This window comes from Heptranchias perlo, chromosome 39 (assembly GCF_035084215.1).
Source record: "Heptranchias perlo isolate sHepPer1 chromosome 39, sHepPer1.hap1, whole genome shotgun sequence".
Taxonomy (NCBI): Eukaryota; Metazoa; Chordata; class Chondrichthyes; order Hexanchiformes; family Hexanchidae; genus Heptranchias; species Heptranchias perlo.
The window spans coordinates 12,667,752-12,791,888 of record NC_090363.1 but is presented as its reverse complement, the minus strand read 5'-3'; the positions used below and the strand labels follow the sequence as shown (position 1 = coordinate 12,791,888).

Here is a 124,137-nt window from a genome sequence, read left to right as displayed (position 1 = left end):
TTTCTTTTCATTTAATTGTCCAGTTACAGCCACGTCCAGCACCGCTCGCCCTGCTGAATATCGGCTAACTCGGCATGGAAGCAGGGACGTTTCGAGTTTGTACAAGTCTGTACAACATCTGGCTATGTGGTTAGCCGCTGAGCTGTGGAGGGAGTGCAGCTCTCAATCTCTGGGCACACATGCAGAGCTGAGCAAAAACAGACATTCAGCCTTTCTGTTACTAAAATTATTTAAAAAAACTTGCATTTATACGGCGTCTTTCATGACCTCAGGACGTCCTAAAGGGCTTTACAGCCATGAAGTACTTTCAAGTGTAGTCACTTGTAATGTAGGAAATGCGGCAGGCCAATTTGCGCACAGCAAGGTCCCACAAACAGCAATGAGATAATGGCCAGATAATCTGTTTTAGCGATGTTGGTTGAGGATAAATATTGACCAGGACACCGGGTTCGGGTGTCTGAGAGGACAGACAGGCCCTCAGATTAACGTCTCATCCGAAAGGCGGCACCTCCAACAGTGCGGCACCTCCAACATTGCAGCACCTCCCTCAACACTGCATGACCTTCTGACTCTGAGGCTGACCCTATCGATTCAAAATGTTTTATTGATTAAAGCAAGTAAATCTGCAAGAATTGCCGTTCTCTGGCACCGAACTGAATCGTGATTTGGCTGTCCGACGATTGGCTTTCTCTTTCCTCGTCCTTTTCCAGAGCATGAGGCTGTCCACAATGCCTCCCCCTTCTGGCCATCGGTAGCAGCGAGCAAAGGAAGGAGACTTGACTCCCAATCCGCCTCCTGGAAGATGGGCCGTCCGAGAGAATCCAAGCTGAGGGGGAAAAGATCCCGTTCAGGCAGGTACTGTACTACTTTTAATGGGAGAAATACTGATGCAGGGAGATGTAACAGCTGCAGTGCATTGGAATACAGGCGCACTGTTAATGGTGTGTAATGTCTGATGCAAACTAATAGTGGGCGGGTAGTCTGTACTATTTTTTTTATTCATTCATGGGATGTGGGTGTCGCTGGCAAAGCATTTATTGCCCATCCCTAATTGCCCTTGAGAAGGTGGTGGTAAGCTGCCTTCTTGAACCACTGCAGTCCGTGCGGTGAAGTGTGATAACAGATATCAAGCCTGTAATCGATTCTGCATCCAATGTTGTACCCCTCAGCAGGCCAGTGATCTACACTGCATCGGATGTTATGTCTGGCATTGGGCCTGTAATCTACACTGCATCAGATATTATGTCTGGCATTGGGCATGTAATATTTTACATCAGTAAATCTCTCCTGTAATCCTTTGCTGTCTGCAGCTGGTAAAACAAATCCGCCAGTGTTGGCGGACAAGTGTTTTCCGCCACTGTATTTGTGATCTAAAGAAACAAAAAAAACCCCATTCTGTTCTGAAAACATTCATGGTTTCATAGCAACCAGTCAGTTGCAGGGTCTGGAATCTCCAAACTGAGACACACCGACCAGCCCACTTTTCCCTTTCTTCAAACCTCAGCTTGCTGTCACCTGGTCAGGGCCACTTGACCTATCTCGTCTTACCTCCTGCTCCTTTCTGATTCTGTGGAGGTAATGCCTGCATTTCACTGCTTGGCCCATCTCCTGGGCTATCTCAGTTTAAGAGAAAAAAATAATTTTACTCGTACCGTTGATCTCTGACCTTGTGGTCGCCAGGGGTATCGGAAGTAGTGCAGAGGTGAACTGCACGAGTGTCTTTTTACATTGAATTTACAGTGCAGACACGGGCCATTCGGCCCAACTGGTCTATGCCAGAAACAGTAAAGGTGCCATTACACTACTGGGTGTATTCTATAGGCCACCAACTAGTGGGAAGGATATAGAGGAGCAAATTTGTAGAGGAAATTACAGAGAAGTGCAAGAACCATAGAGTAGTGATAATGGGGACTTCAATTATCCTGATATAGTGCTGGATAGTAATAGTGTAAAGGGCAAAGTGGAGGAGAATTTCTGAAGTGTGTTCAGGAGAATTTTCTTGATCAGTATGTTTCCGGCCCAATGAGGAAGAAGGCATTGCAGGACCTGGTTCTGGGGAATGAGGTGGGCCAACTGGAACATTTAGGGAACAGTGATCATAGTATCATAAGGTTTAGATTAGCTATGGAAAGGACAAAGACGGCTGTAAAGCAAGACGGCTGTAAAGCAAGACGGCTGTAAAGGAGGAGGACCAATTTCAGTGGGATGAGAACGGATCTGGCCCAGGTAAATTGGAATTAAAGATTGGCAGGCAAAACTGTAATTGAACCATGGACGGCCTTTAAGGAGGAGATGGTTCAGGTAGAGTCTACGTACAGTCCCACAAAGGAGAAAGGTAGGGCAACTAAAGCCAGAGCTTCCTGGATGACACGAGAGGTAGAGAGTAAGATGCAGAAAAAAGGGGCATATGACAGATGTCAGGTTGATAATACGTGAGAACCTGGCTGAATATAGAAAGTTCAGAGGGGAAGTGAAAAAGGAAATAAGAGGGGCAAAGAAGAGAGTATGAGAATAGACTGGCGGCCAACATAAAAGGGAATCCAAAAGTCTTCTATAGGCATATAAATAGTAAACGGGTAGTAGAGGAGGGGTGGGACCGATTTAGGGACCTAAAAGGAGATCTACGCTTGGAGGCAGAGGGCATGGCTGAGGTACTAATGAGTACTTCGCAAGTGTCTTTACTAAGGAACAAGAAGCTGCCAAAGTCACAGTAAAAGAGGAGGTAGTTGAGATACTGGATGGGCTAAAAATTGATTGAGGATGTACACGAAAGGCTAGCTGTACTTAATGTAGATAAGTCACCTGGTCCGGATGAGATGCATCTTGTGCTGCTGAGGGAAGTGAGGGTGGAAATTGCAGAGGTACTGGCCATAATCTTCCAATCATCCTTCGATACGGGGGTGTACCAGAGGACTGGAGAATTGCAAATGTTACAACCTTATTCAAAAAAGGTTGTAAGGACAAACCCAGCAACTATAGGCCAGTCAGTTTAACCTTTGTAGTGGGGAAAATTTTAGAAATGATAATCTGGGACAAAATTAAACAGTTACTTGGTCAAGTATTGATTAATTAAGGAAAGCCAGCACGGATTTGTTAAAGGCCAAATCGTGTTTAACTAACTTGATTGAGTTTTTTGATTAGATAACAGAGAGGGTTGGTGAGGGCAACGTGGGTGATGTGGTGTATAAGAACTTCAAAAGGCATTTGATAAAGTTCTGCATCATAAGCTTGTCATCAAAGTTGAAGCCCATGGAATAAAAGGGGCAGTGGCAGCACGGATACAAAATTGGCTAAGTTAACAGGAACGAGAGAGTAGTGGTGAATGGTTGTTTTTCGGACTGGAGGGAGGTGTACAGTGGTGTTCCCCAGGGGTCGGTACTAGGACCCCTGCTTTTCTTGATGTATATTAATGATTTAGACTTGGGTGTACAGGGCACAAAACTTGGAAGAGTAGGTGTGAACAGTGAGGAGGATAGTGATAGACTTCAGGAGGACATAGACAGGCTGGTGGAATGGGCGGACACGTGGCAGTTGAAATTTAACGCAGAAAAGTGTGAAGTGATACATTTGGTAGGAAGAATGAGGAGAGGCAATAATAAACTAAAGGGTATAATTCTAAAAGGGGGTGCAGGAACAGAGAGATCTGGGGGCCTATGTGCACAAATCATTGAAGATGGCAGGACAGATTGCGAAAGCGGTTAAGAAAGCATATGGGATCCTGGGGCTTTATTAATAGAGGCATAAAGTACAAAGCAAGGAAGTAATGATGAACCTCTTTAAAACACTTGTTCAGCCACAACCTGGAATATTGTGTCAATTCTCGGCACCGCACTTGAGGAAGGATGTGAAGGCCTTAGAGAGGGTGCAGAAGAGATTTACTAGAATGATTCCGAGGATGAGGGACTTCAGTTGCACGGATAGACTGGAGAAGCTGGGGTTGCTCTCCTTAGAGCAGAGAAGGTTGAGAGAAGTATTCAAAATCATGAAGGGTCTAGACAGTGTAAATGGAGAGAAACGGTTCCCATTGGCGGAAGGTCACGAACAGGGACATAGATTTAAGGTGATTGGCAAAAGAGTCAAAGGCGACATGAGGAAAAACTTTTTTACACAGTGAGTGGTTATGATCTGGAATGCACTGCTGAGGGTGGTGTTGGAAGCAGATTCAGTCGTGGCTTTCAAAAGGGAACTGGATAAGTACTTGAAGGGAAAAATTTGCAGGATAGGGCAGGAGAGAGGGACTAGCTGGATTGCTCTTGCAGAGAGCCAGCACAGACTCGATGGGGTCGAATGGCTTCCTTCTGTGCTGTAACCATTCTATGATTCAACCATTCTATGCTGGTGTATATCCTCCCACCCTACTTCATCTAACCATATCAGCATATCCTTCTATTCCTTTCTCTCTCAGGTGTTTATCAAGCTTTCCCTTAAACGCATCTATGTTTTTCGCCTCAAACTACTCCATGTGGTAGCGTAGTTCCCACATTCTCACCACTCTCTGGGTAAAGAAGTTTCTCCTGAATTCCCTATTGGATTTGCTAGTTATTAATGGGCCCTAGTTTTGGTCTCCCCCCGCAAGTGGAAACATCATCTCTACGTCTACCCTATCGAACCCTTTCATAATTTTAAAGAGCTCTATCACCCCTCAGCCTTCTTTTTTAAGAAGACAGAGCTCCCTTAAGCAAGACAGCCCCACAGGTGAGAATAGTAAGCTAAAAATAGTATCGTGACCTGAGGATTTCAAGTTCAGCTGTTGCTGAACCGTGAACTTATTCATAACACGTGAGGTTGGATATGACGTTTTGTTTCTTTTTTCCCCCTCCCCACTCCCAAATAATTTTTTTTGTGCTCAAGCGCTGGAAATAGAAGACTTTTCCATTCCGGCCTCTTACTATCAGAGTTGACTACTCCCAGGTCGGGAGTAGCACAATTGGATGTGGAGTAAAGCTACACTACCCCATGGAATACTTCCAGGGCGGGTACCCACAGGTTGGATACAGAGTAAATTCCATCTACACTGTCCCATCAAACATGAGATTGGCAATAGTCACATAGTAGGGAAAGGTTTGGGCCAGTGTGGCATTCGGAATTCCCAAGCTCGTTTCTCGCTTGCAGCCACAGAGACAGGGCACTTTAATTCACACTGGTTAGATACAGAGAAACTGTTTCATCCGGTGGGGGAAATCAAGAAGATGGGGACTTAATGTTAAAATTAGATCTGGGCCCTTCCGGAGCGAAATCAGGCAGCACTTTTTCCACACACGCAGGGTTGGTAGAAATCTGGGAAACTCTTCCTCTGGATCAATTGGAGCTGTCAAATGGAGATTGATAGATTTTGTTAGGTAAGGATATCGAGGGGTATGGAGCATAGGCAGATAAATGGGGTCGAGGTACAGATCAGCCATGATCTAATTGAATTGTGGAGCAGACTCGAGGGGCTGAATAGTCTCCTGTTCCTGATGTTCCTATCGATCTGGGCTAGATTTGAACACCAGTCCCTGGGGGGTAAGACATGTATCTAACTGACTGCCACTGTGCCCGAGATCATTGACTTCCAATTACAGCGCGGGTTAGATACAGAGTAAAAATGAGCATTAACTTCCCCTGTTTGTGATGATGTGACCTACTGAACCTTGAAGGGGGGGAGGGTAGTCGGGGGGAGGGGGGATGGGGTGGGGTGAAGAACAAGAGAAAGTTGGCCCTGGATAATTTGTTGTTGACTCTTCCAGAATGGCCAGGCACCGAACCCAGTAGCTGCCCCGTTCTTCCCAAGACGGTGTCTGAAAGCGAGAGTGTAGGGCAGGCGGCAGAGAGAGTGCCACTGGGGAGTCTGCCTCTCCCGGTGTGAAGAAGCCAGCCGGGGGAAACTGAGACGGACGGTCTGCGGCGGAGGCCAGCCGTCTGCATCGGTGACCAAGTAGGTCGTTGGAGCTCTGTGAAGAACCACCTCAGCCTGCGAAGCGACGAGGAAATGGCCAGGATTCTGCTGGATGTGTAAGTCTTTCTTCTTCACCCTCCACGCCCCCCTCCAATTTCTGTCCTGGAGCTGCTGGCCCAGAAATTCCTTGGGACTGCCCCTGCGGTGGAGGCAGATGGAGGATGACCTTCTGACCGCCCACTGGTAATATCCCTGCCCGATATCGCCAGCTGGCATATCGCGGCGAGGCTCCTGTGCCTGTCCTGCCCACCTGGGGACACCCTCCTGACCAGGCATGAGGACCTTCCCTGCAGCATTTAACTGGTCTCATAATCCGTCCACCCCCATTCATGTTCTGTCCCCGTCCCTCCCGCAACTGCTAAACACCAGCTTCCGGCCTCCAGGAATTTCGGGCCGCTGACTTTTCTGGGCGCAATTCCACGAGGGAGCCGGCTGCCTAACTGGGACAAGCGGTCACGTTATTCCGTGTCGCTGTTTTCAGCGGGGGAGAGGCAAGGTACTTTGAAACTTTCAGAGCAGTTACTGCCTAAAGATAAACACCACACCCCACTCCTTAACTCACCCCACCCCCCCAACCACAGGGGTGCACAAACCAACAGTGGGGACCACCAATCCCCTGGTCAGCTAACTCCGCACTGATCGTGGGCCAAACCTGAGACCCACCAGGTGCCAGCTGTGGGTCAGTGGGTAGCGCTCTCGCCTCTGGGTCAGCAAGGTCGGGTTCAATGTCCCCACTCGCCGAGACTTGAGCGCAAATCCAGGCTGACACTCCAGTGCAGTACTGAGGGAGTGACGCACTGTCAGAGGTGCCGTTTTTGGGATGAGACTTTAAACTGCTGCCCCGTCTGCCCTCTCGGGTGGACGTCAAAGATCCCACAGCGCTATTTTGAAGAAGAGCAAGGGAGTTCTCCCCGGGCCAATATTTGGCCAAAATTGTCCTGGGCCAATATTTATCCCTCAACCAACATCACTAACACAGATGATGTGGTCATTATCACTTTGCTGTTTGTGGGATCTTGCTGTGCGCAAATTTGCTGCCGCCTTTCCTACATTACAACAGTGACTATACTTCAAAAGTACTTCATTGGTTGTGAAGTGCTTTGGGAAGTCCTGAGGGCATGAAAGGCACTATTGAAATGCAAGTTCGTTCTTTCGTAGGGCCTACCTGCTCACCATCCTTTTCTCCTGAGGTTGTAGCTGAGACAGTCTGTTGGGGCCGGGTATAGGGAGCTACGTCCAACAGCTGGCAGTGCTCGACACTGAGGGTGGGAGCCCCAAATGGGAAAATGTTCCATTCCTCAGCCCAAATACCCTTCACCGTGACGAGCACAGAAGTAAAAGAGGTGTTTTATGGTGAATTAACTGGAGAGGAGGTTGAGGGGGATTTTCCTCGAGGCCAGGATTACCACCGGAAGGGGAATGCGGGCAATTTCTCCCGGCAGCGCACCCCCCCAGCCCCGATCATTTTGCTGGGTGGGTCGGGGTGGGGGGAGTATCAGTTAGTTCCACTGGTGGACTCCCAGCAGCATCTTCACTCCTCAGAGGGAGTCCATCGTTGCCGTTGCTGCAGAGGGGTCCTTCGTGTGGCCTCTGAAATTGGTGGGGGTGGGGGGGGGGGGGTGGTCATGGTTAAAGTGGGGGTAGAGGCCCTCGGAAAGGGTCAGGCTGGAGATCTGACAGAGCCCAGCCGATATAAAGAGCGGGGAGTGCTTTGGTAGTGGTTGTAGTAGTCGAGCAGCCCAGAGGTGGCGAATCCAAGTCAAACCTTGGCGAAGCTGTGAAACTGAGTTCAATCAAAGTGGTAATTTGAGGACCAGGAACAAATGATGGTGAAAGCTGAGGGATTGTCGTTAAAAACCCAACTGGTTGATTTAACGCCCTTCAGGGGAGGGAGCCGGATGCCCTTTCTCCTGTCTAACCTTCACGTGACTCCAGTCCTATGCTACGTGGGTGACGGGACCACTCTGTTGTCTGGCCAACTAGGGATGGTCAGTCGATGCTACCTTGCCAACGTCACTCACGTACCGAGATATAAATAACAAAAGGGAAGCTGTCCATCTTTCCTATCCAGTGGTCAAACCAATCCTTCCTCCCACCACATTCTCCCGACTGCCTTCTCCTTCCATCACGGTCGATACAGAAAGGAGACTATCCGGAGTCTTCAGCCTGTGCACCCCCCCCCCCCCCACCTCAACCTCTCCGTTATTGCTGTGCAGCGGGACGCATGCAGCAGGAGTGAAGGAAGACCTGGGCGTGGGTTTTAGGGGCAGGAAATTGGTGGGAGGCCCCTCCCTGCCTCATTGTTCCTCGACCCGGCACCGGAGTGACCCGTTTTCGGGCCGTCGTTCAGAGGAGAATCCGCCCTGTTTAGATCTCGACCCAATACTCACATGGGCCGCACTCAAGGACCAGCTCCGTACTTGGAAACTCTCCGTCTCACTCCTTGTTTCTCCCCCCTCCACCCCCCACCTTTCTCCCCCGGGTGGGTTAAGAGTTGACTGGAGTTTCTTGAATTTTCTAGGTTTATAGAGAAGTGTATGAATCAGCCAGGGCCGAATCTCACTGTCCAGGAGGTCGGACTCGACCAGGAAGCGACTGGCACTTGTGGTTCAGCTAAAGAAGATAACGGTTTGTATTATCTTACAGTTCTTTGAACACTCGAAATGGGGCAAGAGAGGGAGGCAGAGAGAGAGAGAGAGACAGAGGCACAGACTAAACTAAAGGTTCTCGAGCTTTAATGGTGCTCCTTTGTTTATGGGGTATCTTCCCTGTCTGTCTGGGCAGCAACAGAGATGGAGGAAAGTGCTGAATCACAGCCCTGGTGACATCCCACAATAGTGAGCAGGTAACCAAGGACTGGTGGAGTTGCAGGTCAAAGGTCGGAAGGCTGATGGTGATCCCTGAGTCCTGTAATAAAGCACCATTGTTTTTAATGTTGCTTCGCCCTGCCCCAACCCCAGCTGTGAACGAACAGCCATGTTAATGATACGATCGTGTCTGGTCGTTTCTGACCCTTGTTCTGATGAACTGGAATCGGGCTGCAGCCTGGGTTTGCCCATCCCCTTCGACCCCAGCCACTAAACCGGCCATCTGCAAAAGGAGATCTGCTTGAAACAAATAACCTGTTGCTGTGTTGTTTAAATTTTGATTCATTGTTTGCCCCTCCCCTTCTATCCCCGACTCTCCCTGAAGGTGTTGACTCCTGTCCGGGTACAGATTGCTGCCTTGTCCCAGTCGCCAGTCTTGGTGTGACTTCCGTCGGTGGGTCACCGTAGGACAACTGAATACCCCTCCTGCATGCTTTTCTGCAGGGGTCACTGTGTCAGTGATCAGTAGTGGGACCCTGGCCTGGTCTCGTTACTCCTCTATCAGCCTGGGGGGAGCTACAGCTAATTCTCCTACTCACTCTGGTCAGTAAAGCCAGTGGGGACTGGGATTGATTTCCTGACCTGTGTGGTCCATGGTCCATTTACCATTTGATGGGGGGGTTTCAATTAGCAGATTGTTGTTCAGAGAATCAGTGATTGTACATTTTGTGGACCACCCGCCCAAAAGTCGTGATTTCCAATCTCACCGTGGCAAGTGGTGCAATTGAATTCCGTAAATCTGATGATTTTGAAGGCTGGTACCAGGAAAATAAATCGAATCATAAAAGATTCAGAACAGAAAGGAGGCCACTCGGCCCGTCATGCCTGTGCCGGCACTTTGAAAGAGCTGTCCAATTTAGTCCCGCTCCCCAGTTCTTTTTTCCCCATAACCTTACAAATTAGTCCTCCTCAAGTACACGTCCGATTGCCTTTTGAAAGTTCCTATTGAATCTGCTTCCACCACCCTTTCAGGTCGTGCGTTCCAGATCTTAACAACCCTCTGTGGAAAAAATCTCTCCTCATTTCCCCTCTAGTTCTTATGCCAATTATTTTAAAACTATGACCTCTAGTTACTGACAGAGGAAACCGTTTCTCCCTACTTGCTCTATCAAAACCCCTCATACCTTTTGAATACCTCGATTAGGTCTCCCCTTAACGAGGATGAATCGTTGTAAAAACCCAACTGCTTCACTTAATGCCCCCGACTGAATGATCGATACATGGTTCCAGTCTCGCGTGACTCTCGGTGCCCTCTGAAGTGACACTGCATTCCACTCAGTTGTTCCAAAGCAATCAAGGAAATTTGGGATCAATCAATAAACGTGGCTTGGCCAGTGTCTCCTGTATTCTGATCAGTGATCTGTGGCTGCCACTCCTTCAAGTGTGAGCCGGAAACTCCTAATTTTCCTCTTGGCGTTTCACGTTGACAGTTTAGGTGGACTCCTCCACTTAGAAATGAGGCTCCTGCACTTGCATGTAAACTGCTGAGGAGAACACTCACTTTCCACGTGTATAAAAGCACGGAAGCTCTTTGAACCCAGAAAGCCTGCACACAATTCAGATTGAGTTGAAACCTGGGTGTCTCTATTCAATGCAGAGACTATCTCTGGCACGAGAAAGGCCACAAATGGCTCGCACACAACACTATACAGTATCTTGCTGGTTATAAGAGCTCTGCTTACTTCCAGCCCTCTTCATATGTTTTGCCGATTTTTTTTTTTTTCTTCCCAGAACAATGTGACTTGGATAGCTTCCCATCACTGTCAGCGGGATCAGAGTCGACTGTGACCCTGTCGCACCCCAGCAGGTACTGCTCTGCGGAAGTGTCAATGATACGGTGAACCGTTTAATTCTACAGAAGCTGTCGGCAAGTCTCTTTCTGCCCTCGGTTCGTGCATGCGTGCCTCCCCCCCCCCCCCCCCCAACCCCCTTTCTGAAAGGATGCTGTCCTACACATGGGCGGATCGAGCTGTAGTGAGTGTCTTCCCCCCACCCACACAATGGGTGTGCATGATGAGTGGTGTAGTGTTCCTGTTGGTGGTTTGTGTCCCAGGCGCATGTGTAAATTGTACTGCCAATTCCAAGCGTGCGTTACCCTGGCTACCCCTGGTTTCATGGTTTCCATGTTGTCCTCCCCCACCCATTGTCTTCAAGAGACACGGTCCCTTTAAGACACCTGAACTGATAATCTCCCAAATGGCTTCAAATCCCTCCCACCGTCCCCCGAACTGTATTCAAATGAAGACTCGTTTCATCACCTCCTCTAATTCGTTCTTTCCCAGCACCTGGAGCTCTTTGCCTCCCTGGGTCTTCCCTGCCAAATGCAGCCTTCAGCTTTTCGAACCCCAATCTTGGTGTCACCTGAGTACTGCTTAATTTACCTCCTCTTCTCTCCGACCCTCCCTACTTCAAACCATAGTGCGGAGAAATTTTGCCCATTTCGGGCACCCAATCGAGGCACTCCCGGGTCAGGTAGGGCACGGTTAGATGCAGATTAAAGCTCCTTCCACTCCCCACCTCTGGTGCGGGCCTCGTTGCAGTAATGCCGTGTTTGATATTTTTCACGCCCTCGAGTCCCGAGTGGGGAAATGTCGTCGCGGTGTTTGTTGGAACAGGTCAAGCTGGCAGGTGGAACTGGGCAACTGGTGCCACCGGCGGTGGGAGGGCCGAATGTTATCGATTAAAAGTAAGACAGGATGGCATTAACACCACACTTGAGGCATTTTCAGTATCACAAAAGCGTTATTTAATCATGACAACAGGAAATTGGTGTGAGAAACAGGAGGTCCTCAAGAATTTTACACCACACTTTTCTTCACACCTGAAATAGACCAGCTGGTCAACTTGACTGGACTTGTTTCATTTCCAGTATGTTACGTTATGAATATAAAATCCTAATTGCTGGGTTTAAGGGGAGGGTTTCGAGTGCGGATCTGTCCCCTGATGTAATTTTCTCTCCTTGCAGCATCGGCAGTTTCCAGGACGACACCGATGCCGACCTGTTCAGCGGCGCAGACTCCCAGTCCGAGAGCAACTCTAAATCTCCGGGTAGGGTGAGAAGGAGGCCCGAGCGTCTGCCGCTTCCCAATCACGAAGCGAAAGAGGAGGAGGAGTGGGATTCAGGCAGCGAGAGCAACAGATTCGAACGCTGCAATTCGAGAAAGAAAGAAGTTGATCTGAGAAACGAAGAGATGACGTCGACTGTCCCGGCAAACAGGTGAGTAATATTGACGCTCTTCTTACAGTTCCGCCTCCTTTCGCAAGGGAGATACACGTGGGCGCTGCCTGCCGCCATGATGTCACGCCGTCATGAATTGCCTTGGTCCGCAGTGATTCTTGCCATTGGTGACCTTGTAGATATAATGTACGTTGTTTAGAAGGATGAGGAAACCCCGATATGGTGGGGAACCCTGGGCTGACCTTCATTCCCATCGTACGGTGTCAGCCGTGGCTCAGTGGGTAGCACTTTCGTCTGAGTCAGAAGGTCGTGGGTTCAAATCCCACTCTAATCTAAGCTGACACTCCCAGTGCAGTACTGAGGGAGGTGCCGTCTTTCAGGTGAGGCCCTGTCTGCCCTCTCAGGTGGACGTAAAAGATCTTACGCCGCTATTTCAAAGAAGAGCAGGGGAGTTCTTCCCCGGGCCAATATTTATCCCTCAACCAACATCACTGAAACAGATTATCTGGTCATTATCATATTGCTGTTTGTGGGATCATGCGGTGTGCAAATTGGCTGCCACATTGTCTACATTACAACAGTGACCACACTTCTAAAGGGCTGTAAAGCACTTTGGGACGTCCGGAGGTTGTGAAAGGCGCTATATAAATGCAAGTCTTTCTTTATCCTTTCCAGCACCAAGACCGCTTATTTTCACCTCTGCTAAATTGCCTGTCTCTGGTTGTACCTCCTCCATCCTGAAACCCTTATCCATGCTTTCGTCACCTCCAGAGTCAATCACGCTGATACTTGCTGCCCTTTTGTTGTTTCTCCCCACCCCCCCCATAAACTCCACATTTACCAAAATACAACTGCCTGTATCCTGTCCTGCACTGTCTTGCTCAGCCAATCCCATCTCCAGATCCCTCCATGGACTCACTCCTTCCTACCTCCTCCTCTATAGGCCCTCCTCTGACCTTCTGACTCCAGCCTCCTGTCTGTTTCACCGCCCACCATTATTGCCACAGCTTTCAGCCACCTCCCTTCACCCTCCCCCCCCCCCCCCCCCCCTGGCAAATGGCTCAGTATCTGTTCCTCTTGTATCTCTGTAAAGTGCCTTAGGATGTCTTGTCCCTTAAAGGAACTATATAAATGCAAGTAGTTGTATTTTATAATCACTGCCAACATTGCTTATTTGATTGGATGCCTTTGAGGCTCGGGTTTAGCCAATCAAATAGCATTTTTCCATTGAGTCTACCGCACAGGAACAGGCCATTTGGTCCAACTGGTTTATACCGGCGTCTATGCGCCACATGAGCCTCCTTCCATCCCTCTTCATCTCACCCTATCAGGATACCCTCTATTCCTTTCTCCCTCATGCTTATCTAGCTTCCCCTTAAATGGATCTATGCTATTTGCCTCAACTACTCCTTGTGGTAGCATGTTCCACATTCTTACCACTCTCTGGGTAAAGAAGTTTCTCCTGAATTCCTTATTGGATTTGCTAGCGTCTATCTTATATTTATGATCTCTAGTTTTGGACTCCCCCACAAAGGGTAACCATAGAGAAAATGTTTCCACATCAAACCCTTTCATAAACTTACAGACCTCTATCAGGTCACCCCTCAGCCTTCCCTTCTCTAGAGAAAAGAGCCCCAGCCTGTTCAGCCTTTCCTGATAATTATATCCTCCTTCCCATTATATCCTTCTCCCCATTTTTCTTTCCAAAGTTGTTCCCAACACCAAAATGGAAGGTGGGCGGAAGAGAGAGCAAAGTTAGTCAAAGGGATTGAACTTGGGGAGAAATAGAAAATAAAATTTGAAAGAAGTAAGCGCATATTGCCACATGGTCACATGATTGGGTGGAGAAAGGCCATTGGACCCATCCATCCAGAAAGGCTCTGCAGTCCCCCACCATCGTACCAACTGCTTCTTAAACCATCCCTGAGTTTGACACAGAACTCCATTCCTTGATCTGTATTTGCTTGAAACACTTCTTGACATCAGTCCGAACTTTGCCGTTTATGAGCTCATACCCATGCCTCCTTGTCCTACTCTCTCTATTTAATTTGGAGCAGTGTTGTGGATTAACCTTTTCCATACTGTCAGCTATCTTTGGATATACACCGCTCTAATAGGGTTGCCAACTCTGGTTGGACGCATTCCTGGAGGTTTCATCATATGACCTTCCTCGTCCAACCACCCCAATCAAACAGCCTTGTTCCCCATCTCCAATAGTTTTATAACTAATAAACAAAAGTATTCGAAGAAAATGAAAAAATCTCTTCTTTTAATGCCCCTATGATTTTTCTTCTGGTTTGCTCCCAGCAGTGTCCTGGAGATTAACCTTCAATTCCTGGAGACTCCAGGACAATTCTGGAGGGTTGGCGACCCCTACTCTATAAGGCCCTTTCGAGCTTAACAAGCCAATTTTCTAATTTCCTCCTAATTTGGTTCTCTGATCCTCAGGATCAGTCTCCTGGGCCCCTCTCAACACAGCCTGCATGACCCGAGTGTTTCCCTCATGTCTCACTCACCAGAAATGGACACAATGGACAGACTGTGGTCTGACCAGAGCACGACATTGAGAGAGTAAAATTAAATATAGTGCCCAGTAGAGTAGAAAGGAACGGGCAGAGGATAGCTTAGGTGTCTATTTTTACTTAAAACCGTGTTTTTAGTTTAAGGTTAATAGTCCAGTAATAACAATTATGTAGCACCTTTTAACTTAGTTTTTAAGGAGCTTCTTAAAGGAGAGAGAGAGAAGTTGAGAGGCGGAGAGGTTTAGGGAGGGAATTCCAGAGCTTAGTATAAAGACAGCTGAAGGCACGGCTGCCAGTGGAGGAGCAATGGAAATCGGAGATGCGTAAGAGGCCAGAATTGGAGGAGCGCAGAGATTGCGGAAGGTTGTGGAGCTGGAGGAGGGTACAGACACGGAGGGACGAGGACATGGAGCGGTTTGAAAATAAGGTTGAGAATTTTAAAATTGAGACGTTGCTGGACCGGGAGCCAACGTAGATATCAGCGAGCACAGGGGGTGATGGATTAACGGGACTTGGTGCGAGTTAGGATACGGGCAGCAGAGTTCTGGATGAGGTCAAGTTTAGGGAGGGTGGAAGGTGGGAGGCCGGCCAGGGGAGCATTGGAATAGCCGAGTCTGGAGGTAACAAGGGCATGGATGAGGGTTTCAGCAGCAGATGTGCTGAGGCAGGGGAGGAGACGGGTGATGTTATGGAGGTGGACTTCGACGTTCTTGGTGCCGAAGAGGACATGAGTTGATTTGCCTAGTTTTATTGCAGTGATACTAGTTGATTTCAAAGTCACTTCGCAGGAGGTGAAAAGTTACAAAAACTGCTTAGCCTGAGGAGATGGGAATTTCCCTGGATGCTCATTTTAATTTTCCTCTTTTTTTCCTCCACCCCCACTTCCTTCCCTTGATTCTCTATGTTCAATGCATCTCCCAACTCCACAACTCAAAACAATGTGGGTGGGGAAGCGTAGATTGCAGGAAATGTGTCGCAGTGTAACTTTGTTAAAATCATTACCGGGCTCCACGCTGCTCCCTCTTTCCATTTTCCAGACTTCCCGCAGGGCCCGAGAGCCAAGGCACTTCCCATGGGGAAATTATTCAAGTCTATATCGGTGAGGGAGGTGAACCGACTTGTCCTGCAATCAAAAAAGGTAGGAAGTGCTTGGGAGTTTAACGTGGCTCAGTGATATCCCTGGGGATTGGTGTGGAAGCGTCGGGATACGGGATAGATGGTACCTTTATAATGGTGGAGCGCGATGCTAAATTACAGCCGCCGGGTTGGGTGGTGGATCTTAAGGACTGAGTGAGCTGGTGCCTCAAGTGTCATCCCATGTACCAAATGATATGTCCAGGTCAACAGTGAACTTAAACTAAGGCCGCTTGGGCGTTTTGCACGGGTATGAATAGAGATGTGCTAAAATGGTGGGGGAAGCCAGCTCCCCAGGTGACCGGCTCATGGAACGAATAAGCCGGTTTGGAGTGATGGTGGGAACTGGTGCTGAGCTGGCTGATCTCGTTTGGGGGGGAGGGGGCTGGTTGGCTGCTACATTTGGCCGCTGTATCCCTGGGTTAGGGAGGTAACGAATTAGTCTGGGTTCTGCCTCCTGATCTCCAGTGCTGGTGACTGCATGATTGGACCTAGGACGGGGGCCAAGATTGGGCTCGGTCGTGATGGCTCCCACCCTCCAACTCCCTTGTTGGAATGTCTTGCCGGTACTCACTTCTCAGAATAATCCCATGAAGAATGGCCAAAAATCACTCTAGGGTCACCTTTGGAGAATCGCCATCTGGGCAAAGTCCCAGAGGATGACCACTGCTTACGGAATCATATCCCAGAATTCCCTGTCCTCACTTGATGTCCACGCACATTGGAAGTCTGTTTCTCTCTTTTCTCCTTTCTCTTTCCCCCCCCCCCCCCCCCACACACCTTTTTTCTAGAATACCTCTACTGCTGCCCAGCTAATACCAGGGAACTCAGGTGACGGAACCCAGTGCCATCTTGGTTTGTAAGGCTCAGCACTTGCCCAACCAGTGTCTTTACCTAGAAAGACATGAGGGGAACTTAACCAGTCCTTCAAGTTAAGACTGTGGTACCCAGATATTTTCTTTTAGTTTTGCTTCATGTAAACTTACAGGAGGAGGGGAGGGAGGGTGGGAGGGGCGGAATTGGTGTTGGAAAAGGAGGATCCTTTTTCAATGCATTGTCTCTCCACATGGGCCGTTAGTTGCTCTGGTCACCTGGAGGTCATGTTGTTTAACGTGCTCTTTTAAAATGAGTATAAACGTGCTTACGATCTTTTACCACTTCCCCACCCCACCGGATCTCGTTTCATTGACTCCATGAAGATATGAGAGAACCGAGCTGTGATTGCCTCTGATTGATTGAATAGGAGTGATCACACCATGCTTTTTCACACGTGACTCCCTTTGCTGAAATGGACGGGTTGGGTGGGCTCAAATGGAGCAGCACTTTACAGAGTAGCTTCAGTCGACGACGGCGTAAAATGTACGGCCCGTGAAAGAGAGAGAAAGGTTCATGGTTCAAGTGTAACTCTTCAGAAACAGCTGGCATTTGTGGACTGTTATTCTCTCAGAAATACATCTGTGAAGTTGTACTGCTTGAGGTTGAGGTTGATATAAGATAGTCACTAATAAATCCAATAGGGAATTCAGGAGAAACCTCTTTACCCAGAGAGTAGTGAGAATGTGGAACTCGCTATAACAAGGAGTCGTTGAAGCAAATAGCATAAATGCATTTAAGGGGGATCTGGATAAACACGAGGGAGAAAGGAATAGAAGGATATGCTGATAGGTTAGATGAAGTAGGGAGGAGGCTTGTGTGGAACATAAACATTGGCATAGACTTGTTGGGCCGAATGGCCTGTTTCTGCACATTCTATGTAAAGGAATAGTAACTCGTTCAAAGCAGAGCAGGGAGATTTCCTGGTAAACTGGCCAACATTCCTCCCCCGGAAAACAGAACCAAAAAAACAATTAGCTACTCATTTATCTCATGGATTTAATTGGGATCTTGCTGTACATAAAATGGCTGCTGCAATTTGCCTCGATAATCAGGTTTGCTGCACTTCCAAGTAACTAAGGGTAGGTAGAGCTCTTTTGTGTCCTTTTTGAGCGATGTAATGTGGTGCTCTGCAAACGTAAGTCTTTAATGTTGTTGCTGTCTTTGACCTTTCCGCAGAGCAAGAGGAGACGTGCAGCCTTCCTTCACCTGTGGGCTCAGTGGGATCGGAGTCCACGGTGACTTTATCACATCCGAGCAGGTATAGGACCAATACCACCAGCTTAATGAGCATTTCACAGGGCTCAGAAGACATTAAGAAACTTGCAGAATGGGCGTGTAATTGGCAAATGAATTTCACTATAGATAAGTGTGAGGTGGTGCATTTTGGTGGGAAGAATAAGGAGGCCACATACTCTTTGGAAACTAAGAGTCTAAATGGGGTAGAGGAGCAAAGCGATCTGGGGGCACAGATGCACAAATCACTAAAAGTAGCGATGCAGGTTAATGAGGCCGAAAAAAAAGCAAACCAAGCAATGAGGTTCATCTCTAGAGGGATAGAATTGAAAATCAGAGAAGTTATGTTCAACTTGTATAGAACCTTGGTCATACCACACTTGGAGTACTGTGCACAGTTCTGATCTCATTATAAAAGGGATTTCGAGGCACTGGATGCAGCACAGAAGGAGGCCCTTCAGCCCATTGCGTCCGTGCCAGTTCTTTGAAAGAGCTATCCAATTAGAACCACTCACTTGCTCTTTCCCCGTCACCCTCTAATTTTTTTTCTTTTTAAGTATATATTGAATTCCCTTTTGAAAGTTACTATTGAATCTGCTTCCACCGCCCTTTCAGGCAGCGCATTCCAGATCATCATAACTCGCTGTATAAAATAAATTCTCCTCATTCTCCCCCACTGGTCCTTTTGCCAGTTATCTTAAATCTTGGCCCTCTGGTTACCGACCCTCCCACCAGTGGAAACTGTTTCTCCTTATGTACCCTATCAAAACCTTTCCTACTCTCTGAAATGATACTCTTCTCCTTCTGCTAGTGATATCAGCTTTGAAGATGATTGCTTCCTGGACACGGCCGTGGGATCTGAGAGCGAGACTGAAGGGCTGGGGGCGGTGACGAACAGGAAAAAGCCACCGGCACTTCCGGACCATGAAGCCAAGAGCAGGAATGCCAAATGGGATCAGCTTGGGACACTCGACATCGGAGAGGAGTTCGATCGCTGGAACTTCATGAAGGATTATTTGAAGCTGAAGAGTGATGAAGAGATGGCCAGAGTACTGCTGGACTTGTAAGAACTCACTCCTTTCTAACCAAAAAAAAAAAACATCCTTTCTTCAAGTTCTGTCACTGAATAACTTTTTATGAAGGGAAGTATTTAGTCGGGGTGGGTGCAGTTCCTAGTTTATACTCAACTTGTCGTCAGTCCTTTTAGTTTAAGATATCAATGGAAGCCAACCTATAAGGGATCTATAAGGACCCGTATGCTCTGGAATTCTTTCCAAAAGCCCCTACACTTATCCACCTCCCTCTCCTCCTTTTAAGACCCTCTTTGACCAAGCTTTTGGTCACCCGTCCTAGTACCTCTTCCTTTGGCTCGCTGTCAATTTATTTTTGATTGCGCCTCTGTGAAGCGCCTTGGGACATTTTTCTGCCTTAAAGGTGCCACATAAATGCAAGTTGTGTTGTAAGCTTTTCCAAATTCACGGTCAGATGTTCTTATTTTTAAGCTCCCACATAGTTTTGTCAGTGCGACATTGTCAAAGGTACGGTCTTTCAGATGAAATGTTGAAAACGCAAGGCCTACCCTGTTCCAGTGGTTCAGGTGGAATCATTGAAAGTTACGGCACAGAAGGAGGCCATTCGGCCCGTCGTGTCCGTGCAAACCGAAAAAGAGCCATTCAGCTTAATCCCACTTTCTAGCACTTGGTCCGTAGCCCTGTAGGTTACGGCACTTCAAATGCACGTCCAAGTACTTTTTAAATGAGTTGAGGGTTTCTGCCTCTACCACCCTTTCAGGCAGTGAGTTCCAGGCCCCCACCACCCTCTGGGTGAAAAAATTTCCCCTCCGCTCCCCTCTAATCCTTCTACCAATTACTTCAAATCAATCCCCCCTGGTCACTGACCCCTCTGCTAAGGGAAATGGGTCCTCCCTCTCCACTCTTATCTAGTCCCGCCATAATTTTATACACCTCAATTAAATCTCCCCTCAGACTCCTTTGTTCCAAAGAAAACAACCCCAGCCTATCCAATCTCTTCTCATAGCTAAAATTCTTCAGTCCTGGCAACATCTTTGTAAATCTACTCTGTATCCTCTCCAGTGCAATCACATCTTTCCTGTAATGTGGTGACCAGAACTGTACGCAGAACTCAAGCTGTGGCCTAACCAATATTTTATACAGTTCTAGCATAACCTCCCTGCTCTTATATTCTGTGCCTTGGCTAATAAAGGAAAGTATCCCGTATGCCTTTTTAACTATCTTATCTACCTGTCCTGCTACCTTCAGGGATCTGTGGACATGCACTCCAAGGTCCCTTTTTTCCTCTACACTTCTCAGTATCCTCCCATTTATTGTGTATTCCCTTGCCTTGTTTGCCCTCCCCAAATGCATTACCTCACACTTCTCCGAAATTGAATTCCATTTGCCACTTTTCTGCCCACCTGACCAGTCCATTGATATCTTCCTGCAGTCTACAGCTTTCCTCCTCACTATCGACCACACGGCCAATTTTTGTATCGTCTGCAAACCAGGTGGACTTTAAAGAGCGTGTGACACTTTTAGAAGGGGGGAGAGAGAGAGAGAGAGAGAGAAAGAAGTTGCATTTCTACAGCGTCTTTCATGACCTCGTAGATGGAGTTAGGATACAGATCAGCCACGATCTAATTGAATGGCAGAACAGGCTCGAGGGGCCAAATGGCCTCCTCCGGTTGCTATGTAACGCAGCAGTCAATTTGCGCACAGCAAGATCCCACAGACAACAGTGTGATAATGACCAGAAAATATTGGCCCAGATCAGCGGGTGGGATGTATGATGGGACAGGACGGGGTCTATAACGGGCCAAAAAGCAGGCAGCTCATCTGTTAACCCTCCCCCCTGTTTTGCCCCCCTGTCGATGTTGAATTTTGCCCCCTGTGGTTTTGGTCAGGGCTTTTTTTCTAAAGTAAAGACAGTGAAGCGATTGATACGTTTTGTGCTTTGCGACTCTAGATACACGAAGACACACGCGATTCCGGCCAGTCCGCTAACAACACTCTGTGCGTTTGTGAAGAAGGTGTGAGAGCTTTACGCTGCACTAAGGTCGGTTACAACCACTTACTCATTTACTTCTCAGTGACGTTAACTCCTTCTGTTCCAAGTGTCCCCGGGGTGCAGTGTGATTCGCTCTGTCTGTCTCTCACCAGTGGCCGCTCACTGGTTGTGACAGTGATTTCCATTTCTAACCGATGTTCAACAGAAAGGGTTTCCCCAAAGTGACCCTGGCCTGAAATTCTGTCGGGAGCTGGGGGGTGGTGTGGGCTCTCCTGGGGTTCCTACTGTAACTTTGAGCCTACTGTAACTTTGAGCCCCCCGCCTCCTCCAGTGAAAAGGGTCATTTACCCCATTTCTGTAGCAGGGGTAGGGGGGGTCCACCAGACATGGGCTGAGATAAAGCAGCAGATCAGGAGGTGCTGGGCTCCGAGCTCATTCTGTTGCTGTTAGACTGGTGAGGGGGGAGGGAGAGAGACCTGACGCAGGTTTTCGAAACCCTGAAGAGAATTGGCCAAGTGCCGACTGACGATGGGGGGAAATGAAAGGACCTCGTCGACATTTAACCCGTGACCTAAACGTAGCGTAAAGACCAGCTGCTTGGCCAATTTCCCCCCCCACCCCACCCCCGACACAGTGCTCCTCACGGTCGAAGAGCTGGTGAACACCAAAGCTCTTGGAATTTCACTTCTGTGTTGACCAGCCCGTGATTTTGGGTCCGCTTTAATTTAGGAGGTCAGGGTGTGGGAGGGAGGAATCACAGGCTGGCAAGAGTGGAAGCAGAAATCCCGACAACTTGCTGGGGTGAACAACCCGCAGGTTCAGGCTTCTCTCCAACACTGGGTGGGGGCCCCCACAAGAGAGTGAAGCTGGGATTTTCTACTCCCTCCCTCACCAGTCTGTGATTCCACCCCCCCCCCCTCCTCCAAAATTAAAGTGGTCCGACAATCCCGGCCTAACCAGTGCAGAAATGAAATACCCCGAGCTTTAGTATTCATGGGCTCGTCGACCATGGGGAGCATCGCCGACCTGACCCGATCCTAACCTGAGGTCCACCTGCTCATTTCCCTGAATGGCGATCAGGAGCAGGGTCCCTGGTGGTCTGCAGCTACAGCTTTGTGGGACCCCCACCCTCCCTTGGTGGTCGTCTCCCATCACTTCTCCAACCTCGATTAGGCTAAACTCCACACCCCAATTGCACTCCGTATCTTGCACTGATTGAAGTCTAATCCAGTTCCCATAAAATCTCTTCCCCGCCCTCCCCCCTCCCCCAAAAGGTTCTGGATGCTGGGGAGTCAATTGAAGCTTTCCAGACTGAGATCGATCGATTTCTGTTGGGTAAGGGTATCAAGGGATGTGGGTCCAAGGCGGGTGAATGGGGTAGAGGTGCAGCTCAGCCTTGATCTGATTGAATGGCGGAACAGACTGGAGGGGCTGAATGGCCTCCTCCTGTTCCTGTATAACTGGTCTGTGTGGGACCAGCCCTTTGTGACTCGCCCCTTAATTTGTTTTCTCGTTCTGCCGTACTTTCCTGCAGGGATTTACCCGGCATCCAAGGCCTCGGCCATAATCTGAGAGCTTACCGCATGGGAAAGTGCAGATATAGTGTCTCGCTCTATCAGAGAGAGAGAGATGGGTTTGTGTTTTTTGCTTTAACTTTGCTGAGGTGGTATAAATGTGCTTTTCTTTCTGTTGGAACAGTTTTGAGCAGTTAGGTATTTCCAGCAGTGACTCTTTCGCACCATCGGCAGCAGGTAGGAGAGCAGGAGCTGGCTATATTGTGCCCCAGGATCAGAGACCAGGAGCTGGCAGATCGCACTCAGGCAGGTACTGCTTTGGAAAGATTGATAGTGTAAAGTGAACCTGGTGTGTGTTAGCAAGCTCTTCTGAATCCTTTGTTTTTTACATCTATATGGTTTGGTCCAAGCAATGATACCTAGTGCCTCTTACTGGGAACCACTCTTGTCCATAATCCCAGTGGGCCAAATAGTTATCCTGTCACTTCCTGTGGTACACTACAACAACAGCTTGCATTAATATAGCACCTTTAACGTAATAAAACGTCCCGAGGCACTTCACAGGAGCGATTATCAAACAAAATTTGACACCGAGCATAAGGGGATATTAGGGCAGGTGACCAAAAGCTTGGTCAATGAGGTAGGTTTTAAGGAGTGTCTTAAAGGAGGAGAGAGAGGCGGGGAGGATTAGGGAGGTAATTCCAGAGCTTAGGGCCTAGGCAGTCGAAGGCACGGCCGCCAATGGTGGAGTGATTAAAATCGAGGATGTGCAAGAGGCCAGAATTGGAGGAGCGCAGAGATCTCGGAGGGTTGTAGGGCTGGAGGAGGTTACAGAGATAGGGAGGGGCGAGGCCATGGAGGGATTTGAACACGAGAATGAGAATTTTAAAATCGAGGCGTTCCTGGACCGGGAGCCAACGTAGGTCAGCGAGCACAAGGGTGTAGGCTGAATGGGACTTGGTGCAAGTTAGGATACGGGCAGCAGAGTTTTGGATGAGCTCAGGTTTATGGAGGGCGGAAGGTGGGAGGCCGGTCAGGGGAGTGTTGGAATAGTCGAGTCTAAAGGTAACAAAGGCATGGATGAGGGTTTCAGCAGCAGATGAGCTGAGGCAGGGGTGGATACGGGCGATGTTAGAGGTGGAAGTAGGTGGGCTTGGTGATGGAGAGGATATGTGGTCAGGAGCTCAGCTCAGGGTTAAATCGGACGTCAAGGTTGCGAACGGTCTAGTTCAGCCTCAGACAGTGGCCAGGTAGAGAGATGGACTCGGTGGCTAGGGAACGGAAGACAATGGCTTCGGTCTTCCCAATATTTAGTTGGAGGAAATTTCTGCTCATCCAATACTGGATGTCGGACAAGCAGTGTGACAAATGAGAGACAGTGGAGGGGTCAAGGGAGGTGGTGGTGAAAGACAATCATCACTTGCCGTTCCTTCATCATTGCTGGCTCCAAATCCTGGAATTCCCCACCAACGCCGTGATGGGTGCACCGTAACCACGACAGGAGTGGGCCCATTACCACTGTGCTGCCATTGGAAGCATACCTGTTCTCCTCCCCTTTAACCTTGTGCTGTCATTGGATGAATACCCGATTCATTCCCCTTTAACCCTGTGCTGCCATTGGATGAATACCTGATCCCTTTCCCTTTAATCCTGTGCTGTCATTGGATGACTATCCTATCCCTTCCCCTTTAACCCTGTGCTGCCATTGGGTGAATACCCGATTCCTTCCCCTTTGACCCTGCGCTGTTGTAAAGGTGATGGTGGTGGATTGTGTTTACTGATGCCCCTTTGCCCGTTTTATTGCAGTGTACCAGATGCGGAGGCCTCGCCGGAGCCCACTCTGACCAGAGCAGGTTCCCTTCACCCTTGACACCCTTCTGTTGTGTAGCTCGAGGGTGAGCCAAGTGCAGGTGCGCTTCAGCTGACTTTGGTCAAGATGTGATGCAAGACAATGGAATTATTTATTTTTGTATATATACGTGTGCGTCTGTGTGTATTGTACAGTATTTTTGTAGAGATTTTCTATCGCAGAAAAACAAATAAAGTTTCTCCAGTTTTATGAAATGTTTCTTCGATGGTCTGTGAAGTTTCCATCACATGCCCGTGCCTCCTCCCTCTTTCTGCCCTGAACGCCGTGACTTGTACTGGAATGCAGTCTCGCAGGCACTGAGTCACTGCCGCACAGTTGTCCCTCCGCCACATGTAAAATGGAGATGTCCCTCCCCCACATTTAGAAACATAGAAAACTTTACAGTACAGCAGGAGGCCATTCGGCCCATCATGTCTGTACTGGCCGAAAAGAGCTACCCAGCCTAATCCCACTTTCCAGCACTTGGTCCATAGCCTTGTAGGTTATAGCACTTCAAACACTTTTTAAATGTGATGAGGGTTTCTGCCTCTACCACCCTTTCAGGCAGAGTGTTCCAGACCCAGCACCCTCTGAGTGAAAATTTTTTTTCCTCAGGTCCCCTCTAATCCGTTTACCAATTACTTTAAATCTATGCCCCTTGGTTATTGACCGCTCTGCTAAGGGAAATGGGTCCTCCCTATCCACTCTATCTAGGCCCCTCATAATTTTATACACCTCAATTAAATCTCCCCTCAGCCTCCTCTGTTCCAAAGAAAACAACCCCAGCCTATCCAATCTTTCCTCATAGCTAAAATTCTCCAGTCCTGGCAACATCCTCGTAAATCTCCTCTGTGCACTCTTTGGTGCAATCACATCTTTTCTGTAATGTGATGACCAGAACTGTACGCAGTACGCAAGCTGTGGCCTAACTAGTGTTTTATCCAGTTCTAGCCTAACCTCCCTGCTCTTATACTCTATGCCTCAGCTAATAAAGGAAAGTATCCCATATGCCTTCGTAACCACCTTATCTACCTGTCCTGCTACCTTCAGGGATCTGTGGACATGCGCTCCAAGGTCCCTCTCTTCCTCTGCACCTCAGAATCCTCCCATTTATTGTGTATTCCCTTGCCTTGTTTGACCTCCCCAAATGCATTACCTCACAGTTTGGATTGAATTCCATTTGCCACTTTTCTGCCCACCTGACCAGTCCATTGATATCTTCCTGCTGCCGACAGCTTTCCTCCTCACTATCAACCACGCGGCCAATTTTTGTATCATCTGTAAACTTCTTAATCATGTCCCCTACTTTTAAGTTTACATCATTAATATATAACCACAAAAAGCGAGGGACCTAGTACTGAGACCTGCGGAACCCCACTGGAAACAGCCTTCCAGTCATAAAAACACCCGTCGACCATTACCCTTTGCTTCCTGCCACTGAGCCAATTTTGGATCCAATTTGCCACTTTTCCTTGGATCCCATGGGCTTGTACTATTTTGACCAGTCTGCTATGTTTGACCTTGTCAAAAGCCTTGCTAAAATCCATGTAGAGTACATCAAACACACTACCCTCATCGACCCTCCTTGTTACCTCTCAAAAAAAAATTCAATCAAGTTAGTCAGACATGACCTTCCCTTGACAAATCCATGTTGACTGTCCTTGATTAATCCGTGCCTTTCTAAATGACGGTTTATACTGTCCCTCAGAATTGGTTCCAATAATTTGCCCACCTGAGGTTAGACTGACTGGCCTGTAATTATTAGGTCTATCCTTTTCTCCCTTTTTAAACAACGATACAATGTTAGCAGTCCTCCAATCCTCCAGCACCATGCCTGTAGCCAGGGAGGATTGGAAAATGATGGTCAGAGCCTCCACTATTTCCTCCCTTGCTTTTAACAGCTGGGATACATTTCATCCGGGTCTGGCGATTTATCTACTTTCAAAGATGCGCAACCCCTTAATACTTCCTCTCTCACTATGTTTATCCCATCCAATATTTCACACTCTTCCTCCTTAACTACAATCTCTGCATCGTTCCCCCTCTTGTGAAGACAGACGCAAAGGGGGTTATTTCAAACCCCAAGAACGGGTGGGTTGGGGGCGGGTGGGAGTTGAAAATAGTTTTTTGGTTCGCGACCGTAACCCAGCTTTATTTCCGGGTTTAACGTCAGCGTGTAAAAGAACAGGTTTCCCACTGGGAATGCAAAGTGCAAAAGTTTTGAGGTTGCGACCCAAAAAAACAACTATTTTCAACTCCCACCCGTTCTTGGGGTTTAAAATCACCTCCAAGGTATTAAGAACCATAGCCACATTTTCCGCCTCCACACATAGGTTACCTTTTTGGTCTCTAATAGGCCCTACTCTTTCCTTAGTTATCCTCTTGCTCTTGATGTATTTATAAAACACTTTTGGGTTTTCCTTAATTTTACTTGCCAGTATTTTCTCATGCCCTCTCTTTGCTTTCCTAATTTCCTTTTTAATTTCACCCCTGCATGTTCTATATTGCTCTAGGCTTTCTGCAGTATTGAGCTCTTGGTGTCTGACATAAGCTTCCCTTTTTTGCTTTATCTTACCCTGTGTGCTCCTTGTCATCCAGGGGGCTCTAGATTTGGCAGTCCCACCCTATTTTTTTGTGGGAACATGTTTACTCTGAACCCCTTGAATCTCCCCCTTGAATGCTTCCCACTGCTCTGACACTGATTTACCTTCAAGTAGCTGTTTCCAGTCCACTTTTGCTAAATCACTTCTCAGCTTCGTAAAATTGGCCTTTCCCCAATTTAGAACTTTTATTCCTGTTCAAACTTTGTCCTTTTCCATAACTATGCTAAATCTATCTGAATTATGATCATTACCACCAAAATGCTCTCCCACTGATGCTCCTTCCACCTGCCCAGCTTCATTCCCTAAAACTAAATCCAGAACTGCACCCCCTCTTGTTGGGCTTGCTATGTACTGGTTAAAAAAGTTCGCCTGAATGCAATTTAAGAATTCTGCGCCTTCTATACCTTTTACACTGATTCTATCCCAATTAATATTAGGGTAGTTGAAATCCCCGACTATTACTGCCCTATTGTTTTTGCACTTCTCAGAAATTTGCCCACATATTTGCTCTTCTATCTCCCTCTGACTGTTTGGGGGGTGCATAGTATACTCCCAGCATGTGATTGTCCCTTTTTTCTTCAGTTAAAACCATAATGCCTTATTTGATGATCCTTCTAACATATCCCTCCTCACAGCTTTATTTGTTTCTTGAATCAATATTGCCACCCCCCTCCTTTTCTTATCCCCCTCTCTATCTCATCTGAAAATCCTGTAACCAGGAATGTTAAGCTGCCATTCCTACCCCTGTTTAAGCCATGTTTCAGTAAAGCTAAGATATCATACTTCCACATGTCTATCTGCCCTCAGCTCATCTGCCTTATTCACTATACTCCTTGCATTGAAGTATATACCATTAAGCACTGCCAAACTCCTTCAATGTCTATTTTCTAACCTTTGTTTCCCCTGCCTTCCAAACTCGCTTTCCAATTTTCTGCCTTCCATTTCCAGCTCTGTTTCTCTCCCTTCTGAATCTATGCTCAGGTTCCCACCCCCCTGCCAAGTTAAAATGGGGGCTGTTCCTTCCCTATATTTGAAATGGGGGATGTTCATTCCCTGTATTTAAAATGGAGGCTATTCCTTCCTCGCATTTAGAGCTGCTGTTTACACAGCTGGACAGATGTTGGGAAGGGCAGAAAAGGCCAGAAGGCTCCAGGAGCTAGCAATGACAGTAGGATAGATCAGCAGAACGCAGACTGATGGTCGGGGAAAGCAAGTGAAGCTATGGTGAAGAACGTGATGGGTTCCCAGCGCTTATCCTAAAGACTCTATCACCACAATGCTTCGACCAATAGTGTACGTGTGGACTTGGGGAGGAGAAGATTTGGAGGGGAGCCAATCATCATTTCCTGCTCACAGTTGTGAGTATTTAATACAGACAGCTCGCAGTGATCAAATCCAATTTCTGTATTTTCCCCCTCCCTGTTCACAGTGGACAGTGTCCCTCAGTGTATTCTGGCCTTTCCTGCTTTGCAAATTGTCTTAACCGTACAGGTTAGATACAGAGTAAATCTCCCTCCAAACTGTCCTTTCAAACACTCCCAGGTCAGGTACAGCACAGGTTAGATACAGAGTAAGGCTCCTTCTACACTGTCCCATCAAACACTCTCAGGGCAGGTACAGCACGGGTTAGATACAGAGTAAAGCTCCCTCTACACTGTCCCATCAAACACCCCCAGATCAGGTACAACATGGATTAGATACAACAACAATTCCATGGTCTCGCTCCTCCCTATCTCTGTAACCTCCTCCATCCCTATAACCCTCCGGGGTCTCTGCGCTCCTCCAATTCTGACCTCTTGCGCATCCCTGATTTAAATTGCTCCACCATTGGTGGCAGTGCCTTCAGCTGCATAGGCCCTAAGCTCTGGAATTCCCTTCCTAAACCTCTCTGCTTCTCTCTCCTCCTTTAAAATGCTTCTTAAAAACCAATCTGATCAAGATTTGTCCTAATATCTCCTTATGTGGCTTGGTCTCTGCTACGTTAAAGGTGCTGTATAAATGCAAGTTGTTGTTTATTCTTTATCAGTATTTTAGCCTTTGCTGCACCTTCTCCCTAATTCCAATGGAGGGTGATCCACCTTTTCCAGTACATTTTGTTCAGCTGTGAAGGAATTGCAATAAATTCTGCCCCAACAGAGGCGACGATGGCGGCTTCACCTTCCCACAATGCAGCGGGGTGGAGAAAAGGCCCCATTGATGGACAGCTCGGGCTGCCCGGCATCTGGGAAATCGAGCCACCTGTCCTGGTGACCCCTGACTAGAGGAGGAGGGTCCCATCAAACACTCCCAGGGCAGGTACAACACGGGTTAGATACAGAGTAATGCAACTTGTACACTGTCCCATCAAACACTCCCAGGTCCGGCACAGCGTGGGTTCGATACAGAGTAAAGCTCCCTCTACACAGTCGCATCAAACACTCCCAGGGCAAGTACAGCATTGGTTAGATACAGAGTAAAGCTCTCAACAATGTCCCCTCAAACAGTCCCAGATCAGGTACAGCATGGATTAGATACAAAAACAACTCCGTGGTCTCACCCCTCCCTATCTCTGTAACCTCCTCCAGCCCTACAGCCCTCCGAGATCTCTGGGTTCCTCCAATTCTGACCTCCTGCTCATCCCTGATTTTAATTGCTCCACCATTGGCGGCAGTGCCTTCAGTTGCCTAGGCGGCCATGTTGCCGGCCCGTCTACTTGGTGAGGTCACTTCCGGTGGCACGCACTGAGCCCACCGACCTCACCCCCACAGAGCAGGCCAATCAGCATCAGTCAGAGGAAGCTCTCTGACCCTCTGAGTGTTTGCAGCATTTTCTGTTTTTATTTAACTTTATTTTTAAGTTTCTACTGAACTCACACATTAAGTTCTGAGATATGATTGTTATTTAATCTTGTAGGGAGTCTCCCTTAGTTCCAGCTGCCCCACCTTCCCCGTCCTCCCAGAGTGAATTTTATTTTTAAAAAAGGAGCTTTTTCCCCTCGTGAGAATCCTAGAAAATGAAATTAATGTCCACATTTGTTTTCCCTCTGTTGTTAATTCTCTGCCTCTCTCCATCTCTCCTTCCCAATCTCTGTCAACTAAATACTCTCAGAAAGATACTTCATCGCAGTATTCACCCACAAAGTAATATGTTCAATGGACTCCCAGCAATGAATGATATCACATCTCATACCTTCATTGTTTATCCATGATAATATAAATACATCTCATTCCTTCACTGTTTATCCATGATAATACAGACATCTCAGCCCGTCACTGTTTATCCTTGATAATACAGATATCTCACCCCTTCACTTTTTTTTATCATTCGTTCATGGGATGTGTGCATCGCTGGCGAGGTCGGCATTTATTGCCCATCCCTAATTGCCCTTGAGAAGGTGGTGGTGAGCCGCCTTCATGAACCGCTGCAGTCCGTGTGGTGAAGGTTCTCCCACAGTGCTGTTAGGAAGGGAGTTCCAGGATTTTGACCCAGCGACGATGAAGGAACGGCGATATATTTCCAAGTCGGGATGGTGTGTGACTTGGAGGGGAACTTGCAGGTGGTGTTATCAAGGTATTATCCTTGATAATAGAGAAATATCTCACCCCTTCACTGTTTATCTTTGATAATATAAATACATCTCATTACTTCACTGTTTATCTTTGATAATATAAAGACATTTCACCCCTTCACTGTTTATCCATGATAATATAGAGACATCAAACCCCTTCACATTTTATCCTTGATAATATAGAGACATCTCACCCCTTCACTGTTTATTCATGATAATAAATATATCTCACCCCTCCATTGTTTATTCATGATAATAAATACATCTCACCCCTTCATTGTTTATCCATGATAATATAGAGACATCTCACCCATCACTGTTTATCCATGATAATATAGAGGCATCTCATTCCTTCACTGTTTAACATTGTTAATGGAGAAGATTTGTTTCTGTATTAACTGGCTGTCCAAAAGGAGTCCTCCTATGATTTGTTGATGGATTATTGACTGTCCTTTGAATATACCGGTCAACCTGAAATGTTGAGAAATGTGATACAATTTACAGTACATTTGCGGTTGACTCTTACATTTCTGATTTTATGGAGGCAATGAAAAGTCTTTCAGAAAGGTATGTCTGCAGCTTTTTAGCATTTCACTGTGGTGAGCTGTACATTAACTAATGCAACCTCTCCCTCTGTTGGATACTTGGGGGGTGATTTTAAACCCCAAGAACGGGTGGGTTGGCGGTGCGCGGGAGTTGAAAATAGTTGTTTTTTTGGGTCGCAACCACAAAATTTTCGGACTTTGCATTCCCAGTGGGAAGCCTGGACTTTTATGTGCTGACGTTAAGCCCAGAAATAAAGCCGGGTCATGGTCGTGGCCCAAAAAACAACTATTTTCAACTCTCACCGGCCCCCAACCCACCCCTTCTTGGGGTTTAAAATCACCCCCTTGGAGTGTCACAGGTCAAAGAAGTGTGTAGCCCCATTAAAGTAGTGCAGGTAGTACATTGGACTGAATTGTCACACAACGCTTAATGTTATATCTGTACAATAGTCCCTTGTTAAAATATTTGGTATTTTACAAATGATAGTGAATAGCATACTGGGGTAGAAATCAGGTGTGATGATCTTTGGCTGCATTCACATCCACCCATCGGATGCCCTTCTTGTACTCCGCAGCTTGCCAGCCCAATGTAAATGTGCCCAGGACCTCAAAACCACCACCACCTATTGGCCCCGGGTATCAGCCACTGGCCGATGCACTCCGCTGATCCGTCCCCCAAAAATCGAAATTGACCCCAGGGAGAGAGAGAGGGAGGAAGCGAGAGAGAGAGAGATTTAAACTGGTGTGTGTGGATCCGCTGCCCATTACAGAACCCGCCTGATTCTCCTTTCTAATGGAATAGAAAATCGGGCAGTTTCTAAACAGCGATAGATTCTCCAGGCCAAATTCAAGCCCCAGCGGCAAGTTGAAAATCTATCCCGTTGCTGCCTGCTGCGCCCCTTTAAATGGCACGGAATCCTGAATCGGCACAATGAAGAGAACCTTTCATATCACTGGTTTGGCCTCATCTGGAGTATTGTGTCCAATTCTGGGCACCACACTTTAGGAAGGATGTCAAGGCCTTGGAGAGGGTGCAGGGGAGATTTATTAGAATGGTGCCAGGGATGAGGGATTTCAGTTACGTGGAGAGATTGGAGAAGCTGGTGTTGTTCTTGTTAGAGCAGAGAATGTTAAGCGGAGATTTAATAGAGGTGTTCAAAATCATGGAGGTTTTTGATAGAGTAGATAGAGAAACTGTTTCCAGTGGCAGGAGGGTCTGTAACCAGAGGATACAGATTTAAGGTAATTGGCAAAAGAACCAGAGGGGAGATGAGGAGACATTTTTTTACACAACAAATTTCTATGAACTGGAATGCACTGCCTGAAAGGGCAGTGGAAACAGATTCAATATTAACTTTCAAAGGGGAATTGGCTAAATACTTGAAAAGGAAAACATTTGCAGAGCTATGGGGAAAGAGCAGGGGGGAGTGGGACTAATTGGATAGCTCGTTCAAAGAGCCGGCACAGGTACGATGGGCCAAATGGCCTCCTTCTGTGCTGTAAGATTCTACAACAAGTTCATAGGTTTAATTTCCAATAAAGAGGCATAAGATGAGCGGCCTGCCAATCTGGGACAATTTTGTTGAGCTAAATATTTGTCTGATAAGCGGTCCGTTTGGAGCAGGTGATCTGATTGATAACCGATTGATGTTTACAAAGGTTGGTGAAGAGTTCAGAGAAACCACCTGACTATTTCTGGTAACCCAGACATCAGCTGCCAGAGAAATGGCTACATGGACTTGTTGCTATCTCACAGGGACTGTATGTGGGCCAAATCCCACTGTCCCTGTGTGTCCCTTGCACAGAGCTGACTACTGATTAACACCATTCAACCTTGTACTTGAGAGCAAGCCCTGTTGGTTTTGATATGTAGGATTATGCAGTGCATTCACCGGTTTGGAAATGAAACAGGGAAATAAGATCTTTTTGATAAATTATAATAATTAAGGCCTGGATGTTGAAACTGGATTGCAGTTTTCAGAGTGTGTTGAGTTTTTATTTTTAAAATCGCAGACTGTCAGTTAAATTAATGTTCACAAGACAAGACTTTTGGTAGAATCACAAACAAAACAATTCCCTGCATTTCAACAGTGACTATACTTTATACTTCAGTGGCTATAAATCGCTTTGGGACATCCTGAATTCGTGAAAGGTGCTATATAAATGCAAGTCTTTTCCTTCCTTTCTCTCTTTCTTTCTTTCCTTCTTTCCTTCCTTCTTTCCGCAGTTCACATCGGGCACTAAACGATGAATAGACAACGCACGGATACAGGGAAAACATTTTCAGAAAGAGTTCAGCTATTAATGTTGTTCAGATGCTAATGCTGAAAACAGCACAAAAGTGAATAAGTAACTTTGAATCAATATTACTTACTGTCTGTATTTACACAGAGGAGCAGGTTCTGATACTTCTGTTCGACATGTATTAACAGATCCGGTATTGTTTATTGGACTGTCCGAGAGCGTGGCTCTCCTTTAAACTGTGAGAATGTTACTGCTTCTGCTGTGCCTGTACGTGGCCACCTCAGTAACTGAGCAAGCTCCTTCGTAAGTACAGTTTTTAAAAATTCTTTCATGGAATGTGGGCGTTGCTGGCGAGGCCGGCATTTATTGCCCATCCCTAATTGCCCTTGAGAAGGTGGTGGTGAGCCGCCTTCTTGAACCGCTGCAGTCCATGTGGTGAAGGTTCTCCCAGAGTGCTGTTAGGAAGGGAGTTCCAGGATTTTGACCCAGCGACGATGAAGGAACGGTGATATATTTCCAAGTCGGGATGGTGTGTGACTTGGAGGGGAACGTGCAGGTGGTGTTGTTCCCATGTAGCTACTGCTCTTGACCTTCTAGGTGGTAGAGGTCGCGGGTTTGGGAGGTGCTGTCGAAGAAGCCTTGGCGAGTTGCTGCAGTGCATCCTGTGGATGGTACACACTGCAGCCACTGTGCACCGGTGGTGAAGGGAATGAATGTTTATAGTGTGGATTATATATCTTTTTCTTTTAATCTCTTAATAGATGCGCTTGGAAACTTTGGTGGTAGAGTCTCCGCCTTGGGCGCAATCGGGAAATTGCCCCCAAAATGTGGTTGAAATTGAGCTGGTTAGGTTTCAAGATGGCGCTAAAATTCCTTTGCATAATCATGAACGTAAAATCTTCCATGAACCAGCGCAATCGGGCAGAGTAATAGAATGTAATCCTTTCTTTATTTTTTCTTGCCATTAAAAAGTATTTCTTGGTGTATTTAAGAGTAGTAAACTGGTGCAATTTTATTAATACAGCTCAAAATGGGTTTATCAGGAAAAACAAGCATTTTTAATAAGGGTGTCCAGTCCTCAGCCTGTGAGTAACCAACGCAAGTAACCGTCACTTTTAATGGGTTCCCTGTTCCAGAAGACTAAACGATCACATTGTGATATTGATTGTTAAAACTCACCAAACTCACCTGGTTAATTCCAGGATAAGGGTAGCTTAGATTATTTGCACTGTTGCCGTTTCCTATCCGAAGGAGAACACACATAACCTGGCTCCACCCGGTTTGGGTTGCCAGCTGATATTTCGCCTAAGGCACCATTTTATCACTGGTCAGGTTAAATCTTGAGTGTTGCAGGGTATTCTTCAGGACAGTACTGAGGTGGGTGCTGCACTGTCAGAGGTGCTGTCTTTCAGGTGAGATGTTGAACCGAGGCCCCGTCTGCCCTCTCAGGTGGATGTCAAAGATCCCATGGCACTATTTCAAAGAAGAGCAGGGGAGTTTTCCTCGGTGTCCTGGGCCAATATTTATCCCTCAGCCAACAATCATTAAAACCAGACTATCTGCTCATTAATCTCATTGCTGTTTGTGGGATCTTGCTGTGTGTAAATTGGCTGCTGCATTTCCTACCTTACAACAGTGATTACACTTCATTGGCTGTAAAGCACTTTGGGACGTCTTGAGGTGTAGAAAGGCACTATAGAAATGCAAGTTCTTTCTTGCTATTGGATCAGCGAGGATTCCCAGCCCAGTCTGCCTCTATTCTTTACATCATGTCCACACAACCCTCCAGCAGGGGATCCTGGGTGGCAATTGGGATCCTGTTTATGGGCATTTCTCCTCAGTAGCTGGTGAATGCAATTATAGAGGTGCACTGCGACCTGATATCAGCTAAAGTAGCACCATCCCAACACAACGGCTATGATTTTGTAGCGGTGTTTGTGCCTGTATAACGTCATGCTGTCATTTCGTGAGTCAGCCATTGGAAGAACCAATTTCGATTAATTTAAATTGATATTGACAAAAAGAAACCTTTTTCGCAGCAGTAATGTGACACAGTCCATTAATTAGGGAAGCAAGAGATAGTGGAACATTAGGAATGGGAGGAGGCCTTTCAGCCCCTCGGGCCTGTTCCGTCATTCAATTAGATCATGGCTGATCTATACCTCAACTCCATTTGCCTGCCCTTGCTCCATGTCCCTTGAATACCCACACCTAACTAAAACCTATCCATCTCAGTCTTGAATGCTCCAAATGACCCCCAGCATCCACAGTCTTTTGAGGGGAGAGAGTTCCAGATTCCCACTACCCTGTGAGTGAAAAAGTGCTTCCTGATTTCACTCATGAACGGCCTAGCTCTAATTTTAAATTAATGCCCCCTCGGTCTTGAATTCCCCACCAGATGAAATAGTTTCTCTGGCATCTACCCTTTGGCATTTTAAACACCTGGTTGAGATCACCTCTCAATCTCCAAAAAAGTAAAATAAAATACAATTCAAGTTAAGTGATTGTCTTATAGTTTTAATTTGCCCAAAGTGAAATTTGAAACAATAGTAGGGAATCGGAACACAAATTCCTGTGTGTGTCCACAGTGCAAATTCGGCGTAAGTACAACCCTGTAACAAACTGCTGCTAAGTTCACTTGAACAAGCATAGACGCAACTTGGATGGATATTCTCATATTTACTTTAAATATTAACCAGGTATAGTCATGTTCACTAACTTATTATCCAACGTTAAGCACTGTTTTGGTTGCAGAATGGATCCAGTTTCACCGAGTCTTCTCCTGGTTCATCCTCCATAATTTTGTCGGAAGAGCCCCGGAGACCCCGGAAACATTCCCAGGGCTGATCCACCGAGGTTATGGAGAACGAGCCGAAATTTACCTCCCAGGAGACGATTGTTAAGCTGCACTGATTAATGGATCCAGCCAACCTCATGGTTTATTGGTTTGAAATTCAGATTCATGACATGCATCGTTTGCAGCATTATAGAATCATAGAAAGTTACGACACAGAAGGAGGCCATTGGGCCCATCGTGTCCATGCCGGGGCAATATGTTTTATATGGTCTATTAATCAAGAATTCAAACAAAAATACATGGACAAAACAGTAACACAAACTGCATTACAGAAACATGACTTCCCTACAGTTGTAATTATCTCCAAGTGAAATAAGAACCAAAACCAAATCGACACCTTACTTTCAGCAATAACTGTGTCTCTGAGCTACAATTTCCGCAGGGGTATCTCCCGATATCCCGCTGTAAAATTGGCAGGAACCCAGAGATACGGTGCAATTGACCATTTAAACCATTTCTCCTGTGTTCACGGCCAATCTTCCGGCGAAGTTACAGGGGTGGGTGGGGTGCACTGTAAATTCCACCCCAATAATAATATCTTCCCATCAGTAAACCATATTTCCTTTCTTCCCAGAAAACCAATAGCTCGTTCAAATAGCAAAGGGATCAACTCTTTCCCAATACCCAGTAAGCGCAGGATTCAGCAGAAAGTGCCATTGGTATCACACACCCCGTCCCATTTACATGTTCTTACCTTTAAACCGATTGGCGGGAAGATAACTATCCTGTTCGTCACCAGTTTCAGTCACTAGTCAACCTACTTAGTTGAACGTATAGTCAACAACACAGAAGTTATCGACTAGTAACAGCAAAAAATATACGGGGTGAAATTCATCTTCGGCGCCAACGCAAACTGGGCGTTCTGGTCCGGGCCGCTCTTTATAGTCAGTTCAATTGAGTTCAATGTATAAGTCGCGGCCCATGCGATTCCGCTGGTGACAAATTTCCACCCCATGTTCTGTTACTTGAATCAAGCAAAGAAAAAAGCTGGTCAGAAGGTCTGAAATAAAGCTCTTTAATATTTTATTTAGCTACCTGATTAGCGCCCCTAACATTATCCACGTTGGTGTGAAGGAAAGTGTCAGCATTCAGCTACATGGCGCAGAAGGCACTGTCGACTTCTCCGTTTATTGCTGGGACATCATCAAAAGAAAGAAGTGTTCAGAGAATGCTTTCTTTACACTGAATGCGGAAAACAATTATCATGAGATTAAGACTATAACGGTGAGTACTTTACGTGAAATGTATTTCGGAATAAAAAGGTAATTGGAAGATTTGACATTGTATAAGCAGGTCTCAAAATATGCTTGCAATATTTATATTCAGTTGAGCACATTTGCGTTGTTTGCCTGTAACCCTTAAGTCCTCCGATAAGAACACACCTCAACTTCTGTTTGACTGATAACTTACCAGAAAAAATAAGGATTCTATTGTTCATATTATGATTCTTGTCATTGCTTTTACACATCTTTAATTTTAACTTTGGGCGATAGTGTAAAACGGGTGATATTGAATTAGCCGCCCGTTATACACTCCGCCTGATGTTCCTGAAGTCTTGCTACAATTGTACAGGGCTTTGGTCAGACCACACCTGGAGTACTGTGTACAGTTTTGAGTCTCCTTATCTAAGGAAGGATATACTTGCCTTGGAGGCGTGCCAACGAAGGTTCACTAGCTTGATTCCTGGAACGAGAGGGTTGTCCTATGATGAGAGATTGAGTAGAATGGGCCTATACTCTCTGGAGTTTAGAAGAATGAGAGGTGATCTCAATGAAACATATAAGATTCTAAGGGGGCTTGACAGGGTAGATACTGAAGGGTTATTTCTCCTGGCTGGAGAGTCTAGAAATGGGGGCATAGTCTCAGGATAAGGGGTGGGCCTTTTAAGACTGAGATGAGGAGGAATTTCTTCATTCACAGAGTGGTGACTCTTTGGAATTCTCTCCCTGGAGGGCTGTGGATGCTCAGTCAAGACCGAGATCGATAGATTTTGGACCCTAGGGGAATCAAGTGATATGGGGATCGGGCAGGAAAGTGGTGTTGAGGTATAAGATCAGCCATGATCTTATTGACTCAAAGGGCAATATGACCTACTCCTGCTCCTATTTCTTATGTTTTTATGTTTACATTGAACTCAGCAGAAGGAAAAAAACTGGCGAGGTGTATAATGGGCGGCTAAACAATATCGTCCATTTTACACTATCACCCAAAGTTAAAATGACCTCCGATGGCCTTGCTCCACAGTATCTCAACATCTCCTCCGCGTACCATCCAGTGCACACCCTCCAATCCTCCAAGAGCAGTCTACTCCTTCTTGCCCCTCGTGCCACCAATTATGGTTACTTGTTTCAGCCATTACACACTGTCCTCTTCAAATTCCTTTCCTAATTCCTCTTGACAACATTTGTTTCAATGCTCTCGAAAGCCCCCCCCCCCACTCAAAAAAAAATCCTTACTTCTTGGACATTGTATTTGCTTCACTCCCAACATTTTCCTCTTACCTTCTCTCGCATGGCCCCCCAACCCTGGCTACATGCCCAATATTCCCCCTGTCATGCAAACTGTCTCAAAAATCTTCCTGCACTTGTAAAGAGCCAAGAAACACAAGTTGTTCTTCACAAACGATTCTGGGAAGACTCTTTGATTACTTATCCTGCTGTCTTCACCACTGACCCACTTTCTATTTCCCGCATTTATCCTATTTTTACTTGTTAGGCACGGCTGGTCTGTCTGATCATTTTTTTATTCGTTCATGGGATGTGGGCATCGCTGGCAAGGCCGGCATTTATTGCCCATCCCTAATTGCCCTTGAGAAGGTGGTGGTGAGCTGCCTTCTTGAACCGATGCAGTCCGTGTGATGAAGGTTCTCCCACAGTGCTGTTAGGAAGGGAGTTCCAGGATTTTGACCCAACGACGATGAAGGAACGGCGATATATTTGCAAGTCGGGATGGTGTGTGATTTGGAGGGGAACGTGCAGGTGGTGTTGTTCCCATGTGCCTGCTGCTCTTGTCCTTCTAGGTGGTAGAGGTCGCGGGTTTGGGAGGTGCTGTCGAAGAAGCCTTGGCGAGTTGCTGCAGTGTATCCTGTGTATATAGAAAGAAAATACAAACAAGTTATACGTCTATACACTTACTAGTAGGATATCCATCGGGTCTGCCTTTATCTTGTCATTATCACATTGCTGTTTGTGGGACCTTGCTATGCGCAAATTGACTGCCGTGTTTCCTACATTACAGCAGTGACTACCGTTCGAAAGTACTTCATTGGCTGTAAAGTGCTTAGGGACGTCCTGAGGTGTGAAAGACGCTGCAGAAATGCAAGTTCTTTCATTCTTTTGACTAACTGTTGTAATAACGTGGGCTACAATATATTTTGCGCAATCTAATTCCGGCCATGATATTTTGTCACGGAAGGGAAGCAAGATCTGAAACCTCTGGAATGAAAATAACACGACAAGCTTTGGCAACTTGACTACAATTGCTCCACCTGTTACAGGTTTCCCAGTTATTGGTTAAACAGCTGATGTTGTGGAGACGTCGACGAAAATACGTCTATCTTGTTGCTGAAAGTCGTCGAATCCTCCCACGACGTAGGATGGTGCCCATCAAACTGTCCACTCGAAGGGGCTACATTTTTATTCAAACCGACAAGCCAATATACACACCCAACCAAAACGGTAAGTCATATTGTGCTGTCGATATATCTTTTTTGGCACCCGAAGCTGCGGTGGGGATGTCACTGAGGATCTCCTGCAGGCGGTCCACACCGTGGGCCACTTTAATTACCCGCTTAACAGGAGGGGAGACACGGTGGGACCATCAATACTGACACACTCTCGACTCACTGACTCCAGCTAGACAGGGACTGTCCGCAGGCAACGTATATTGATGAGATATTGGGGGTGATTTTAACCCCCAAGAACGGGTGGGTTGGGGGCGGGTTGGGAGTTCAAAATAGTTGTTTTTTTTGGTCGCGACCGCAACCCGGCTTTATTTCCGGGTTTAACTTGGGAGTGTAAAATTACGGGCTTCCCACTGTACAGATGTGCCAGCACGCCTGGTGTATCCTGGACAGCCCAAATCCGCAAATGTTGCATCGCCAGCCCGCCATGCGCCCAGCATTCATTTAACTCTGGGTTTTGAAATAACGGAGAGTGGGGTGGAGAGAGGTGAATTTCCTAGGGTATTTTCTCTCGCTTGGCTGTTGTAACATCAGCGGAAGTCAGCGAGACCCACTGGGAAAAGCTTCATCATTTCAACTGCAACTCTCAATTACAAAATAACAAAAATCAAAAATTGCATATTTCACAATAAGATGATTAAACGCAACCATCGGATTGTATTTGATTTCTTTTTTTTAACCTGAAGGCGAGTCCCTCTGAAGGGCCTGGGCTTGGAGTTGATGTTTTTGTCCAGAGTTGTGACTGTGAGCTGTATCGTGCAGTCTGAGTACATGCAGTGTGCTAACAGGATGCAGTATAACTGTTCAGTCTGTTCTACAGGGATATTATCCTTCAGCTCGAGAAATTCCTCCTCAGTTATTTTTGAAGACTTTTTGAAGAAAAGCTAGGGAATAAATTTCAAAATTTTTGTTCAAGTAAAATTCATACGGTTTTTTAAAGTTTGTGTGTGTGTGTGTGTGTGTATTTGTGTGTATGTGTGTGTGTATTTGTGAGTGTGTTTTTGTATGTGTCTGTGTGGTGAATGTGTGTTTGTGTGTCTGTGTAAGTGTCTGTGTGCATGTTTGAGTATCTGTGTGTGTGTCTATGTGTGAGTTTGAGTGTCTATGTGAGTATCTGTGTGTCTATCTATGTGTGTGTATGTGTATGTGTGAGTGTCTGTGTGTATGTATGTGTGTGTGAGTGTGTGAGTCTATGTCTGTGTGTGTGTCTGTGTGTATGTATGTGTGTGTGTCTGTGTGTGAGCGTGTGAGTCTATGTGTATGTGTGAGTGTCTGTGTGTGTGTGTGCGTCTGTGTGTATCTGTGTGTGCCTGTGTATATGTGTGTGTGTTTTGACAAAGAAAATTCTGGGGAGATACAGAATAGGACATAAAGAGAGACACAAAAAAGAGGGAAGGGGAGAGAAACGAAAGACAGAGAGGCAGAGAAAGAAGTGGAGAGGCAGAACCAGAAACACAAAGACAGCAATGACTAGTGAAAATCCGTTCTTCACTGTACCCGCTCTCCAACTACTATGGGCCACGTTATTTATAATATGATTCACAGTATATATGACCATGACTAACATTTGATATAATAAAGGAGAGGAATTGAGTTTAAAATGTAACATGATTTTAATGTAAGAATCGTTTAGAAAAGCAAGAGAAAAGCTGTAAATTCAAATTGCTACTTGGGAACCAATGACCTAATACATAGAATCATAGAAAAGTTACAGCAGGGAAGGAGGCCATTCGGCCCATTGAGTCCGCTCCAGCTCTATACAAGAGCAATCCAGCTAGTCCCACTCCCCCACCCTTTCCCCGTAGTCCTGCAGATATTTTCCTTTCAAGTACTTATCCAGTTCCTTTTTGAAGGCCATGATTGAATCTGCCTCCACCACCCCCTCGGGCAGTGCATTCCAGATCCTCACCACTCCCTGTGTAAAAAAGTTTTTCCTCAATGTCACCTTTGGTTCTTTTGCCAATCACCTTAAATCTATGTCCTCTGGTTCTTGACCCTTCCGCTAATGTGAACAGCTTCTCACTATCCAGAACCTTCATGATTTTGAACACCTCTATCAAATCTCCTCACAACCATCTCTGTTCCAAGGAGAACAACCCCAGCTTCTCCAGTCTATCCACGTAACTAAAGTCCCTCATCCCTGGAATTATTCTAGTAAATCTCTTCTGCACCATCTCTAAGGCCCATTTGTCCTATTTTGTTATTTTGCAGTAATGTACAGAGTTTTTACTCTCGATCATTACATGAGACCAGTGAACGAGGAAGTGACGGTCGCCATATACGTGAGTAGACACCGAACTGTTTCAGCCGTGATTTCAATTGTCCAATGCAATCTCAGTGCCTGTTTGTGTAACCACCGCTTTAGTGAGATTCCACTGTTGGGGTGGGTGATTCTAAATTCAGGCGTTAGTGTAAAACGGGCGATACTGGATCAGCTGCCCGTTATTTGCCTCTCCCCATTATCCTTTCCATTAGCTTCAATAGAAAGGAAATTCGGACAGGGTGTATAATGGGCAACTGATCTGATATCTATCGCTCAAAGTCAAAATTACCAGTCTGATGTCTTGCAGGATTGGAACTGAAATTCCTTTGCCCAGCACCCAGATTTGGAATGTGTGACAAACCACTGAGGCAGCTACACGCCCAATAATGTGTCATAAATAAACTGCGATGTGGAGATGCCAGTGATGGACTGGGGTGGACAAATGTAAGGAATCTTACAACACCAGGTTATAGTCCACCAAATTTATTTTAAAATCACAAGCTTTTGGAGATTATCCCCTTCGTCAGGTCACCTGACGAAGGGGATAATCTCCGAAACCTTGTGATTTTAAAATAAATTTGGTGACCTGACGGAGGGGATAATCTCCGAAACCTTGTGATTTTAAAATAAATTTGTTGGACTATAACCTGGTGTTGTAAGATTCCTTACATAAATAAACTGCGACAGTGTAGGGGGTAATTTTAACCTAACTGGTCGGGCGGGAATCCCATGGGATTGGCCGGAATGCCCGTTTTACACCCCGCCCAATATTACTCTCCACTGACGTTAAAAGAGTAAAAATTGGGCGGGGTGTAAAAGCAGTGTCAGACACCAACCCTTCAGTCTCCCGACGGGCGGTTTAGGTTAAAATCACCCCCATTTTCAAGAAGTCAGGAGGAGCACCTGTATAACATTTGGGTATTAAGAACAAAACACCACGAATTTAGGAGGGAGTCACCTATCTGATAAATCTCCTTGGGGGCTAATTCTCACTGTTGGCGGGGATGGAATGTGGCGGTAGCGGATGGACTGCCGTGGAGAGGAAGATCGAGCGGAATGCAGAACGGGAAGCTGATCTGATACCCACTAGTTTTCCACCCACGCTGAGAGTGCCCTTATTTGAGGAAGTTGTAGATACGGAAGTTAGTTTGTTCGGCGGTGAAATGCTTTTGACCAAGTTCCACATGAGGCCATTCAAACTAATCAATGTGTTGGTAACGTGTTTATTTCATTTCAAATGCATTAATGACATTGTTAGAACGGCTGCAAAAGAATCACGACTAAATGTGCCAACCAATTACTACAAACAGCGGGCTAAGGATTTTTTGCAAAAAAGGCAGCAAACCAGTTCATTAGAATGGCCCCATTTACACAATTCTGACCTTGCTTTAACATTGGCCATGTTTTGTATCTTACTAGAATTCGAGAAACATGCTGCTTACGAGAGCAGACTGGATGTCCGAGAAAATAATGTTACATCGAACAAAAATCCCTGATAACGAGGAGTAAGTTATTAACGGTTTTTAAATACATGCTCCACTTTTAAAACATGCAAAACATTCAGCAGATCATCAGTTACACGAAAACCTATCAATGGACTAGCCAATAACACAGTAAAGCATGAAATAACTTGCATTTATATAGCGCCTTTCACCACCTCAGGTCATCCCAAAGCGCTTTACAGCCAATGAATTACAGTCACTGTTGCAATGCAGGGTAACATAGCAGGTAATTTGAGCACAGCAAGGTCACACAAACAGCAATGACATAAATAATGTGTTTTACTGATGTTGTTTGAAGGATAAATGTTGGCCAGGACACCAGGGTGAACTCTTCTTTGAAATAGTGCCATTGGATGTTTTATGTCCACCTGAGAGGGCAGACAGGGCCTCAGTTTAACAACTACCTCCCTAAGACAGCACCCTTGACAATGCTGAACTCCTTCAGTACTGCACTGCAGTATCAGCCTAGATTATGTGTTCGAGATTCTGGAGTGGGGTTTAAACCCACCTCCTTCAGACTCAGAGGGGAGAATGCAACCCACTGAGCCATAACTGAATCTACAAGTACTAAATTGAAAGGAAGCATTGCCTTTTCTGTTACAGCTCTCTTTAAATGCGGGAATGGAATTGTATATGTCTGGTTTTGTGGCTTTGCTAACCTACGCTAGTATATGTTCGAAGTGTTTTTTTAAATTGAGAAACACAGGTGACGGGCCATGGCTCAGTTGTTGGATGACACGAAGGTGGAAACAGAGTACGAGAGAAAGGGTAAACAGACTAGCGCTTGTAGCAGGTCGTGTGGGCTGACAGAGATCAGCGAGTCTACAGAATGGGTTCGAGTCTTAGACAATTCAGCAAAGGAAGAGTGCACCAAGGAGGAAGGAACTAGAGGAGAATGTACAGAGAGGGACTGTTCACAGTAAGATGGTTAAAATTGACACAGGCAAGAATAGTTATCAGGAAGAGCGATCGAAGTTAGAGACGAGAGAGGAATGGCCTATTGGAGAGAAATATTTTCTTGTATATTGTTTGTACGTTCAAGTGAGGTAGAGGAGAATTGTCATCAAATATCACAGGAGTATCCAAATCTTCGACCTATTTATGGTTGTTATAGAGTCAAGAGTTGATGGCAAAAGATGTAATTGCAGGATAGAAGAAACCACAGGTATAAATTTGTGTTCGACTGTAGCGCAAAACCAGCGAGAGGGAATCGGCAGCCCGTTGTACACACCGCCCAAAGTCAAAGAAAAAGAAAATCAGTCCCAGCGCACAATGGGCAGCTCATTCCCTCTCGCCCGGTTTGCGCTACAGCTCATCCCGAATTTCTAGCGACATGTGTCTCACAAGCAGGGTTAGTGAAAGCAATGTTGAAGATTTCCATTTGAGCGCAGAGTTGAGAGTGAAATGGTGAATACCAATAGAGGAAGATGGCTTATTGCATCCGTCAAATTGAAGGGGGTGACGTTTTACTTTGGACTTCATGAAGAAACCGTGAGGTGGGGATATGGTAATGAACTGTTACATCATTCAGGCGAAGATCCTCTTTTTTGAGCTTTTCGTCCTTGGGTTTAAAACTGGCATGAATGAGGATAATTTTCACCAACCCCTTCAGGCAGGAAATGGGCGGGTTTGGATCGGCCGCCCGTTTTACACCCCGTCCGATTTTAATTTCCGTCGGCCAATGCGCGGGGTGTAAAACGGAGCGACTGACCCCTTCCCTGCCTGTTCCCTGCCCCATGGATCAGGTTACAGTTATCCATTATTTTTGCTTGCCATAGAAGGAGGCACAGGTGATCAAGATGCACCCATTCAGCCACTGCAGGGTCAGAGGGGTGGGTACTATGGGCACTGAGGGAGGGAAATTCCTGAAAGTAGAGGAAAATGATCAACTAAAGAATGGATCTGGCTACATTTTCAGTAGAAGAGGTAATTCATCATCAGAATCAACAGAGTGGAAATGATGGGAACCCCGAGGAACCCCCCCACCCCGAATTAATGAAGAGATTAAGCAGAGAGGTCAATCTCTTTGATGAAATAGCAAACAGAAAAAATTCACCTGAACACTGTAGCAAATTCATTGTGTGCTCTCTCTCTCTCTCACGGACACACCTTAACTGGTCAAAATTCTTATCTATGCTTTAGAAGGTCTGGGCGAAATTTGCCTGCTCCCTGCGTCATTGGTAGAGCCTCGCACTAAGCAGGCAGCTAAGGGTGAGAACGGAGATGAGCGGGGATGCAAAAGCAGGCGGCATCGTATCGGCTGGCTGATGTTCAGTTCGGTCGCCTTCAATAGCACAGAATATCAGGCGTGTGGTATAACAGGCGGCAAAATTGATTCAGCCTGTTGTGTGTCCCCCGCCTGTGTCCCATTTCATCCCCTAGCTTATCGGAGAGTCGCTGATGCATTATTGGCCTTTATCCATCGATAAGCTGCTTGACCCGGAAATTCGACCCAAAGGATGTTAGAATCATTGAACCATAGAAATTTATGACACAGAAGGAGGACATTCAGTCCATCATGTCTGTGCTGGTCGAAAAAGTGCTATCCAGCCTAATCCCACTTTTCAGCTCTTGCTCCCTAGCCTCATAGGTTACGGCACCTCAAGTGCATATCCAGGTACTTTTTAAATGCAATGAGGGTTTCTGCCTCTACCACCCTTCAGACAGTGAGTTCCAGATCCCCACCACCCTCTGGGTGAAAAAAATTCTCCTCTGCTCCCCTCTAATCCTTTTACCAATTACTTTAAATCTATGCCCCCTGGTTATTGACCTCTCTGCTAAGGGAAACAGGTCATCGAAAGGTTACAGCATGGAAGGAGGCCATTCGGCTCATCGAGTCCATGCCGGCTCTATGCAAGAGCAATCCAGCTAGTCCCACTGCCCCGCCCTATCCCTGTAGCCCTGCACATTTTTTCGTTTCAAGTACTTATCCTAAGGTCCTTCCTATCCACTCTATCTAGACCCCTCTTAATTTTATATACCTCAATTAAATCACCCCTCAGCCTCCTCTGAGCCAAAGAAAACAACCCCTGCCTATCCAATCTTTCCTCATACCTAAAATTCTCCAGTCCTGGCAACATCGTCGTAAATCTCCTCTGTTGGTACTGTACACATAATGATCAGTACAATGCTTATTGGGACAACTCAGATCACATGTTCCAAATACATTTGATAAGACAACTCTTGACGCATTGAAAACGTTTGTGTCCTTAATTTCTTGTTTGCTTTCTTTGTCTGTATGTTTCCATAAAAGACCCGGAATTTGGCGAATAGAAGCGCAATTTTTTGATTCACCAATGTCCAAAGTGTCAACACAGTTTGAAGTGAAGGAATTCGGTGAGTGACCTTTACTGGCCTGGGATGCAATACCAATACTGATGATGTATTTAGTTCTTTTCTGTCGTTATTAATGTACGTCAAACATTCAGCGTCATTTTACTGAAACGACACAGTCAGAAAGCAGAAAACTTCAAATAATAATTTCCCTCCATCTTTGAACACGTGTGGGGCTGTGTGTAATGAGACTGAAGAGATAGTTGGGCACAGCACTGAGGTAAAGAAAAGAAAGACTTGTATTTATCCAGCTCAGGACGTCCCAAAGCAATTTACAGCCAATAACGTACTTTTGAAGTGTAGTCACTGTTGTAATGTAGGAGATGTGGCAGCCAATTTGTACACAACAAGAGCCCACAAACATCAATGAGATAATGGCCAGATAATCTGTATTTTTTAGTGATGTTGGTTGAGGGAGAAATACTGACCCAGGACACCAGCGAGAACTCCCCTGCTCTTCTTCAAAACAATGTTATGGGATCTTTTATGTTCACCTGAGAGGGCTGACAGGGCCTCGGTTTAATGTTTCATCTGGAAGATGGCACCCCCGACAAAGCAGCACCTCCCTCAGTACTGCCCTGGGAATGTCAGCCTGGATTGTCCTTAAACAGGGAGTCAGTCAAATTGTTCCACTGCCCTTGAATGGATAATTCTATTTTAAAGTCACCCCATTGCAAAATGCATTTTTGTGCCGCCATGGCCCAAAAATAAACGATTTGCTTTTTTATGTCCCTCCCATTACGGAATTTTGCATGGGTGCAAACCCTGGGCAGCCACAAGAGTGCAGCGATCACACAGAAACTCGTACATGATAGGAATTGCACTGATATCTGAACGCATGCATTAAGATGAAATGTAACTGAAAGCAAATATGCAGGTGCAGCAAGCAGTTAGGAAAGCAAATGGTATGTTTGCCTTCATTGCAAGGGGATTTGAGTATAGGAGCAAGGATGTCTTACTGCAGTTACACAGGGCCTTGGTGAGACCACACCTGGATATTGTGTGCAGCTTTGGTCTCCTTACCTAAGAAAGGATATACTTGCCATAGAGGGAGTGCAGCAAAGGTTCACCAGGCTGATCCCTGGGATGGCAGGACTGTCTTATGAGGAGAGATTGGGTCGACTCGGCCTGTATTCACTCGAGTTTAGAAGAATGAGAGGGGATCTCATTGAAACATATAAAATTCAGACAGGGCTAGACAGACTGGATGCAGAGAGGATGTTTCCCCTGGCTAGGTCCAGAATGAGGGGTCACAGTCTCAGGATATGGGGTAGGACATTTAGGACTGAGATGAGGAGAAATTTCTTCCCTCAGAGGGTGGTCAACCTGTGGAATTCTCTACCACTGAAGGCTGTGGAGGCCAAGTCACTGAATATATTTAAGAAGGAGCTCGATAGATTTCTAGACACAAAAGGCATCGAGGGGTATGGGGAGAGAGCGGGAATATGGTATTGAGATAGAGGATCAGCCATGATCATATTGAATGGCAGAGCAGGCTCGAAGGGCCGAATGGCCTATTCCTGCTCCTATTTTTTATGTTTCTATGTAAGCGGGATTTGCGCTGAATTTCCACCAAAGTTACGTCAGCGGAGCAGGAGAAGCACCTAGGAAATTTCCGACATTGTCTCGCTTTGTTCTTTATGGAGTCATTAGCACATTTTGATAGAAGACATCCACCATTTCGATGGAAATACTAGCGAGATATTCAATGAGGGCATTTATGAAGTAGTAACCAGTGGAATTCTTGCCTATGATTTACTTCAGGAACCAGTGATGCCGGCGGAGTCAATGGTCCAAAGGCGTCCGACCCGGTGGAAGGTGTTGTCCTTTCGCATATTTGGAGTTTGGAAGTGGCAGAACCAGAGCTGATTGCTGATGGGGAGCCTGCAGGGATGTGTATGGGCAGTCTATGTTGCCCTGCACCTGCAGAACTCCAGCAATATGGGCAAACCCCAGTGTATTTCTTCCTGCTTGCCAGCCTCCATGGCAGAAGTGACAAACTGTTGACCCCTTGCAAACAGTGCACCAGTGACCTCCTGGATCACCGTGACTTCCCCCAAATTCTGCCTCCCCCCAAATCCCACCTCCTCGAAAAGCTTAAGGAAGTCTTAAATCTTCCTTTCGCCTTCCCAGGTCCTAGGCTGTGGGACCAACATGTTTCTGGAGGTGACTCTGGGCCTTTTGTAACAAGTTAAATAATTCCCCTGGCTGTGACGTAACCTTAAACCAAACAAAACTAACCCTGACAAAACAAAAGATGAAAACAAGAACCTTCCGAGCGCAGTCCATGTGGCAAATATTTGTGTAGCGCATAAATAAATAGACAGGAAGATCAATAGATAGCTATTTTATAGGATTATATTGATATGTGCAAGATAAGATATTGAACGTGTGCTTATGGGGATGGCACCTCTGACAGTGCTGCACCTCCCTTAGTACTCCACTGGGAGTGTCAGCCTGGATTGTCATTGAAGCTGGATAAATACATGAGAGAGAAAGGAATAGAAGTCTATGCTGATAGGGTGAGATGAAGTAGGGTGGGAGGAGGCTTCTGTGGAGCATTAACACCGGCATAGACCAATTGAGCCCAATGACCTGTTTCTCTGCTGTAAAATTCTATTTAATTCTATATGTCCTATAAACATGTTACTATTGTTTCTTTATCTTTATCATTACTAAAAATACTTATTTTGCTGCAGTTCAATCTTTTTATAATTAGTCTACAAGCAGGGTTTCTAGCTTTTGTTTATTTGCATATTTATTATGGGTGGATATCCTACCACATTGCTTTTTCAAAGACGGGTAATAGCTGTTCAATAAAAGGCAAGAGTGTTCTTTCATGCAATGGGCCACGGCTTATTCTACCTCAATGGTGAAGCTGTGTCCCTTTGTGCCATGAAAGTCTAATTGTTGTTAAGTAGGTGGAGCCTGGGGTCAATCAGCATTTAATTGTTTGGAGAATGTCTCTTGGTTTCAGGTTCCAAACAAGACGCACCCAACCTAGCACTAAAATGGTTGCTTCTTCTGTAAAAATCGCCATCCATCGAACTTTCCTTCGATGTTTTTATGCGCTGCGCGAACATTCGCGACATGGATTGCATTATCATGTATTGGTTGAAATGTAATTATATGTTGTTAAAGTTCTCCCCAGGTTCGATGTCAAGGTACAGGCGGACGAGATGTTCTATCTCGTGACGAAGGACGAGTTCAGATTCAAAATCGTGGCAAAGTAAGTGGAGAGACTTTTTATTTAGACGGCATGACAGCGATTGCACCTTTCACAACGCCAGTGATTGCTTAGAGCAGCGATATATTTGGAGTATTTACACTGGGCACCATTTTGCGTGAATTGTTGGCTCTAAATCTAGTTGTTAGTCCGTAATTCTTGTTCTAATGAAACCAATGTCTGGTCCTTTTAAATGGGGCATCGATTTCAGTAACTCGCAAATAAAAACATTTGAATCAAATGGTTTAACATTTCGTTATAATTAGTGTAGAGAGAAATGTAACTCAAACATGCTAATCGATTCATTACAAATATTCTCAAAGTAGAATTGTACTCCCCTGCAAGTGACCATTGAGCTAATCAATATCCATTAAGATTGACTGTTGTCTTTCAAAGGCACACATACGGTAAAGGTGTGGATGGAAAGGCATATGTCAGATTCGGGATTATCCACGGCAGTGGCAATAAGACATATATTCGGGGTCTAGAACAAGAATTAACAGTGAGTATGTCTTTATGGGTTTTATTTGGAAACGTGCCCCGTAATGGGTTATTTATATTGCGGTTAAATCCGTACTATTCTCCGGCGGCAGTATTTCCTGCGGGGGTTTTCTCCCGATGGTCTGCCTTACGTAACGTGTAATGAAACGGTCTCAATGGTTCAAGTTCCAGCGGGAGATCGGACACCTCCGGGGAATTTGAAACCTTAAGCACATTTCACATCATATTTTAAATATTGAAATTCACCAAGGCTATAATTCCAAAGCTAAAGATAGAGAATAAGACAGAGGGAAAGGCATGGAAATAATAATTGAATGGGAGGAACTTGAGAAACTAGCACTCTTTCCATTGGAGCAAAGGTGGTTAAGAGGGGGTCCAATAGAAGTGTTCAAAATGACAATTTGTAATAGCACATTGGGAAAACTATTTTCACTGGTTCCTGAGTCTAGTGGACATACATCACCAAAAGAACAAGAAGAGAGGTTAGGAGATTTATTTAAGCAGACATTTGCTAATACCTGCTAATGACAATGGTGAAAGCAGAACACATGAAAGTTTCTAAAGCGAAGTGGATAAATATTTGGGAAAAAAAGACAATTTAAAATGGTTTGGAGAGATGGATGGGAAATAACACCAAGTGGATGTCTCTTTCAGAGAGGCCCTGGGGATGAATATTCTCCTGCTGTATTGTAAAATTCCAATCGATGAAGATAAACTGTGGGGTAGAAATTTGTTTTGGGCATTGGCCGCCTGACGCGAGATCAAGTTCGATTGAACACCATTGATTTGAATATGGGAGGGCGAGTATAACAGGAGGCAGATACATACAGCCCACTTAGCGCTCCACTCAATACCAATTTCTACCCTAATGGTTGAAAAGGAGCTCTCAGGTATATCGAGAAATATATAGACAATGGTGATAATGCACACAATTGGAGATAGATGGGCAAAGTTGTCCATGAGCCACAGCCACGTGGATACATAGTGACAGACTGATAACCAGCTAGACCGACTAAAACTGAAATACTCATACGCAAGATAGAGATTCTATTCAGGTGGAGCAATCGGGAAACATCGAGGCCGACAGAATGGCGTCGGGGCAGGTGATGAAACTAGGATGAGGAATGATGCAAAGAAGCAGCCCGCAGAGGGTTAACATAAAAATAGATAACACAACAGTCCGAGATTAAAAGGAAAATAAATCACGAAATGGGGAATTTCAGTCCAAAGCCATTTTCTCACAAGGATAATATTGAAGGAAATGAGGAGATCGAGAGGAAAACCAATAAGAAAAAACAATGGTATGGACTTTTCATGAGGTAAAAAGAGCAATAACTTAATGCAATATTCTCACTTCAACTCTGCATGATTAAGGATATCTTTATCCTCATTTTTTAGGTCACCAATGGAGAAGTCGATTCATCTCTAAGCACTCGCAAGCTGTTGGAAAAATCAAAACTGATGTCCAGAAATGAGCTAGTGGGGCTGAACCTCTATATGGCAGTGACTGCGGTTGAATTAGTCAGTAAGTAAGCTGGGTTAATGCTTTCCAATATCAATTGCTATTACAGGGCAGATGATAGTGCAAATATTTTCCGATATATAGGCCCTGAAATTCGGCTGCCTTTTTCCCTGGTCTCCCGTCAATTGCTGTGGGAAATCGGCTGAACTTGCTGATTGAAGTCAATGGAAATGGGGAGAGATGTAAAGCGGGCTGTCGATTCGCTATCACCCGTGTTACACTAACGCACAAAGTCAAAATCACCCCCGTGGAGTCTCTCTGCTCCAATGGTGCCATGGGATTTCTTATGTTCACCAAAACAAGCAGATAGGCCTATGTTTATGTCTCAACCTAAACCCCTTCCCAAACAACATATCGTGGAGGAATTCAACTCTCTCGTGTGTTTTGATGTAATTTCGTGTGGAGTGCAATATATCGAGATGGAAAGCAAGCAAATTCATAACTTGAATGTGTCGCTATCTTTACGCAGGTGGCGAAATGGAAGAGTTAGAGCTCAGAAGCATCAAATTTGTTTCCTCGCCCTATGTGATCGATTTATCAAAAACAACCCGTCACTTCACACCAAAGGCTTCGTTTGCTACAGTGGTATGTAACTGGTTAGGTGGAAAAGAAAGGAACTGGGGGCAATTTTAACCTAACCCATCAGTCGGGAAACTGACGGGAATCGGGTGCAACGCTGGTTTTATACCCGGCCCTGATTTTATTCTCCTTTTGAAGTCAGTGGAGAGTAATATTGGGCGAGGTGTAAAACCAGGGTTCTACCTGATCCCGTGGGATTCCCGCCTGGCTAGTGAGGTTACAATTACCCCCATTGTCTAATTGATCTAAATAGTCATAGTTATGGATCTTCCTATTAACCTGTTGATTAAAATAATTGTGCAACTACATCACACAGGTTAGCTTCTGATCTCTGCTGAGTTACCTCATTCAGTGGCCATAATGGCAGGAATGCTACGACTGACAGTACATTAGGAGAATTTATTTTTCGGTATTAAGATGTTCCAATTTCCATCTAAATTCCAGCTATTTGGGATCCTTATTGCTTTTAGTTCTCTGTCTAGAAAATTTTGTGCACCTACTGGTTTTTCAGTGGGATGCACTTTCCAATGTGAAGCTTTCTGCACTTCAAAAAAAAGGTCATTGGAAGTATTTCCTGGTCTTCATTTGTCACAGTCCAGATATTGAATATAATGGACTAATTATTTAATTCTAGTTTAATAGTGGGGTTATCAAATCCAGACAAATGGGACTGCCAAGGGGGTAAATCGCGTCACCACTAACCTGCCCGCTATACCACTGGAAATTAATATCGGTATCGCAAGGTGGGCAGTATCGCAAGGTGGGCATTTGTTATACGCCCCGCCCATATTCACTTCTACTCATGTGATGTGATATCACCCGTTTTGCGTTCCCGCCCAAGTCGGATTTCTACTCCATCCCACCTTACCTTGCGGGAGGACCCTAAACACATTTAATACCAGACACAACAGGAAAAGTGTTCAGCTTCCTCGACACCATCTCAACGGCGTTCCTCTTGCCAACTTTTGTAAAGTAATTTCTCCTGTGAAATTGGAAATAAGAAAAAATATATTGCATATCATGATATCAAGAATCACCTTTTTATATTTCAGAAGCAGCCCTGTCAGTATGTTGAGCAGTTCATGGAGTGAACTTCAATCCCTTTAGTTTATATTAATAGCATTAAGTAGATAACGGAGTAAGCACGAGGTGATAAAACCCACTGGAACAACTCACTTCAAAGGAGACAGGTCGAGGATTGATGCTGAAAAGGTGGATTAGCGTTACGTGTGGGATGTTTTTGCATGAGCGCTTTTGGTAAATTGTATTAACAGGCCACAGTAACCTACCCGGATGGGTCTCCTGCCATAAATGTACCCGTGAACATCGAAGGAGGACAGAGTCTAAACACAAATCAACATGGGCTCGTCGTCTTCGAAAGAGACGCCCCAGCCGATGACAGCGTTCTTAAACTGAAGGTAAAACACTGGATTTGAACGATAATGAAGCATGAATTTTTCAATTATGGGGAAGTTGAACCCTGCGTCTAGAAACAGATATAACAGTCGGCGATTTACAGGTCGAACTGCGTCACCTAGAATTACATAGAAAGTACAGCATAGAAAAAAGCCATTCGGCCCGACTGGTCTATGCCGGCATTTAGCTCCACATGAGCCTCCTCCCACCCCTCTTCATCCAACCCAATCAGCATAACCTTCTTTTCCTTTCTCCCTCATGTGTTTTTCTACCTTCCCCTTAAATGCATCTATGCTATTCGCCTCAACCGCTCCTTGTGGTAGCGAGTTCCACATTCTAACCACTCTCTGAGTAAAGACGTTTCTCCTGAATTCTTTATTGGAATAATTAGTGGGATCTAGCAAGGAACCGGCTGCATTTCCGAATAGCTCCAGTGCATTGCCCCGGTTTTCCGTTCATTAATATTTGTGGAAGGAAAATCGCGGGCAATGCACACCTGATATTCCGATGAGGCCTCTGCGAGGCCCAGCTGGAGACGTGGGGTCTCAGAAAATTCCTCCCAGTTCCACGATGGCTTACAGAAAATATTGGGCTGCAGAGCCAAATTAAGGCGAATGGTCCTTGAATGAGTGTGTGGTGGTAAAGGATATTAGAATTCCATGCCTCTGTATCAAAACTGGATTCCCTAGAGATTGTTGCTTCTGGTTCTTTCGATGCTACTGAAAACTAAGCGATTGTGTGAAGACGCCATATAGATACTGAAAAAATCCTTAATTCGTCCACTAGCCTAGCATTTTTTGATTTCCTTCTGCAGGTTATAAAGAGTTTGTTATATCTTCCCTATTACAGTATATTTTTTGGTCCTTTAAAATTCATTCTTTGGATGTGGGCGTCGCTGGCAAGGCTGGCATTTATTGCCCATCCCTAGTTGCCCATTGCGATGGTGATGGTGGGCCGCCTTCTTGAACCGATGCAGTCCGTGTGGTGAAGGTGCTTCCCACAGCAATGTTGAAGGGGGGAGGGGTAGTTCCAGGATTTTGACCCAGCGACCATGAACCAACGGGTGATATATGTCCATGTCAGGATGATTGTGTGACCTGGAGGGGGACTTGGAAGTGATGGTGTTCCTAGTGGCTGGGTTGCGGATCAAGCAGACTGCTTTGTCCTGGATGGTGTCGAGCTTCTTGAGTGTTGTTGCAGCTGCACCCTTCTAGACAAGTGGAGAGTGTTCCATCACACTCTTGATTTGTGACTTGTCGGTGGTGGAAAGGCTTTGGGGAGTCAGAAGATGGCACCAAAAAACGTACTGGTCTGTACGGAAAACGAAAAACGCGATGAGTAGCATTAAAGTCATTAAATACAAAGTGGATAATTCATGTTGTAGCAGGTGTTATACAGAAAGAAGCGAATCACCTCTCAACAAAGCACAGTGTATGTTTTGTTATTGTGGCCTGAAGAAGATAAATTCACAACTGTTAATAGGAGGCATTCAGTTACAATTATGGAAATGAAAATGTAAAATTAGACCAATAAATAGCTAGATAGATGGATAAGCGGATAGTTACAAATCTACAGATCAGTTAATCGGTAACTAGGAAGATAGAATTACGACCCATCGTCATCTTAAAAAATAGTTAGGGGTGAAATTGGACATTGGCTGGGAATGCAAAACAGTCGGAATCGCATCGGCTGCCCATTACACCACACGACCGATAATCAGTTCTATTGAAGACAATAGGGCTGCATATCGGGGAGAAAGTATAACGGGAGAACGATGCGATTCCCCCTGCTTTATGTCCCCACCCAAGTCCGATTTTGCCCCTTTATTCTCTAACACCAGAAGGTAATCGTTATGAAGCAGCAGGAGATTACATGGGCGTTGAGATTGTTACTGCTAAACCACGTTTATTTACAGCATAATTTAAGATCGATCTTGGAACGGAGGACTTATCCATCTTGACTACCAATACCTATTTTTTCAATCAATCAGCTAAAGAGTTTAACCATCTATCTACTCTGAAAAGAATTGTCTTACTTGGAGACGCGTTCAACTGAAGCGCCTCCGTCTGATATTTGATATTTCCAATGACCTTGTGTATTGTTTGGTCAGGTGACGGTCGGGGAAGGGACACGTGGGAAAGAATTCCGTGAGGCGACAGTGACTTCTCATATCTATCAATCTCCCAGCAAAAGCTATCTCCACATCAGTGCACCGCACACTGTCCTTAAGCCAGGTCAAGGGCTGAACATAGGATTCAGAGCTATCACCGAGCCGGGGAGCGGAAGTATCGATTACTATTACTATATAGTAAGTACAATTATTCAAAGAGCATTCTTTTAAAAATTAATACCACTCATCAAATTGAAATGGTACTCAGGGGCTGGGTAATAAGGGCTCGGTGCTTTGGGCTAGTTCAACACCTATCAATATCCAGCCCTAGAGATTTCTCGATCATTTATAATGCAATGGGGGCGAAGGTCAGCGGGGTTGATGGTCGGGGATGGGGGGCTCTCTCACTTGTCCCCTGTGAGTTTGGCGGAAGAGCTTCAGAAACCTAAGACAATCGCTTGCTGTCCCCACCTCCCCTAGATTTACGTGGCTCTTGGGCAGAAATGACCGAAGACCAGCGGAAGAACGCCTCTGAAATTCACCCTCAATGGGGTCATTTTAACTTTAAGCGATGGCGTTAAATGGGCGATATGGAATTGACCGGCCATTACAGCCGCAGTCCGCTTCTTCCTTCTATTGATTTAACTGGAAAGGCACATCGGGCTGGTCTATAACAAGCGGCTAATTTGATATCGCCCATTTTACACCAGCGCCCAAAGTTAAACTTACCCCCAATGTGTCCAGCTTACCACACAATGGTAGCAGTCTCGTTCCGACCTTTTGCCCATAGTTATCCATCGTATTTCTTGGTATCACTACTTGACTCAGCAACACATCCAATTCGTTCATCAGTTCGCAGCCGTTAGAAGACAGGCAGGAATCCTAGCAATTTGGTGTTGGAAATACAAGATTGGATTCCTCCCAGTAAACTACAGCCTGTGAGTTCTTGATTTTACTATGTGAATCGTCCATCAAATATGCTTAAATATTGAACTGGTGAATCCGAATCCAAACTTTCTTTGCCTAACAACGTGAAGCTGTTACGCGCTGCGGTTCTCTTTTATCTGAATTTGGGGAGTTGGTATTTTGCAAATGAGTATTCTGAGCCTGGACATGATTATCTGTCCTCCATTGCTGTCACTTCTTACCACCTGACTAATCGGAGCATGTAGGAGAGAAAGGGGAGATTATATTAGAACATAAGAACATAAGAAATTGGAGCAGGAGTAGACCATCCGGCCCCCCAAGCCTGCTCCGCCATTCAACAAGATCATGGCTGATCTTCTACCTCAACGGCATTTTCCTGCACCATCCCCATATCCCTTGATGCCTTTAATATCTAGAAAATTATCGATGTCTGTTTTGAATTTACTCAATGACTGAGCCTCAACAGCTCTCTGGGGTAGAGAATTCCAAAGATTCACCACCCTCTGAGTGAAGAAATTTCTCCTCATCTCAGTCCTAAATGGCCTACCCCTTATTCTGAGACTGTGACCCCTGATTCTAGACTCCCCTGCCAGAGGAAACATCCTCCCTGCATTTACCCTGTCGAGCCCTGTAAGAATTTTGTATGTTTCAATGAGATCACCTCTCATTTTTCTGAACTCTAGAGAATACAGGCCTAGTCTACTCAATCTCTCCTCATACGACAATCCCGCCATCCCAGGAATCAGTCTGCTGAACCTTCGTTGCACTCCCTCTATGGCAAGTATATCCTTTTATGTAAGGACACCAAAATTGTATACAATACTCCAGGTGCGGCCTCACCAAAGTTCAATATAGTTGCAGTAAGACATCTTTACTCCTGTACTCAAATCATCTTGTAATAAAGGCCAACATACCATTTGCCTTCCTAATTGCTTGCTGCACCTGCATGTTAGCTTCTAATAATCAGTGGCCTGAGAGCCCAGAAAATGTGGACCGTCGATTTTCCACCTCAGTGCTCAGTGTGTGTGTTGTAACCAGCAAGAAAGAAACTAATAAATGGTCAAACACACATACTTCATTCTTGTTACTCCACACCCTCCTTCAAGAAAAGCAGGGGACGTCTCCCCGGTGTTCTGGCCAATACTTATCCTTCAACCAACATCACTAAAACAGATGATCTGGTCATTATCACATTGCTGTTAGTGGGAGCCTGCTGGCCGCCAATTGGCTGCCTCTCCCACGACCATTTGAGTGAGGTCATTCTTCAGCTCAACCTGGCTCGTATTACCCAGGATCCCCTGGGATCACAAAACTTGGCATTGCTCCACATGCCTCCACCGTGCAAGGGGCCAGTGTAACAAGTCCCCCCGCCCCCACCCCCTCAATCCGAAACCACACTTAATCCCTGACTCTGGGCGGGTGATGCCACGTCATCAGCAGCTGACTGCTCTGACCTAACAATATCCGCAGTCCCTCATCCAAATCTCTCCTCACCAGTCTGCCCATTGCTCCATTAGGTACAGACGTTCCAATGGATCCCTCCATAGGACAACTGAAACCTCTCGTCCATTCAGCCCTGACCAAGTAAAATATTCCAGCCAGTTCCTCCCTGGGAGATTCTCTGTTGTCCCCCGAATGTGAGCAATTCAGCCCTTCCTATACAGATAACGTTCGCTTGATGTAGCTGCACTAAGTTGTGTTGTTAAATTGATTTCAATGTAACTGGGTATCAGGTGGAGTCTATACCCGGCAGCTGATTCGATAACTCCTGCTCTGCGCTAACGCCTGAGGAATTTTTACCCCGTTACATCTGGTTTTTGCAGCTCCTAAGCAAAGGCAGAGTGATCGGCGGCGGTAGGATTCGTAAGACGGACGCTACGAAGCTCCACCTTCAAGTGGTTCTTGACATGGTTCCCACCTTCCGTCTTCTCGCCTACTATTACATTCACGTAGGAGGAAAAGCAGAAATTGTGGCAAACTCGGTGTGGATTGACGTGGAGGACCAATGTGAAGGACGGGTGAGCAAACGTTAACTATTTCTCTCAAGATTTTGTTGTGGAAAACATAGAATTAAATAGAATTTACAGCACAGAAACAGGCCGTTCGGCCCAACTGGTATATGCCGGCGTTTATGCTCCAGGCGCGATTACTCCGACCCCTCTTCATCTAACCCTATCAGCATATCCTTCTAATCCTTTCTCCCTCATGTACTCATCCATTTTCCCCTTAAAGGCATCTATGCCATTCGCCTCAACTACTCCTTGTGGTAGCGAGTTCCACATTCTAACCACACTGTGGGTAAAGAAGTTTCTCCTGAATTCCCTATTGGATTTATTAGTGATTATCTTATATTTATGGCCCCTAGTTTTGGACTCACCACAAGTGGAACTGTTCTCTCTATATCTGCCCTATCAAACCCTTTCATGATTTTAAAGACCTCTATTAGGTCACCCCTCAGCCTTCTCTCTTCTAGAGAAAAGAATTCAGCCTCTCCTGATAGTTATATCCTCTCAGTTCTGGTATCATCCTTGTAAATCTTTTTTGCATCTTCTCCAGTGCCTCTATACCCTTTTTGTAAACATAGTCTCAATATGCAAATTCAGGAATTGTGGTCACGATGTATGTTTTTTTTAAAAGTTAATTTGCCGAGTCAGGTGATGTCTAATCTGTTTGCAAACCGTATTGCGATTCTTACATTGTCTGTCCTTCTGATAATTAATTATCTCGGCAATTGTCTGCCTATTGATTGTTGCAGATTGAAATAAAGGACCACAATACAACATATGAACCGGGAGGTGCGTTTGACCTGCAATTCTCCACCAATGATGCAGCAAACGTCTCCTTTGTTGTCGTTGATTCCGCAGTATACATCCTAAACAACAAGAACAAACTCACACCCAGGAAGGTAAAATGCTTAGCCTTTGTATTTCTACAAATGCGAAAGCTGTGTGCTATTTGTAATGGCAATTCTTTCTTGGACATTTCCTCCGTTCAGTATTTGTAACGAAAGTGCACATCCGTTATTTTGAAAAATATTTTCAATTTGACTAGAAATGTAAAACAGAGAAAAATTCTCATACATTTGCTATGTCGCTACATGTGATGATCGGAAGAATGTTATTCTGAAATGTTGCAATTAAGGACCAATTTTGTATCCACGCTGCCACTATCCCTTTAATCCCATGGGCTTTAATTTTACTAACAAGTCTATTATGTAATACCTTATCAAATGACTTTTGAAAGTCCATATACACATCAACCGCACTACCCTCATCAACCCTTTCCGTTACTTCAATGAAGAACTCAATCAAGTTAGTCAAACATGATTATCCTTTAACAAATCCATTTGACTTTCATTTCTTCGTCCATACTTTTCCAAGTGCCAATTAATTTTGTCCCAGATTCTCTCTTAAAGTTTCCCCACCACCGACATTAGGCTGACTGGCCGGGTTTCTCCCTCTCCCCTTTTTTGAATAGGGGTGTAACATTTGCAATACTCCAGTCTTCTGGCACCGCCCCTGTATCGAAGGAGGATTGGATGATTGTGGCCAGAGCCTCTGCAATTTCCACCCTTACTTCCCTCAGTAGCCTAGGATCTATCCCATCTGGACCAAGTGATTTTTCTACTTTGAACATTGCCAACCTATTAAGTACCTCTTCTTTGTCTATTTTTATCCTGTCCAATATCGCTACTACCTCCTCCTTTATTGCTACAATGGCAGCATCCTCTTCTCTAGTGAAGACCGATATGAAGTATTAATTTAATACCTCAGCCATACACTCTCCCTCCACAAGAAGATCTCCTTTTTTTCCCTAATCGGCCCCACCCTTCCTTTGACTACCCCTTTACTACTTATATATTTATAAAAGACTTTGGGTTCCTTTTTATGTTAGCCGCTAATCTATTCTCATACTCTCTCTTTGCCCATGTTTCCTTTTTTAGATCTCCTCCATTCTTTCTGTATTCAGCTTGGTTCTCTGCTGTATTATGAACCTTACATTTGTCATAAGCCTCCGTTATCTGTTTCATTTTAATCTCCATATCTTCAGTCATCCAAGGGGGTCCGGCTTTGGATGCCTTTCCTTTCCCCCTCATGGGAATGTGTCTACTCTGTACCCAAGCCATCTCCTCCTTAAAGACCTCCCCTTCTTCAATTACTGTTTTGCCAATCAATTTTTAATTCCAATCCACCTGGGCAGGATCTCTTTTTAATTCACTGAAATTAGCCCTCCTCTAATTGTGTTTTACATTTGTTCCTTGGCCTTTCCCATAACTTTTCTAAACCTGATATTATGATCACTGTTCCCCAAATACTCTCCCACTGAAACATGCTCCACTTCCAAACTTCATTCCCCAGAACTAGATCCAGCACTGCTTCCTTCCTCGTTGGGCTGGAATTACACTGATCAAGAAAGTACTCTTGTATGCATTACAGAAATTCCTCCCCTTCATTGCCTTTTACACTGATACTATCCCAGTCTATATTGGGATAATTAAAAGTTTCCCATTATCACTACTCTATAGTTCTTTCATCTTTCTGTAATTTGCCTGCAAATTTTCTCCTCTATTTGCTTCCCACTATTTGGTAGCTACAATACACACCTAGTAGAGTAATAGCTCCTCTATTGTGCCTTACTTCTAACTGAATGAATTTCCGTCTTTGACCCCTCAACTACATCATTCCTTTGCAGTGCTATAACAATGTCTGAACATTTGGCGCATTTTTTACAGTTTCATATTTTTTATCTCTCAATAGGTATTTCAAGCTATGAACTCTTACGATCTTGGCTGTTTCTATGGAGGTGGAGCTAACAGTGTTGGTGTTTTTATGGATGCTGGACTGAGTTTCATCTCCGATGTGGATGTATCCTCGATTAGAGAGGGTAAAACTAGCACAATATACACATCGTAGATAGACAGATAGATAGACAGATGGACGGACGGATGGAAAGTCGGACAGACAAATAGATTCAGAACAATCAGCTCACGTCATCTCTTGCATAAGATATTGCATTGAAAGCTACCGGATGAAAACTTAACTTAGCTCATTGTCATTACCTTCCTCTACCCACAGTTTTTGTAGACTGGACAAATCAAATTGGCAAAGGCAGTCTGCGGGACGAGTTCATGGAATGTATTTGAGACAGTTTCCTAGAACAATACGTCATGGAACCAAGCAGGGAACAGGCTATTTTAAATCTTTTATATTGTGTAATGAGACAGCATTAATTAGTAATCTCATAGTAAAGGATCCTCTGTGGAAGAGTGATCATGATATGATAGAATTTCACATTGAGTTTGAGAGTGACGTACTTACGACCGACGCTAGAGTCTTAAACTTAAATAAAGCCAATTACATAGGTATGAGGGGAGAGTTGGCTGAGGTAGATTGGGAAATTATATCAAAAGATATGACAGTAGTAAAGCAATGGCAAACATTTAAAGAAATATTTTAATATTCTCAACGAACATACATCCAATTGAGAAATAAAAACTCCACGGAAAAGTGGCTAACTAAAGGAATTAAGGATAATATTAGATTAAAAGAAGAGACTATAATGTTGTGAATAAGAATGGTAAGCCCGAGGATTGGGAGAGTTTCAGAAACCAGCAAAGGATGACCAAAGAATTGATGAAAAGGGAGAAAATAGAATTTGAAAGTAAACTAGCAAGAAATATAAAAACGGATTGTAAGAGCTTCTACAAGTATGTAAAAAGAAAGAGAGTAGCAAAAGTAAATGTTGGTCCCTTAGAGGCTGAGACAGGAGAAATTATAATGGGGAATAAGGAAATGGCAGAGACATTAAACAAATATTTTGTATCTGTCTTCACAGTAGAAGACACAAAAAGCATACCAGAAATAATGGGGAACCAAGGGTCTAATGAGAGTGAGGAACTTAGTGTAATTAATATCAGTAGAGAAAAAGTACTGGAGAAACTAATGGGACTAAAAGCCAATAAATCTCCTGGACCTGATGGCCTACACCCTACGGTTCTAAAAGAGGTGGCTGCAGAGATAGTGGATACATTGGTTATGATCTTTCAAAATTCCCTAGATTCTAGAACGGTCCCAGCAAATTGGAAGGTAGCAAATATAACCCTGCTATTCAAGAAAGGAGAGATAGAGAAAACAGGGAACTACAGGCCAGTTAGCCTGACATCAGTCGTCAGGAAAATGCTGGAATCCAATATGATTAGACAGAGTCAACACGGCTTTATGAAAGGGAAATCGTATTTGACGAATTTATTAGAGTTTTTTGAGGATGTAACTAGCAGGGTAGATAAAGGGGAACCAGTGGATGTATTATATTTGGATTTTCAAAAGGCATTCAATAAGGTGCCACATAAAAAGTTTGTTATGCAAGATGAGGGCTCGTGGGGTTGGGGGGTAATATATTAGCATGGATGGAGGATTGGTTAACGGACAGGAAACAGAGAGTAGGGATAAACGGGTCATTTTCAGATTGGCAGGCTGCAACTGGTGGAATGCCGCAAGGATCAATGCTTGGGCCTCAGCTATTTACAATCTATACTAATGACTTAGATGAAGGGACTGAGTGTATTGTATCCAAGTTTGCTGATGATATAAAGCTAAGTGGGAAAGTAGGCTGTGAGGAGTACACAAAGAGTCTGAAAAGGGATATAGACAGGTAAAGTGAGTGGGTAAGAAGGTGGCAGATGGAGTGTAATGTGGGGAAATGTGTGGTTATTCACTTTGGTAGGAAGAATAGAAAAACAGAATATTTTTTAAATGGTGAGAAACTATTAAATGTTGGTGTTCAGAGAGATTTGGGTGTCCTTGTACAAGAAACACAAAAAGTTAGCATGCGGGTACAGCAAGCAATAAGGAAGGCAAACGGCATGTTGGCCTTTAATACAGGTGGGCTGGAATACAAGAGTAACGAAGTCTTATTACAATTGTACAGGGCTTCGGTGAGACCTCACCTCGAGTACAGTTTTGGTCTCCTTATCTAAGGAAGGATATACTTGGCTTAGAGGTGGTGCAACAAAGGTTCCTTAGATTAATTCCTGGGATGAGAGGGTTGTCCTATGTGGAGAGATTGAGTAGAATGGGCCTATACTCTCGAGTTTAGAAGAATAAGAGGTGATCTTATTGAAACATGTAAGATTCTGACGGGGCTTGCCAGAGTAGATGCTGAGAGGTTGTTTCCCCTGGCTGGAGAGTCTAGAACGAGGGGGTACAGTCTCAGGATACGGGGTCGGCCATTTAAGACTCGGATGAGTCGGAATTTATTCACACAGAGGGTTGTGAATCTCTGGAATTCTCTACCCCAGAGGGCTATGGATGCTGAGTCATTGACTATATTCAAGGCTGAGATAGATAGATTTTTGGACTCTAGGGGAATCAAGGGATATGGGGATCAGGCAAGAAAGTGGAGTTGAGGTCGAAGTTCAGCCATGATCTTATTGAATAGCGGAGCAGGCTCGAGACTTGCTGTCTCCCATTTTACACCGTCGCACAAAGTCAAGATCTACCCCGTTGTTCGCTACTTCTGGCAAAAGTCGCAAATGTTTGTTTTTTGCTAAAGTTTTGACGTCCAGCTAAATTGACCCTTCAAGCTGAACATGGTTTACAGGGGAAACGTTCCCCTTTGGCACATTGAAATAGCTTTGAGTTGAGTTTTGTTTTTGATCGCTTTTCAGAATATTCGTGCAATACCGAAGTGAGAAGGCAGAGGAGAGCGTTAAATCTACAGCATCAATACACTGGAAAATGTAAGACCACAGAACACACACTCATTAATTTCTCTCTAATAATATCAATGTCTTAAAATGATATGTAAAGAATAACCTTTTCTATTGGTGTAACTCTATCTGATAATCCCAAGAACCGTATTCATGATGTAGCAACTGAGCATATTCATTTAAAGGATAACATTTATTTAAAAGCACCTCTTTCCTCTGCTCCTTTAAATCCTCCTCAAACCCAAACTATTCCACTAAGCTTCTGGTCGCCCCTTCTAATCACTCCTACTTTAGCTCCCCCTCCATTTTCTTCACGCCTCTGTGAAGCGAATTGCGATGTTCTTCCATCTTATAGCTGTTATATTAAAGCAAGTTGCTTCTTGTTGAAATACACAATGGGGAACGATTCAGAGCACTGATTCCCCATTTGAGATTAAACTAAGGAATGTACAGATTCAAGACTCAGTAGACTAATGATAGGGAGGATATGTTGGCCTTGCTGGGGGTGCTGTGCACATTCACCAGAATGATACCCGGGGCATAGAGGATTAAGTTATGAGGATAGGTTGCATAAACTCGGCTTGTCTTCCCTTGAGCATTCGGAGATTGAGGGGTTATCTGATCAATGTCAAAAGGATTCAATAGGGTAGATACTGAGAAACTATTTCCTCTGGTGAGAGAGTCCAGAACAAGGAGAAACAATCCTAAAATTAGAGCTAGCCTGTTCAGGAGTGAAATCAGGAAGAACGTTTTCACACAAAGGGTGGTAGAGATTTGGAATTCTCTACCTCAAAAGGCTGTGGATGTTGGGGGTCAATTGAAACTTCCAAGACTGAGAGCGATAGATTTTTGTTGGGTAAGGGTATCAAGGGATATGGAGAAAAAGCGGGTAAATGGAGTTGAGATATAGATCAGCCCTGATATAATTGGATGCGGGGCTGAATGGCCTCCTCCTGTTCCTAATATTCCCATGACATCATAGAACATTAGACTAAATGTAGGTTAAGTAAGTTGAATAGTTTCCATCGTGGGTCGAAAATTTGGCACAAAAATGTATTAGTGATCTGCGCCTATCAGTGCCTATTCTACAGGCCCAGCCCTGTGGCGCAGTGCGATAGTTCCGATTTTAACCCAGCTCCACGGCTCTCTCTGTGCGAGACGGTCAGTGCATTGCAATTTTTAGGTGATTATTTCTGGACATTCTTTTCATGGCTTGGTGCGGTATCTATGGGCCAGCATTTAGATCGTCATTGAAAGCAGAATCCTCAAATCCAGCAGAGGCAAAAGGTTTTAATACTTAATAATTTGAGCTCGGGATCCCGGTGTTGTACAAGCAGCGTTCCATCTCACCAGACCACCTGGACCACAAGGGTTGAGTGATTCGAATCATGCTTGCCGGTCCTGACGCTCATGGATCTCACTGACCAATTATTATTCCAGGGCAGGTGAATTGTTCATTGTCTTTCAGTAAACGAGTATGCCGATCACAGATTAAGGAAATGCTGTATGGATGGCATGACCGAGATATTAATGCGGTACAGCTGCCAAAAACGAGCAAAGCGAGTCAAGGAGAAGGAGTGTCGATTGGTTTTCCACGCTTGCTGCGACTATGGAGTTGAGTTGAGGAAGAATCAATCGCTGAAGGTGGAATCGATTGCGAGATGTAAGAGAGACTTGACTTGTTGGCATTCTTGTGTGGAGCTAATCTCCGCTATTCTGCCCAATGTTTGATTTGGTGAACGCTCTCGCACGCAATCACCCAGCGAGATAATTAAATTACTACAACTAAGGGCCAAAGAATTAGACGATGGGATAAAAACATATAACGCGAGCCTTTCCTCTACTGTTTTTCTTAAACAAGAACATGGGAATTGGTCTATGACCGGCCTATAACTGGCGACCGATTCGATTCTGACCACTTTACGCCGCCGTCCCCTGGCGCATTTCTGCTCCACCCCATTAAAAGCAAGACAAAACAATGCGGCATTTCGTAAAATAATCCTTCCTTTCAGTTCATATTTTTTGAAATGGTTTTTCTTCTGAGAGATTTTGATCCAATTTACTCAGTTCTGGCTTCATTCTCTCATGAAGGCGCTGGAAGGGGGGAGGGGGTGAAACTGGATTTGGGGGGGGGGGACGCAAAACAGCCGAAATCGCCCTTTGCCGCCCGTTATACTACACGCCCGAAATTCAACTCTATTGAGGTCAAGGGAGGTCTATCAGGCGACCGATGCGATGCCCTCATCTTTTGCGCCCCCCCCCCGCTATCTGATTTCACCTCACAATCTCTTGGTTACGCGCAGCCCGAGCTGCTGTTGCCTCGCCCATGAGGGTATGATGCAGGTATGAATCTGAACAGCAAGCTCTGGACTTTGCGGGACTCTCAGTCCAGCCCACTGGTGCGAAGAGGTGCCGCCGTTAACTTTAGTTGTTGACCAGACCAGAGCTGGAGTCAGGGGTGCAGAAACCCGTCTTGGGCGGCTGTGCTAAAGGAGTATTATCATATCAGCCGTCTGATATACTCCCCACTCGAAAGTCACTCCCAATTCCTTCAACAGGAGCGAATGGGATACTGTCTGTTTAGCACTCCTGCCTAAGACGGATTTCTACCCAAGACTTTGTCAATTTGCTTGCTCTTTAATTCCTCACGGGAAATAAATGCGACCTGAAGCCACTTTGTACCAGGGGCTGATTTGGACGACGAAATGTTTTTGCATTTTCCAGCTTCTGTGGATGTAGACGAGCAATTTTTTGATGAAACCTCCATCCATGTTCGCAGCGAGTTTCCGCACAGCTGGCTATGGAAAACATCCGAGGTGTTAAGCGAAGGGAATCACAAGTAAGATTGTCTTTCGGGATCGCACTGTGGTGAATATGACTGGCTTAAAGTAAAGGGAAAAGTTTTCAGTCACTGACAACATTATGATTATAAATCGCTAAGTATGTACATTGCAGGTAATATATATAAGAGACACTTGGGAGAGAGATTTAAAAAGAATAGCGGGCATGTGACATTTATTGCAAGGAATGACCTCATTTAGGATTTGTATAGTTTCCATATAGAATATTCTACTACAGAGTCACCACAAGGCAATCATTTAATGATGGGGAGAGGATACACAAAGGAAATTGAATAAAGTGTAACTTCAATGTAACCAAACAAATATCTATTGATCATTACCTTACAATATATCTCATGCTCCCTCCTCCTTAAAGATCATCATCCGATGGCCAAGTTGAGCGAGTAAGCCATGCAGACTAGGAAGTTTCAGCCAGAAATTCCCAGCCTCTGTTAAGTCAACGTTTTGCAGGTGGTTGGCAGGGAGGTGCTGTCATTGACCGACGCTGGCTTGGCCTTTATTAAGGTGAATATCAGCCAGTGTTCGCGCCCCTGATGGTTATCCCTTTGGCCACTGTTGGAAAGTGCAGGGAAACGATTGAGCTCGGCTCTTGTGGTGATCAGTGCACACTCAATGTCTCGTTTCATCTGTGAACATGGATTCAATTTAATCGCAGTTTTTTTTTGATCTCCAATTTATTTTTTAGGATAAGAAATTACATTCCCGACTCTATAACTACGTGGGAAGTTCAGGCTGTTGGCATGTTTGCAAATAAAGGTATCAATTCTTCAACTGAATATTGATGTCGAGATGTATGATGGCCTGTTTATCGAACTTACTTTATTGCAACTTAATTCAGTGTGTTGTTGACATTACAAATGCCTTTAGGAATCCTTCTACTGGTCAGAGTTTCTTACAAAATTCGAAACCGGTGCACGATTCGTTTAGAAATACTCACCAGTGGAAAATGTTTCTGGAGGTTAAAAATGTTGGTTCAAATATCGACCAGAACAATTCTTCCCTACACAGTATCCAAAATCTCTTTTGCTATCAAGGTATGGGGTAGAAAATCGTCCCGGGCACTGGCGATAAATAGGCGGTATCGGATCGACCGCCTGTTATATTTCCCGCCCGATATTCAGACTCATTGCCTTCAACGTAACTGAATATCAAGCAGGTATATAACAGGCGGCCGTGGCGATAACGCCCGTGTAGCGCGGCCACCCCCAGGCGAATTTTTACCTCATAATATACTAGAAATTTGAAATAGAATAAAATAACTTGAATAAAAACTGTAAATGAACAACACGTCAACCAGCTTCCGATACAGGTCCTTTTAGAAAGACTGGCCTGGGGCATGAGGTAAAACAGGGTCTGTTCTCAAAAGTCATCGCCTTCCAGGTAAATGAAGCTAAGGACGATCTTTTGCAATAGGAACTATTGAAAGAAAGTTTTGTGTAGCGGAAGAACGAGGGGATTTGGGGTTTTGGACAATTATATATTGCGTTTCTTTTACCTCGATCAAGGGAGTATGACTTGAATTATTGTAATTTGCTACTTCGGTAGTTTTGATAATCATAGCACTTTTGATACTGGGTGTCGGGACTGCTGTAGCAGTTGTGATGATGGTGCTCCAGTTATTATAAATAATAACAATAATCCGTACCAAAATAGGTCAATACTTATGACCTGATTATTAAACACTTGTATATCATTGTCTAATGCTGAGAATGATAAATAAATACTGAATTTAACTTTAAGGATTCTGTGTCGCCGAACCTAAAACGCTGAAAGTGTTCAAACCGTTTTTTATATCTGTGAAGTTACCATATTCTGTCAAAAGAAACGAACAGCTGGATGTGAGAGCAATCTTATACAATTATCTGCCCCAAGACCTAGAGGTAAGACAACGAACTAGAAAGCTACTTACTTGGGTTACTCTGTCCCTTGTATCAATGTGTAGCCAGTCTTTATAGGTGGCATGCTGCGGAATCTCTGGGCGTAAATGCACATGTATACTGTTTATATTTATTCCAATCCAGTGATCATCCATTGTCTATCTCCTTTCCCAAAGAAAGAAGCCCTCTGGCCACTTTAGGTAGTGACAACTATATATATATATATTTTTTTCCCCCCCCAGGACTATGGGGAAAGTGCGAGGGGAGTGGGACTAATTGGATAGCTCTTTCAAAGAGCCGGCACAGGCACATGGTGGGCCGAATGGCCTCCTTCTGTGCTGTAAGATTCCATGATATCGGTGACTCGTTTATTTAAACAGGTTTATGAACTCGGTTCTGCATTTCTGGCAAACTAGTAAACGTGGTTGAGAAAGTATTAAAACATACCCAATTTTTATTCCAGCAAAAGAAAATGCACCGATCGATTGATAGGTGGACATGTATAGCCATTAACATTGATTATTGATGGGCTGAACGCTTCATAGTTCCAATCACAAATGCGTTTATAGAATTATACGGGTGACGTTGCGCTGCACAAATAAAGTGTTGCTTAATGTGCTGGCATGAAATCCAGCTGTGTGCTACTTGTTACCACCTCCAGATGAAAGTTCGGTACTCAGTATGTTAACGCAGGGAAAAATTTACAGGGCTATGGAGAAAGTGCGGGGGGAGTGGGACTATTTGGATAGCTCTTTCAAAGAGCCGGCACAGGCACGATGGGCCGAATGGCCTCCTTCTGTGCTCTAAGATTCCATGATATCGGCTACTCGTTTATTTAAACAGATTCATGCCACTATTATAAAACTAAACAAAAAGTGGTGCCATGTACTAAGAATTAGACGTTTATTTCACCAGCCAATACATTAATATTATTTGTTCAAAAATAATTTCACGCAGAAAATTTGTCCTTTGTTTAAAAGCACTGGGCTTTTTTTGTCACGCTCTTTCAATGTGTTTGTGTTACCTTTTCTTATTGCCAACATTGGTATGAGACGATAGCAGCAGAGAAAAGGGAGCAAAAGGAGCAACGTGCCTTTCCAGATCTGGTTTACAATTTCAGCCACACCGATCGGCACAATTCTCGAGTATAATACACTCAAACAAGCACAAGAATAATAGCAACATAACTTGACCTGTATTCCTCTGTAACATTAACTCTCCAATGTAATATCCAACTGCACTTTGCACAACTCTAGTACCTTGTCTCTCCCATTGTATCTGGAAAATTAGCGCAAGCAGTTATTGCTATTTAAGTAAATAAGTTAGTACTGATATGGGAGAAGGTGCAGAGGCGACTCACCAGAATGATACATTGGATGAGGAACTTCAGTTATGTGAAGAGACTGGAGCATCTGGGATTGTTCTCCTTAGAGCACAGAAGGTTAAAGGGAGATTTAATAGAGGTGTTTAAAATTATGAAGGGTTTTGATAGAGTAGATAGGGCAAAACTGGTTCCACTGGCAGGAGGGTTGGTAACCAATGGCCACAGGTTTAAGGTAACTGGCAAAAGAACCAGAGGGGTTCTGGTTCTTTTGAGGAGAATTTTTTTTTCATGCAGCGAGTTGTTATGATCTGGAATGCACTGCCTGAAAGGGTGGTGGAAGCAGATTCGACAATAACTTTCAAAAGGGAACTGGTAAGGAAAATTGTGCAGGGGTATGGGGAAAGAGCAGAGGAGTGGGATTCATTGAACAGCTCTTTCAAAGAGCTGGCACAGGCATGATGGGCCGATTGGCCTCCTTCTGTGCTGTTTGATTCTATGATTCTGTATCTGTTCAAATGCACTTTTCACTCCTTTCCTTCCATGTAATAAATCTTCCTGCTTTTCAAATAAGAAGTTTGGTTTACCTCATCAATGCAACCCCTTTATTTCTAAATTATGAAGCTCGATCTTCTTTATTATTCTTCATACCTCATCATTTCACATTTTGATCAGTTTATTCCTCATAGTATCAAAGCAGGTAAAGCACAGGAGGAGGCTATTCGGCCCATCGTGCCTGTGCCTACTCTTTGAAAGAGCTATCCAATTAGTCCCATTCCACATCTCAGCATCATAGTAGGGTTACAGCACAGAAGGAGGGCATTCGGCCCATCGAGTCTGTGCTGGATCTATGCAACGGCAATCCAGCTAGTCCCACTCCCCTGCCTTATCCCCGTAGCCCTGCAATTTTTTTTCCTTTCAAGTACTTATCCAGTTCCCTTTTGAAGGCCATAATTGAATCTGCCTCCACCACCCCCTCGGGCTGTGCATTCCAGATCCTAACCACTCGTAGTGTAAAAAAAGGTTTTCCTCATGTCACCTTTGGTTCTTTTGCCAATCACCTTAAATCTATGTCCTCTGGTTCTTGACCCTTCCACCAATCGGAAGAGTTTCTCTCTATCTACTCTGTCTAGGCCCTTCATGATTTTGAACACCTCTATCAAATCTCTTTGCAGCCGTCTCTGTTCCAAGGAGAACAACCCCAGCTTCTCCTCTCTATCCATGTAACTAAAGTCCCTCATCCCTGGAATCATTCTAATAAATCTCTTCTGCACCCTCTCTAAGGCCTTCACATTTTTCCTAAAGTGCAGGTTCCAGAACTGGACACAATACTCCAGTTGTGGCCGAACCAGTGTTTTATAAAGCTTCATCATAACTTTCAAACCTTTGTAGTCTATGCCTCTATTTATAAACCCCGGAATCCCATATGCTTTTTTAACCACTTGCTCAACCTGCCCTGCCATCTTTTACGATTTATGCACATATACCCCCAGATCTCTCTGTCCCTGTACCCGTTTTAGAATTGTACTCTCTAGTTTATATTGCCTCTCCTCGTTCTTCCTACTGAAATATATCACTTTGCATTTCTCTGCTTTAAGTTTCATCTGTCACCTGTCCGCCCATTCCACCATCCTGTCTATACTCTCTTGAAGTCTATTACTATCTTCCTCACTGTTTACTACCCTTCCAAGTTTTGTGTCGTCTGCAAATTTGGAAATTGTGCCCTGTACACCCAAGTCCAAGTCATTAACATATATCAAGAAAAGCAGTGGTCCCAGCACCGACCCGTGGAGAACACCACTGTACACCTCCCTCCAGTCTGTAAAACAACGTTCACCACTACTCTCTGTTTCCTGTCCCTTAGCCAATTCTGTATCCATGTTGCTACTGCCCCCTTTATACCCATGGACCGCAATCTTGATGATAAGCCTACCATGCAGCTCTTTATCAAACGCCTTTTGAAAGCCCATATACACCACATCAACTGCATTGCCCTTATCTACCCTCTCTGTTACCTCATCAAAAAACTCAATCAAGTTAGTTGAACACGACTTGCCTTTAACAAATCCGTGCTGGCTTTCCCTAATCAATCCACACTCGTCCAAGTGACTGTTAATTCTGTCCCGGATTATCGTTTCTAAAAGTTTCCCCACCACTGAGGTTAAACTGACTGGCCTATAGTTGCTGGGTTTAACCTTAAAGCCTTTTTTTTAAAACGGATGTAACATTTACAATTCTCCAGTCCTCTGACACCACCCCCGTGTCTACGGATGTTTGGAAGATTATGGCCAATACCTCCACAATTTCCACCCTTACTTCCCTCAGCAACCTAGGATGCATCCCATCCAGACCGGGTGACTTATCTACTTTAAATACAGCAAGCCTTTCAAGTACCTCTTCTTTATCATTTTTTAGCCCATCCAGTATCTCAACTATATCTTCCTTTCCTGAGACTCTGGCAGCATCTTCTTCCTTGCTGCATTGCTGGCGAAATTGCCTTCTATAAAAGAACATGTTGAGCATCATACTAGAAGAGGTGAACAGAGGAGACCTTCACAAGCACGTTCTCAGTGTGGCTAAATATCACTCCCCGAGCAATTCCTGTCCCGATTGTAGTTATTTTAATAACCCTGTCCACTCACCTTGGGCTATTATGCGTGTTTTTTTGTTTTCACATTCTGACCCGCTGTTTTTCCAGGTCTACATCTACATGAGGGAAGCAGAGGGTCTGTGCAGTCCCGCTACTTCAAGGGAAAATGCAAGAAATGTCATTGTTAGAGCAAATTCGGCCACCTCTGTTCAATTTGCTATTGTTCCACTGGTCATTGGGAACATCCCAATCAACGTGATCGCGTTCAGTAAAACGAATGGATACAGTGATGCTATTTTAAAACATCTGAGAGTTCTGGTAAGTAGGATGTTTAACGTTTATTAAGGACTTGTATTCCATAATATAGAAACATATGTAATATCGTATGCCTATAAACTAATCAAGAGAGGGGTGGAATATATGCGTTGGGCGTTTATACAGTGGAGCAATTGGGGGTAATTTAAACCTAACTGGCCAGGTGGGAATCCCACAGGATTGGGCGGAACGCCGGCTTTACACCCCGCCCAATATTACTTTCCACTGACTTCAATAGAGAGTAAAATCGGGCCGGGGTGTAAAACCAACGTTGCACCCGATCCCCGTCAGCTTCCCGATGGCTGGGTTAGATTAAAATTGCCGCTAGTATATGTTAAGTTTCGTATCACCTACAATACATTCTGGGCGAGGGTGCATTATTAACAGTATAAATTTGATCACGAGCCTTTGTTTAACCCAATAGATTGGCCAGATGTATCTCCCGTAACTTAAAATGCAGGCTTGCGTTAATCAATGTGATCCCTAGGGGTGATTTTAACCCCCAAGAACAGGTGGGTTGGGGGCGGGTGGGAGTTGAAAATAGTTGTTTTTTTTGGGTCGCAACTGCAAAATTTTCGGACTTTGTATTTCCAGTGGGAAGCCTGTATTTTACACACCGATGTTAAACCTGGGAATAACGCCGGGTTGCGGTCGCGACCCAAAAAACAACTATTTTCAACACCCACCCGCCCCCAACCCACCTATTGGGGGTTAAAATCACCCCCAATGTGTCAGTATCCACCACTGTACTGAGTAAGTAATAGAGGAAGTCGACGGGAAATGGCTCCATTTTGTGCAAAGTCGAGTAACTTGTTCTCATTTCATTCGTCAGGCCGAAGGTATAATAAAGACAGAAGAATTGAGCATTCCCATCAATCCCAAAGGTGAGAGGAACTTAATAACTAATGAGAAAGAAACATTTCTGGAACAGGTCAACTGGGGCCAAATTCAACTTCAGTGGGGGTGAAGAACGGGCAGTCGGCCACCTGTTATACACTTTCCCCGATTGTCGTTTCCGTCACCATCCAGTGTGACCTTACGCTGCCGTCCCTTCATCGTTGGGACTGCGATCCAAATCTAGTTTAAGCTGATTGTATAGCAATAATTGATACTTGCCAGTTGTAAAGACCTTAGACAAATACGGGTTAAAATTGGTCCACATCGATAGTATGGAAAAGAAAATTGTGTGATGTGAAATGGGCTGCCCATTCACTATGACTGTTCCATGCTACTGGGCTTATATGAATTACAACCTCGCTCTCTCCCCTAGAGTCGGGTTAGAATTAATTTGTTGTGAATGGTCATATCCCACAGACAGAAAGCAAAGCTGTGCTCCAAACTGGCTAGAAGGCAACGTTGTGGGAGGGATTGTCCTGAGGCAGAGTTTAAAGTACATTTCTGGCAAAGAGTATACAAAGCCCAATGATTTATCTTGCTGGCGATATACTTGACCTGGAAAAACGAAATGAAAGAACTTTCACAGCCCTGTGATGTCCTAAAGTGCTTTAAAGGGAAATGTATTACTTTGGAAGTGTTCTCATTGTTGCTATGTAGGCAAACGCAGCAGCCCATTTGCACAACGCAAGGCCCCACAATCAACAATTAAACAAATGAGCTGTTCATCTGTTTTTGGTGGTGTTCGTTGAGGGATAAATGTTGACCAGAACATTGGGAGAACGCCCTTGCCCGTCTTCGAATAGTGTCATGGGATACGTGGTACCCAGCTGAACAACAGGCAGGGCCTCGATTATTGGGGGTAATTTCAACCTCACCCGCCCATCGGGAAACTGAGGGGCTCAGGTGCAACGCTGGTTTTACATCCCGCCCGATTTTGTTCTCCTTTGCAGTCAGTGGAGAGTAATATTGGGCGGGGTGTAAAACTGTCGTTCGACCCGATCTCGTGGGATTCCCGCCTGGCCAGTTAGGTTAAAATTACCCCCACTGTCTCATCTGAAAAACGGCACCTCCAACAGTGCAGCACTCCATCAGTACTAACACTGAAGTACCAGCCTGGGTCCATGTGCACAAGCCCTCAGGGGTTTGGCCGTTAGTATACTTTCTAAGTGGTAAGAAGTCAAAAACAGTGGATGTCCAAAGGGACTTAGGGGTACAGGTACATAGATCATTGAAGTGCCATGAACAGGTGCAGAAAACAATCAATAAGGCTAATGGAATGCTGGCTTTTATATCTAGAGGACTAGAGTACAAGAGGGCAGAAGTTATGCTGCAACTATACAAAACCCGGTTAGACAGCACCTGGAGTACTGTGAGCAGTTCTGGACACCGCACCTTCGGAAGGACATATTGGCCTTGGAGGGAGTGCAGCATAGGGTAACTAGAATGATACCCAGACTTCAAGGGCTAAGTTACAAGGAGAGATTACACAAATTGGGGTTGTATTCTCTAGAGTTTAGAAGGTTAAGGGGTGATTTGATCGAAGTTTATAAAATATTAAGGGGAATAGATAGGGTGGATAGAGAGAAACTATTTCCGCTGGTTGGGGATTCTAGGAGTAGGGGGCACTGTCTAAAAATTAGAGCCAGACCTTTCAGGAGCGAGATTAGAAAACATTTCTACACACAAAGAGTGGTAGAAGTTTGGAACTCTCTTCCGCAAACGGCAATTGATACTAGCTCAATTGCTAAATTTAAATCTGAGATAGATAGCTTTTTGGCAACCAAAGGTATTAAGGGATATGGGCCAAAGGCAGGTATATGGAGTTAGATCACAGATCAGCCATGATCTTATCAAATGGCGGAGCAGGCACTAGGTGCTGAATGGCCTACTCCTGTTCCTATGTTCCTAAGCTCCTAGTGTAAAATGGGTGAATCGGAAGCCTGTTTTACATTTCTCCCGACTGGGAAATTAGACGGGATGTATAATAGGCAGCCGATTGGTTATCACCCATTTTACATCATTGTTGACAGTTACAATTACCACAATTGAGCGCATAACCGTCCCTGAACAAATCACAACGGCAGAAGAAGAGGCAATCCCTCAAATTTATTTTCTCCTTTCTGTGCTGAAAGTGGAACTGATGCAAAAGCGCGATTGAGGCTCTAGTTACAGGACCCCAAACCTTGAACAAGGGACTATTGCTGATGTGTAAATTAAAAACAGTTTCTACACGTTGCAGAATACCCACAAATTAAAATGCTGTTAACTTTTGGGCGATATCCAATTGACTGCCTGTTATACCCCTCGCCGGATTTTCCTTTCATTGACTTCACGGGAAAGGATAATCAGACAGGGTGTATAACAGGCAGCTGATTTGATATCGCTTGTTTTACACCAACGCCCAAAGTTAAATTGCCCCCCTCGCCACCCAGTCTTATTCTCGGCCTGCCCACTTGCACTTCTCAATAAGCAGCCCAGTAAAACAATAATAAGCGGGAGGCACATTTTGTGAAAATCTTTATCCACTAGATGCTTAGATGACTTTTATCCCACATGCCCCACACAAGGAAGTAAAGTCATCATGAGTTAGTAATTGAACGTGGAACTTTGTGGTTTCACATGCGTTCTGTCTGAAACAACTTGCAACGCAAGGCTCTGTTGGCTATCTGGACTTTATGCTTCAAATCTAATGGGGGTCATTATAACTCTGGCCAAAGGTGTAAAACAGACAATATCCAATAAGGCACTTACTATACACCCCACCCAATTTTTCTTTCCATCGATGTCTATGTTAAAATAACCCCCAATAACTGGGAGGAGAGATTTTCATCATCACTAGCGTCATGTATACAATTTCGTATCTGTCAGTATAAAGAGAATAGTTTGGCGCAGGAAATGCATCTGATGTGTGAAAACACGGGCTCCGCCGAACTTCTGTGTTAGTTAATATTGCGACGTTTATTCCACACGGTCAAGATAAAATGTATATGTTTGTTTTCCAGCAAGAAGTGCCTATGAAATACAAGAAGAACCACCTTCCAACTTGGTCCCTGACGCCGACAATTATTTGTACATCCGTGCCAGTGGTGAATTTAAATCGCACTTTGAGCGTTTCTTCGCTTTTGCGTTTGGTCGTGATAGGGGAAGAGGGAATTCTTTGCGACGTTGATTCAACTTGTAGAAAATGGATATACGGGGGGTGGGTGGGGGGCGTAATTTTAACCTAACTGGCTGGGCGAGAATCCCACGGGATCGGGTGGAATGTCGGTTTTACACTCTGTCCAATATTGCTCTCCACTGACTTAAATGGACAGTAAAATTGCGGGCGGGGGGGGGGGCGGGGGGTAAACCAGTGTTGCCACCCAACCCCTCACTTTCCCGACGGGCGGGTTAAGTTAAAATTGTCCCCTGAAACAAATGGTTGTTAGCTGGCGATTTATTTATATTTTCGTATTTCATTTCATTTTCTTTGGGGTGGACATTTGTCCTGGGCATTAGCGCAAAATGGGCGGTATTATATCCATGGCCTGTTATGCTCCCCGCCTGATATCCAGTTCCGCTGCCATCAAAAATGAAGCAGAGAGACTCTAACCACCCCCTTGATATTCAATGGCATTACCATCACCGAATTCCCCACCATCAACATCCTGGGGGTCACCATTGACCAGAAACTTAACTGGACCAGCCATATAAATACTGTGGCTACAAGAGCAGGTCAGAGGCTGGGCATTCTACGGCGAGTGACTCAATTCCTGACTCCCCAAAGCCTTTCCACCATCTACAAGACACAAGTCAGGAGTGTGATGGAATACTTGCCTGGATGAGTGCAGCTCCTACAACACTCAAGAAGCTCGACACCATCCAGGACAAAGCAGCCCGCTTGATTGGCACCCCATCCACCACCCTAAACATTCACTCCCCTCACCATCGGCGCAACGTGGCTGCAGTGTGTACCTTCCACAGGATGCACTGCAGCAACTCCCCAAAGCTTCTTCGACAGCACCTCACAAACCCGCGACCTGTACCACCTAGAAGGACAAGGGCAGCAGGCACATGGGAACAACACCACCTGCACGTTCCCCTCCAAGTCACACACCATCCAGACTTGGAAATATATCACCGTTCCTTCATCATCGCTGGGTCAAAATCCTGGAACTCCCTTCCTAACAGCACTGTGGGAGAACCTTCACCATATGGACTGCAGCAGTTCAAGAAGGTGGCTCACCACCACCTTCTCAAGGGCAATTAGGGATGGGCAATAAATGCTGGCCTTGCCAACGATGCCCACATCCCATTAACAAATAAAAAAAATGGAACTGAATATCAGTGCTCAAATGATTGTGTTTTTTTAAAATCTAAGTTTATCGAGAAATAAAGCATTCTAAGCACTGTTTCTCCTCTGCAAATCCTCTCGCATCATATCCAAAATAATTTATGATGTTTTATAATGCTTCTATCCACAGTGAAATAAAAATAATTCATGGTCAGCATTTAAATTCCATATTGCTGTCCCAGCAAATGAATGCAGACGATTAAAAATTTGACCTGGTTGAATAATTAAAAACAAGTCATATTATTTGGAAGTGTTAAGGGGAGATTTAATAGAGGCGTTCAAAATTCTGAGGGGTTTTGATAAGGTAATTGGCAAAAGAACCAGAGGGGAGACGAGGAGATTTTTTTTTAAGCAATGAGTTGTTATGATCTGGAGTGCACAGCCAAAGGGTGGTGGAAGCAGATTCAATAGTAACTTTCAAAAGGGAATTGGATAAATACTTGAAGGGGAAAAATTTGCAGGCTATTGGGGAAAGAGCAGGGGAGTGGGACTGATTGGATTGCTCTTCCAAAGAGCCGGCACAGGCACGATGGGCCAAATGGCCTCCTTTTGTGCCGTATGATCCTTTTCTTAAAAATTCTAAAGGCTGAAGAGATTAAATGTACTTGCGCTGAAAATGTTCTAATGAAAGTTACCCTCGGTTCTTACACAGAATAATTATGGAGGGTTAGAGTTCTTTGGAAAAATGGGCATAAATGGTCAATATAATTATAATCAGTGTAGACAGGGATTGGTGATATAATGGGATAATACTCCTGCCTTTCAACTTTTGATCTCAGTGGGAATTCTGTCAACTCTCATCAGATGATATTTTCTCCAATCCATTGCTTCCAGGGCTTATAAGTGTTCCTTTAGTGACTGTTATGTTGTGGAGGTCCAATATCACTACACCTGTACAGGTGCATCTTTGCACAATAATAGATGTGTCATTAACGTGTCCTGCAGTGGTGATCTAAGGTATGATCATCCATAATAGTTTCATTGGAAGTTAAGTAGATAAGAATCTGAATTGAACAAACACCTGTTGTGAGAATGGGAGCAGAGGACGGGACGGGGAGTGTGGTTCCTGCCCAATGTGGGAGTTTGGACATGCAAATGTTGACTGGGCCAAACACGTCTGTGGGAGGTGGCTTCAAATGAGATTACCTGAGCTCAAACTCACAGAACCTGAACATCTGTTTTTAGGTGATGGTTGAGGGATAACTATTGACCAGAACACCAGGGTGAATGCCCCTGCCCCCTTGTACTACACTGGGAATGTCAGCCGAGATTATGTGCTCAAGTCTCTGGAGCGGGACTTGAACCCACGACCATTTGACTCAGAGGACAGAGTGCTACCCACTAAACCACGACTGACACTGTAGGTCTGAAATGTTCGCAGTTCTGAAAATGTTCAACTATACTGATAATCATTTCTCCCCTAAGTATTTCGTGAAAAATATTGAAAATGAAGTACACTTTTACGTTAGCCCAATGGAAGGATTGTTTATTTTTAAATATCTTTCTCATTCTTTCTGGCCTCCTGTTGATTTAGGGACAATAATGGGAGAGGCAGTGGAAAACTCCTTAACCGCAGCAGGGATCGACAAGCTCATCAGGGTGCCGACCGGCTGCGCAGAACAAACAGCGATGCACATGGCACCTACAGCCTTCGCCGTTCATTACCTCGACCAAAGTGATCAGTGGTTACATCTGAAAGCTGAGCGCAAAGACGAAGCTGTGTTTCACATTGAAACAGGTGACGAACTTTTTTTCAGGATAACACACAAACACAACGAACAATTTGAATTATCGAACAGCTGAATGGGTTTTGGTTTCATTTCCATCTCTTTATCGCATCGAGTGATTTTCATATTTATTCAGAATGCCAAGTACCAAGAATTAGGAACCACTGCTGCCAGCTGATGTCAATGCAGCACACTCTGAATGCTGTTCCTTCTGTATCTTGCTTCCACGGGAGTTGACTCACAGTGTCCTATATGTACCTGGACCATAGACTAATCTGGGGAGTAACAATAATATTCCTTTGTGGTCTTGATTACGTATTTGTGTCCTTCACATCCAGTGCTTCTTCAATCTCTCTGGAAGGGACTGAACAAAGGCTTGGTGAGGTGATGTTTGATAGCGGTGCTTAAGATGCTTCATTCGATGGCGAGTTAACATACAGAGCAACAGTTTACGCCAGATTCATTTAGTTCACCCAGTTATATCCGTGTTATGATATAAAATAAAGAACAAGGGAGTGCGACAAATTGGATAGCTCTTCCAAAGAACCAGCATAGGCACTATGGGCCAAATGGCCTCTTTCTGTGCCATAAGATGCTCTCATTCTATGAAGTTATGCTTCCTTACTCCAGTGGATCATTTTACTTGACTTAAACACAAAGTCCTCTAACTGTTCCTCCAGAATTTCTGATATTCTGAGCCTGTCTGCAACTTTCTCTGTTTAAAAGTCTGACTGGTTTTGACTCCTCCTATTTTAGAAAGACTCTATTTATCTCGCTCTCTTAATAACCTGGAAGTCCAACACAATGAATATCAGATGTTTTTTCGACTGCACGGACAAGTTAACGAATATCTTGTTGTTTGGCCTTTCGGCAAGCAAACTCCGTTTAAAATATTAATCATCTTTCCTCTAGTTGCTTAAAAAATCCGTGAGAAACTTTTTTTAAATGCACATTAAAACAACTCTTATTTTCAAATCCATTCTGTGGACAAATGGTCAAAAATCCTGAAATGTCAAAAGATCCAAGAGGAATTTTAGCCTAAAGTCCCATGACGTAAACTGGCTACCAAGTATGTTAAATTAACATTGAACATAATTAGATAGATATGTGCCAACATATTCACTTCAAGTATAACTGAGAGCAAAATCAGGAATTAGATCACCGTGACCGTAGCTTTGTTGGAAGACCGTATGATAGTACTTTGTGTAACAGTACAGAGAGAATAGTTCCTTTGATCAACGATTCATAAATATTGGAAACCATATTCATGGACTGGGGCTTTTTAAGAAAAAAAAACAGATTCGTAGTTTATCAGAGTAGGAACATTTCACATGTTAATGTCAGATCTTAAACTCCACGCCTTAACCAGTTACCTAGAATTACATAGAATATATAGCACAGAAACAGGCCATTTGGCCCAACTAGTCTATGCTAATGTTTATGCTCCACGCAAACCCCCTCCTACCCCTCTTCTTCTAACCCTATCAGCAAATTCTTCCATTCCTTTCTCCCTCGTGTGTTTATCTAGCTTCCCATTAAAGGCATCTATGCTATTGACCTCAACTACTCCTCATGATAAAGAGTTCCAAATTCTCACCACTCTCTGAGTTAAGAAGTTTCTCCTGAATTCTCTGTTGGATTTATTAGTGACTATTTTATATTTATGGCCCTTAGTTTTGACCTCCCAACAAGTGAAAACACCTTCTCTATGTCTACCCTATCAAACCCCTTCACAATCTTAAAGGCCTCTATCAGGTCACCCCCTCAGCCTTCTCTTTGCCAGTTTAAGATAAGTGGGTTAACTTTTCCTGATGTATTGGCAGGAGTAACTTCTAATGAAATAGTAAAAGTATTCTTTAATCTTTTTAGAATGCTTTTATGATTTCACGAGATATAATGGACACTGGCAGTCTTTTTGCGATTCTCATTTTGGCTCTAATATTTTAAATGACCCCCATAACATTTTGTTTCCAGGATACAACAGAATTCTGGGATATAAGAAAGATGATGGGTCCTATGGCGCCTGGAAGACTTACCCAAGCAGCACCTGGTGTGTATTTAATATTTCATACATTTCACGCTTCTCTCTTCCTCTCTTATCCTTTTCCTTCCTCACACGTCGATTCTCACGGAGCAATCTGGTTCTGGAGAGAAGGAAGTCCTAATTGGAAGTGAAGAAATGGCAGGACTCCACATTAGGTGCCCGAGTTGAAACACATCATTGGTACTGCTTAGAATATTTGAACTGAACAAGAAAGGTTGACTTTCAAGTGACGTTTCCCGAGCTAAAATTCACGCTTCCAGTGAGAGGTTTGAAGCAAAATTGCTTATCTGCACATTATATACTTTCCCCATTTGCCTCCTTTCAGGTTGACTGCATTCATCGTTAAAATACTCTCAATTGTCCGAAATCAGATTGTCGTCAACGACAAATTAATCCAGGAATCGGTTGCCTATTTGATCCGCGGTCAAAAAAGTTCTGGACGTTTCGAAGATCCCCATCCAGTGATGGCGAGGGACATGCAGGTTCAGTTAGAAAATATCATCCTTTTATTTCTACCCTTTGTTTGTCATGTTACATTGTCTGCTGTAGATTTTAGAACCATTTGGTACTGTCTACCCATTTCAATGGTCACCTGTTCATTCTTCTCTCTCCTACACTCGCACACGATCCTGGCTCTAATCGTCCCTGTTGCCAGTGTTTGAAGATTCTTGGGCAGTTTTCACTACATTGCTGACTGCTCCTTAGGCTCATTGGCCATTGTTCTGATGCAAGGTGATCCAAAGAATCAAAGTTTAATGGGTCGATATCGCATTGACCTCCCGTTACACGCTCGGCTTGCTATTCGATCACACTGACTTGCAATTTAACCAAAATATCGGGCGGAGTGCATAATGGGCAGCCAAAGCCCTACCCCTCCAAATTTCTATCCATAAGTGCAGAATAATTTATTTATCTGATCTCTGATTGGATTTTGCTGCATTTCTCTTTCCTGTGTGTCCTCACATACGAATGTACCAATATGGGATGATGTATTCGCTGATATATCTACAAAGATTTAAAAAAAAACTTCCACATCTTCTGTGGCGTTTGTTCGATATCATTGAACTGGCTGCTGCAAACTGCCTGATAAATGTCTACATCTGTCAACCTCGTTGTTGATTAAAAGTCTTCAGAGCGAATTTGGAAAGTTTTCTATCTTTAGCAGTGCACCATTCTTAATGTTACTGTATTGACAATTTATTTCTCTGCGTTGAACATCATACGAACGCACGAAAATGATGGGTGGGAAAAGACCAACTGGTCCATCAAGCCTGCCCCACAACATGATGGCCAGACTATCATGATCAAACAGTGCCCCGCCCCCCCTCCCCCCCCCACACACACACAATCAGCCATGTAATCTCCTGAGAGGGGCAAAGAATCTGAGAAAAAACCCAGTGCCAATAAGGGGAAAAAACACTCTTGAAAATTCCTCTCTGACCCCCTCAGGCGACCAAAGCCAGTCCAGGAGATCACATGGACCAAGTGGTATTTATAAAGACACATCTGACTTGTTCTCTCCTTAATAACAGAAAAAGCCCAAAAGTTTTGAAATGATCGTATCTCTTACTTATGAAATCAGCTCGCTCATGATATTGACCTGAACATGTAGGACCGTGTGATTTTTAAGCATGTGGATATTTATTGCTATATATGTGACGATTAGTTTTTTTTTATTACTTTAGGGTGGGGTTGGTGGAGCTGAAAGTAACGTTTCCATCACAGCCTTTGTCACAATAGCATTGCACCATTCCTTGGCTGCCTTTCGCCAGGATAATATTGCCGAGATTTCAATAGTGGTAAGAGCTTAGAATGCTTTCCTGTCTTTCTACCTCACCATTGATACTTTTGTTCTACCCATGCTACAAACGGTTGGATAAGAGATGCCAGAAATATATTTGCAATTGATGGACTATAAAAAAAGTTTGAACAGCTAATTTTGTTTTCATTACCAAAAAAAAAGGCATAACGGGATATAATAGAATCTGAATTGGAGAAGAGAGGAGAATATATGGAGATTTGCAGATGATATTAAGCTAAGGGGTTATGGTGAATTAGGTAGAAGAGACCCTAAGATTTCAAAATCTGATACAGCTGTCAAAACTTAATATACCGTTTTATAAGGGCAAATGGGTGGGATTGGGGGGATTATTTCGAGAAGTGTGTTGGTTGGTAACTACAGGGCATAAATTAATCATCATTAACAGCACCCAGGGTGAGAGTAGGGTGTTCGTGCTGACGGTTGTAAGGACTTGGAATGATATCCCAGATCGGTGTTGGGAGCTGGATCCATAATAGATTTACCAAAGGGAAGTGGACAAATATTCGGTGAAAAAAACGCCCCCAACACAATCTGGGAAAAGGGCGGGGGAATAGGACTGAGTGGATTGGTGTTAGACTGTCGCCATGGGACAAATGGACCTCTTCTGTTATGTAAAATTCAATGGAGGTTATGTTAACTTTAGGGGATGGTGGAAAATGGGCGATGTCGAATTAACCACCTGTTATACACCATGCTCGAATTTCCTTTCTATTAACTTCAATGGAATTGAATATCAGGTGAGGCGTTAAATGGGCGGTCGATCCAATCCCCGATTCATTAATGGTTTTCTACTAATGTCACTCCGACTACTCATCAACAAAGAAACAATCGCAGATGTAAACATAACAAAAGGTTTTTTTTCTTAGTTATTTTATCGTTGAACATTTTTAGCTGAAAAGATAATGAAAAGTTACCGGATTACAGATCATCGTATCGGTGGAATGTAGGTCTTTACTAACAATACAGTGATTCCATAATTTTCAGAACGAGAAAAAACTGCATGAAATATGAACACGCATCTTTGCAATGTAGCAAGATGAGGCAGCGGAAGATGTAGAAATCCGTGTCAGGGTAGATTGTACCCAGCTAAATTATAGCCCCGTTTGGTTTAGGTCTTTGTCTGAGAGAGCGTTCCCCGTTGGGAGGGGATGGTGATGTATTTCAGTGTTGTTTCATCTCCTGATCTTTAATTTTTTCCTCCCCAGAGAAGAAGCATTGGAAAGGCGGTTGAGTTTTTGCACAAAGAATTGCCGAATATTAAACGTCCTCACACTATTGCCATCACTGCCTATGCCCTTGCTGTCGTGGGAGAGGACGCTGGCAAAGTAATAGAAGCTGACAGAAAGCTGAAAGAAATTGCATCTTACAGGAAAGGTAATCTTTGTAAAACCGTTGCTTTTCTAACGGAGGGCAATGATGAAGAAAGATATCCCCAGTGTTTCGTGTAAGGTTTCCAGCCTCAGATCGATTGCCCTTGTTAACCTCGTTCCACCCTTATTACAAATTGACAATATAACTAATTAATTAATATCAGGATGAAAATGATGAGATTATAGGGAATTCTAACTGTCTAAGTTCTAATCCTTTTAGGTATAGTCCAAATTATAACTGCAAATTTGGTCTTAGACGCTAATGTCAAAAAGAATCATTTGAAAGAAATTGCATTTATATAGCGCCTTTCACAACCTCAGGATGACCCAAAGCGCTTTGCAGCCAATGAAGTACTTTTGAAGTGTGCTCACTGTTGTAATGAAGGGCACACAGCAGCCAATTTGTGCACATCAACATCCCACAAACAGCACTGAAATAAATAGCCGTATCACCTGTTTTAGTGATGTTGGTTGAGGGGCGAATGTTGGCCAGGACACCAGAGAGAACTCCCCTTCTTCGAAATAGTGCTGTGGGATCTTTCACATTTACCTGAAAAGACAGATGTGGCCTCTGTTTAACCTCTCATCTGAAAGACAGCGCAGTAGTCCTTTAGTATTGCACTGGGATTGCCAGCCTGGATTTTGTACTCAAGTCTCTGAAGGGGGCTTTGAACCCAGAACCATTAACTGAATTAGAGGCGAGGGTGTTACCCACTGAGCCACAGCTGACACCTTGTTTTAATTTGGAGACATCCTTACCTACTTTGGGAAGATTTTCCACTAGATCTATAGGCAGCAAAATCACATTCGCTTTCTTCATAAACCTATTTACTATTTCATTAGAAATGGTCTGCAGAATAAATGCTCTATTTTGGAAAATTAAAGATGGCTAGCGTAATGAGTAATATAAACACGCTTCAATGTTTTATAATTTGGGAGAGCAAATATGCTTAAAATTAAATAGGGACATGATGGTTTTTAAAAATGGAAATAATACGCATATGGAGGAAGCAGTAGAAAAATATAACTGGTTTGTGTATAAACTGATAGGAAAATTACCGTAACAATACAAGAGCCACTATGAACATCTTTGTATGAGCAGACTGTATTCTGTGTGATAGAGGCTAACACACAGTTTAGATCAGGTCATTAGAATTCCCCAGGGGATTGCTCAGCAAATAGAAGGTGTCAGGTTAATAAAATTTAAGAAGCATCAAAGGGTTTGTGTAAGAAGTAGTTTGGTGACAATATGTTTAGGGTTCAGCTGCTATCATTCTGTTAAGGTGTGATGTTTATAACCGTGCACAATTGTCTTACCTTCTACATAAATACACTTATGTTCCTGTGAGAATGGAGCGTATCTGGTGTGACATTGCCATCTAGAGGCAATAATTTCAGAATTGATAGGTTCAGTGCAAATCATTTGACATGAAAACATAAGACATAGGAGCAGGTGTAGACCATACAGCCCCTTGAGCCTGCTCCACCATTCAATAAGATCATGGCTGATCTCCTACCTCAGCTCCACTTTCCTGTCCCGTCCCTTGATTCCCTTAGTGTCCAAAAATCTATCGATCTCAGTCTTGAATATACTTAATGACTGAGCATCCATAGCCCTCTGGGATGGAGAATTCCAAAGATTCACAACCATGTGAGTGAAGAATTTGTTCCTCCATTTCGGTCCTAAATTGCTGACCCCTTATCTTGAGACTGCGACCCCTACTTCTAGACTCTCTAGCCAGGGGAAACAACCTCTCAGCTTCTACATGTCAAGCCCTCTATGAATTTTATCCATTTCAATAAGATCATCTTTCATTCTTCCAAACTCCAGAGAAAATAGGACCATTCTACTCAATCTCTCCTCACAGGACAATACTGTTATCCCAGGAATCAATCTATTGAACCTTCGTTGCACCGCCTCTAATGCAAGTATATCCTTCCTTAGGTAAGGAGATAAATACTGTACACAGTACTCCAGGTGTGATCTCATTGGAGCCCTATATAATTGCAGCAAGACCTCCTTACTCATATACTCCAACCCCCTTACAATAAAGGCTACCATACCACTTGGTTCTTAGTTGCTTGCTATACCTGCATGCTAACTTTCTGTGATTCGTGTAAAAGGACACGCAAATCCCTCTGACTACCAAGATTTCTTAGTCTCTCACCTTTTAAAAAATATTCTACTTTTCTATTCTTCCTAACAAAGTGGATAATTTCACATTTTCCCACATTATACTCCATCTGCCACCTTTTTGCCCACTCAATTAACCTGTCTATATCCCTTTGCAGCCTCTTTGTGTCCTTCTCACAGCTTTCTTTCCTACCTAGCTTTGTATCGTCAGCAAACTTGGATACATTACACTCGGTCCCTTCATCTAAGTCACTGATATATATTGTAAACAGCTGAGGCCCAAGCACTGATCCTCGCAGCCCCCCACTAATTACAATCTACAAACCCGAAAATGATCCGTTTATTCCTACTCACTGTTTTCTATCAGTTAACTAATCCTCAATCCATGCTAATATATTACCCCAATCCCGTGAGTCCTAATCTTGTGTAAGAACCTCTTATGTGGCACCTTATCGAATGCCTTTTGTAAATCCAAATATACTGCATCCACTGGTTCCCCTTTATTTACCCCGCTAGTTACACCCTCAAAAAACTCTAATAGATTTGACATAGTCCATCTAGGTGTATAAATAGGCTCACTTTCAATAATTCTTTAGTATTCTATGCTGATAACTCGCCTGGATCAGTTAGTAGTTCTCAGACTCCTATGGATATCCTACTCGTAAGTGTATAGAAGTATAACTTGCTTTTACTTTCTGTTGATATTAATAAAACCAACAAGTTGATTTATCTCTTGACATCCGAACCCATAAAATTTGGATTAATCTACTCCATTGATCTAACAATTTGGACTTTTTTTTAGATCGAGGGAGTAGAGGATCTACTTGTTTCTGTGTGGAATTTGATGTTGAGCCCTTACTGATCAAGTAATGGTCAAACGTGTAAATTCGTGTGTCTGTTGTAAGAAAGAAATGCACAAGTGCAAGTATAAAACTCTCCCAACTACTTCGAACTTTCTAACATTTGGCCCTGGCCGTTTAAAATGAACTTGAGCTAAGAGTCATCTGGGATATTGGTATAGGGACAGCTGTTTCACATTTCCACCATGACGGTTACAAGGATTCTTTGCATTAGTGCACTCCCGAGGGACGGCCTCGAGTGTATGTAAAACTTATCCAAAACATTTCCACTCCAAATTCCCACTTTTATAAAAACAGAAGGTCCCATAACTTGTAGAAATAGCTGTGAACTTCAAAGAGTGGAATAAGGTATTAAGGGATATGGGCCAAAGGCAGGTATATGGAGTTAGATCACAGATCAGCCATGATCTTATGAAATGGCGGAGCAGGCACGAGGGGCTGAATGGCCTACTCCTGTTGCTATATTCCTATGTAAGGAATCTTACAACACCAGGTTATAGTCCAACTGTTTTATTTGAAAATCACAAGCTTTCGGAGGCTTTCTCCTTCGTCAGGTGAGCGAGTGTGGGATTCCATGGAAGGTTACCGCATTTATATTCAGAGAACAATACCTGGTGATTACAGATAATCTTTCCAACTGCCCGTTGTCAAGGCAATCAAACTGTTCAGACAGAGTGATGTTACCTACAGGACCACCGAATACACAAACGGCCAGAACACAAAACAGAGAGAGAGAGGGAGAGAAACATCCGAAAGGAAGAGAAAGACAGAGAATGACCCGTTGTGTTAAAAACAGATAACTTTTTTTCGCTGGTGGGCTACACGTAACCCCACCAGCGAAAAAAAGTTATCTGTTTTTAACACAACGGGTTATTCTCTGTCTTTCTCTTCCTTTCGGATGTTTCTCTCCCTCTCTCTCTCTGTTTTGTGTTCTGGCCGTTTGTGTATTCGGTGGTCCTGTAGGTAACATCACTCTGTCTGAACACTTTGATTGCCTTGACAACGGGCAGTTGGAAAGATTATCTGTAATCACCAGGTATTGTTCTCTGAATATAAATGTGGTAACCTTCCATGGAATCCCACACTCGCTCACCTGACGAAGGAGAAAGCCTCCGAAAGCTTGTGATTTTCAAATAAAACAGTTGGACTATAACCTGGTGTTGTAAGATTCCTTACATTTGTCAACCCTAGTCCATCACCGGCATCTCCACATCATGCCTATATTCCTAAGTAGGGAAGGACTATTCATACCCGCCAAAAGAGAACTCTTGTAATCTACTGGGGAACGGTTGGCTATTTGACAGCTGTGAAAGTAAATTTTCGCATTTCTATAGTTAGGAAAGTCCAGTTGAATTAAGTTCTCCCTTAAAATCATAGAGCATGACGTTCGTTACTGGATAGCGGATGAAACTTGGCTGTACAATGGAGAACAAACCCCATTTGAGGTACCACAGGCTTCAGCTATCACCGTGGAGACCACTGCCTATGCCTTACTGCAGGCGCTGTCAAGAAAAGACATCGACTACGCAACTCCCATTGTAAAATGGCTAACTGAGCAGCAAAACTACGGTGGGGGATTTCGCTCCACCCAGGTATCTACTTTGCTTTCCTCCATCACCGGTTATGTAAGTCGATCAGGAAAGGTCAGTTTTACATCTGGCTGGGAAATTGAAAATCTACTCCATTGTTAAAGACATTTTGTATGCTGTACATTAGCCACGTCTTGCAACTATTATCCCTGTGAGAAGTAATGCAAAATGAAGAATAATGATATTGTTGCATGGCGGGAATGTAAACATTTACATGCATAAAATAACGAATTGTAAAGCGCAGCCAAGGTCCAAACATATTGACATGTTTCACCTGTCGAACCATTTGGAATGCATGTGTCTAAACATCTTAACTCCTCTTTTGTTTCTTTGAAGGACACAGTGGTGGCCTTGGAAGCTTTGTCGAGCTATCACATTGCTTTCCTTGAGAGAGAGGAGGAAGTAAATATGCACATTCAATTCAACGTTTTTGGAAGGGGCACTTCAATCAAGGTCCACTTGCGCAGGAGCAACGCTCTGACACAGAAAGAACTGGAGGTAAGGGTTGAAGTCAGAAACCACACGTTGGCTGCACTTCTCTCGCTGTCTCTCCACCCACTCCCCACGCGTCTTATCCACTGGCCAAGTTGCTAACAAATGGACTTCACATTTTACCAAGTATGAGGTCGATTTTGACTTTGTGCGATTGTGTAAAACGAGCAATAGCGAGTGGGCAGCTCGCTTTACACCTCTCCCGATTTTTATTTCCATTGAAGTAGTTTGTAGTAGTAATGAGGAGAAACTGTCTCCAGTGGCAGAAGGGTCGGTAGCCAGAGGAGACGGGTTTAAGATAATTGGCAAAAGAACAGGAGAGGGAGATGAGGACTTTTTTTTTTATACAGTGAGTTGTTGTGATCTGGAATACACTGCCTGAAAGGGTGGTGGAAGCAGATTCAATAGTAACTTTCAAAAGGGAATTGGATAAATACTTGAAAACGAAAAATTTGCAGGCTATGGGGAAAGAGCGGGGCAGTGGAGCTAAATGGAAAGCTCTTTCATAGAGCCTGCGTGGGCACGATGGGCCGAATGGCCTCTTGCTGTTCTGTAAGATACTATGATTTCAAGTCCGACTTTTTAAGAAACCAACCTGCTCCTGTACCTTAATCGCTTCTTAATAGTTTTGCTTAATGATCAGACCAAATCGCTGCATTAATCATATATGAAAACAGTTGCTCAGAGAAAGGAAGCGTCTCTTGATCTCATGTAATGTACCTTCCACTCTGCTAGTTTCCTCTCCGAAGTAAGATTCAAATCGAGCTGTCAGGCCAAGGAAATGGAACCCTGACTGTGAGTATTTTTAACTGTTACTAAAATTCTTACTTTAATGATTTCATCTGTTTTTAGTTTTAAAGCTGCATTTTGTTATTTGCATGAATGATTCTGATGTAAGTGCAAAAATAAGCTAAACCCAACTCCGTATCGTTGAACTGGAGCATCCCTCAAAAATATTGCCTTTTAATAATATTGCAGGCCCTCTATTGTTGCTTCTGTTTCTAACTGATTGTTAATCATGGGGAGAAGATACTTGGAACATTGTGGTCAGTACCATTTACGGTAAAGTTCTATGGAATGTTCCTAAGAGTCTCTGGATGTGTTGAAAGGTGTGGCTGTTGGATGGTCCCCATCCTTAATCCTGAAGGGAATCGGGTCAAAATCCTGGAACTCCCTACCCAACAGCACTGTGGGAGAACCTTCACCACACGGACTGCAACGGTTCAAGAAAGCGGCTCACCACCACCTTCTCAAGGGCAATTAGGGATGGGGATCAAATGCTGGCCTTGCGAACAACGTCCTCATCCCATGAATAAATAAATAAAAGCATTTATATAGGCCTGGAGTCACACGTCGGCCAGACTGGGTACGAACTGTAGCTTCACTTTGTTGAAGAATATCAATCACCTAACTGTTTTTTTGCAACAATCCAGCTGATTTCATTGTCCATTTGTGACGATATCTGGCATATTAACAGATTGATCGATTTGAATTTCGCTACTACAGTGTCAGCCATGACTCAATGGGTAGCAATCTTACCTCCTGAGTCAAAAAATCGTGGGTTGAAGTCCAACTGCAGAGACTTAAGAACATAATCCAGGCTGATACTCCAGGGCAGTACTGAAGGAAGTGCTGCACTGTCGGAGGTGCTGTCTTTCAGATGAGATGTTAAACTGAGGCCTCGTCTGCCTGCTCAGGTGGACCTAAACGATCCCATGACACTATTCGAAGAAGAGCAGGGGTGTTTCCCTTGGGGTCCCGGGCCAATATTTACCTCTCAATCAACATCACTAAAAAAAAGATGATCGGGTCATTATCACGTTGCTGTATGTGGGATCTTGCTATGCGCACATTGGATGCCGCGTTTCCTACGTTACAACTGTGACTACACTTCAAAAGAGCTTCTTTGGTTGTAAAGCGCTTTGAGAGGTTCTGAGGTCGTGAAAGGTGCTGTATTAGTGCCAGTCTTTCCTTTAACTAGTCATAATCGGATTGTGAACTAATGATCTCTGGGTTGCTAGTCCAGTAATATAATCACTGGGCTACCGTACCCATGGGACAGGAAGTCTAAAAACACGCACTGTAAACCTCAGAGGTTTACTTTTTACCTGTAACAGCCAGGGTTTTAGGCAACAAATGTAAAATAGTTTACATTTTGTTTCCAAACATACCCGCTGCACGTTTAAGAAAGTATAAAACTGTGCTTCCCCAGAATGTCAGACTTAGCGTTAAGAATGTTCAAATCTGCTTATATTTAATTGCTTTGTACTTCAGAATTGATGGTTGTTTAATATCAACCGATCAACATTTCCGAAAGGGGTTCTAACAGTTCTCCACCCTCAACAGAGGCACGCCACCTCCACTTCTAGTCGTTCTCGCTAAATTCTTACCCATGTAACCTAGGATGGCACTCCCAGTACAGTACTGAGGGAGCGCTGCACTGTCGGAGGGACAGTACCGAGGGAGCGCTGCACTGTCGGAGGGGCAGTACTGAGGGAGCGATGCACTGTCGGAGGGGCAGTACTGAGGGAGCGCTGCACTGTCGGAGGGGCAGTACTGAGGGAGCGCTGCACTGTCGGAGGGGCAGTACTGAGGGAGTGCTGCACTGTCGGAGGGGCAGTACTGAGGGAGCGCTGCACTGTCGGAGGGGCAGTACTGAGGGAGCGCTGACTGTCGGAGGGGCAGTACTGAGGGAGTGCTGCACTGTCGGAGGGGCAGTACTGAGGGAGTGCAGCACTGTCGGAGGGGCAGTACTGATGGAGCGCTGCACTGTCTGAGGGGCAGTACTGAGGCAGCGCTGCACTGTCGGAGGTGCAGTACTGAGGCAGCGCTGCACTGTCGGAGGGGCAGTACTGAGGGAGTGCAGTACTGTCGGAGGGGCAGTACTGAGGCAGCGCTGCACTGTCGGAGGGGCAGTACTGAGGCAGCACTGCACTGTCGGAGGCGCAGTGCTGTAAGATTGTTGTTGGTGCTGTATCCAGATGAGAGGTTGAACCGAGGCCCTCACATCCTGTTAACCCTCTCCTACCTCTTCAGCAAAGCTCCCGGCTCTGATCACTTGCTGCTTTAATGGATGGAAGTGCTATAGATGAGAATTCTCGCCATGTATTGTGAGATCGGCTATTCCCACCAAAAGCAGCATTCCATAAGCCCCGGAGCATTGAGAGACCGGGGAGCAACACTGATTTGGACCTCTCTTTGAAATTAGGGTGTGTTTGGAGCACACAGGGGTAAATTTTAACCCCAAAATGGGTGGGGTGGGCGGGAAGGCAAAAATTGTAAGAAAGTAAAACCTGCCTCCAACCCATCCACTTCCAGTTTTAACATAGGCAGGTCGACAGGCGGGCGACCAACCCGCTCTTAGAAGGCAGATTGGTCAGTAAAATCTTTTAATGAGGCTGCGGGCCTCCATTTTAATAGTTTTTTATTTTTAACTCTTGGGGGGCGGTATTCCCGGGCCTTCTGATTCACGCCACGTAAGAGGAGGCGAGAAGTGCTGGATCAATGGGTAAGAGCTTTTATTGCACTGCTTGTGGGCCAGAAGGAGCAGGAGTGTTTCCTCCAGGCCCGACAAGCCTAACTGCTGTGATTCCACATACGCGATCGGCCATCGTCCTCCCCATGTCCGGCCCGCCACCCACGACCTCTGACTCCCACGACATCTGACGCCCCACGACCTCAGGCCCCCCACGAGCTCGGACCTGGGGGGTCCGAGCTTGTTGGGGGGGGGGCCCAACAAGCTCGGACCCCCCCACACGAGCTCGGACCCCCAAAATCTCCAACACCACTGATGACCGACCCCTCCCTCCCTGTTCTAAGACTTACCTGATGGCATCCGGTCCCTGGTAGCTCTCCCATCAAACTGACAGCCAGCCTGTCAATCTGTCCGACTGTCGGGCAGGAAACCTAATGAAAAGAATTGAAAGACGTCCTTGCGCCCAAATTGTAAGGACGTGCGGGAAACACATACTCCCGGGTTTCCCGTCCGGAAATCCCCCCCCCCCTCCCGCTGCTCGACGTTAAAATTTACCCCATAGTCTCAGGTGGGTGTGAAAGATCCCATGGCCACTATTTCAAAGAAGAGCAGAGGAGTTCCATCTGACCAATATTTATCCCTCAACCAACATCACTTAAAACAGATGATCTGGTCATCATCACAATGCTGTTTGTGGGATCTTGCTGTGCGCAAATTGGCTGCCACATTTCCTACATTACAACCGTGTCTACACTTCAAAAGTGCTCCATTGGCTGTAAATTGCTTTGGGACGTCCTGAGGACGTGAAAGGCGCTATATAAACGCAAGTTCCTTTTTTATTTCTTATGGTCTTGGCTACAGTTTGGTATTAACATTCCACTTAAAGCTGTTAATTTTTATTATCACGTTGCGCCTGACCAAAAGTCTCTATCCCGCTATTTCACGAATGAATTGAAAGTAGTTAAAATGCAGGTATAGAGCACTTGGAGTTTGAATTGTTATTGATAGCCTGCATCGGTGGACATGTTCAGCATCGTGCTGTGACTTTATGAGTTAGCCTTTAACGGGGACATGTTTCTGAAACTTTCAGTTACGCAAATTGTACCATCTAATGGAGGAGCCCTCGAGTACCTGTAACAAAGTTCACCTCTCCGTTACAGTCAAAGGCAAAGTAGAGTTCAAAAGTAAGCATACTTCTACTGCACAAAGTGTATAGGGCGCTGAATCCAGGGTGATCTAAATGTAGGCACAAAATCAATATGTACATGCGGATCGCACCGAAATGTCCTTTAAAAGTAACGTTGCCCATGTTATTTATTATTATCTATTAATAAATTAATTTTAGATTTAAAGGGAAGGGGTGATGCCGGCGTGAAATCCATTCTGTAGAATAACGTTTAAAACCTTAATAACGGTGCAAGGTTTACATAGTCCCGCACATGGAATTGTCCCGTAAATCCTAAACATTGATCCGATACAATATTACCCACTGGTTTGGGGGTGGGAGACAAACTGTCATTCTTCGCCTCACCTCCCCCCCCCCCGCCCCCCCCCAACCAAGGCCCATTTTGTGGTTATTTACTGCTATTTCTCTAAACATTAACAAGGGATCAACTTGGCAAAGTTTGTACAGCAAAATATTACAAAACACAGTATGCTAAACAGATGTGTTACACAAATAGTGCATCTTATCACTTTAAGAATGGGGCGGAAATCTATAGATATCAGAACAAAGCAGAAATGGTGAGATGAGGAGAATTTTTATTTTTGCACAGCGACTTGTTATGATCTGGAATCCGCTGGCTGAAAGGGTGGAGGAAGTAGATTCAATAGTAACTTTCAAAAGGGAATTGGACAAATACTTGAAGGGGCGAAAAATTTGCAGGGCTGTGGGGAAAGAACAGGGGGAGTGGGATTAATTGGATAGCTCTTTCAAAGAGCCAGCACAGGCACGATGGGTCGAATGGCCTCCTTCTGTGCTGTATGATTCTTTGAAACGCACATTGAGCTTAAATTATTGGAACAGATAAGAGGGAATGAGCGCAACTTCACCACTGAAATTTTCCCAGAACTGTTCATGAATTCAGAAACATGAGAAGATCAACACTGAACAGGAATGAAGAGCCCTGCCCTTTTTTCTAACAGAACCGTACGGTTACACTGAGGATGAGGACCAATCTAATGATGATGAACCTCTTCCAGCGGACGCGCCTATTGGCCCCATAGGTTGGCACGATCTTCGTTCCCGAAGGAAAAGGGACGTTCCTGATCCAGAAGATCGCCAGATTATTTACTATGAAGTTTGTTCATGGTGACTATTGGTGAACGTAGATTGTAATTTCATTTTATAGTGACTGCTCAATGTGTTTTGCATTCTTAAAAAAATGCTTCATTCAATGTTGGAAGCAAATCCTGAATCTAATTACAAATAGTGAGATTATCCCTTAAAATATCGCATAGAGGAATTTTCAGTCAATCCATTAACTATTTCCCGACCAAAAAAAATAAAATGCGTTCTTCCTGTCAGTTAGACAAACAGCAAAACGTCAACTAACTGGGATTATCGCAATTATATAGGATGTGAATTCCTCTGCGATGGTGGAAGCAAAACGGACTCATTGCCAAACGGTCGGATCAAAGAAAAATCGGGCGGAATGCCATAACAGAATGAATAGTGTGCACAAATTCCGACCCAACACGATGTGATTGAACTAGGCATGTGTCACAGATGCAGGAGTTCAACTATTTTGCCCCCAATTAATTAGTTCTTTCGCTTCTGTTTGTTTTACAGCGGTTCATTCATAACAAATGAACGTTCTGTCTGATGCCACGGCTCCAGAGATTTGTTAGGCTACAGCTGAGTGGGCAGAAGTTTAAAACTAATAAATATAAGACAGTCACTAATAAATCCAATAAGGAATTTACCCAGAGAATGGTGAGAATGTGGGACTCGTCACCACATGGGGTAGTTGAGGCGAATAGCACAGATGCATTTAAGGGGAAGCTAGATAAGTACATGAGGGAGAAAGGAATAGAAGGTTGATAGGATTAGATGAAGTAAGGTGGAAGGAGGCTTGTGTGGAGCATAAAGACCGGCATGGGCAAGTTGGCTCGAATGACCTGTCTCTGTGCTGTAAATTCTATGTAATTTTATATAATATGAAACAGGCGGCCCATTCACTATGAGCCTGTTTCGTGCTATTGGTGAAGACCAATTTCACCCCACATAAAAACCTGCCTCATTAAAAAAAAATCTAACTCTTCTCTTAGTCTCCTTCCCAGTGGGATGAGGGACTTCGGTTACGTGGATAGACTGGAGAAGCTGCGCTTGTTCTCCTCAGAGCAGAGAAGGTTGAGAGGAGATTTGGTAGAAGTGTTCAAAATCATGACTGGTTTGGGTAAAGTAAATAAAGAGAAACTGATCCTATTGGCGGAATGATCAAGAAACAGAGGACACAGATTTAAGGTGATTGGCAAAAGAAACAAATGTGACAGGAGGATTTTTTTTAACGCAGCGAGTGGTTATGATCTGGAATGCGCTGCCTGAAAGGGTGGTGGAAGCAGATTCAATCGTGGCTTTCAAAAAGGAATTGGATAAATACTTGAAGGAAAAGAAATTGCAGGACTGTGGGGAATGAGGGTGGGAATGGGTGTAATTAAATAACTCTTGCAAAGTGCTGGCACAGGCTTGATGGGCCGAATGGCCACCTTCTGTGCTGTAACGATTCTGTGATTCTATGATTCTATGCCAATATCTGAACTGACTCCTTCTAGCTCTAGTTTGTAATCAACTGTATCATCACAGTGAATACACCTTATACACTCTCGTGGCTATAATAGTGGTCTTTCTATAGTGGGGCGCTCCAAACTACATCTGGTACTCAAACTGAATTAGAGCAGAAATGTCTTTTAAATGTACCACTGACTTTTTATCCTTGTACACCATCTCCCTAGTTACAAAACCCAAAAATACAACTGTGCTTTTTAATCTTTTATTATCTACTTGCACAGGTACTTTCATAGAATGATCTAATTCATCACTCGGGTTTCTGCGTCGCTCTATGTACATCAGTGTCATTCCATTGAGACTATACTTCCTGCTGCTTGTCTTTTCTGCAAATGCATTTTTTCATATTTACTCACAATAACTTGATTGCCTTTTATTTGCCCAAGCCGCTAACCTGCCAATCTTCTCTTGAAGCCTTTTACAGCATCCCCCTCCCACACCCCGCCAATGCTGCTTTGCCTCCTCCATTACTTTTGTGTTGTCAGCAGATTGAGATTTCGTCCTCCCTACGACATCAACTTAAAGACATTCTCCAGTACATCTGCCACATAATGCGAATTCAACAGCGTTTAATGTATGGAAAACAATATTAGACCTTGTAATAATGCCCCTTCACATCTGATGCAATGCAATTTCAGCAGAATTTCACACTGGCATCTGCAGCTGATTCAAATAGCAAGGCTTAGGTAGATGACGTTTGATACCCAAGTAAACATTTGAGTTATTAACCTTTTCGACCTATGTTGGTAAAGGCAAGATGACGAAGGTGACGAGGATCAGACATTGTCTGGAATGGCCATTGTTGACATCTCACTTCTTAGTGGTTTGGAACCTGAGACGGTGCAGCTCGATCAGGTAGAAACAATTCACCAATAAGAATACTTCTTGCATTGTTTTTTTTGTAGATTTGATTCAGATAAATATCTGGGATAGGTCAGTTTTGGGAAAAAGATTTCTTCAAGTCATAGAGTGAGCCACACGATATACAGCATATGGAGCTTTCTTTAATCACTATTTCTAGCCAAATAGTAAAAGTCTCCTTTATTCTGTTCAGAATGCGATTACGAGATAATGAACATGGACAATGGGGACTATTGTTAACCTTTGGCGATAGTGTAAAACAGGCGATATCGGGTTGGCCGCCCGTCATACCCTCCGCCCGTCATACCCTCCGCCCGATTTTCGATTTCATTGAAGTCAATGGAAATGAAAATCAGAGTTTAATATTCCAGCCTGTCCCCAGGGGAAGGAGCAACGATTTACAAGTTGCTGTCAATCCATAGATACATTGCGGTCGATCTTGACTTTGTGCGATTGTGTAAAATGGGTGATTGTGAATTGTCCGCCCGTTTTACATTTCTCTATTTTTATTTCGATTGAATTCAAGTCAAAAGCAAATAAGTATTGAGGATAAAAATGTTTAAACATTGACTAAAGCCGTGTAACGTTAATGCTCATCGTGCAGATTAGGACACAGGGGACCTTCTATTCCACCTCTCAGTGATCAGCGAACATTAGCCAAGGGTCTCAGTGATGCCGGCCGTATTATTGGGAAATAAGGATGTGACTGAATACACTTTATTGAGATTCATTCATCAATGGGATATTGCTCTGCAAAGTTACTCAAGTGAATTTCGCAGAAACTTCAAAGGGATAGAATTTCCGCGAAGGGGAGGAGAGCGTCCCCTGATCATCCCCACCCCCGCAAAGGAGACGTTTATTCGGAGTCTATGCTGATCTTCTGCCGAAATTACGGGGGGATGGGGCGATCGGGATAACCTCTGAAGAAATTCAACCATTAATTTCAGGGAGGACGCTCGTGGTTTAAATGCAACTTGTCAACTTCGTAGCTGAATTGAACCATTAAATCGATCAGTAATGATTGGTTCCGAACTGTGCCTCAACTCATTCAATATAAAACATCAGTTCTAATGCCGTGCTGTAAAATCTAAACAGTAGTTATGCAAAAAATAGCCTAAGAACATTTTCTGTTTTTTTCAGTTAAAAAATGGAGTCGAACATTATATAGATCACTATGATTTCAAGGATGGAAGGGTGTTACTATATCTGGATAAGGTACTGATGTTTTGTGAATTAAAATGATATTAGTGTAATAATTGATAAATTGGATAAAAAGAGAAATAAATAGTTTGAAATACGTATATTAACTATATTTACATTGAGCGTTATGCCGTTTTTACAATTACAATAATATATAATGTTGTATATAATGTAATATTTCCAAGTTTACTGACGACACAAAACTAGGTGGGATCGTGAGTTGTGAGGAGGATGCAACGAGACTTCAAGGCGATTTAGACAAGTTGAGTGAGTGGGCAAGTACATGGCAGATGCAGTATAACGTGGATAAATGGGAAGTCATCCACTTCAGAAGGAAAAACAGAAAGGCAGAGTATTATTTAAATGGTGATAGATTGGGAAATGTTAATGTACAAAGGAACCTGGGTGTCCTTGTACATCAGTCACTAAAAGCAAACATGTAGGTGCAGCAAGCAGTTAGGGAAGCAAATGGTATGTTGGCCTTCATTGCAAGAGGATTTGAGTACAGGAGCAAGGATGTCTTACTGCAGTTATACAGGACATTGGTGAGACCACACCTGGAGTATTGTGTGCAGTTTTGGTCTCCTTACCTAAGAAAGGATATACTTGCCATAGAGGGAGTGCAGCGAAGGTTCACCAGACTAATTCCTGGGATGGCAGGACTGTCGTATGAGGAGAGATTGGGTCAACTCGGCCTGTATTCATTCGAGTTTAGAAGAATGAGAGGGGATCTCGTTGAAACATATAAAATTCTGACAGGGCTAGACAGACTGGATGCAGAGAGGATGTTTCCCCTGGCTGGAGGGTCCAGAACGAGGGGCCACAGTCTCAGAATACGGGGTAGAACATTTAAGACTGAGATGAGGAGAAATTTCTTCACTCAGAGGGTGGTGAACCTGTGGAATTCTCTACCACAGAAGGCTTTGGAGGCCAAGTCACTGAATATATTTAAGAAGGAGCTAGATAGATTTCTAGACACAAAAGGCATCAAGGGGTTTGGGGAGAGAGCGGGAATATGGTTTTGAGATAGAGAATCAGCCATGATCATATTGAATGGCGGAGCAGGCTCGAAGGGCCGAATGACCTGCTCCTGCTCCTATTTTCTATGTTTCTATATTTCAGATAGTCAGAAGTGAAAGTCCGCTTTTGTACTTTCTACAATCAGATTTGTTAAAGAAGAATGCCAGCAGATTTTTTCGATTTTTGTAGAATTTCTGAATCTGATCTTTTTCCTCTGCACATCAGAAGAGGTCAGATCGTTTCTAATCAAAAAATCACTTTCCACTCAATGGTATTCTACATGAAATACTAGGAACCCAATCAAATACTAGGGACGATATTTATGGAAATGCTTCTTTTCCTGTGAACTATTTGACTGGAGGTGGCAGGGAGGGGGTGACTTTTAATTCCTGTTCTCTCCCACATGGCGCTATCCCAAAAAGAGCAGGGGAGTTCTTCCTAGTGTCCTGGCCAATATTTATACCTCAAACAACATCAGCAAAACAGGCTATCTGCTCATTCTCACATTGCTATTTGTGGGATCTCGCTGTGCACAAGTTGGCTGCTGCGTTTCCTATATTACAACAGTGACTACGCTTCGAAAGTATTTCAATGGCTGTATAGCACTTTGGGACGTTCTGAGGTCGTGAAAGGCGCCATATAAATGCAACGTCTATCTTTCATTTAAATGAAGACTGCGCTTCAATATGCGGATGTGGCATGTGCAGTAGTTGTGTTGGTTTGAGGAGCAATGTGGAACAGCAGATGTAAAGCAATTCCCAAAATGACCAGTTCGTCTTCCTGCACGAGGAGGCATCAAACGCTCCATCCCTACCCATAATGTTATAGTGAATGTAATCATAGTATGATGTAACATGTGACACTGATTTGACGTAACATGTTTTGTTGAGAAATCTATCACCTTGACTTGGTCGTTATTTTTAAGACCACATTAAGTGTTAATGGGAACAATGAAGTGCCTCGTGATTTCCAGTTTTGTCATCTTTTTCATCTGCTGAAGAAATGGATTTTCGTTTTACAGCTGCAAATTAGCTTTTAGCCTGCACGAGGCCACATCAAACAGCTAAGGAGTGCTTCATTTGATATGCATTCAATCTCTCTTGTTCTCCAATTTTTCTTACTTTGATTTGTTTCTGTTCCTCCTCAGGTCCGCAAGGAAAAAGAATGCATTGTTTTTGCGACAAAACAGGTTGTTCCGATGGGCTTAGTACAGCCGGCAACTGCGACCCTTTATGATTTTTATAACCCAAGTAAGTGGGACTTTCCTCAAGTTTGGTTGCCTCCCTGATCAGAATGGCAACGGATGGGCTGGGAGCAGTGTCGCCACCTTTCCTCTACCGGCATGCGATTCCAACAGGCCTTTACGGGTCCCAATCTCCTACAGCTAGAGTTGCTCATCCTTAATTAACAATTCTAGATGTGGGCGACACTGGCAAGGGGGGCGTTGCCTGCCCACCCCTTGTTGCCCTGAGAAGTTGGTGGTGGGAGCCCCCCTCCCAAGTGTTTGTGCTAATCACATCCCCCATTAGATGGGGAATGACTGTTTTTTTGATCTAGCGATGATGAAGTAACCAAGTTCAAATAATGTATAACTTGATGGGGGGAGGAACTTAGAGCTGATGATATGTTTGTGTTTTCATGTTCTTTGTATGGTTTCCAAATGTTCTCTTTTTGTTCCTTTAACTGTTTCGAGACATCTGAGAACTCTTTAGTAACCGCTTAATCTGGGTTCCCGCATTGTGAAAGCTATTATCTATAACATGAGACCATAAGAGAGAGGAGCAGGGGTAGGCCACCCGGCCCCTCGAGCCTGCTCCGCCATTTAATGAGATCATGGCTGATCTGATTTTTACCTCAACTCCACTTTCCCGCCCTTTCCCCATATCCTTTGACTCCCTTGCTGATTCAAAATTTGTCTAACTCAGCCTTGAATGTATTCAGTGACTCAGCCTTCACAGGATTTCGGGTAAAGAATTCCAAAAATTCACGACCCTCTGGGAGAAGAAATTCCTCCTCATTTCTGACTTAAACGGGCGACCCCTTATTCTGAGACTCTGCCCCTTAGTTTTAGATTTCCCCCTGAGGGGTAACATCCTCTCAGCATCTACCCTATCGAGTTCCCTCAGAATCTTGTATGTTTCAATAAGATCTCCTCTCATTCTTCTAAACTCCAATGAGTATAGACCCAACCTGTTCAATCTTTCCTTATAAGACAACCTTTCCATCCGGGAATCAACCTAGTGAACCTTCTCTGAACTGCTCCAATGCAAGTATATCCTTCCTTAAATAATGGCACCAGAACTGTACGCAGTACTCCAGGTGTGGTCTCACCAGCATCCTGTACAGTTTGTAAAATGTGCACTACATTTAAAGTTCAACCATTTTTTTCTGGTTGAGCTTTGTGTTTTATTGTGAGGTTTTTTTTTTTAAAAAATGCTGTGTATGAAAACCAAAGATGCCACCAATGTTATTCTTCATTTGGTTAAAGTGTTTAAATAAACCCATGACTTCCTTGCTTTTTTACTCCATCCCCCTAGAAATAAAGGGCAATATTCCTTTTGCCTTCCGGATTATCTGCTGCACCTGTATGTTGACTTTTTGTGTTTCATGTACGAGGGCAACCAGATCTCTCTGTACCGCAGTATTTTGTAGTATTTCTCCATTCAAATAATATTTTGCTTTTTTTTCCTCCCAAAGTGGATGACTTCACATTTTCCCACATTATATTCCATCTGCCAAATTTTTGCCCATTCGCTTAACCTGTCAATATCCCTTTGCAGACACTTTGTGTCCTCATCGCAACTTGCTTTTCCATCTATCTTTGTATCATCAGCAAATTTGGCCAGAAGACACTCTGTTCCTTCATCCAAGTCATTGATATATATTGTTATTGGTTGAGGCCTCAGCACTGAGCCCTGCGGCACCCCACTAGTTACAGATTGCCATTTTGAAAATGACCCTTTTATCCCAACTCTTTGCTTTCTGTTAGTTAGCCAATCCTCTATCCATGCCACTATATTACCCCCAACATCATGAGCTCTTATTTTGTGCAGTAATTTTTAATGTGGCACCTTATCGAATGCCTTTTGGAAATCCAAATATACTGCATACACTGGTTCCCCTTTATCCACCCTGCCCGTTACTTCCTCAAAGAACTCTAATAAATTTGTCAAACTTGATTTCCCCTTCATAAAACCACATTGACTCTCCTTGATTGTATTATGAGTCTCCAAATGTCCTGCTATTATTAACAGATGATGTGATCAGTGCAGGATAAAAGCACTACATGGAGCTCTGATTGTGTTATTGCTGTGACTTTAGGTATTAAATGCACCATATCTTACGGCGCTCCTGAACGGAATGTTATGGTTTCCAAGCTCTGCGGAAATGAAATTTGTACTTGCGCTGAAGGTAAGTCCTGAGTAGGATGTAACTCAAGATAATTTCCCTCCCCCTGTAGCTTCTCTTCATCTCGCCAACTGTGATGTCTCAGGATAGACATTTGAAGGCGGGGCTGCTGGTGGCAGGTTTGAAATGGTCAATGAAGCCTTTGGGAAGCGAAATGTTGACAATTTCAGCTATCCTGCGGTGGGCAGCTCGGTCCAGCAGTGGTCCAGAGAGGGCAGTGATTCCTACACAGGGAGAGGCGTTGGAATGAAACGACAAACCACAAAGTGTTCAGGGTTCTAGATTGGGGCGGGGGCGTGTTAGGAGGGGCTGTGTGTGACCAAATTAAGATATTTGACTCAATTGTAAGGAAACTTCAACTGAATATATCGATAAATAAAAAATTGTCCATTTGTTTAGTCGGAGCTAATGTTTGAACGGTATAAAGAGTGTTTTAGCCTGGCATATAGGTAATATAAGGTTAGGGTGAAAACTTTTAAGGTGTTAATATGAAATTACTCTGTCCACTCTGTTAAAGAGTCAAGACCCCGATTGAAATCAACGAGTTAGTACAAAATAATGGGTGAGGTCAGTTCATATGAATAGATTAAACATTCTTACACTTATATGGCGCAGCATAATTGCTGGGGCAATATGATGGTCTGCCTGTCTGTCTGTCTATCTATCTATCATAGTTAAGCTTTTTTAACTATTATATTATATTTTAGTGGCTGTTCCCAGCTAAATCAATAAATTAATTTCTATTAGGCTACCACATGTCCTGCCACTAATCAGAAACCTCCTGCACTGCGAAATGACAATATATTTGTTGCATTGAAAAATATAATCCATAATCCAGATGGGAAGATAGTATTTCCAGTTCGGAATCGCCCGTTTCAGGCGCATTAAAGTCAAGTTCTGATGCAGTTGTAAACATGTTTGATTTGTTTCCATTCTGGCAGAGTTGTTACGTGAATAATAATTAATTTCCATTTTACATAATGATTTTATCGGAGTAAAGTGTTTAAACTGTTTGTTTATTAAACACATCACCTCAGGTCCCTGTCCTCGAATTAAACACATTTTATCCGGGGAAGTGAATGGATCGGCTCGAATTGATTTTGCCTGTTACAGTCCGATTGTGGATTATGGTATGTGCACCACACGGTTTATCTCCATTCTTTCTTTCTGTTCAATGGATTATCCACCTTTGCAATATATTTCCTTCTTGAAGTCCTTTGGATTCAGATAGTGCTTCATTTTAGTTTAGTTTTATTTATTGTATGGTGTATATTTGTTTGTGTTTCGACCGTTATAAACCCTGGGGCCTGTAATTATTAATTAGTTGCACTGGGTGTTTGAGAGACATCTTTTCAATTTGATGTCGCCTTCACAGTATCAGTAGAGGAATGAAGCGACTTGCCCCCTAGCGTCATTTTCCTTTCAGACCTTAATATAGCAATTCCGTGCTGTCCTACCCACATCGGCTCTCCGCAGAATAAGGTGTTGGTCCATTCAGGTTGAAATACATAGCATTTACAGCACAGGAACAGGCCATTCTGCACAACTGATCCATGCCGGTGTTTATGCTCCCACCCCTCTTCATCTAACCCTTTCAGCGTAACCTTCTATTCCTTTCTCCCTCATGTACTTATCTAGCTTTCCCTTAAATGCATCTACGCTATTCGCCTCAACTACTCCTTGTTGTTGGAGGTTCCACATTCTAACCACTCTCTCGGCAAAGAAGTTTCTCCTGAATTCCTTATTGGATTTATTGGTGACTATCTTATATTGATGGCCTCTGTTTTAAATGTTTGGACTAAATCGTCATTTGCAAGACAAGCTGTTGTCTACTCTATAAACTGGAGATTAGAGGGAAGGTGGGGACGGACGGAAAGAAACTCGTCTTTAAGATTCAATTGTGATTACATTTTCCTCGTAATCTCGAGATATCTTCTCTCTCTAAACACTCATACTTCTGATCCAACAAGCATGCAAGAGATATTGGTTGAGGAAAGAATGATTGCTCATTTATTGGTGAAACGTCCTGCCCTTTTTAATCTGGGGCGGTGGGATCATTCACCAGTACAAGTAACCTGGGCTGCCTTGGGAAATAGTTCAGCTAATTATCACGGAGCTCAGTCTCTCTGTGGGGTAGATTGACTTTACGCGATAGTGTGAAACGGGTGATACCCCAGTCAACAGCCCATTTTACATCTCTCCCGATCAGTGGTTGAGGCGAATAGCATGGATGCATTTAATGGGAAGCTAGATAAGTACATGAGGGAGAAAAGGACAGAAGGATAAGCTGATAGGGTTAGAAGAGGAGGGTTGGGTGGAGGCTCATGTGCAGCATAAACGCCAGCATAGACCACTTGGGCCGAATGGTCTGTTTCTGCACTATAAATTCTATTTAATTCTATGATTATTGGACTATTATGACCATTGACTTCAACGGGCTGCCGATTAGTCATCACCCGTTTTTTCGCCCAGTGATCGAAGTCAAGCTTGCCCGACTTCTCAGTCTGCACTGGCGTATCCGCCATATTAAAGGGGTAAATTTCCGAGGGGATTTCCAGCTGATCTGCGATAGCCATAGCAGAGAAGCCGTGGAAAGGTATCATCGTTTTACTGCGGGGGGGGGTGGTGTGTTCTGGAGTGAGCCTTTAGCTCAGTGGCAGCATTCGCCCCCTCCCCCTCTCTGAGTCATAACATACAGGTTTCGAACCCCACTCCTGTCAATCGCGGGGAGTGGAGTCCGGAGCTCCAACAGGATACGGGCATCAGGTGGGGGTGGGTGCCTCTCTTCCCCCTCACTGTGTGGATTGTAGGAGCCCATCAAACCCGATCGCCCTGTTGGACTAACCGCCCTATCGGCTGGTCTAAAGATAGTTACGGCCAGGGGAGGAGTGTTCACGTTGCGGCTTGTCAGTCTGTTAATCAGCCTGTGAATTGTTCCACTGCTCCATACTATTCTCTCCAAGTGTAAACAATTTTACAACACCAAGTTATAGTCCAGCAATTTTATTTTAAATTCACAAGCTTTCGGAGGCTTCCTCCTTCGTCAGGTGAACGATGTGAAAATTACCGGCATCTCCACATCATTCTCTCCAAGGGAAGAGTGTGAAGATACAAAAACAACAACCAGGGGTTTTCCTGACTCTTCTGTCGAAGTTACATGGAGGAGGAGCGAGGGGATCATCGGCGGTAATGAACCCTCCTGTGACACTTTTAACGTTTTTGTTCTTCAAATTGCTTTCCAGCCTATACGGTGAGAATTTTGAACAGAACCACATCCGGATACTTTGACAATTATCATGGGTCTATCACCAACCTTCTCAAAATGAGCTGTGAGTATTTTTTTGAAACGCGATTCCTTGTCGAACCTGGCGTTGCCGAGAAACAGCTGTGAAATTATAACAAAAGGCGTGTGGTAAATGTTGGAGACAACATTTGCACCCAATACTGGCGATAACTGCTCGAATGGATTTGAACACTAACAAGGCTGGCAGTGATAATGTCACTGTGGAAATGTTCACCACTTGTTCAGTCAAAACCTTTCTTCAATATTATTTCAGTTAACACATCTTATTTGAGAAAATTGTTGTGTACAATTTGGGGAAATGATTCCCTTTGGCCCCCATCCCACGACAAGCAGCATCCTTCGCTTGAAGGTGGGCAAACTTTTTATGCCGAGTTCTTCCCACGTTCATGCCCCAACCAGTCAAAAATGACAATCGCAAGAGGTTGCCCAGTTTCCCTATTTCTCCAGTCTTCCCCTCTCGTTGTATCCCGTTTGAGGAAGATTTCTGTTGCCTCGATCTCAACGCTGAGCTTTGGATCCCGTATCCTCTCCATCACTAAGATAGTTCACTTCTGGTTTCAGTGACACCACTCGCCTCCGCCACTACCTCAGCCAATCTGCCGCTGAAATGCTCGGACTTGCCTCTGTCACCTCCGAACTCGATGGGCGGGTCGTTCCGATTCTGCCGGCAGCCTACAATCTCCACCCAGTTCACTGGGCAGAACGTGCGGGCTGGCGAACTCGGAAACGAAAACCGGGACAAATTACTCCAATGCTCTCCCGCTCGGCCAACAACCTTCAAGCCTCCATTAACTTGAGCTCATCCAATACCTGTTACTCTGGATCATATTCCACGCCAAGTCCATCTTGGCTGTCACCCCAACCCTCAGAAATCTACTTTGGCTCCTGGTCCGCTGGTGGCCGCGCCTTCAGCTGCCTAGGCCCTAAGATCTGGAATTCCCTCTGTAAACCTCTTCACATCTCTACCTCTCTCTCCTTTTTAAAGTCGCTCCTTAAAACCTACCTCTTTGACCAAGCTTCTGATCACCTGTCCTAATATCTCCTTATGTGGCTTGGTGTTAAATTCTATCTGCTAACGCTCCTGTGGAGCACTTTGGGCCGTTTTACTACTTTAAAGGCGCTGCATAAATACAAGTTGTTGTTGGTCCCAAATGCCACAAATTTAAATTCTTATCCTTGTGTTTAAGTCATTCCATGGCCTTGTCCCTGCTCGTCTCTGTTAGCTTCTGCATCCCTACAAACCTTCCTCCCCAACTTCCGTTCCTTTGATTCCAGTCTCTGGGGTATCCCCTCTCCCTTCACCTCAACATTGGGGCCCTGACTTACACTGCCTCGGTCCCACATTCTGGAATTCCCTCCCCAAATCCCTCCACCACTCACCTTCCCGAAGACGCTTCTTCCAACCCATCTATTTGACTGGAAATGAGCACAGCCCAGGATGTTAATAGAAGTCATAGCAGAAGTTCTGGCAACAATTTTTCAATCTTCCATAAATATGCAATTTATGCTGTGGGAATGGGCATTAGCCCATATAACACCCTCGTTCGAGAAGGGAGAGAAGGGTAAATTAGGTGACTATAGACCAGTTAGGCCAGCATCAGACCTGGGGGCAATTTAAATTTAGGTGATGGTGTGAAACTGATGATATTAAATTAGCCATCCATTAATACACCACGTCCAATTTTCAATTGACGTTAATGGAAAGGAAAATCAGACATGGTGTGTAATGGGCAGCTCATTCAATATCACCCAGTTTACATTATCGCCCAAAGTTAAAATTACCCCCGTTGACTCTGCTTTGCCATCAGGACCTAATGACTTATCCAATTTCGTTCTGTTAACTTTGTTTCAGAACAAATTCCTTTTCTACGGTTAGCTCCATCAGTTATTCCATATCCTCCTCCAGGACATCTACATTCTCATTTCCACAGTGATTTGTTAAAACCGATGCGTTGTTTCTCCTGCTTCTTGACTCCTTCACTTACCTTTATGGGAAAGGGGATTCTGCATTTAGTTACATTTTACCTAACCTCCGACTGAGTAACACCCTCAGTGCACAGGCATGATCAGAGCACAATGTTGGGGATTCCGGTCTGGTAAGTGTGGTTAGCAATAAATAGTCACTGCTTTTGATTTACTGCCGTTAATTTAACGCATCACATTTCCTTTTCGTGGTCCGAAATCCAGATAAGGATGATCACATTGAACGAAATGCTGTCCGACATTTCCTCAACCGGAAATCTTGCCAGTTTCAACTGAAGGAGGGGAAAGAATATCTGATCATGGGGCAAGATGGGACAACCAAGGATGGAAGCGGGAAGTAAGCCAGCTTTATAAATTATCAACACAGCAAATCACACCAAATAGAAAATTGCCAGGGTACCAGAGGTCTGTTCAAGTTAAAGTTAGGATGGAGTGATGGGCTGAACATTAAATCCAGTAGCAATGGGCAACGATCTAATGACCTGCTCTGCCTGGATGGGGCCGAGCTTCTTGAATGATGTTGCTGCTGTGCCTGTCCAGGCCAACGGTGAGTTTACCACTGTACTCCGGCCTTGAACTTTATAGATGGAGGATAGGCTGCGAGAGGTCAGCAGGCGAGCTGCCTGTCTCAGAATACCAACTCGCTGATCTGTTCTTTTTAGCCCCGCTGTTGATACAATTGGTGCAATTAGATGTCCCGTCTGTGGTGACCCATTTCTTTGCTTTGGGCACCTGGTGGACCCACATGGTTGACGCTTGACTAACAAGTCATTCAGTTGTATCAAAGAAAAAAGGCTACCCACACGGGACAAGGAGAGGGCCCACCACCACCTTCTCAGGGTAACGAGAGATGGGCAATCAATGTCGGCCTTGCCAACGACTCCCACAACAAGAGAATGAATAATGAATAATAACATTTCTGACCTGTGAAACCATAAGGTAATTACTTACTGATGCAGAACTCTATATGGCTCAGAGACACGGCCAGGGGGACAGTAATATAAAAAGGTTGGGCTCCATTTCAGAATCTTGCCTTAGTTGCAGGCTCTTGACAAACCTGTAGTTTGTTTCGTTATTCACAGCGCTGAAATTTCCCCAGTAGACGTTCGCTTTTAAGTTATATCATCAGAATAATTCACCACTTGTGGAGAGGGATTGGCTACTTTTCCAGGGACACATGCCTGAGCCCATCTTTCAGCAGAATAGTCTGTTCCTCCAGGAGAGTAGTCTGTTGATGTTGGTTGAATATCTAATTGTTGTTTTGATCTGCAGCGTGCAGTACCTATTTGATGCCAGATCGTGGATCGAAGCAATTCCCTCGGAAGATATGTGTGGACTTCGGAAATACAGAACTTACTGTAAACAGATGAAAGATTCCATGAATGATCTTGAAAATCTAGGATGCCAAATATAGCGCCAATGAAACAGATTATTGCTCCTCACATGTTAAATTTTTCACTACCAAATCCAACTTGATAATCTTTTTGAATGAAAACGTGTTTAGAATGTTATAAGAAAAATAAAGTACACCCTCAGTGACCTTCCCTGCGAGAATTTGTTTTAGTTCTTCAACGATATCATGTAATATAATTCTTTCAGGCGACACTGCCATGTGATGCTGTCACACGATGCTGTCATGTGATGTTTCATGCGAAACTGTCATGTAATATTTCATGTGATGTGTCGTGTGCTGCTGTCACATGAATTATTGTAGCAATTTTCACACGTGCACAGTTAGCAGATCAACGAATTGATTTTCTTTAGACTGTTGATTCAAGCATGCTATTTTGTATGACATCAGGGTGATAATATCGCCCCTTTTTGTGTTTGTCTGTATGAACATTCAGTAAGGCAGTGACATTTAATGTTTCCACTTCTGCTGCTGTTTGTTAAGGTTAACTGCGTCTTTCTCAGTGAACTTTGGTTCCGTTGTGTTGAGAACTTGCTCTCCCTTCGTAACGTCATAGATTGGGAAGGGCTCAGCTCACTTTGGTCACCCCCAGATCTTCGAGACAGGAGTGAATCGTTCCTTTTATCTGTTGGGTCACTGTGGGGTGACTTGGTCTGTTTGAGGTGACGCTTTAGTTAGTGTTACCGGGTAACTGTGAGCTGGTTTGGTCACTGTGGGGTTACTGGGTCACTGTGGGATTACTGAATCACTGTGGGGTGACTGGATCCCTGATTCACTGTGGAGTTACTGGATCACTGTGGATTTACAGTTCACTGTGGGGCAACATGGTAATTGTTGGTTACTGGTCACTGTAGGATGACTGGGTCACTGTGGGGTTACTGGGTCACTGTGGGGCTACGTGAACAGTGTGTGGTTACTAAATCAATGTGGGGTTACTGAATCCCTGGTTCACTGTGGAGTTACTGGGTCACTGTCGAGTTACTGGGTCACTGTCGAGTTACTGGGTCACTGTGGAGTTACTGGGTCACTGTGGATTTACTGGGTCACTGTGGATTTACGGGCTCAATGTGGGGCGATATGGTAATTGTGGGTTGCTGGTCACCATGGGGGGACTGGGTCACTGTGGGGTTACTGGGTCACTGTGAGATAACTGCATCTCTGTGGGGGGCACTGCTTACTGTGGGGTTACTGGGTCAGTTTGAGGTGATGGTTTAGTTCGTGTTTCTGGTTCACTGTTGGGTGACCGGCTCACTGTGTGGTTTCCGGTTCACTGTGAGGTTACTGGGTCACTGTAGGGTTATGGGGACAGTGTGTGATTGCTGAATCACTCCGGGGTTACTGGATCACTGGTTCACTGTGGGGTTACTGGGTCACTGTGAGATGACTGCGTCACTGTGGGGTCACTGCTCACTGGGGTTGCTGGGTCTGTTTGAGGTGATGGTTTAGTTAATGTTTCTGATTGACTGTGGGGTGACTGAGTCACTGTGGGTTTACTGGGTCATTGTGATGTCAGTAGGTCATTGTAGGTTTACTGGTCACTATGGCATCACTGGGACATTGTGGGTTTATCGGGTCACTGTGGGTTTACTGGGTCACTATGGGTTTACTGGGCCACTGTGGGTTTACTGGGTCACTATGGCATCACTGGGACACTGTGGGTTTACTGTGTCACTGTGGGTTTACTGGGTCACTATGGCATCACTGAGACACTGTGGGGTTACTGTATCAATCTGGGTTTACTGGGGCAGTATGGTATCACTGGGTCAGTTTGGGGTTACTGGGTCAGAGTTCTCCTCTGAGTCCAACAAGGAAGCGTTATGCCTCCCCTGTCTGGTCTTACGCCCCTTCCTGGCCATGATTTCCCTGCTGTTTTCCATCTATCTACTTACCTTGTGCAAGGAACAGTTACTTGGGTCCCAGGCGGCAGCCTCCTGCTACCCGATTTTAATGGCTTGGCAGCCACTTCCCGCCAACTTCCCGGCCTATTTGGTCGGGAACTCAACAGTCGGCAGGCTAATCAGGTAATGGAGTTTAAATCGGCAGAGCCTGCCTGCTGCCGCTCCTGGACGGGCCACTTCGTCCCTGCCTTAGCGTTAAAATCCAAGACCATAGGATATTCCATTTTCGCTACTTCTCTGGCCCAATCATTACTTGCTCTATCTTTTGCGTCCAGAATTTCAGAACTGAACTGGACCGAAGGTGTGAAACGCCCGGGACATGATGTGTATAGTGGAAAATCATCAAGAAACAGTAATTGTCTTGAATTCAAGGTAAGTTCATTTCGTTATGTTAAACTTACATGACACCTTGGTTAGACCGCACTTGAAATACTGTGCACAGTTGTGGTCTTCATATTACAAAAAGGGTATAGATGTACTGGAAAATGTGCAAGAAAAATCTACAAGGATGACATCAGAACTGAGAGGGTACAATTATCAGGAAAGACTGAACAGGCTGGGGTCATTTCTCTAGAAAAGAGGGGTGACCTGATAGAGGTCGCTAAAATTTGAAAGTGTTCGGTAGGGTAGACCTAGAGAAGATGTTCCCACTTGTGGGGAGTCCAAAACTAGAGGCCATAAGTATAAGGTAGTCACTAATAAATCCAATAAGGAATTCAGGAAAAATGTGGAACTCGTTACCACAAGGCGTTGTTAAGGTGAATGGCATAGGTGAGTTTAAGGGGAAGCTAGATAAGTACACGAGGGAGAAAGGAATAGAAGGATATCTTGATAGGGTGAGATGAAGTAAGATGGGAGAAGGCTCACGTGGAGCATAAACCCCGGCATAGCCCTGACAGGCCGAATGGCCTGTTTCTGAGCAGTAAATTCTACCCATTTCTATGTACTAAATTGGGAGATCGACAGACTCCAGAGCTTGTGAGGTAACGTTTTAATGTCAATGTATACTGGCCCCTTCCACTAAAAGATTCTTTAATTGATTCCTAATCAGAGTGATTAAATCTACCGATTGCCAAACCATATCCATTGGCTTTCCAACGAGACTGTCCTCTTCAATACATGACTACATTTTTTGCTGCTTAATTAATTTCTAAACAAAGGCCCGGACAAAGAAAAATAAATTCCATACAGATTATTTTTTTTGCACAGACTGACAGATCTGCACAGTTCACAATGGGAACAGTGGAATTTTCGTAATTAAATTTCGCGATCACATATGGCTAAACATTTTTGAGACTTAATGAAAATAGCCTTCAATTAGACAAACTGCCCATCTAACTGCTAGACCCTCTAGCACCTCCGCGAAAAGCCTGTTAATACCTCCAGAAATTCAACATTTCTGTATATCTGCGGGGCTATGCAGCTGTATACAGCTGACTCGATCATTTTCTCTGTGTATCTGCGCGTGTTCTTCGCTCTAACGTGCACCACGGAGCCTCCTTATATCGATACTATATATAGAGTCAATTAAAAAGATAGAAAAAATTCTCGATGTAACTAAGCTAATCTACCACAAATGTGCGAATTTATTTTATCAACCTATAAATGACCATGCCTTGCACCAACCTATAAATGACCATCCTTACTATGCATTACTGTAGGAGTGGAGATGTCGAAATATTTTTGGAATGTATGATAGAAATAATATTCTAGACTCTTTACTCTTTCAATGGACAATATCATTGCAAAATATAGTAATCCCTGGCCAGTAGGAATCAATGACGCTCGGCTTAATCTGTTTGTTGAATAGACTGTAACTAACACCAATCATTGTGCAATGCTTGTGTGTCACTTGTGGTTTCCCTTAGGTATAAATAAGACCTTATTTTGAAAGCAGATGTCCGTAACACTAACAGACAACTTCGCTTCTCTCCGAACATGGGACTACCGGTAATCATACAGATAGAAAACATATACTACCCGATTCTTGCAATAGTTGGTGTTCCTGGTAAGCTTTTTATATTCAGTTAATATTTATATTTAGCAGTGTTTCACGGTATCACTGCTCCTGCTGTCGGTGTAATAATATCATCTGCTTATTTTAATGTGTTTGATTTGCAGATACTAATTACTGGCATCAAGGCAATTAAATGAAATCATCCAGGATTCTGTCATTTTGTTAATGCAACAACCTGACAGGCAGCACAACTCACTCTGACTTTTAAAATTCAACAGTTTAGTGGTGATGTCTTCTCTTTTATAGACGGTCTTGCAGTTTTGTGCCTGAGTGAAGTATTGATATCGGATCGAGCTGCCAAGCTAACAATTCTTAAAGGAACCCCTCGAGGTTGCTCAAAAAAGCATAGGGCATTTTCACTTTTTATTTTTGAGGGCACAGGAAAAGAAAACAGGAGTTATCCTCCGGGGCCCACATAAAAACTGTGGTCCACTGTTGCCACATTGCAGCCCACTCTGGGATAGCATCCCGCCCTCAGACCTAACCGTTTGGCCAGATCAGCACAGGAGACGACTGATTTCCCGCTCTTGTGGCACTGCAGCTCGCCAGCAGCATTTAAAGAATGCCGGAAACAGAGCCTTAGGGGTTGAAATTGTTCTTCCCCAGTAGCGCAAAGTGGGCTCAGAGCGAATGGGAAGCCCATTTTACATCCAGTCTGAGGTTCCTTTCCATTGAAGTCAATGGAAGCGAAAATCGGGTGTAGGGTAAATGGGGCTGCCGATTCTTATGAGTTTGTTTCACACTACTGAGAAAGACCAATTTCACCCCGTACATCTGGCACAGACTTGCGAGCAGAACCCAATTTGGGTGCAAGTCGAAGTTTCCCCCACATTTATACTATAACTGCAGACTATGGTGTAGATTTTGGTCTTTATCACCTGGTCATTTTGCATCACCTTGGTGGAGCGGAGAGAGGAATATCGGGTGGACAAGAAGTCAATGGAAACAAAATTTGGGTAAAAAGGGCTGTCAATTCGCTATTGCCAGTTTCAAGTTTCTGCCCAAGACCAATTGCACCCCTGTGGTCACTAATTTTCCGAGTTGCGACTGCAGCAAAGAGATTTTTTCACTGCTACTGGATATGGAAAACCGTAGACGCAGTGGCCGCTATGTGTTGGTGCCGGGTGAGGTCATTGACCGCTGCCACCTTGTCAGAAATTTTATCCTGACGGGCACAATTCTGAAACTGTGCGATATATTACGTTGTATTAAGATGGAGCCAGTTAATGTTGTGAGTCCGCAATTAAAGTGAGACCAGTGATATTAAAGCGAGTCCAACTATTGCTATGCTGTTATAATTCGAAAGCCAAGTTGCTGTACTTGGTGATTTCTCCGGTAAATATGGGATAGGTTTTAGTCTTTACATCCGGAGTGTTCTGCATCACCTGGGCAAAGCACATAAAGGATAATCCTCTCGGAGGATAATGCTTCCCGAAAAAAACCCAGCAGATTATCTTCCATTACTTTCAATAGAAGGAAAATCCGACGGGTTTTGTTACCGCCTGTGATCATGGCCGTCAGAATTTCATTTTTACATACAGGGGTAGAAATTGGTCTCGGGCGGTAGCGGGAAACGGGCGGTCTGATGTCTGCCTCCCGTTATACTCCCCTTCTGATATTCAGTTCCAGCTGATAAAGTTTGTAATCTATCACAAGTTTCCTTTGCAAGGTAGAAATACAGCGACAGCAGTAGAATTTCCGCGGGCCTTCTCCCAATGGTCCCGCTGCAGCTTCAATAGAAGATCCTGGAAATCCGGGAGTAACGGTGTAAACGGGTGAAGCTACCACAGGAGATCGGCAGAGCTCTGCCAAGAAATTCTACTCAAAAGTGTTGCTGGAGATATAGCTCAGTAGATGTCATTTCCACGTTCACCAATGGGATGAAAGTCGGGCGGATTTTGCAATGGGCGGATGATCCGTTCTTCAGATTAACGGCCTGGGGTTGAAGGTGAAAGTTACTCTCTTTGTTACTGATCTTTCCTTCCCGTTTGATAAACCAATAGATAAATAATTCAAATGAATAATAGACTTTAATCCATCTGTTGGTAGATTTTTTTTAAAAAAGAATGTTGTTCAGGAAAACTGGAGGGAAGAGAAATACTCCGTCGTACATCAAGCCCCCAAACAGGGAATAGATACACTGGGATATGATTGTCAGTATGGTCACAGGGATTATTATTTCTATGTTTGTTCCCAAAGCTTAAATTTTCACTCTTAACAGCGATTTGGACCTGAGACAAGAGCTCATGCTTTTTACATTATTCGGCTCAGGCTGGTTGCCGAAGAGTAGCTTCCATGTAAATAAACCGAGGACAATAATCATACTTGGATTAATAATTTCTAATAATCACTGTGATTTATTGTTTTTACCAGACACATCTCTGATACATCTCCAAAATTCCCTCTGCCCATGCTCAGACCCCAGGTAACTCCGCCATTTAACTGTCTGCTTTGATGTAAGCAATTCCTGCAGTATATAGTTGGGACACAATTCAAAATGAAATGTTTGCTCTGATATTGTGCACATGAGACTGAGAAGTCTTACTTTGCTGGTGATTTGCTGAGGAAAAGCACGGGGAGATGACCTGGTGACCTGGTGATAGTTTTCATCTGTTTGCAGAAAATAAAAAAAAAATGAATATTGCACTCAGAATCATGTCATCACACTGAAACGTACATTGCAAGATTATTGGGGATATTTGAAATGAGGATATATACTGGGGATACATTTTAAACCTGATGCTTGGCTTAATTCTGGCAATGGGGTTCGGCTGTGCGTATTGGCCGCTAGTGGATACGCAACGCCGGTTTAACGCCAGGAGAGCTACTGCACAAATTGTAAGGAAGGACAGAGAGGAGCAAATCGGCCACTTTTCTTGCACCCAGCCCGAAATTCCTTTCTATTGAAGTCAATGGAAATGAAAATCAGACGGATTCTATGACGGGCGCCGCAAAAGTGCATTTTTGGAAACGTGAAAATCCGTGTATTTCAGTGCAGAATTTTGTTTATTCTTTTGAAGCAACCCATAGAATAAGTTAGCGATTTACAACCATAAAGAAATGTATCTTTTCAGAATTGCGAAGTTTATAGTTGGAGAAAGAGAGATCTGTGCGACAAGAAAACAATCCACGGTTTTTCTTGCAAAGAACTGTCGACTGATCATTTTCTCAGTATAAGGAGAGTTAGTAATTTAATTTCGTCCTTTTTGCAGCTAATTTGGTGACAATTGTGATTCTCTCCCGCGGAAGTTACGGCCTCTCCAAATGCATCACCCGTTACCTGGTGGCCATGGCAGTGGCGGATCTATTCGTCCTGATATATGAAGTAATCCTGTATGAGATTAAAGATGCTTATTTCCCATATTCATTCCTGAACTACACTCCTATTTGTCGTCTCAATCTCGCCCTGAATTTAGTTGCCATGGATAGTTCTGTCTGGTTAACTGTCGCTTTCACCTTTGATCGATTTGTGGCCATTTGTTACCAAAAGTTGCGAACAAAATATTGCACCGAAAGAACTGCGGCTGTGGTTATAGCAGTGGTGTGTTTCCTGAGTGTTTTAGAAAATGTTCCAATCTACTTTATGTTTGAACCTCGGGAAATAATTGACAATGTACCATGGTCATGTTATGTAAAATCAAGCTTCTATGCCATACCCATATGGGCAGTATTCTTATGGCTGGAAACGATTTTAACCCCATTTTTTCCATTTGTTTCGATTTTACTGCTCAATGCTCTGACCATCAGGCACATTTTACTGGCCAATAGAGTGAGGAGGGGACTCCGAGGAAGCAACAATGATCCAGAGATGGAGAACCGAAGAAAATCAATCATTTTATTGCTCGCTATATCTGGCAGTTTTATACTGTTATGGATGGTAAACTTCCTATTTTTCGTATGTGTGCAATTTACAGATGTTCGATTTTTTGAAACAACTTACGACGCTCCTTTCACCATTATGGAACTATCTGGCTATATGCTTAGGTGTTTGAGTTCTTGCACAAACACGTTTATTTATGCAGTGTCCCAGAGTAAATTCAGAGAGGAGTTGAAGAAGGTGATTAAGCGTCCCCTGACTCTCATTACTAATTTAATCAAATAATTTAAATGCTTCACAGAATTAAAATGTAACTACATCCATCGGAACCTAACAGGAATTGTTCAATTGACATGTACACACAGGAATCTGCAGTGGCAATGGGAGCTGCAATCTGGTCCCCATATTAGATGACATATTGTATGAGATCAAAGTTGCTTGGGGTAATATTAACCGTCGCCGATAGTGTAAGACAGGCGATATCGCTATTCTCGCTATCCCCTTCAACCGGTTAATCTTGTAAATTATCCACCGAATGTTTGATCATTACATAGAATCATAGAATCATAGAAGTTACAACATGGAAACAGGCCCTTCGGCCCAACATGTCCATGTCGCCCAGTTTATACCACTAAGCTAGTCCCAATTGCCTGCACTTGGCCCATATCCCTCGATACCCATCTTCCCCATGTAACTGTCCAAATGCTTTTTAAAAGACAAAATTGTACCCGCCTCTACTACTGCCTCTGGCAGCTCGTTCCAGACACTCACCACCCTTTGAGTGAAAAAATTGCCCCTCTGGATCCTTTTGTATCTCTCCCCTCTCACCTTAAATCTGTGCCCCCTCGTTATAGACTCCCCTACCTTTGGGAAAAGATTTTGACTATCGACCTTATCTATGCCCCTCATTATTTTATAGACTTCTATAAGATCACCCCTTAACCTCCTACTCTCCAGGGAATAAAGTCCCAGTCTGTCTAACCTCTCCCTGTAAGTCAAACCATCACGTCCCGGTAGCATCCTAGTAAATCTTTTCTGCACTCTTTCTAGTTTAATAATATCCTTTCTATAATAGGGTGACCAGAACTGTACACAGTACTCCAAGTGTGGCCTCACCAATGCCCTGTACAACTTCAACAAGACATCCCAACTCCTGCATTCAATGTTCTGACCAATGAAACCAAGCATGCTGAATGCCTTCTTCACCACCCTATCCACCTGTGACTCCACTTTCAAGGAGCTATGAATCTGTACTCCTAGATCTCTTTGTTCTATAACTCTCCCCAACGCCCTACCATTAACGGAGTAGGTCCTGGCCCGATTCGATCTACCAAAATGCATCACCTCACATTTATCTAAATTAAACTCCATCTGCCATTCATCGGCCCACTGGCCCAATTTATCAAGATCCCGTTGCAATCCTAGATAACCTTCTTCACTGTCCACAATGCCACCAATCTTGGTGTCATCTGCAAACTTACTAACCATGCCTCCTAAATTCTCATCCAAATCATTAATATAAATAACAAATAACAGCGGACCCAGCACCGATCCCTGAGGCACACCGCTGGACACAGGCATCCAGTTTGAAAAACAACCCTCGACAACCACCCTCTGTCTTCTGTCGTCAAGCCAATTTTGTATCCAATTGGCTACCTCACCTTGGATCCCATGAGATTTAACCTTATGTAACAACCTACCATGCAGTACCTTGTCAAATGCTTTGCTGAAGTCCATGTAGACCACGTCTACTGCACAGCCCTCATCTATCTTCTTGGTTACCCCTTCAAAAAACTCAATCAAATCCGTGAGACATGATTTTCCTCTCACAAAACCATGCTGACTGTTCCTAATTAGTCCCTGCCTCTCCAAATGCCTGTAGATTCTGTCCCTCAGAATACCCTCTAACAACTTACCCACTACAGATGTCAGGCTCACTGGTCTGTAGTTCCCAGGCTTTTCCCTGCCGCCCTTCTTAAACAAAGGCACAACATTTGCTACCCTCCAATCTTCAGGCACCTCACCTGTAGCGGTGGATGATTCAAATATCTCTGCTAGGGGACCCGCAATTTCCTCCCTAACCTCCCATAACGTCCTGGGATACATTTCATCAGGTCCCGGAGATTTATCTACCTTGATGCGCGTTAAGACTTCCAGCACCTCCCTCTCTGTAATATGTACACTCCTCAAGACATCACTATTTATTTCCCCAAGTTCCCTAACATCCATGCCTTTCTCAACCGTAAATACCGATGTGAAATATTCATTCAGGATCTCACCCATCTCTTGTGGTTCCGCACATAGATGACCTTGTTGATCCTTAAGAGGCCCTACTCTCTCCCTAGTTACCCTTTTGCCCTTTATGTATTTGTAGAAGCTCTTTGGATTCACCTTTGCCTGATCTGCCAAAGCAATCTCATATCCCCTTTTTGCCCTCCTGATTTCTCTCTTAACTCTACTCCGGCAATCTCTATACTCTTCAAGGGATCCACTTGATCCCAGCTGCCTATGCTTGTCATATGCCTCCTTCTTATTTTTGACTAGGGCCTCAATCTCCCGAGTCATCCAAGGTTCCCTACTTCTACCAGCCTTGCCCTTCACTTTATAAGGAATGTGCTTACCCTGAACCCTGGTTAACACACTTTTGAAAGCCTCCCACTTACCAGACGTCCCTTTGCCTGCCAACAGACTCTCCCAATCAACTTCTGAAAGTTCCTGTCTAATACCATCAAAATTGGCCTTTCCCCAATTTAGAATTTTAACTTTTGGGCCAGACCTATCCTTCTCCATAGCTATCTTAAAACTAATGGAATTATGATCACTGGTCCCAAAGTGATCCCTCACTAACACTTCTGTCACCTGCCCTTCCTTATTTCCCAAGAGGAGGTCAAGTTTTGCCCCCTCTCTAGTCGGGCCATCCACATACTGAATGAGAAATTCCTCCTGAATACACTCAACAAATTTCTCTCCATCCAAGCCCCTAATGCTATGGCTGTCCCAGTCAATGTTGGGAAAGTTAAAGTCCCCTACTATTACCACCCTATTTTTCTTGCAGCTGTCTGTAATCTCCTTACATATTTGCTCCTCAATTTCCCGTTGACTATTTGGGGGTCTGTAGTACAATCCTATCAAAGTGATCTCTCCCTTCTTATTTTTCAGTTCTACCCATATGGACTCAGTGGGCGAACCCTCGGATATATCCCCTCTCACTACTGCCGTGATGTTCTCCCTAATCAAGAACGCAACTCCCCCTCCTCTCTTACCTCCTGCTCTATCTTTCCTATAGCATCTGTACCCTGGAACATTGAGCTGCCTGTCCTGCCCCTCCCTTAGCCATGTTTCAGTAATAGCTATAACATCCCAGTCCCATGTACCCATCCATGCCCTGAGTTCATCTGCCTTGCCCATCAGACTTCTTGCATTGAAATAAATGCAGTTTAATCTCGACTTCCCTTGGTCTTTGCCCTGCTTTCTCAGACCATCTGTCCGGTCATGTTCTGTACACTCTCCCTTACTGCCTTTTGTTTCTGTCACCACTTTATTTCCCACTGACTTCCTGCATCGGTTCCCATCCCCCTGCCACATTAGTTTAAACCCTCCCCAACAGCACTGGCAAACACTCCCCCTAGGACATTGGTTCCAGTCCTGCCCAGATGCAGACCGTCCAATTTGTACTGGTCCCACCTCCCCCAGAACCGGTTCCAATGGCCCAGGAATTTGAATCCCTCCAGCTTGCACCATCTCTCAAGCCACGTATTCATCTTAGCTATCCTGTCATTCCTACTCTGACTAACCCGTGGCACTGGTAGCAATCCTGAGATTACTACCTTTGAGGTCCTACTCTTTAGTTTAACTCCTAACTCCCTAAATTCAGCTTGTAGGACCTCATCCTGTTTTTTACCTATATCGTTGGTGCCTATATGCACCACGACAACTGGCTGTTCACCCTCCCCCTCCAGAATGTCCTGCAGCCGCTCCGAGACATCCTTGACCCTTGCACCAGGGAGGCAACATACCATCCTGGAGTCTCGGTTGCGTCCGCAGAAACGCCTGTCTATTCCCCTTACAATCGAGTCCCCTATCACTATAGCTCTGCCACTCTTTTTCCTGCCCTCCTGTGCAGCAGAGCCAGCCACGGTGCCATGAACCTGGCCACTGCCACCTTCCCCTGGTGAGCCATCTCCGCCAACAGTATCCAAAACGGTATACCTGTTTTGGAGGGAGATGACCGCAGGGGACCCCTGCACTGCCTTCCTACTCTTCCTCTGTCTGTTGGTCACCCATTCACTATCTCCCTCAGTAATTTTTATCTGCGGTGTGACCAACTCACTGAACGTGCTATCCACGACTTTCTCAGCATCGCGGATGCTCCAAAGTGAGTCCATCCGCAGCTCCAGAGCCGTCAAGCGGTCAAACAATAGCTGCAGCTGGACACACTTCCCGCAGGTGAAGGAATCAGGGATACAGGAAGGAGCCCTGAATTCCCACATCCCACAAGAGGAACATGACACGGCGCTGGGATCTCCTGCCATGACTTAACCCTTAAATTAGCTTAAGAACAACTACAATGTCAAGAGAAAAAAAAAGGAAAGAAAAACTACTTACCACTCCCTTTAAGGAGTTTACTCCTTTAAATTGTTCTCAATTTAGAGAATGTTAACTACACTAGGGACCTTGATTCACTAAAAAATAAACGCTACTTCCTATAAGACCTGCAGACCTTCCCTTTCCTTTTACTTCAGTTACTGTAGATAAGGAGAAATACTCACCTGAACCTACTCACCAATCAGGTGCCTCCCCTGTGTCGCGTCCCGATCTGATTCCTGACGTCACTTCGAACTCGGTCGCAGCTCGGCTCGGCTCCTCTCAGCTGTTCTCAGCGCTCTGAAATCCCGCCTTTTATCGGACGCTCCCTCCGCTCCGCTCCTCTCAGCTGTTCTCAGCGCTCTGAAATCCCGCCTTTTATCGGACGCTCCCTCCGCTCCGCTCCTCTCAGCTGTTCTCAGCGCTCTGAAATCCCGCCTTTT

The 124,137-nt window shown here is 44.3% G+C and overlaps 3 protein-coding genes across 4 annotated transcripts; all 3 read left to right on the top strand.

The window, feature by feature from the left end:
* The first annotated feature begins 5,859 nt into the window (after window positions 1-5,859).
* si:ch211-40k21.5 (uncharacterized protein LOC100332117 homolog) lies at window positions 5,860-24,331 on the top strand. The gene is made up of 10 exons (XM_067974098.1): window positions 5,860-5,991; window positions 8,457-8,563; window positions 10,534-10,609; window positions 11,768-12,019; window positions 15,540-15,640; window positions 17,689-17,770; window positions 18,557-18,808; window positions 20,728-20,817; window positions 22,468-22,593; window positions 24,090-24,331. Exons 1-8 carry the CDS (start codon window positions 5,969-5,971, stop codon window positions 20,795-20,797), a joined length of 963 nt encoding a protein of 320 aa, XP_067830199.1. The 5' UTR covers window positions 5,860-5,968; the 3' UTR covers window positions 20,798-20,817; window positions 22,468-22,593; window positions 24,090-24,331.
* An 8,920-nt stretch (window positions 24,332-33,251) lies between these two features.
* LOC137305250 (complement C4-A-like) lies at window positions 33,252-111,511 on the top strand. Its single transcript, XM_067974097.1, has 41 exons — window positions 33,252-33,374; window positions 36,960-37,152; window positions 39,425-39,605; window positions 41,822-41,892; window positions 43,293-43,378; window positions 46,629-46,711; window positions 49,850-49,937; window positions 50,331-50,436; window positions 51,834-51,960; window positions 52,427-52,542; window positions 53,811-53,954; window positions 56,063-56,260; window positions 58,813-59,007; window positions 59,745-59,894; window positions 61,747-61,873; window positions 64,656-64,727; window positions 66,166-66,360; window positions 67,422-67,536; window positions 68,244-68,314; window positions 69,299-69,438; window positions 73,455-73,664; window positions 74,494-74,545; window positions 77,561-77,644; window positions 80,426-80,629; window positions 82,593-82,668; window positions 82,988-83,144; window positions 84,348-84,461; window positions 85,690-85,858; window positions 90,226-90,440; window positions 90,774-90,935; window positions 91,665-91,724; window positions 95,495-95,588; window positions 96,550-96,715; window positions 98,944-99,046; window positions 100,193-100,267; window positions 102,420-102,522; window positions 104,594-104,683; window positions 105,718-105,810; window positions 107,923-108,009; window positions 110,172-110,304; window positions 111,240-111,511. Exons 1-41 carry the CDS (start codon window positions 33,316-33,318, stop codon window positions 111,379-111,381), a joined length of 5,106 nt encoding a protein of 1,701 aa, XP_067830198.1. The 5' UTR covers window positions 33,252-33,315; the 3' UTR covers window positions 111,382-111,511.
* Window positions 111,512-115,188: 3,677 nt separating this feature from the next.
* On the top strand, window positions 115,189-119,395 carry LOC137304941 (probable G-protein coupled receptor 139). Of its 2 annotated transcripts, XR_010958654.1 has the most exons (3): window positions 116,978-117,241; window positions 117,667-117,718; window positions 118,506-118,592. XR_010958654.1 is itself a non-coding variant. In XM_067973724.1 (2 exons), exons 1-2 carry the CDS (start codon window positions 115,215-115,217, stop codon window positions 119,393-119,395), a joined length of 960 nt encoding a protein of 319 aa, XP_067829825.1. In that variant the 5' UTR covers window positions 115,189-115,214. The 2 variants fall into 2 exon arrangements, 1 of the variants encoding a protein (XP_067829825.1); XM_067973724.1 differs by lacking the exons at window positions 116,978-117,241; window positions 117,667-117,718 and adding an exon at window positions 115,189-115,284 and having other exon boundaries at window positions 118,506-119,395.
* The last annotated feature ends 4,742 nt before the right edge of the window (window positions 119,396-124,137 follow it).

Excerpts from the sequence above, each read along its gene's own strand:
- LOC137305250 (XM_067974097.1), top strand. The coding sequence starts at position 33,316 with ATGTTACTGCTTCTGCTGTGCCTGTACGTGGCCACCTCAGTAACTGAG. Across the intron at positions 102,523-104,593 it reads TTATGATTTTTATAACCCAA|GTATTAAATGCACCATATCT; the intron begins GTAAGTGGGACT and ends CTGTGACTTTAG. Across the intron at positions 110,305-111,239 it reads ACCAAGGATGGAAGCGGGAA|CGTGCAGTACCTATTTGATG; the intron begins GTAAGCCAGCTT and ends TTTGATCTGCAG.
- LOC137304941 (XM_067973724.1), top strand. The coding sequence starts at position 115,215 with ATGGGACTACCGGTAATCATACAGATAGAAAACATATACTACCCGATT. Across the intron at positions 115,285-118,505 it reads TGCAATAGTTGGTGTTCCTG|CTAATTTGGTGACAATTGTG; the intron begins GTAAGCTTTTTA and ends TCCTTTTTGCAG.
- si:ch211-40k21.5 (XM_067974098.1), top strand. The coding sequence starts at position 5,969 with ATGGCCAGGATTCTGCTGGATGT. Across the intron at positions 17,771-18,556 it reads ACTTTATCACATCCGAGCAG|TGATATCAGCTTTGAAGATG; the intron begins GTATAGGACCAA and ends TCCTTCTGCTAG. Across the intron at positions 18,809-20,727 it reads GCCAGAGTACTGCTGGACTT|ATACACGAAGACACACGCGA; the intron begins GTAAGAACTCAC and ends TTGCGACTCTAG.